This window comes from Puma concolor, chromosome A1, assembly GCF_028749965.1.
Source record: "Puma concolor isolate L17-30 chromosome A1, mPumCon1.1.hap2, whole genome shotgun sequence".
Classification (NCBI taxonomy): domain Eukaryota; kingdom Metazoa; phylum Chordata; class Mammalia; order Carnivora; family Felidae; genus Puma; species Puma concolor.
This window is the reverse complement of record NC_141667.1, coordinates 96,792,118-96,910,733: the sequence shown is the minus strand read 5'-3', so window position 1 is coordinate 96,910,733 and position 118,616 is coordinate 96,792,118. Positions and strand designations below refer to the sequence as shown.

General features: G+C 42.3%; 1 long non-coding RNA gene across 3 annotated transcripts; it reads right to left on the bottom strand.

Moving 5' to 3' along the window:
• Positions 1–39,704: 39,704 nt before the first annotated feature.
• On the bottom strand, positions 39,705–89,328 carry LOC147584316 (uncharacterized). 3 transcript variants are annotated; one of them, XR_015255341.1, is made up of 4 exons: positions 89,203–89,328; positions 87,846–87,925; positions 40,088–40,163; positions 39,705–39,970 (listed from the first exon to the last, which is right to left on the bottom strand). It is a non-coding gene; the product is annotated as an uncharacterized LOC147584316 (long non-coding RNA). The 3 variants fall into 3 exon arrangements; XR_015255344.1 differs by lacking the exons at positions 87,846–87,925; positions 89,203–89,328 and adding exons at positions 45,066–45,180; positions 50,038–50,253; XR_015255340.1 differs by lacking the exons at positions 87,846–87,925; positions 89,203–89,328 and adding an exon at positions 50,038–50,253.
• Positions 89,329–118,616: the final 29,288 nt, after the last annotated feature.

The following is a 118,616-nucleotide window of genomic DNA, read 5'->3' as shown; positions in this document are numbered from 1 at the left end:
ACTGAATATCATATGTTACATTATAAGGTAAGATACCTTCTGAATTCGAGAATTGTCTATCTTAATGCCTACCTTGCCACTCTTCATCAACCCTCCCATGGTTCCTCCCAGTCTGGTCCAGTATCCTGGGAGAATAAGAACAAGCACAGAGGACAAGACTCAACAGTGTAAAAATCTTTGCTGCCAAACCCAACATAGTCCCCTGATTGGTTAGGCTCACTGATGGAGGAATGAGGCAGCCCTAAATGGCTAGAATCAAAGCAGGCAAAGGAACATCCACAGCTCCTTTGCCCTCTGTCCATGATCACAGCTCCCAGTGGCAAGGTAGCAATATGGCAAAACAGTGCCGAGGAAGCTGGCTGGCTAAGCATTTGTCTTGATGCCTAGAACACGCTGGTTGAGGTTCCTTACTGCACCTCCTTCTCTCTTTACCCCAGTGCTCAGGATTGGAGGAATCTTGAGCTTCCTGTGGATGCCAGAAAGCATCATCGGTGGGAATGCCATGCTTCACCTTGGTCTCCGTGTAGCCATTCCAGAGACAGCAAGGGAAGGCTTTGGTCTGGGTTTGATGCCATGCAACACATTTTAATCAGCATCTGCCATGTGCAAGTCAGTATTAAGTGCTGTAGGAAAGACAAGGTTTTATTTCTGTCGAGAGCTTTTTATGGCAGCAGTTCCATGGATCCCCACCCCACCCCAACCCATCTGCTTGCTCCTTGGGTATAGGCAGGAGATTTTTCTGGAAAGGAACAGCATGTGCTCACTCCTCAGAACCACAGACAGAAGCAGATTGGACTATGGCAAATGCAAGCCTGTCATGTTTACTGGGAAAAAAAAAAAAAAAGTTCTTGGTTCCCCAGAGAATAATGTATCAAAACAAAGTGGATTCTATGGACATTTCTCAGCAGGAGGATGTGTACTCAGGTTAAGTAGAGAATTCTAAGGCCTAAATATGCCCCAATTACACTGGATTCTTTACCTGTTTCTTCCCTGAGAAGCAGATTCTCTTATTTGATACTTAAAACCAACTGGGGGCTTTAGGTGAAGATTTTAGGGTAGAATTTGGGCTTTTTCTAGTAAGATGATTTAGTAAGATGATTTACCACATCTGCTGGGCCAAATGCCTTCATGCTACAACAGTTTATGTTTAAACAGTTTCTATAAAAGTAAGGGGGCTCGTAGGGTTTCCGAGACAGGAAAGCTGCACTAGGATAGAGCTCACTGGTAATGGAGCCCAAGGAGCCTTCTCAAGGGACATTACCAGGGATGGTGGTTGTGGACCAAACAGAGGAGCAATTTGAACAGCCAGTCTCTCAGACAGGAAAGGTGGAAGAAGATATCCTTTCCCAAAACAGGTGGTAGTGCAGAGTGCTGGATTATGTAATAGTGGAACAGACCCATCTTGGGGAAGACAGTGTCCTTGGGGGGTTCCTCCAAAGGGAATTCAAGGAGATTTGAAGGCAAAGCGAGTAGGGTTGACATCTCATCAAGACAGTAGGGCTCTAAGGGTTGATCCAGGAGCCCTGGGCACTCTGATGTCCTCATGATGGTATCCTGTTCTGCTGGCAGAGCAGAGAAACCGGGGGAAACTTCGAGAAGCTTTGATGCACTGATCTCAGCCAGCTCCCAAAGATCCTTGGAGCATGGGAGAGCAGAAATGAAGCCTCTCAGTATTATTTTTCCTGCGGCCCCATCTGTGCAATGAGATTTACTGCCTGAGGTCAGGATGGGGATTAACTCTTGGATCTATCCAGCCCATTGAGGACAGGGTCTTTGTCAAACAACCCTTCACTGGGTTGGTATCTCACCAAGAGAATAGGGCAGAACCTGTAGGGTCAGCAGGGGGGTAGGAGATCTCCAATCTGTCTGTGCTGGTGGGGCTTCCACTATGAACACTCTTGGGGTTTTACTTCCTGCTGACCATTTGAAAAACAAGTCCTGGAAAGTAAATAATATATAAGAATAACAAAGAAGATTTGGTTTCAATAATAAAAGATGAGAAGATTAAGATGGGCTTAAAACGAGACATTTTAAACATGAATAGGCATTTCAAAATAAGTTTAAAAATAAGCAACTGTGTTTGAAATTCCAATAAAAATAAAGGAGGAAAAATAACTGAAATAAATTAGGTTTAAAAATAAAATTTTAAATTAAATTCAAAAAATAAAATTTAAGAAATTTTGTATCTGGAAAGTTGGAAGAAAAGTTACAATTCCAATAAAAGAATATTAAGAGTTTTTTCAAAAGAGAAGCTACAGCTAGATGAGATTTAAAATAAAAGAAATGGCTGAACTCCAGTAAGAGATCAAAAACATAAAAAATGAAGCAATGCGTGATCAAAATAAAACCCAAAAGCCATGAGGTGAGAAGCTAAAAACCTGTTAGTAAATGAAGCTAACCATGACATAGGATTTGTAAACATTATAAAATAAAAGGAAAAACATGTAGGATAAAATGAAAATGGAGAGTTTGTCAATTTGGAGTCAGGTGTAAGACAAAGTGGGTGAGGAGGAACAGACCAGGCAGTAAGTTCCTGTGGACATGGTTTCCAGGGACTGCTCCTCCTTCTCCCAGTCAGTGACCTCCATCTCAAGGGGCGCCATTTATTTTGGGGGTGGGGGTGAAGAGCCAGGTGGCAGAAAGTCAAGAGCTCCTCTTACCCCCTTGTCCTAGACATCACCCCCCACCCCCAGACTCTTGGTGTGGTCTAACCCTGACGGTATTTCTCCTTGCTCCTTAATTCACCGTACCTATGACAGGCCCCGAGGAAAGGAATATTCCAGAGCCACTGCAGCCCTGGGGCAGAAGAAAGAGCCCCAGATCCTGCTGTGACATTCACCCTCCTATTTTCACAGGAAAAGGAGAAGACATGAAAATAGGTAAAGAGAAAATCAAATATGTATTGAGGGTAAAATGTCTAGAACTGTAAATCGTTCACTAATAACTCCTTTTGATGTCTTCTGCATCAGAACATAAATACCAGTGGCAGGAAGTTTATCTTCTGCAAAGTTGCTAAAACTACCCCATATATAATTATATATTCTTACTGTATTGGCTTAAAATTGTGCAGAATAAAGTGTAACCTAAAGAGAAGCCAAAAATAGTTACTTGGTTTCCTTTGCCAAATTTCCTTGAAAAATGTAAATGCATGAGTGTTTAAAATTAGGTAATCAGCTAACAAGTATTTGTTGAGTATCCTGTGTTTGGAGGCCTGGAAGCCTCGCTGGAAGCAATGAGGACAGACTTCCTGGCCTTGCTGTCCACCAGAAGGGCACAGGGCCCAGCCCAGGCTAATTTTCATTGCTGTGACCTACTTTTCATCAGTCTGATAGCCAAAAAAAAAATGTATTTGGGGCATGCTTGCTCTTCCAGGGTCTTTCTTGGTCCACTACTAAGACACTCAGGCGTTTTCTTCTCTTCAAAAATAGATTATTCCTGCAAGTGGGCATTTTAGAAAGTGCTGTGCTATTTTACTTCCTTAACTCACTTTTTTCCGCCTCAGATGATGCTGCAGGTCTGACCACACTACCTAAGCAGCAGCAGGTAGACTCCTCTGGTAAGAATCATATTTATAAATTAATTTCATGTTCCTGTTTATTACTGTGTATACTCTAAGTCTCATCAGTCTGTCAGTAACAGAGAGGTCCTGTGAAACATCATAGCCCAACAATACCTAATAAATGCACATCCCAGTCATCCATATTTCGGGGAGTGCCTATGATAGTTCATGCCATCCCACTTAACTCCTTATGTTCACCTCTGGACCCTCTTTGCTGTCCGTTTGTGAATCCACTGGAGACTGTTGTGTCACGGTTACCACCGGGTCCCGTGGTAAATGGGAACAGGAAGCAGTTTACACACCACTCCCCCCACCGTCCTGAGCCCTCCAAAAGACTTAGAGCGAAGGTAGACGAAGGAATTTTGCATGTTTGTGCCTGGATGGTGGACCCCCAACCCTGCTGTTCACCTCAAGCAAATAGCTGCTGGTGCTAAGAGGCAAAGCTAAGAGCTGTAGAGCCATTCTTCATCTCTGGGAAGCCTTACCTGCCAGAGCCCTGGTGTGCTTCACACAGAGCTATTGAGAATACCTATTTCCTGCATGCGGGATGGCACTTCTCACCTGCACTCAGAAAAACATGCTGGGCCCTTCCTTGGGTTTTCCCTGGAGCCCCTTTATCCATAGAACTTAGACACAGAACCATGGACTTGGCATCAGGGCTAAAATGTGACATATACACCATGTTCTCTTCCTGGAGGGATGTGAGCTCTTTTCCTTCTTCTCAATAAAAATACTCTTAATGCAGGTCGACTCCTAGAAGGCCCTCCTACCACTCAATCAGAGAGGCTCCTGAAAGCTGGTTCCCACCTTGGTCTCAAAATGCTCCAAGCACAAAAGTAACCTGTGACCATCAGCAAGGCGTTTTTGCCCCCTGGACCTCCATTTCTTCATCTGTAAAATGTGATGTGCCCTTTCCGTGTCAGTTATGAGTATCAAATGACATCATGGATGGCTGAGCACTTTTAAAAAGCCCTGTAACAATATAGAGTTGGAGGAAACTAAGAGTCAATTGCTTTGTTTTCTTTAAGCCCAGAATGCCAGACTTGGGGGAAAGGTTGGTTTCCTTTGCCTAATTCAATCTGGCTGGCCTAGTTTAGTTTTTTTAAATAACAGATTAACTTTATATGCATTATTTATATATTTTACTAGAGTTTTGCCAAGAGACTTTAAACACGTCAAAGATGTTGGGGTTGGGAGTACAATGGTGGGTTGAACAGGTAGGCAAGCATTAGGTGGGGGGAGAGGGGGAGAAGAAAACAAGAGGCTATCTCTCATAAAATAAATCAAAGTGCATAGCCCCGCCAGTACCTAAATGGAATATACTGGATATGTGCGAGTTAATTAGCTCACTGGTCTGCGAAGCAGAGCCATACCCAGGACTAACTGGCAAACCCAATATCCAGAACCACCATTTCCCCTATGCCCACAGCCATGGCAGACATTTCTAATGGATTGTGGCACCCTCTCTATCTGGGCTGAAAGTTGACCTCACATTCCTTCACGGGAAATGCTTTTTAAATTCTTCTTTTTAATTTGTAATTTTTTATGCTAGAAATCTTGAAGAGTATAGTTAGATCAGGGTAGCCCACGTAATGACAACAGTAGCTTGAAGCTACAATCATTTAAAAAAAAAAAAGAAAGAAAGAAAGCTAAGGGGCCATATGTTGAAGGAAACTGCTTCATGAGCTATTTGGGCAGTTGTTGGTGGAACGTGGGAGGACCATAGACCAAGAGGAGACTAAGAGAGGAGGGAGGGGGTCAGAGCCTGCTGCTGTGGGATCGTTGTGCTGCTTACCTCCCTTGCCCCCTCCCTCGCCTCACCAACAACTAATCCCCTGAACTGGGTCATATATTGACACATTGAACTTTAGATTTAGATTTAAATGAATTTAAATGAAATGTACTTAAAAATTCAGTTCTTCAGTTACACTGGTCGCATTTCAACAACTCGCTAGCCTTATGTGGCCAGTGGCTCCTCTATTGGGCAGTGTAGATATAGAACATCCCCATCATCACAGACAGGTCTATAGGCAACCTATAGCAAACCCCACCATGTATCCTACTCATAACACTGCTCAATAGCCTGGCATCATAGGACTTGTCCTCACATGGTGGGAGTTCCTCACACACAGTATTGATAGAAACTCAGTTCTGACCACCTGCCTTCACTTCACCTATACAGAAAGAAGGACTCAGGCTGGGGAAAGAAGGAGAGAAAATACACTATTTCAAGAAATTATTTTTCTTCAACATGAAAGTTACAAAAAGAACAGATGGCACTTTTTGAAAAATGAAAATCTGGGATCGAAGAGAAGAAAAGAGCCAAGCATGAGTCTCAGGACTGCTGTTGATTTTTCCTGACCACCCCAGCCAACTCAACACCATCGTTGTTGCTATAAAATACACAAATGTTCTTAGTTTTAAAACTTGGGTTGCAGAGAGAATTCTTACTTTTACATTCAGTTGAAAAGAAGATGCATGCTTTTACCTAAATTTCTTAAGATTCTGTGATTTCCTATCCTGCCTGCCTGCTGGCTGTTTTGTGTATGAGGCAGAACAGATAAGCTTTGACCTTGGAGCTGCTCTGTGGGATTTTCTGCAGATGGTTCTCAATAATAAGGTGTTTGCTCATTTGTTTCTAGGTTCCTTTATTTCAAAATAAAAGTGCAGCCAAATTGACCCATGGGGAGAGAACAGATTAGGCAGAAAATAGAATCTCCTTACATTTCTTACTCTAACGCACTCTGATTCCACCCGTGAAATTGTCCCACCAGGATGCTGGCAGTAACAGAACAGAGCATGGCAAGGAGAGGCAGAGAAGAGACCTTAGTTCTGGATGGGCACATGTGAGGGCCAGGAAAGTCAGCTGAGGCTGAGAGGGCAGACAGGGGCCTCAGGTTCGGAGCAAGAGGCCAGGATCTAAAGTGCAGGAGTCTGGGGAGGAGGTGAGCCTCATATGGTCTGTTGCTGTAGGCACCTTAGAGCTGAGCACAGGCAGTTTCCCCACCAGCCTTGAGCCCACAAGGCTTATCTGCATGTGGGTTCCAGCCCTAATTGAGGCAGAAAGGAGATGGAATCCTGGCACATGAAACCTGAAAGGACCTTTGGTATCCCCTTCTGGAGTCTTCCCGAAGAGCCTGAAGATAAGAAGCACCTTGTATACTTGTTAAGCGTGGAGCCCTGCATCTGAACCACACCTCCTGAATCTTGGTCACCTAGGTATCTGATAAGCAGCTCGGGTGACTGATCTCAGAAAGTCTGGGGGATGCCTGGGTGGCTCAGTCGGTTAGGCGGCCGACTTCACCTCAGGTCATGATCTCATGGTTCATGAGTTCAAGCCCCGTGTCAGGCTCTGTGCTGACAGCTCGGAGCCTGGAGCCTGCTTCAGAATCTGTGACTCCCCCTCTTTCTCTGTCCCTTCCCCAGCTCATGCTCTGTCCCTGTCTCTCAAAAAATAAATAAACGTTCAAAAAAAAATTTTTTTTTTAAGAAAGTCTAGGAAACACCTATCCAACGGTTTTCAGACTGGACCCCACAGAGCCCTGAGGTCTCTCGATGCTTCTTTAGTGCTACAGAAGGGTGCAGTAAGAATGACGGGAAGGTAGGTGATGGGCATTGAAGAGGGCATCTTTGGGGCGCCTGGGTGGCGCAGTCGGTTAAGCGTCCGACTTCAGCCAGGTCACGATCTCGCGGTCCGTGAGTTCGAGCCCCGCGTCAGGCTCTGGGCTGATGGCTCAGAGCCTGGAGCCTGTTTCCGATTCTGTGTCTCCCTCTCTCTCTGCCCCTCCCCCGTTCATGTTCTGTCTCTCTCTGTCCCCAAAATAAATAAACGTTGAAAAAAAAATTAAAAAAAGAAAAAGAAAAAAAAAGAAGAGGGCATCTTTTGGGATGAGCACTGGGTGTTGTACGGAAACCAATTTGACAATAAATTTCATATATTAAAAAAAAAAAAGAATGAGGGAAGGACAGAATGTGTGAAACTTGAGGCTTCCCACCCTGCTACAGTGTGATAATGGTGAATAATAGTAGCAAGTGCTTATCAAACCCTTCTATCCTAAGAGCTATGCATGTATGATCTCATTAATCCTTACAATCACTCTATGAAGAAAGTAGTATTAGAATACCTATTTTACGGATGACAAAACCATGGCTTGGCAAAAAAGTAGCTTATTTAAGGTCACACAACTAGTAGGTAGCAAGGCTGAAATTTGAATAATAAAACTCCTTACCATCATGTTATACTAACCTTGAAGAAGCTCCACTTGCATTTGGTTTATGTCTTATTGGGCACCTTATAGTATTTAGACTATAAAATAGTGGATTACCCCACTAACAAAGGTGTGAAAGCACTTGGCTAATCTGATCCCTACCTTTTATACAAGAAGAAGCTAAGGCCCAGAGAGGTGACGTTGTAGTCACAAGGTCACAAAATAGGGACACAAAGTTGGATGATCTAGCCTGAACAAGGCTGGGAGCTTCCCCAAGAGGCTGGCTCTGAACTGGGCTCTGCACTCAGCCAGCGGTATGCACTGAGCCAACCCGTTCTTGCGACCTTTCCTGATTTCCTACGGCTGGCGGTCATCATCGGCTGAGAAAGAGTCATGGCCCCCACTGAGGCCTGGATTGGGTACTAAGGGCATTTAGCCAAAGGGGAAAACAAAGGTCACAGTTCATGGTGAGTAAATTTCTCATCTTGTTACATGGAACCAGGACTCCTTTGTTAGCAGCCTCGAGTGTCTATGACTGCAACTGAATCTGATCCTCTTTTATTCCTATTGTAATTAATGTCCATGTGGCATGGGGCTTCCTGAAAGGGTGAAATATTTTCTAGAGGAGGCTATATTTCAGGTGCCGGTGACTTATTTCTTCTTCCCTGGGACTGGTTCATCAATCACTTGGAGATGTTTTGCAACCAAAGGGCAAATGCATTTCTCAGAGCAGCGGCCTCCACCCCAGTCCCCAAGGCAAAGCCGGGTGATCAGGAAAGGGCTTGGGGGGCAGCCAGCCCTTGTCTTCCAAAACCCAGCATCTGGGAAGTGTGTGTTTTGCTCCCGCTGGGGAATGGACACATGGCTAGATGCCTGCAATCCCTGATCCCAGAATGTATGGTGTCTGTCTGCCTACTGTCCCTGTGAGGGGGAAAAGAAGGTTTTGAAGCTGCACACTCTGCTTGGGAAGTCCTGCTGAGCCTTCAGGTTGATTTATTTGATTGAGTGTCCAAGACCCGGTGTGGTTTCCAGGGCTGCTGTCAAAACTATCTTTTCATATTGAGAAATCAATTTTCCTCCCTTGACTCAAATGGTTTTACAAAATGTACATTTGAGAGAGAGCTTTATTCTGGAGGCTACTTCTTGAATGACATGTTTCTTGACACAGGCTCTGTCTTGGAGGGGCTTGGATGAGTTGGGTCTTGACTCCATGGATGGCCTTCTTGTCCCTGCCCCCCCCCCCCCCAACCAGGTTTCTAAAGAAGGTGGTTGCATAGTTGCACCAAGTAGCCTTTAAACATCTCTCCTCATTACCTAGCAGATGGATCGCAGACAAATTCTGCTTTCGTTTTTTCCAAGTAGTGATATCTCTGATGTATCTTAGCAGAAAGTCCCATGCTAAGCAAATCTGGCCAAGGAAATCTGACCTTTGCAGCGAGAGGCAACACTGCGGTGCCACACATCTGCAGGAAAGTCTGGGAAAGACAGGTGGGTAAATAAAATGGAGGTGGGATAACAGGGTGAATTTGGAAGCCAGCAGTTGTGGGGGAGACACAGCTTTACCCTCTTAGGGTTCTTTTTGGCTGGGCCTGAGAATTAAACTGACACAGACAGATCTACAGGAGAAACATGCGCACGTTTATTTAATGCAAGTTTTATGTGACACGGGAGCCTTCACAAGGAATGAAGAACCAAAGAAATGGCGAAGACTACTTGCTTTTCTATTAGGTTGAACAAAGAGAAGCAATTGTGGAGCTGCAGGGAAAGGCTAAAGGAAGATAAGAATTGTTTTAACAAGGTCTGTTTGTGTAGCAGAATTCTCTCCAATCCAGCTTATCGGGGATGATAAGAATGTTGCTCTCCTCCTGGTACAAGGAAGACAACTTTCCTATGGGAATCTCATCTCCTGCTTTTAAGAAAAAGAAGGAAGGTTAGAATGTGTTTCTTGTATTTGCTGTTTGAAGTGCCTTGACTTCAGAAGAGTCAATATGGCGGAGAGGCATATCTGGGGTGGCTTGTTCTGAACCCCTTCACCGTGCAGCATGAGGGGAGGCTGCATAGGTGGCCGTTAAGAGCATTAGGCTTCTGGCCAGACTGGGTTCGAATCCTGGCTCCGTCACTTCCCAGCTATACCTCTGTGAGCGAGTTCTTTATTCTCTACTTTTGGTGGCTTCATCTGAAAATAGCACTTACTTCATGGAGTTGTGAGAATTAGATGAGTTAATGGATATAGAACATTTAGCACCATGCCTGGCCTATAGTATGTGCTTAACAAATATTAGTATCATTATTCACCCTTTCTTGGGAAGTGATAGTGGCTTAGTGTGGGGACCTACCTAGTGAGGTTTTGATTCATCCTTGACCTTCACCCATCCTTTGGGTGGCCATGTTTTCCCGGGAAGTTGGCAAGTGGAGTGAACTACTCTCACCTGCCCTGAAACGCTGGGTCGAGCTTCCTAAAAGCAAGGCGGCTGGAAGGCAGGTGATTCTCTCAGAGGTTAAATGCTCCTCGGTCTCCTGACCACTTCATTCTGCCATTTCAGAAGGGATTTTTCAGTTAATTAAAGAGAGGCAAGACCAATTACATTCAGCCCTGCCTTATAAAGAGAAGACTTGCTGGTATCTTTACAAGCCTTGCCTCATCCCAGCGTGCTCCACACAGGCAGAACATGTGTGTCTCTTTTTCAACCTCCTCAGGAGAAAAATGAATGACTCTCATATAAATACACACATGGCAAGAAAAATTAAATCTGGCAGTGTTTGAAATAAAGCCATGGCCTATTATTGTCCTGTCTCCGCGGGTCTCTCATTCCTGGCCTGTGCAGAGTCCTTGAGCAGAAAGCAATCACGGGCGCTGTGCGGCGAGCTGCAGTCAGCCATGCTTATGAACTGCAGGGCAAGTTCCCCAGCTCGAGCCTCAAGGGCTGTCCTATGGGTTGAGGCAGCTGTCTAATAAAAGACCATTTTCGTAATCAGTGTTCAGTGAAAACGTACCATTTTCATTTATAGAAACAGTGAAGCCACCTGCTATTTAAAGGCCCCCTCCTCCTCTTCTTCCTCACCCCAGGGCTGAATCTCCCAGCTCACTCCCTCAGCCAGCTGTGTCTTGTCAAAGTTCCAATCTCCTCCTTCGGAAACATAAATCTCTCTGACCGTCCACCCCATGCACATTGCCTTTTATCCTGTCTGGAGTGTAGGATTATGGCCTCACCCGCAAAAATAGCTTCAGTGAGAGTGGTCAGCTGAGAAGGAACTAGGTGTACCCTATCAAGGGAAGGGTAGCTAGACATGACTCTGCTTCAGAGCCCGGACTCACTGATTCACACGGCACCCATTCCCACACAGCTCCGGCTGAGTCAAGCACTGACAACTGAGAGGGCGGAGAGGAGAGAGGAAGAGAAGAAAATGCTGCTGCAGAGACAGGAGCGCAGCACCCAGAGTAAAAGGAAGGGGCTCAGAGCAAACAGAAGGAGGAAAGCAAAACAAAGAGACAGATGCAGCAAAACCTCAATTAGACAGCCAGCTTGGGGAATGGGCGTTTTGGTTAGTGGAAGTTTCTAGTTAGCTGTGAATGGAGCCAGAAGCCTTTGTCTTAACCCTTAATTCAGAAAAGCTTTTTACATAATGTTAGTTCACTTCCCTAAGACCATTACAGATGGGGACCATGGGATCTTATGGCATCTCAAAGGGCAGCAGTCAGGATGTGAATACCAAGTGCACAGTGGAGAGTGTATGGAGGGAAGTGTCCCAGCCTTGGAGAAATAGATGCTGAACCTTGTGTTTATCCTGAAAGTTAAATCTCTGATTTAAACTTGCCTTTTATCTTAATCACTGATTGCTGCGAATTTTTGTTAAATTTTAACTGCATAGTACGCTCTTATTTATTCTTCAAATCTCAACTTGAATATCACCTCCTCTATGAAGCCTTTCTGATTACTCCTGCTCTCCCCTCAGGCCCTCCCTGTCACTTCTGTCTTTGCTTAGCATACTGTGTTTAAATCATCTGTAAGCATGGGACACAGTGGGCAAGTGATTGAGGGAGGGCTTCATCTAAGACCTTGCTTGTAAAGAAGCTGAACTCCCAGTCTTTGCCTTATGATAGTAATAAACTCCAATTACCTGTAAAGTCTCAGACGGTAAAAAACAAAAAAAAACAAGTCCAACTTTACTGTTAGATCCCCAGCCCATAGTCAGAAATAAGGGAGGGAAAGAGAGAGGTGAAAAAGGGAGGAGAAATTCTATAAACGTAAGAGGGGGAGTGAGAGAAACCATTTACAGTCTTGGTGATTTAATCTTAATTCTGAGACCTAGTCCTTGCTGTTTCCCTCTGATCTGTAAAACAAAGTGCCTCCTACAGGGTTTTTGAGTTCTGAAACAACTCAGGAAGATGATAGTTGTCTTTCCATTAACCACTCCATTCTCTAAATGTACCATAGGGGGTAGGAGTGGGGTGGGAGTTTAGGGAAGAAAATCAGTCAACAGTTAGCAAGAGCCAAGTAAACACAGTGGCAGATCAGTGGAAGCTGAATTTGAGGATAGACTGAAGTCCAACCAAGAGCTAGAAGGTCAACTCCATTCAACATTTGCTGGGTCTCTATTCTGGGGGCCATGATAAAAGTCACCAAAATAGTCCTTGTTGGGCCATGATCTGTTGTGGAGAATAGAAAAAAAGGAGTAAAGCAAAAAGAAGGGGGGGGGAGGGGCGCCTGGGTGGCTCAGTCGGTTAAGCATCTGATCTCAGCTCAGGTCATGATCTTGCGGTTCATGAGTTCGAGGCCCATGTTGGGTTCTGTGCTGACAGCTTAGAGCCTGGAGCCTGCTTCGGGATTCTGTGTCTCCCTCTCTCTCAGCCCTTCCTCCGCTCGTGCTCTGTCTCTCAAAAAGAACTTAAATTAGTTTTTAAAAAAAGAAGAAGAAGGCAGGGCACTGGCTTGGCATCCAGTTGCACAGCTCTGGTTGTGTCAGGTCTCTGGTCCAGGAGGCAACTGCCTGGACACTGGTCCGTGGACTGCTGGCACTAGAGGGCCATGGAAGGAGCAAGCAGGCAGGGCTGGTATCTGGGAGATTAGCTCCATCTTCCCTGAGCTCAGCGGAAACCCAGAACCCCTCTCTGCCCTGGGCATACTCCTGGTGTGTGACTAGCCCCCAGTAAGCCCTGGCAGTCTCATGTCTGTCTGGCCATGATTTCAATTCTAATTTAAGCCATGGCTCTGGTGATCTTTTTAACACCCCTCTGAGGGGCGCCTGGGTGGCTCAGCTGGTTAAGTGTCAGACTGTTGATTTCAGCTCACAGTTCGTGAGATCGAGCCCCACATCAGGCTCTGTGCTTGGGATTCTCTCTCTCTCTCCTCCCCTCTCCCTGACCCTCCCCCACTCAAGCATGTGCTCTCTCGCTCTCTCTCTCAAAAAAAAAAAAAAAAAAAAAAAACCTTTTAAAAAAAACCACCCCTCTAAGAAGGGCTGCGTATTCCTTAAAAACTAACCAATAGCCCTTTTGAGCTATGGGTTTTACAGACAGGAGAGTGTGTGGTGAAATCCTATTATAGACGTTGCAACACTGTCCTTTAGGATTCCCAAGGTAGACAACAGTGTGGATGCCAACCTGGCAGACAAACTGCCCATTATGTTTATGTGCATCAGTTGTCCATTCAGAGCTATACCCACATGAGGAAACAGGAAGCACCCTGGACATTTCCCTGGTATGTCCCTGCTTTCCCTGGTCTCCTGGAGGAGAGGGCCTATTTTCATAGTATCTGGCACACAACCTGACAGAGTGTAGGTGCTCAACAGATGCTCCCTGAATGAATGTAATAATTCTATTTTCAGAATTCAATTATGACTGGATCAAGTCTGACCCATCATCTCTTTGCTCCTTTATAGGGATGAGCTCATTGAATGTCCCCACAGGCCCCAGTAGCTCACCTGTTACTCAGCTGCCACCATCTCAGCAGCAAGGCAGGCTGGTCCTCAGGCCAGCAAGCTAGAGCATGCAAGATATTATATTGCCTTATCCACACATAAATATGAGTAAGGATCTTGGCCCAGTTATAAGACAGGTGATTATTTCCATTCCTTTCTGTGGCACCTCAAGACTCGATTTCTGCCACATCTAGAACACAGAGCCTGATGAAGCTGGAGTTGGGCGTCATAGTGCCTTTTGGCCTAGGATTTCAGAGCCTGAGCTCCACACTCACATTGGGCAGCTCTTGAGCCAGCTCAAGGCTTCCAACATCTCTTTAAATCTATCCTTGAGATAGTGGAGAAGAGACCTTAGATATTTGGTGGGAGTCTACTGAGCCTGCTTTTGGTCGGTCTTTTCATGCTACTCTTGAAATTGGATGCCTTCTGATCTCTCTGGTTTTTCTGGCGTTAGCAACTCACTGCCCTGGGAATCTTTGCTGGCCACAGCGATTGCCAAGAACAGGGAATGACAGATACCTCTGAACCAGAGCCTCGTCTTATTCCTTCAGGTTTGTGGTAGACTGGGATGCCCACCATGTGTACACACATCCACAGCACATGTCGTAGGCACTCCTGGTAGTTCAGCTCCATGTTAACTTTGCTGTCCAGTGGAAAGTGGCTTGAGTGCTCAGGGATGAGTTCACCCACTTTCATGTAAGAGTCTGTATTTACTGATGGATCAAGGCTCTTGGGATTTCTGTAATTTGACTGGGTCCATTATTTCTCACCAGCACTAAATTCAGGGGGTAATCGTAATCAATTTAGGGTTTTTATTCTAGTCACTTAAAAGTAATTTTAAAAAAATTCACCTTGTCCTACATCTACTTCCCACCTGTACCTTAACAACATATTCTCTTCTGACTTACGTACTGAGTAAGTTTTGAGATGAACTTAGGGCAGGAAGTCTTCATCTGGCTGCCATGGAGGTAGATAGGTTCCCAAGAATCTTCTTCAGTAGGGCAGGTGGCCATGTCTCGGTCCCACCAGGTTTGACAGCTACATTATCTAGGGCCTGCTAAACTGCCTTAGGGAGGCCTGCACCAGAGGAGGTGGGGGTTGGGTCCCCTATTTGTTTGTAGACCCAGAAATCCTGAAAGCCCCCCAGGAGCCTATTCTTCTCATCTGTACATGTAGATGTTGACTTCTGGAGCCTTCCAGGTTCCCAGGACTGAGGCCACCAAACTAGGGGGAGGAGGGTGCTTTGGACTTGGGTAAGTGCTTCTTTCTAAGCTACTGTGAAAACGGGCCAAGGAGAAAACAAGAGATAATGAGCTCTTACATTGAATATGTTCCTCCTTTTGTGGAGGATGTTGCTTTCCCTACAGGAGCCTCCCTTTAACTTTTCTCTTCTCTCTGGCTGAGTTCCTCTGCAATTTATGGTAGAACTTCTTCCTACCATGTGTTTCTCCTGGAGTCTACTTCAATGTCAATAGTCTGTTTTCATGGATTCAACAATTCACTAATATTCAGATCTGGATTCATGGTATCTTCATACTACTATTAGGGAGAGAAAACCCTCTGCCAAAAGGGAGAGTGCACATAGTTTCTTTCTCTTTTTGAAACATATTCAGCTATGACTGGAAGTAGAGAGACAAGAAAAGAAAAGAATGTGGCCACCCAGACTAAACCATAAAAGTATAGAAAGAAGGTTCCCCCCACCATCCTCGTAAGGTGCCACGTCAAGACAAAAGTGCCTTTCAATGAAGATAGCTCAAAGTGGCTTGCTGATAACAAGTACAATCATGACATTGATGACAAAGATGAGGAGGAGGAAGATGATAATTGTAATGATGTGATCTGAGTGTTTGAACAAGTGCCGAGAATGAATTCATTTGATTCCTGAAACCTTCATACTGGGAGTGTCCAGTAGTTTCATAGCAATTGGCATCATGGATTGATCAGTAGCAGCCATTTCAACTGAGTGGAGAAGGATTCTGAGGTTACATCCAGGGTCATCTGCAGACGATGTGATGACCAATTAGTGACATCAGATGTAACCAAGAAAGATAGTGGGGAGCAAGAATTTCATATACTCACCATCCACGCCGTGTAAACCATGGTTTGTTTGCATCTCTTCTCATTCCACGGTTGAGTCATCTTAGCTGTTTTGTTTTGCATTGGGTTATTTTTGAATGTGCCATAGTTTGTTGGTCAGCCACTATGTGCTAAGCACTCTACTACATCTTATCTTGAAGACTTGAGGAGGGCTAGGAAAGTGGCCTTTTCTTACAGTAACCTTGTGTCCAGGGCCCACCCTTCTCTTTGCTTTCTGTGGGGGCACAGTCCGTTTTTCAGTGACAGGCCTGATGTCATGATGATTTCAAGTGATTTGGCCCAAAGACAACACCTACTCCCTGAACAATATCCATGAAAACTTAACACAGTAACTCGAGTGAGTCACATTTTCCCTGTGGATGTGATTTGCAGATGTCGGGATGGAACTTAACCAGGGCTGCCTTCTGAAATGGAACTTCCAGAGAGCAGCAGACTGCAGAGCTGCCTTCCCAGAAAAAGAAAAGCCTCCTCTAGACAATTAAGAGCTCTGATCACACAAATGAAGGCAAGGTTTCCAAAGAAATTGAAATAAGAGTTGAGAGAAAACGAGCGTGGAAAATCTCTTTACAGAAAGATTCAAACTCACTGTAGAGCCATGTAAAGGAATCTTTTTTTTTTTTTTAATCAAAATATGTTCACAAATACTGGCTTATTTGATTCTCATAATAACCTTGGATGTGGACTGTGGATGTGGGCCACAAAAACATTATCCTCCATTTTGTGGTTGGGAGAAGCCAAAGAGAATGTAGTGGTTTGCATCTCAGGGCACATGACTAGCAAATGATGGAAGCAGGACACCGGTCTTCTGGTTACTCCTAGACAGTGTTCTTTCTGCCTCACCCTGCCTTTACAAACTGGAGGTAGGTCACCTAAGTAGTAATCTATTTTCTTTCAGAGAGAAATGTATCTTGTAAAAAAATGAGGATAAAAAATAGTCTTAAATAGGAGCGCCTGGGTGGCTCAGTCAGGTAAGCATCCAACTCTTGCTCTCAGCTCAGGTCTTGATTGCATGGTCCGGAGTTCAAGCCCTACATTGGGCCCCATGCTGGGCGTGAAGCCTACTTAAAAAAAAAAAGTCTCAAATAAACATAAAAACGGTATTTTAGTTATATTTTATAATACATTCAAAGATTTTCTTAAGATAGAAAAACTGAGGGGCAGAGGGAAGTAGGGACAAAAGGAAGTGGAAAAAGACACAGTGGAGTGCTAGATACACCCATGACTTACATGGAGTAACAGCCCCATAGTGTCGCTTTTTACAACACAAAAGGGCGGTTATCTTTTCACAATGATAAGCAGAAATGTGGGCAAAACTTCTCCTGGGAGCTGGTGATGTTGAGGATAAACTTTGGGGTAGGAATGAGAGTTCTCTTAGCTGTGCTGAAAATGAGGGAGATCATTTCCTTTGATGTTGTAATGTTTAACTTTGAGAACTAAGCTACTGCTCTGGATTCAGCTCCTTCTTTATAATAATGGGCAATGACGACTGATGAGCACATAGAATACGAAGAGTAAGAGAAAGCATGGCAAGAGAAAACCAGAGTGGTGGCTTTTTAACACATTAGGATCATCCAGGAAGCTGTAAACCTGTCCAGCCCAGCCCTGACCCCAAACCTCTCGAGCCACCATGGCTGGGACCCTGGCAGCAGATCAGGACTTAAGAGTCTACAGGTGTGGCCAATGTGTGGCCAGTTTGAGAACACTGGTCCAAAAGATCTGTCCCAAAAGGCTGATATAGGAAAGGAAAATACACCAAAATAACTGAAATGAGATTGGGGGAGGGCCACGCAAAGTCTTCTCCTGGAAGAGAGACTGAGAACAAAAGATAGAGATGATTCAGGAGGTGAGAACGCAGGAGGGTGGCAGCTGAAGATGCCGTCTCTCTGATTCAACTTCCAAGAGCAAAGACAGAGGGGAGAACCCGGGGATTTTGCTGGAAAGTTGAGTGTAAGAACATCTTCCCCCTTTGCCTTAAGTAACCTTTATTCCAATGCAGCACTTTGAGGGCTGGGAGAAGGGTGCTAAATCCTCCGATTCATTTGGTGCTGGGCCTCACACAGCAGCAGTGTAGGAGGAATTCTCACCGGAGGGAACACTTGCTCTTATGTAGGACTCCTAAGGTTTCCCTCCTCCAAAGAAGCCAACGGTTCTGACAATGGACAGACCAGCCATAGAAGAACAGCCGCCTCACCAGTGGAGGTGACCAGCCAGGCCAGCAGGAAGCTGGTGATGGTGAGTGGGTGAGGGACACTGAGATAATGTGTGATGAGAATGAGAAAGGAAAAGAAAATGTCAGCTTTCAAATTCCTTCTGAGATGGAGTCAGGATGAGGGGTTTCTCCTTTTTTTTTTAAAAAAAAATTTTTTTTGGGGCGCCTGGGTGGCGCAGTCGGTTGAGCCTCCGACTTCAGCCAGGTCACGATCTTGCGGTCCGTGAGTTCGAGCCCCGCGTCAGGCTCTGGGCTGACGGCTCAGAGCCTGGAGCCTGTTTCCGATTCTGTGTCTCCCTCTCTCTCTGCCCCTCCCCCGTTCATGCTCTGTCTCTCTCTGTCCCAAAAATAAATAAACGTTGAAAAAAAAAAAAAAATTTAAAAAAAAAAAAAATTAAAAAAAAAAAAATTTAAAAAAAAAAAAAATTAAAAAAAAAAAATTTAAAAAAAAAAAAAATTTTTTTTTTTCAACGTTTATTTATTTTTGGGACAGAGAGAGACAGAGCATGAACGGGGGAGGGGCAGAGAGAGAGGGAGACACAGAATCGGAAACAGGCTCCAGGCTCTGAGCCATCAGCCTAGAGCCTGACGCGGGGCTCGAACTCACGGACCGCGAGATCGTGACCTGGCTGAAGTCGGACGCCTAACCGACTGCGCCACCCAGGCGCCCCAGAGGGGTTTCTCCTTTATAAATGATCTGAATGAAGGGATGAAACTTCCTTTTAGATCGATATTCGTACCAATATCACTTGTTATGGCTACACCACCCCAGGAATCCTTAGTGTCATGACCTCCCTCCCCACCCACTCCCAGTGAGTGTAGAAGCTCCCTGAGGGGCTATTTCTTATGCAGCTTTGCAGCCTTTAAGGTATACAGTTTAGCACCTCCCCAACATGTAGTAGAATCTAAGTGAAAGTTGATGGAGAAACCAATGTGTATGGGAAATACCATGGGCTAAATTAAATGGGTCCCCCTGAAATGCAGGTGCCATGTCCTGTTGCTAAGGGGCAAGCGGGGATGCCCTTTGGGGAACCCAGGTCCAAGGGATTTCTACTCTCCAACCTCATTCAGAATGGGGGCAGGGAAGAGGAGAATGGACTAGAGATATCCTGGAGGTGACATTTTAGATCATGACACTTGGAGACTCTCTGACAGGAATGTGGAGGGCAAGGCAGTAAAATGATCTTCTCATCCCTCAGGTCATGGCCAACACTTTGGGGAAGCAATTGAGGGACCACAGCACCAGGTGTCACTGCTTCCCAGAAAAGTCAGTTTGTGACCAAGTGGATTTTATGATGCTGAAGTCCTTTCTGGAAGGCCAGAGACACTTTGAAATTGGGTGTCCAAGTGGCCTTGAGAACTGGACTTTTCTATTGGTGAGAGAGCTCTTGTTTCCTCCAAAGCAGTAGGCCCTGAGTAAGCTCTTGGAACCCCCCTGAAGCCTTGGAAAACTTGCCATCTTCTGAACAAAAGCATCTCGTACATACCCTGAGGAAATAGTTACATGGAAGTTTATGCTCAGTCTCACTTTGTTTTGCCTGCAGCGTATAAAAAGTTTGCAGTGTGCATCTCCCGTGCTCTGATGTTGTGGATTAATCACATTCTGAGGTAGAGCCTAGAGCCTGGCCCTGCCTGAACTTTCAGTGAGAAGATGCAGATATATTGGTCAGGACAATTATGGAGATAGGTCAGGGCATTAGAGGCTTTGGCTGCAGGCACTGGTGATTAGGTTAGAGCCCGTTGGACAAATGGATTAGTGTTGGCTGATTGGGCTCCCTTGGACAAAGGGAAAGAAAAGACTACTTTAATCAAGACTAAGCCACATCTCCCAGGCAGTCAGCCATCGTCAGTGCCTAAGAATGTTCCAGTATGCTGAGGCCTGGCTGGTGTCTGTTAGATGGGACTCTGCACCTGCATCAGTCGGGAATACAGTCAAAAGATGGAAGCCTGGGAGGAAAAAATCTAGGTCAACTTCTGTTGATTCCCTAACATTCTAGTTTCATGACTTAAAATGTACTTCTCATTGGTCCAAATAACTACTGGACCCCAAGTTTATGAATATAAGCACTTTCAAGCAAGCTAAGTGGCTCCCAAGGAATATATAGTTATTCCAAGACTTGGACTATATTTGCATTGACCTTGGCTTCTTACTTCTTTATCAGCTCCTAGGTCTATCTGATTGGGTCTTGCCATTTGTCAATCCTGGGTAATAAAGCTTCTAGATGAGCTCCTGGGCTGCAGTGTGTTGATTTTCCTGCCATGGTTTCCTTCTCCTTGTGTCTTCTGGAAAAGAAGACCTGGTCTGAGTTCCCTGGGTGTTTCTTTGCTGGCAACATTTGGAACCTTTGAGAATCAGTCAATATTTATTCCTTCTGGCTGGGGAAATCAGGGAGGGTGAACTGATCTCTGTATTTAAGAAGAGGTAGCATTTAGGCCAAATTTCTCAAGTCTGAGTGCACCTGAGACTTGCATGGGTGGGGGCGAAGGGGATTGGCAGGGTTAAAAATTATTAATACCTGGGCTCAACCTAGATATTTCTCATTCAGTTGTTTGGTATGAGGCTCAGGCCTCAACAGTGTTCCTAAAGTTCCTTGGGTGATATTAATGTGTGGCCAGAGTTGAGACTCCGATTTCAGGTTCTCAGCTGAAAGGAAATTTGTAGGTGGGTGTAGGTATCCCATCTCTCTGATTAGATTATAAGCTCCTAGAGAGTGAGGACAGTGTCCTTTGTTCTGGCATCTTCTCCCTCAGCGTTTAATAGTGTGCAATATGCACGGGGTTCTCAGTAGGTATTTAAATATGAATTCTTGGGTGCATGGACAAAACATTCCCGGAGAAACCTCATCCTGTTGAGGCAGTGGCTACTATTTTAAACACACTGCAATCCGGAGGCCCTTTTAGGGAAGTCTGGGCCAGCTGGACCTGTCACAGTTACACTCAGCACCAACCTAGCTGCTTAAGAAATGTCTAGACGGAGAAATCCTCCAGACAATGAAAAGTAGAAGGTGTCTAGGGTATTCTTTCTGCCTCGCCTTGTCTTGCTTTGCTTTGCTTTGCTTTCTACAGGGAGGTGGGAAGGGGGAGATGGTCAAGTATCTGATAAGGCATCTCTGTTTCCCTTATCTTAAACATACAGTTTCTGTAACTTGCTGGAACCCATTATTTCATTATCAAGTTTTCCTTGGAAACCTTAGACGAGGGGCCCCTGGATGGCTCAGTGGGTTATTCATCTGACTCTTAACCACAGCTCAGGTCATAATCTCAGGGTCATGAGTTCAGGCCTGCATCAGGCTCCACACTGGGCATGAAGCCCACTTAAAAAAAAAAAAAAAAAAAAAAAAGAAACAAGGGAAAAATTAGACAATAGAGTCGCTTGTCTAAGTACATCTGGAAGGAGCCTCTGCGGTTATCCCTTGATACACTATTATGATTCAAGTGCCTGTAGGTCTGAGCACTTCATTCTCATAAAGAAGGAAACTGAGAAAAGCAAGACAAAACAGAGAGGGAAGCAAGAAGAGAAAGCCAAGAGAGGGTGAGAATGGAGTTTAGAATGAGCCCCGGCATAACAGCCACCTTTGCTACATAACACAATGGTCTATGGATTCTATTTCAAAAATCGACCTAAAAGCACAGAAGAGCATTTTGGATTTTCAAAAGCAGCATACACAACAAGGAGGGATTGCAGATCAATAAGAGACTAGATGGAGCCTCACAATTAAATGCTTTCTATACTGTGAAGAGCAGATTAATTCCGTTCCCTTTGTTCCTTTCTCTCTCTCCTCTCCTTCCCATAAACACTCATTGAGCTAAGAATAAAAGCTCACAGTCTTCACATTCCCTCAAAGAGGTCATGATTTCCTAGGGCAGATAGGGCATGCAACAGCTCTGACAAACGGTGGAACATGAGACATTCCCAAGCGAAGGAAGGAACGTGGGAAAGGAGGGGCTATGCTCCCACAAAGCTGTTCCCATTAGAAAATGAGCCCCAAAGGCAGCCCAGCTTGGTGAACTCAGCCAAGAGAGAGTGGGTCTGGCCCAGCCCGGCTCTCAGAACGCAGGCATGACGCCCAAGAGGAAGGTCAGTGAGGTTGTCATCTAAACCTCCTCCTGTAAAAGTGGAAACAAAGCTAAAAAAGGAGGCAGGTGGGGTGCCTGGGTGGCTCGGTCCATTAAGCATCCGACTTCAGCCCAGGGCATTATCTCGTGGTTCACAATTTCGAGCCCTACATTGGGCTCTGTGCTGAGAGCGCAGAGCCTGGAACCTGCTTCGGATTCTGTGTCTCCCTCTCTCTCTGCCCCTCCCCCGCTCGCTCTCTCTGTTTCAAAAATAAACATTAAAAAAATTCTTTTTAAAAAGGCAGCAGGAAAGTATAAATCTTCAGACAAAAAAGTGCAAGCAGGGAAAAGGGGAGCAAAGGGAAAACGGGCTGAAGTGGCTAACCAAAAACCAGACGACTTTCTCCTGCAGAAAACGGAGAACGTAAAAATGAGGAAAGTCCAGCCTCTGACGAAGCAGGAGAGAAAAAGCCAAGTCTGATTAATACCATGTCTTTTCAGTGTCCCTGTCTCCATTCTTGTACAATCTGGAGGACTGTTTTTATCAACTATTTTATAAACGCAAGTTGTTTTGGTAGCTCTTGAAACATTTTTTAAAAAGAGAGAATCCCACCTTGTCCCATTTTTTAAGTGTAAATGCTTTTTTTAAAGAAACGAAATCATTTGCAGGTTGTTTATTTTCAGGTACAACCAGAAAATAGTGGGATATTGAATTTTGGAGGTTTTGATTGTCTTGGGTGTCAGCTTAACATTCCATAGATGGGGCAGTTTTCGTAACCTATAATACCAAGCCAACTAAATGACAATTTGGAGTCAGTCTTGCATTTCATATGTCTTGAAAATTTTAAATTACCTCTATTCCCATGTTGCTTTTGGTAGAATTGTTTCCTAAATAAAACCACTCCTTGATCTTCACTCTCCGTGTCAGAATTTTGTGTGCTCTGTGTAACACCTTGGTCGTGGTAATCCAGTTTTCCTGGTAACTTTGTTAATGTGCCGTGCAAGATCGAAAATTTGACTATGTACTGTATATGATATTAAATTGTAAATTAGTGGGGCTTACCAGTGTAACATGTGTAAGCATATCTTCCACAACATTTGAAGATATTGGTACTTGATATAATGTTAAGGAAAATTTGCCTCCAAATTTTAAGATGGAAGGTCACTGGAATAACTTTTCAAAAAGAATCACAACTACATGATTTTTTAGATTTTTGGTATGTACGTTAAGAATTCTGTACAAATTGAAATCTCTGTATGATCCTCAGAACAACCAATAAAAACTCAATTATTAAAGAAAAAGAATGAACCCCAAAATGAACTCTGGTTCTCAAAGTCTAAAAGGACATCTAAGGCCATCTCATCCAGGGTGCCTTGTGGGATCCTTAACCAATCCATGGTTGTAGAACCTTACTTAAATATTTGCTGTCTTCCATTGCCAGACACTTCTAGCATCCTTAAGACAAGCAACAAAGTCAGTCATTATCATTCACGACTCTCATAGTTATGATAGGAAATTGCTTCCTGGTGGAAGCAAAAAAGATAAGTTAGTAGCTCATATAACAGTAATGTCCAAGATGTAGGTCTGGTTTCAGACAAGCCTAGGTGTAGGGCTCCATAGGGAGTCTTCTGCTCTCTCTCCCTCAGCTCTGCTTTCCTCAGATTCAGCTTCATTCCCTGGCAGGCAAGAGGGTCACCAGCACCTCAAAGTTCCTATAAACTTAGCAACCCACAAAGAAGAGAGCACCTCTTTACTACCAGTCTTGGAAAACTCTCATTAGCCTAGTTGGAGTAAGGGCCAATCCTTAAAGAAGGAATGATTTTTTTTTTCCAACGTTTATTTATTTTTGGGACAGAGAGAGACAGAGCATGAACGGGGGAGGGGCAGAGAGAGAGGGAGACACAGAATCGGAAACAGGCTCCAGGCTCTGAGCCATCAGCCCAGAGCTTGACGCGGGGCTTGAACTCACGGACCGCGAGATCGTGACCTGGCTGAAGTCGGACGCTTAACCGACTGCGCCACCCAGGCGCCCCAAAGAAGGAATGATTAAAGATAACTCCAAGGTTTCAGACTAGGGAAAACTGGGAAATATTAATACCTTGACCAAAATTAGTGTAATCAGAAAGAACACTAGATTTGGAGAAAGAGAAATTGGAAAGGAAGAATTTGTTTTGGGATAAGTCAAAGATATTCGTGGGATTCTAATGAAGAATGGCAGATGGTTAGAAAAATGACTGTGGTACCAAATGGGAGAAGATATTTGCAAATGATATAACCAATAAGGTGTTAATATCCAAAATATATAAAGAACTTATTCAACTCAACACCAAAAAACCACATATCCCAATTAAAAAATGGGCAAAGGACTTGAGTAAACATTTTTCCAAAGGAGACATCCAGATAACCAACAGACACATGAAAAGATGCTCAATATCACTCATCATCAGGGAACTATAATGAGATATCAAAGATATAATGAAATATCACCTCACACCTGTCAGAATGGCTAAAACCAAAAACACAAGAAACAAGTGTTGACGGGGATGTAGAGAAAAAGGAACTCTTGTGCACTCTTGGTGGGAATGCAAACTGGGGCAACCATTGCAGAAAACAGTATGGAGTTTTGGTCAAAAAATTAAAATTAGAATGACCATATGATCCAGTAATTCCACTACTGGGTATTTACACAAAGAAAATGAAAACACTAATTTGAAAAGACATATGCATCACTATGTTTATAGCAGTATTATTTATAATAGCCAAGATATGGAAGCAACCCAAGTGTCCATCAATAGATGAATACATAAAGAAGATGTGGTGTGTGTGTGTGTGTGAGTATATATATATAGTGGAATATTACTCAGACATAAAAAAGAATGAGATCTTGACATTTGCAACACTATGGATGTATCTAAAGGGTATAATGCTAAGTGAAATAAGTCAGAGAAGACAATAACATATCACTCATATGTGGAATTTAAGAAACAAAATTAACAAAGAAAAGAGACAAAAAACAAGAATCTTAAATAAAGAGAAATGATGGTTACCAGAGGGAAGGGAGAAGGGAGGGGGTTGGGTGAAACAGGTGATGGGGATTAAGATTGCATTTATCATGATGAGTGCTGAGTAATGTATCGAATTGTTGAGTCATTGTAGACCTATGTTGCAATGCAACACTATGTTGATTATATCTGAATTAAAAAGAAATAAAAATTTTTAAAGTTAAAAAAAAGGAAAAGGAAGAGGGAGAGTTTTGTGGAGAAGCTGGAATTGGAGGTGAGAATCTGGATCATTCTATAGAAATGAGAATGAGAGCTACAAAATTGATTGTATTCAGTAAAGAATAGTATGTAAAAGTGAGGGTTGGGGAGGCTCTGGACAGGTGACTTGTGAGCTATAAAGCATTCAGTAAGTGGAAATTTCTATTATTAGAATCTATTATGTATGAGAAAGGAAGAAAACAAGAGGCCAGAGAAGGAGAATGAGATTACAGGATGGGGCCTGAGATGCTGCAGATCATAATAACCATAATTAGGATTCTTGACTAGGAAAGTCAATTTCTCTAGGTAACTCAATTCAAATTGGCTTAGTAAAAAAAAAAAAAGGAGTATTTTGACTCCTATAACAGGTAAGTGCAGGGTAGTCCAGACTTAGATGAATTCTGGGATTCAATGACTTTGGGACTTGTTCTTAGTCTTTTCATCTTATTATGCTTCCCTATGTTAGCTCAGAAATCTTCTTCTTATGGTGACAAAAGAAAGAAAGAAAGAAAGAAAGAAAGAAAGAAAGAAAGAAAGAAAGAAAGCCAGGAGCTCTAGTCTATCTTCTTGAGAGCAGTTCTCCAGACAGTTCCAGTAAAGGGCTCCAAATTCGTCTTACTGACTCTGGTTGGCATACCTGCCATTATATGCCCATTTATAAGCTAATCTCTGGGGCAAAAGTTTGTTATTCTCTGATGTTTAGAATTAAATCAACTGGAGACGTGAATGGAGGCATCCAAACAACATGGGCTGAGAATAAAGGACGGGCGATTCCCTAGAGGAAAAGTGAGGTGCTGTTCCCAGAAGAAGGTGAAATAGATACAGCAAAAACAAGACTATCTACCACAGAAACCAGGAGAAGAATGTCAAGACGGGTGATAGTCCCAGAGGTTGAAGAATATGGGAAGTGAATGGACACAGTGCACCTTAGGCAAAGGCAGACGTTCTTTAGACAAGTGGCTGAGTCATTTACTTCTTTAAAAGATCAGAAACATGGGAGGAAAACAGATTTTAGTGGGTGAAGGAGTGAGTGGGAGTAGAAACACTGTAAAGGCAGGGATTTGGTATTTTAAAGAAGTCTCTGAAGGAAGCAGAGAGACCAGCTCTAACCCAATTTCCACAATTATTGAGCCAGGCACTTTGCTAGGCACTAGGAGAGCTGAGATGAGTAATTACCAGTCTGTGTCCTCAAGAGGCTCAAAGCATGGAAAGGAAGGGAGAATGGTCAACAAATAAAATACGCAAAGAAGGAATATGTAGTATCTCAAAGGTTGCAGAGTGAAAAGGTGCACCCCTGGGAGCCTGATATTAGATCAGAGTTATCTCACAAGAGAGAATGACGAAATCTATCCAAGGGTTTGGAGGAAGTCTCTTCATGGAAGGTGGTGCCTGAACTGCGTTTTATGTGATGAATGGGAGTTTGCTTTAGGAAGCAAAATGGGGAAAGGGGTGCCAGGCAAAGGCAGAAGTTTCCTAAGAGGCTCATGGATGCATATTGTGGGAGTGAAAAGCACTGAGTGGGGGAAGGCAGGTGGAGAAGGACCCATGTGATATGTGGAGGGGGTGAGGGCTTTGTCCAGTGGTGTTGGGCAGGGGACAGTGAAATGTCAGTCAGGGCAAGACACATCAGACTAACATGTTAGAAGAATCTCTTTGGATCCGTCTAGAGAGGAAGCCGCATGGAGATGGACAGGCCAGTTCAGAGGATGGGTTGGTGGTGGTGGGAAGGAGTGACAACGTACAGTAGACTTCTGTGCCCAATAGACACTGAAGAAGGGAGAGAGTGAAAGGACCATCAAGAGCAAGGGAAACTCATGAAACTGAATAGTTATTGGATGGAGGAGCGAGAAAGAGCAAGCTTTGAAGGCAGGTGACAGAGATGAGGAAGGATGCCCCGGGGAGGGCGATGCCAGAGGTGCAGGGCGGGGGAATGGGGAATGGGAGGAGAGCAATACCCAGAGAGGCAGGGAAGGCGGTGCGGCTCCACACACGGTGGCGGCGCCACAGGCTGAACGCTGAGTGGAGGGGAAAGTTAGAGAAAAGGGCTAAGAATCCGGCGTGTCATTGAGGACGGCAGAACAGTTGGAGGGCTTTAATTTTGTCAGTTCAGAAGGCAGTAAGATCACCTGTTGGGAGTGAGTGGGCTTCCGACTTCCCTGTGGGAAACATGGGGATAGTAACAGAACCAATCAATCCCCGAGTCATGCCAACTCCACCCCCACCTGGGCCCTCCTCCCCACTTCCGGCCGCTTGCCTCTTCTAGGTCGTTAACTACACCAGCGGTGCGTGGGGTGGGAGTGCTTTTCAGACCTAATCGCCCCTCGGAGTTTCTTCAAATTCTCACCACCCCAGCATCTGATTTGGGAGGTCTGGAGTGAGACCCAGGCACGTGTGTTTTCAGAACACTTCATACAGGAGATTCTGAAATGCATCATACCCCCCCACACAGTTGAGAGTCGCTGAGGTACGTAGGGCTGAGTCCTGGAATTTGCTATGATGTGGGAGAAGATGGCATGGATTCGTTTGCAAAAACTGGGTGGGTGTCAAGTGACTCAGGAAAGGAGGACAAGGAGAGCAGGTGGCTGTGCCAGCAGATTCGGGAAAGCGCGGGGGCTCCCATTCTTGTGTTCAGCGGATATGCCTCTCCCAACCACACAGAGTGCCAGAGAGCACATAAGAGATTCAGAAAATCTATAAAAGCTGAGAACAACCAAGGGTAACCACATTTCTCTGAAATATCACGGTCATTCTTCTAAAGGAATGGAAATGGGGAGGGAAAAAAAACTATTGATAATGGAAAGGCACTGGGGAATCAGCAAAATTGTAGTAGTTTGTGTGCAGCACTGCCCTCTGCTGGTTACAGTCGGACCTGCAGCTGTATGGCAAGAGCATCCCTGACTTCTTGCGTGCACCGTGGAGAAGACAGGTGAGTGGGGCTTGTGAGCAATTGGAGGTGAAGGCACGAACTAGCGTAAGTCCACACATATGACTTTCAGGTGAAAGTTGAGCCTGGAAATTTAGACTTGTAAATCTTACAGTTAGCTATGTTCAGAAAAAACAAACTGTTGAGGAAAAACTGCCGGGGCCCTGAAAAAGTTTCTTTGGAAAATATTTTGATGTGCGTTTAATGGGCACAGTCACCTAGAAATAAGCTACAGAGGTAGAATTTTTTCCTGGAATGAATTAATGAACTTTCGAAAAGGTTTGGCATTTCTATGCTGTTAATAATAACGTCCAACATTTATTGAACATTATTGGCCGCTTGTATGCGTTACATCAATTAACTTTCATAACAACCCAATGAGACAAGAACTATTATCATCTATACTTGACTGGTGAGGTAAGTGAGGTGTAACGAGTGTAAGTACTATAGCCAAGGTCACAAAACCTGGGCTGGGCAAGGAATGAAGCCTAGAACCATTATGCCATCAACTGTTGCATCACATACATGAAAAAATGTATAATCGCTCAAACATCAGCGATATTTATTTTGTGTTCGTGTAATGGGGCCACTCAGGTGTTTCTTGTGAATGGGTGAATCTCTTCCTCCATGTGCTGGTTTAAGGACTCAGACCTCCCCTGGCGTGCAGCTCCTTTTAACTGGGTCTGGTCATTTTCATACACCTCTCGGCAGCCAGAAGAAGAGAAAAGAGCAAAGAGAAAGCACTTCTTAATACTTGTTAAAAACTGTGGCTCACATTCCAGTGAATAGAACTAGTCCATTGGCCACACAATGCCAAGGGGGCCAAGAAATGTGGTCTCTGGCTCATCGGCCACTTTCCAGCACCAACTCTACACCATGGGAAGGGGAGCAGGGATTCGCGTGGTCAGCTGGCCACCTCTGACCTCCTTCCAGTAACTCTGATGGCATGGTTCACTGGCTCAGGTCACACCTGTTCAGGGAGGATGGAGGAAACCGATCACTACCCAAGTGAATAATACCACAGCAAGATCCTGAAACTGGGGTCTTTAGCAATAACCCACTTGTACTTTTCCTGCTAAGAAAGCATTTTCATGCTTATTTTCTCATTTAATCCTCACAACTCCTGGGGGTGGGTTAATGATTTTTATTTCCCACATAATAAAACCAAGTGTAAGCAGTCAGGTGGTTTGCCCAAATTCTCACAGCTGGGGCTCAGAATTCTCGTTTCCAGATCCTTGAAATAGTGGTGGCTGCTCAGGTAGGTGGAGCTCGACCGAAATATTTTATGGTGAGATGAGAGGAGTAGGCAGAGTAGAAACAGGTGATGCTGCCCATGGCCTGAATAATTGCTTATTAAACAGGGACCTGGTGACTCTGTCCAATCTCTGCCAGGAATTCTAAAATTGGAAAAGGATGACAGTGAAGCAGAAGGGAAGCAACAAAGGGAGGAGAGGGAAAGAGGCTCTTGGAGAGTCAGCAAGGTTCTCAAAATGTGTCCTTGTTTTCTTTCCTACCAAATGCAGAGAACGATCAACTATGGTACATTTCACAATTTATCAATTTACATTGCAGATTCTCTTTACCTTTGGTAATTCTGTCGTGTTCTTAATTGTTATAGCATTTCCCTTCTTCGAGTTTAGGAGGGGTCTTTACTTCCATCTACTCCACGCCTCCTTTTTGCTTTATCAGAGTCGCCCATAACAACCTGGTAAAAAGGAGGGACTATCACTATTTTAATTCGCCAAGTTTTCATTCTGTGCTAGTTAAAACTTTTATATTTTTTGTGAAATTATTTTAATATACACAAGGCAGAAAAGTAATATATAAACATAGAGACACTCAACAAGTGAATTAACAATTTTAGCATTTTTCACATATTTTTCGGTTAGTGATTTTTAGATTAATTCCATTCTTTTTGGAGAGTAGAATTTGCTTTCAGTTATTTTACATTTGCCAAGGCTTACTTATGACACAGAATGTGATCTATCTTCGGAATGTTTATTGTGTGCGTGAAGAGAATACATATTCTGTTCTATGTAAATACTATACAGGTCAAGTGTGTTGGTAGTGTTGTTCAGATCTTCTGTGTGCTTGCTGATTTTCTGTCTATGGTTCTATTGATCAGTGAGAGAAGATTGTTGAAATCTCCAACAATAACTGTGGATTTGTCTGTTTCTTCTTTCACTTTTTGCTTCATGTATTTGGAACTTCTCTTTGTAGGTGCATACACATTTAAATTGTTAGATCTTCTTGGTGCCTTGAGCGCTTTATTATTATGAAGTGCCCCTCTTTATTTCTGAAATATTCCTTAATCTGTAATGTGCTTTGTCAATAATAAAACCACTTCAGTGTGTATTTGACTAATTTATATTGGAATTATTTGTGTTCCATCTAAATTTATCTTTTGGCTCTTTTTAGTGGTTTTAGTGGTGCACTAGTAGTTAGAATATATACACCTAAATTTTCATAGTCTACTTAAAGGTAATATTTTACCACTTAAAGTAAACTATAGTGTCCTTAGACCATACTGGTCTTTACTCTCCCCTCTTTATGTCGCATTTGTCAAGTGTAGTATATCTACATACACAGAAATGTCAGCCATATATTCTTAGGATTTTTGCTTTCAACAGTCCTATCTATAAGTAGGGGAAGAGAAATGGTTTTTATTAACCCGGATATCTACCCTATCGGCTCTTCTTCATTCCCTAAGTTTCAGGTTTTCCTCTGATACCCTCTTCCTTCTGCCTGAAGAGCTTACTTTAGTATTTCTTTGAAGGAAGGCCTGTTGGCCTTCTTCTTCTTCTTACTTTCCTTCATGACCGAAGACCCCATGGGGCCATGACTAGTTTGAAGGCTCTAGAGGAAAAACGGGAAAAACGGGGGGGGGGGGGGTGGTAAATCCTGGAAACCCATGCCCATGTAGGTTGCTTCTTCAAATTTGATATCCCTTCTCAATCTGCCTGCTTTTCTTTTCAGAGTCCTCAGATAATTGCTTTTTGTATTTTTTCCAGTATTTTAGTTATAACCAGTGCGATAGTTTGCAGGGGCTTAATCCATCTTGGCTCAAGTCTGTTTCCTCTTGTTTCATTGAATTTTATCGTCTTTTTCTAGCTTCTTAAGATGAAAACTTAGATCATTGTTTGGAGAATTTTTTCTAATGTAAGCAATTTAAAGGTATAAATATCCCTCAAGACACTGCTTTGATTGTATCCCACAAATTTTAATGTGTTTGATCTCTATGATCTTTTAGTTCAAAATATTTTATATTTTTCTTTGTGATTTCTTCCTCGATGAGCTAATTAGAAGTGCATTGTTTAATTTCTGAATATTTAGAGGCTCTTAATTTATCTTTTATGTTAATGATTTCATTAATTCTGATGTGATCACAGAACATATTAAGTATAATTTCAATGAAATGCATTGAGATTTGTTTTATGGCCCAGTGCAACCATGTATAAGTTGAATACGTGCACTTGAAGTATTATTGTATTTTGTGGTGTGATGTTCTATAAATGTTAGACCGAGTGTGGTTTAGATCTCCTATGTCTCTACCGATTTTGTATTCTATCAATTACTGAAAAAAATGTTGAAATTTTGTAGTTCTTCTTAAGTTTTATTTTATTAGTTTTTGCTTTATATATTTTTTGAATCTCTGAATTTGGATGTATTCACATGTAGGATTTTATTACTACAAAACATCTCTCTTATCTTTCATGATAATCATTGCCTTGAAATCCATTTCATCTACTATAAATATAGCCATTCAGTTTTCATGATTATCTTTCTAGTGTAGCTTTTCCCATCTTGGCCTTTAACTTCTGAGTTTTTAAAGTGGGTTTTCTTGTACAGAACACTTGTTGGGGTTGTCTAGTTTGGCCATCTCTGCCTTTTATTTCATGTATTTGACAGTTTATATTTAATATAATTATTGATATAGTTGGGTTTAAATATAATATTTTACTATTTGTTTTCTATTTGTTCCAATTTATCTCTGTTGCTTCTTCTCCTCTTCTCCTACCCTCTTTTGGATTTATTGAGGATTTTTAATATTCCATTGTATCTCCTCTATTGGCATATTGACCATACCTCTTTCATTGACTTGCTAAATGTTGTTCTGAAGTTCACAATATCCATGTTTAACTTAGCACAACCCATCTTCAAACAATACACGATTTGCATCTGTATATTTCTACTTCTCCCTTCTATCCTCTGTATTATCATTGTCATACATTTTGCCCCTGCAAATGTTACAAAGCCCACAATACACTGTTACCAGTTTTGCTTTACACAATCAAATGTCTTATTAAAGAAGTTTAAAAATGAGAAATAAGTATATTATATTTCTCCCTTTATATTAAATATTTATCTTTTACCTTTAGTTATCTTCTTTGTGCAGACACAGATTTCTTTCCGGTATTATTTCTTTCAGACTGAAAAATACCCTCCTTCATTTCTTTTAGTGTGAGTCTGCTGGCAATGAATGCACCTAGTTTTGGCTTCCCTGAAATAAAACATGTTTTTATTTTTGTCCTTACTTTTGAAGAATATTTTTACTGGATATAGATTCTATATTAATAGCTTTTTTGCCTTTCAGCACTTCACAAATGTTATTTCATTTTCTTTTGTCTTCTGTTACTTCTTTTCAGAAGTCACTAGAATTTTTTTAAATCTTTGTTCCCCTCGATGTAATGTGTTTGTTTTGTTTGGGCTGCCTTTAAGATTTTTGCCTTTGTTACTCATTTGCTGAACTTGGATCTATGGGTATATAGTTTTCATCAAGTTTGAAAAAATTTGGTCATTTCTTCAAATTCCAAGAATAGGGTTAGTCTTTACATTCTTTCAAGTTGTCCTTGGTATCTCTAAGTGGCATCTTAAAGTTGTCTTCTTATAGATTTTAAATATTTCTTATTTATTTCTAGGTATTTATATTTTTGTCATAGTGGCTGTTATAAATGAGGTTTCTTTGTTACTATATGTTCCAAATGGTTGTTGCTTTTATAGAGGAAGACCACTATGCATTAATCTCTATATTAATCTTGTCCCAACCACCTTACTGTATTCCATTATTGCTTCCTGTTCATTTGCCTGTATTTTCCAGGTGCATTTAATATCAGAAAGTGCTACTGTGATTGTATTTCAAGATAATTCCCTTTCTTCATGATATAAGACATATTTCATCTTCAGTAAGTAGCATTTCCTATAGAGCCTGATGAGCCTGTATTATGCAGGCATCTGTTGTACTTGGTTCATTAGCCCTTTGTAGGATTAATTCTTGGATACTTTTTTCCTTTTCTTTTCTTTTTTTTTTTTTTTTACTGTAACTTCCTTTGGTTATGGTTTGGAGAAATTTTGACTAACACCCGCACATGGTACAATTTTGGAAGTTTGATTTCTAGAGGTCTACTTTTTTACCACCCACAACATTGGGCAGATGGTCAGCTTCCTGCCACATCCTTAGACCAGTGGGCTGAGTTTTCTAGTCCTTATTTCATGGAAGGAACAGCCTTCTCTGGCTTTTAGCTTTATTCAAAGAGGTCAGTCTCTGCTTCTAACCACCAGCCAGCCAGAGGCTTAATTCTCTCTTCTTTGTGTCTTAAAACCCAACTTCAATGCCAACACCTATTTCTGGTATCCCTGTAGGCCATTTGCTCTTAGCACCTGCTCAACTTTTTGGGTTTGAGTTTCAACTTCTTTTCTGGGACCTGGGAATTTTCCTTGCTTAGTTTTGAGTTTGGCTATGAAATGATGATAATAGTAATGACAACAACAGCAACACATGTGGTTGCTGTTGTTGTCATTATATTTTATAGAGAATTTATATGGGCTTGGAGCATAATGAGAAACTTGCCAAGTCAGTTCAATCTGTGCTGTTGACCAGGATTTCCTGATAATCTCTTAAGTAATCCTGAAAGATGTTCTTTACTGCCACAGAGAGGAATTAGTTATCCTCAGAATATCTTGGGCCCTGGAAATAAAAGATACCAATTGTTCGTATTCGCTTGTGCACTCAGCAATTTCCTTCACAACCTCCATTCTACTCTTTTATATACAAACATCTATTGAACATCTATTTTGTGCCAGGAACTACGCTGGCATATAAAACTTAATACAGTGACATCACTCGCTTATAAGACATGACTCTATGGTACAGGGTCAGGGAATACTTTTCATACACTCCAAGTACCAGACAGGCATGCGGGCAGTGCATTTGCAGGGAAATGTTGCTTAAACGTTTTGTGTAGGAGTTACAAAACAGAGATGACCATGTGTCTGTTTTTTATTTTTCTTTTGCATCCTGGGAATAATAACAGACAGTGGGAAAGTAGGCAACAGGAGATAGGGAAGAGAGTGGGAGTCACCCTGAGAATCAAGACCCTTGGCTACTGATACTTGTCACTAACCAGTCAGAGGCTGTCAACCCCAGCTGCCCTTCAGAAGCCACCCACGTGGGGTCCTGACTCAGCAGATCTGGAGTGGGTCCTAAGTATTTGCATATTTAGAAGTTTATGTGATTTAATATATGATTCAACGTTTACTTATTTTTGGGACAGAGAGAGACAGAGCATGAACGGGGGAGGGGCAGAGAGAGAGGGAGACACAGAATCGGAAACAGGCTCCAGGCTCTGAGCCATCAGCCCAGAGCCTGACGCGGGGCTCGAACTCACGGACCGCGAGATAGCGACCTGGCTGAAGTCGGATGCTTAACCGACTGCGCCACCCAGGCGCCCCCAAAATTTAAAAATATATGATTAAGACTGAACGTTAACCTAATGTTACAACCTTGGGTTAGTCATTTTAACCCTTATTTTCTCTGTGCCCTCAACTGGGAAATGAAGCAGGTAATTCCCAGTTAACACATAATAGTTGCCCAAGAAGACTGTTTGTGACCATCGTTGTTTTTGGTGATAATACTATTGTGTAATACCACTGCTTTTAGCAGCTTAGTTGGTATTTTTCCTGAGAAAAGTGCCAATAACCTCAAATGAAAAGCAGACTACTTTTCCTATCATACAGTGTTTTAATTTGGCTTCCAAAAATTAAGTAATGGTGCTTGCTGTAACAGCTTTGCCAGTCACAGGACCTGCCTTTACACACAGTATTACAAAGTAACGAGACTGAGTGTTAGGATTTGTGGAATCTGCCTTCTTGCCTTTCAGTAACACCTCAGGGGTGTGTGGGCAGGCAGGAGAGTGTGAATGGTAATTGTTACTGAACCCAGTTGGAAGACTACAGCAGGTGCCCGGAGGTTAAGGTTCCAAATGTTTCTCATTAATTATCTTCAAAACAACCTCTCATCCTAAAAAAGCCCCAATTAGGGAGCAACACGAGGCTTTGAAAGCCGTGGTGGTAAATTTCCTGAGGTACTGGTTTTCATTTGGGGAATTAGTGAAGCACAATGGGAAAAACGTGGACTCTGGAGCCAGCCAGGCTGGGTTCAAATTCTACTGCTACCACTTAACGGTTTGATGACACCGGGTGAATTACTCCATTGCTTGTGCCTCAGTGTCCTCATTGGAACTATGGAGATAATGATAATGACACCTACGTCACAAAGCTGTTACACAAATTAAATCAGTTAACCCATGCATGACATTTAGGACTATGCTTGGAGTATGTAAACATTAAAGAAGTCCTGGCTTTAAATTATTTACTCCGAGACAAAAATTAAATCTATAGGGACAAAGTACACAGTGGGGGCACACGTCAGGCTTGTGGGGAAGACATCTGAGGGATGGGTCGGGCTTTTTTTTTTTAATTTTTTAGTGTGTTATTCATTTTCTGAGAGAGAGAGAGAGAGCAAGGGAGGGGCAGAGAGAGAGAGGGAGACACAGAATCCGAAGCAAGCTCCACGGCCCGCAGCCTGATGTGGGGCTTGAACTCACGAACCAGGAGATCATGACCTGAGCTGTAGTCAGACATTTAACTGACTGAGCCACCCAGGCGCCCAGATGGGGGCATGGGTTGGGCTTTATTGAAGTTCTTACATGGCATTTTCTGGTCCTTCTAATGCAAGGCCAGCCTTGCCTGGAGTGCAAGCCCACCTCTGGCTGGCCAGGTTGACAAGGACTGGACTGAGGATCCCACAGACAGTGTATGAGGCCAGACCACGAGACACTGGGCCAGACAGTGAAGAGCTCTTTGCATCTGTCAGCCCCACCACGGTTTCCCCCTCAGCCTCTCCCTCACTCCTTTTAGCTCTTTCCCCTCCTTCTGCCCAAGCCTGGCTCATCCCTAGGCTTTGCTCCACCTAGAGATCATCCTCAGGGCTTGCAGCCTCCTGTCAAGTCTGATGAGTTCCTGGCGACCTGACCCCACCCTACCCACCTAGAGCAACAGGGTCTTGGGCCCAGCCTCTTCTGCTTCCTAGGACACTAGGACTTGCGTGGAAGTGAGCCTCCTGTATCCCATGCAAAAAACAGCCATCCTGGCTAGGGAGGGGCGGCTTGTTTTTGCCATTCCCCTGGCAGACTGTTCTCACACACACATTTTGCTCAGGGCAGTTTTCAGAACACAGACATGCCAAGCTGGCCTCACCTCTTATTAACTGGGACTCAACAGTCGAGTCAGTTTTGGTTTTAATTAAGAGAACACAAGGATTGGGGCAAACTTTGCAGAAGTAAGAAACAGGACCGAAGGAAAGAGATTAAAGCCATGCCTTGTTCTCATTGGAACATTGGATGTTGAGAATACAGAGTTGTTACTGAGTGTCTTCATTATCTCTAAGGAGGGAGAGAACAAACCCACTCATGGAGGGCAAAATTGACTAATGTGTATCCTTTAATGAATTCTTCTTAGCAACTGGTTTTCAGGGCGTTGAGAAGCCCTGTGAGTGTAAAGGGCGTGTTTCATTTCAACAAACTGGGTGGACTTCGGGAAATGCAAACTTCTCTACACTCACATATCTTTCCTTCAGTGTACGCGTTTCCACACGCAGAGCTGTGTGTACCGGAATGCTGGAGAAATCTGTAGGTGATGAGAAGCCAGTAGGGTCACTTGATTAGTTCCCCAGGATTGCCATGGTAAAATGCCACTAACTGGGGGGCTTAGAACAACAGAAACTTATCACCTCTGAGGTTACAAAACCTCAGAAGTCAGAAGGGCAACACTTCCTCTGAAAGCATCAGGGAAGGATGTGGCCCAGGTCTCTCTCCGAGCTTCTGGTGTTCGCTGGCTTGTGGCAGTGTGACTGTAGTCTACATGTGGTTTGCTCCCTGTGTGTGTATGTGTTTACATCCAGATTTCTCCTTGTTACAAGAATACCAGTCTTGGAGGCCTACCCTATTCCACTGTGACTTCATCTTAACTAAGTATGTCTGCAGCAACCCTATTTCAAATAAAGTCACATTCTGGAGTACCAGAGGTTAGGATTTCAGCATATGAATTTGCCGGGGGGGGGGGGGGCACAATTCAGTGTGCACCAGCCACAGTTATGTCCTACAAATTTGAATCCTCAAAACTGTGGGACTCTGCTTTGCATAGCCCATCCCACAGCTCAACACTTCCCTGCTCCTTGACCACACGTTTGCTAGAATGATTCTGGTAATAGCTCTGCGTGTGCTGGAAATGAGGCCAGAAATGTGGGCTGGGCTGAGTGTGCAGAGGCTTAGGGACCGGGTTAGAGCCCGGTGCTTTATCCTAAGGGCAATGGGGCCCATTGAACATTTGTCAACAGAGGGATGGTCAACCTCTACAAAGACTCTTTCAACTATAGTGTTGGGAGGAGGAGTGGAGACAGAAGAAGGCTGTCTCAGTTTTCCAGGCAGGAGACAGAACTGGCTTGAGCCCCACTAATGGCAGTGGAGTGGCAGGAAGATGGCTTAGAGAGAGGACTGCTGTGATTTCTTTATCAGTGTCTAGAAAAGAGGAACTCAAAGTGTGTATTATTGTAGTATGGGCACTGCCATTTGGGTTTCTGGAGATGGACACTCTAATTTTGGAACAGATTCTCTTGTTTTCAAGGAAATCACAGGATGAAATCGTTATTCACACCAAAGTAAAGCAGGTTGTTCTTGGAACAAGTGATACAGACATCATACATCTGACTGTGACCACTGCAGAGTGAGATGCAAAGTGGTAAGAAATTAGAGAAAAAATTTCCTGAAGTAAGGATTTAGACTAAATTATTTGTAACCCCCATGTATTGGTTTCCTGTCTGCTGCCACTACAAACTTAATGGCTTAAAATAACACAAATTTATTATCTTACAGTATCCTATCCCTGGGTCAGCATCTGACATGGTTCTCCTGGGGAGAAAATGGAGGAGTTAGCAGTGCTGTGTTTCTTTCTGGAGGCTGTGAGACTCTTTGCTCTATTTCTTTCTTTCTTTTTTTAATGTTTATTTATTTATTTTTTTTTTTGAGAGAGAAAGAGAGCTTGAGTGGGGGAGGGGCAGAGAGAGAGGGAGACACAGAATCAGAAGCAGGCTCCAGGCTCTGAGCTGTCAGCACAGAGCCTGATGCGGGGCTCGAACTCCCAAACCACAAGATCATGACCTGAGCCAAAGTCAGACGCTTGACCGACTGAGCCACCCAGGCTTCCCTCTTTGTTCTACTTCTAAGGCACCTACATTCCTTGGCACATAGCCCCTTCCTTCATCTTCAAAGCCAGTACTGTGGATAATCCAGGGGAATCTCTCTACTCAAGGTCAGCCAATTAGCAAGCTTTATTCCATCTGAAACCTGAATTCCCCTTTGCCATGTAACCTAATGAATTCACAGGTTCTGGTATTGGGATGTGCATGTCTTGGGCGCGGGGGTGCATTATTCTGCCTACCACACCCCCCATGGTGAGTAAATTAGTATAGTGCAGGCAGTGCAAGGCTGAGTAGTGCACTTGTCTTATCTGAGCTCTGGAGAACTTCTCAGGGGCTTTCTCTTGAAGGAAATGGAGATTCCCAGGGCCAGGTGGGCTGAGTCAGCATGAGCAGACCTGAGTCTGGGAGTAGGGGGCAACACTCCCTGTTCTCTGGGGAGAGGGGTTGGGGAGGGGGATCCACTCAGCATTGGCATGATATCTTCTAAATAATCTTATTGAGATACAGGAGACTGATAGGAGGTAGACATGGCCTTAAGGTTGGGGGTCCAGGGCCTGTGACTCCAAGGAACACAACAATCCCCTTCTGTTATTCCCCAGACATTCAGGACATATTGTCACCTGTCCTAGACTGGGGAGTTAATGATGGGTGGGGATGGGGGAGGTGCCATGTTGCCACTTGAAGCGAGTTCCTTTAGTAAAACAGCACATCCTGGCTAGCCGAGTTATGGGAGGCAGCGTGAGATGAACTGGGGGCCCCAGACCGCAGCCCTGGAGCCTCAAGTGGTAGATAAAGTGACACACGCTCACCCTCACAGCATCTTCAGGGATTCCCAGAAATGGAAGAGGGAGACCCTTGGGAGTGGAGGGAGGTGACAAGGGTGAGGGGTGGCGCGGGGGTGCAAAGTAGCTGTTCTGCTAATCCCAGACAGATGCGGGTTTGACCATGAAACAGTTGAGACTTTATTTTGGGCTCCTGAAGAAGACATCTGGGTTTCAGGAATTAGACATGGAAGGACTGTGGGAGATGATAGAGGAGAAGGTGTCTGGCTGACGCTCACATGTTTCCTTGTGGAGCAGGATGGATTCTCGGTTCCTGGAAGATGCATTTTGAGGAGGCCTGAGGCAGCAAGGATGTAGCCATTTGCCTTGTGTGCCTGGAACTGGGGCAGCTCCCACAGGCCTAGGTTTAGAGTTGAAGCTTCCTGTGGTAGCAGCACAAAATGAGGGGCATGACTATTGATGCTAAACAGGTGAGGGCAGGGAGCACCCTAAAAGCCTCTAGGTCTTTGGGAGGTGGGGCCCCCTTCCTCTCCCAGTACCTATTGCAAAGGTCAGCTACAGGTGTAGGGCGGTTTCCTTTTCTGGTTCCATCTTCCAAAGAGAGGAGTAGTTTCCCTGTAAGATGTCAGGAAAGACGCCTTTTTAATGAGAGACCTTGGTGCTTGGGGTCTTCTCACCCTCCCTCCTCACCATCTTGGCCTTCTCCTCCCACTTGCTGTCTTTTCCCTTATTTAGAAGAAAGGTTTGGTTAAGACCATTTGCTTCATAAGATATTTTCTGTTTAGTCTTTTATTTTTTTTTGATTAAAAAAAGAAAAAAATTGTGAAAGTCTTAGCCTCAGACACCTAGTCCACAATTGTCCATAGGGTTACATGTTCCTATATCTGACTTTGTCCAAAATGCATCCCCTGGAAGAGACCCAACTGATCTTCTGGTTGCAACGGAAGAGAGAACAGTAGTAGTCCAATGACAAGCAGCTTTTCACTGCTACCAACTCCACCTGGTTCTGGAAGCAGCAAGAGCTTAAACCAGATACTTGTTGTAGGTTCCAAAGGCATTTTGTCTTAGCCATGCCCTTGTCCTTCAGACTTGTCTAGTTGTGCCTTCGCCTCTAACTCTGATTCAGTTATGTTCTGTGAGGGATCCAAAGAAACGAATCTATTGCCAGTCTATGCTTAAGCAACTGATGAGAGACGAGGGCTATCTTCAGGAGGCCGGCAGTTATGCTAGGAGGTTACACTATGAGGCAGTTTGTGAGTAGGTCCCAACCATAGTAAGACTGATGGGAAATTCTGTCAGGGTTCAGAGCAGGTAGAAGGAACTACTGAGGCATTGGTAAATTGGGAACAGAAGACTTTTTGAAATTATTCCTTGAAGGATTGTCTCTGCAGAGAGAGGAATAGGGGCATGGAGTAGGGAGAGAGCATAAGGGATATGGTATATGCGTGCATGTTTGCACGTACAGGCACATAATTGTTATACGTGTAAACGGTGTAAAATTCGAAAGGATAAAAATGTATACAAAGTCTCCCTGTCTCCTAGTCCCTTAGTCACCCAGTTCTCCTCCCTAGAGACAGAGTTGATATTTAAAAACATTTAATAAATACAGAGAATCCCCCCCCCCACACACACACACGTACACCCACGGCCGGATGGCCAAACCATCTTCTAGGAATGGAAGTCTTAAACATGCATGTTGACTTTTTTTTCTCTGTAGTGTTATGTGGCCATTCTTTACAACCACCAAACCGTGACAAAGAATACTTCACACACTGTTTTGAGGGCCATGCTTATGGAACAAGACGCTGAAAACTAGAAAGACCAAGTGTAATTACATAATGTTAGCCACCCCTAACCCCACCCAGGAATCCCAGGAGGACTTGGCTCCCCCAGGGCAGGGGCTGTGGAGTTGGGCCAACGTACCTAGATGACATGGACTAGCGGCCCTAGCTGACACATGGGCTGCACCTAAGGGAGAAAGATTTGGTCCCATTTGGAGACCAGGGAAGAGGCAGGGCTACCCTCCTCTTTGCAAGTGAGTGTGCAAAGGAGGTGCACAGGGGACCCACAGAGGCACCCCTCAGGGAGGGCGCTGCCAGGGCTCCAACACTGGGGAGGAAAACAGAACCTGCAGCCCTGCTGCGGCTCTTTCCAGATGGGTTTCCCGACCAGAGGAGGACTCCCACATTGAAAGGTTACGTGGGAAGGATTCTGGTTTTTCTTCTCCTGCTGTGAAATCAATTAAAAACAGGACGGATATAAAATGGTTTTATAACCTCCTCCCCCTCCTGGCTTCCTTCCCTCTTGGGGATGGGCCAGCCCCAACTGGAGAGAGACGAGAGTCTCATGGTCTGAAAATTCTGTGGCAGTTTAAATAACGGTGACCTATTGCTCCCGCTCTCCTCAGGGGACCTGAGGTAGGAGGAGCAAACGTCTCCTGGAAAATGGACAGATGAAGGAGGACCCCATAGGTTGGCGGAGAGGGGCCGACCCTTCGGGGCGCTGTGCCAGTCCCTAGCCTCTGCTCCCCACAGGTCCAGAACTGGTCTAACCTGGGGAAGTAAGGCTACCTGTTTTAGAAGACAATGTATTTCTCACAGAATAATTCAAATTGGCTTGTTCTGCTTACACATACTTGCTCTGTACAAACCAACATCAAGAATTTTCATTCTGTTTATCTACAAATGATCGTAACAGATAACTTTTATTGCATACGACTGTGTGCCAGGAACCTGATTAGGTGCCTTTGCTAAATTAATTCTTCCAATTCTGCCACCGCCGAAGGTTAAGTAGAGTTTTGCCCAATGTACAAAGAAGGAAAATGAGCCTCCAAAAGCTACCAAGTGGCAAAACTAGGGTCCCAGTCCGGGTCTGCTTTCCACAGCCCACTAAGGTAAGCAATAATGATTCTCATTTGTTGAGCCTTTGCTGTGTGCCAGAGACATGACGCACGTTATCTGGAATCCTCACTGCGAACCTGTGAGGAGGCAGCAGCTCCGCCCCGCTTGTAGACAAAAAAGTGGCCCTTAAGGAAGTAGCCTGAGGTCACAGAATTGACTTGGTGAAGCCAAGGCTTGAAGTCAGCTCTCCCTGCGTTCAGCAATTCATTCCCGGCATGAGGAAGGTGCTCGTGTCCTGAGGTGCTCTGCAAACAGAGAAGGGCCCCTGAAGGTCATCCCTGGTGGGCTGAGGTTGAACTGGTCTGTGCACAGAGCATGAGTGCGGCCGTCGCCAACACACATGGTTCTCAGCAGCGTGTAATGTTTCCTGGGACTGTGGCCAACTTGGCTGAGGCTTTTTAGACATCTTGAGGGACACAGTTCTGAGCATCTTAAATGAATAGACAGACTTCTGTCAGGAAGTGCCACTTCATACCACAGAACTGCCCCCATTTTTCCCAATGAAGAGTCTTAGTTGAAAATATGTGATCATTTTAGGGTCCTGTGTTTTTCTTAAAATGTTTTAACACTTATTTATTATTTTTGAGAGACAAAGAGACACGGAGCACGAGTGGGGGAGGGGCAGAGAGAGAGAGAGGGAGACACAGAATCTGAAGCAGGCTCCAGGCTCTGAGCTGTCAGCACAGAGCCCGATGCGGGGCTCGAACCCACAAACCGTGAGATCATGACCTGAGCCGAAGATGGAAGCCTAACTGACTGAGCCACCCAGGCTCACCTTAGGGTCCTACTTTTGTACCTGATGCAAAATCTTGTGAATGGACCCGTATGGCTTATACATCCCTCCTTACACATTGGACAGTTTTTAATCTCTCTTTAGGCAACTCCATCCTCTCTGAACCCCTGTGCTATTTTCCAAGGTACAACCTCCCCTCAAAACATCTTGCAGTGTCTTAACATCCTAATCGGCATCTTCCCTTCACTCACTTTTCCCCATATGATCCTCATCCTGAAACATGTAGTCTATAAACAATAGCAACATAATACAATCCAGGTTTGGGTTGGCATCAGAACTTGCTGACACATTCTCATGTCTATTATGTATTTTAGGGCTCTTTTTAACCCAAGGAGGAAAAGCCGTACAAACACAGGTTTCAGAAAGGAAATGCAAGACAGTTAGTGATCAAAGCAGGACTGGGGCCTACGTTTCCACTTTCTCCCTTTTTCTCCACCTCTCTTGGTCCAGACTGGATTCTCAGGTGCAGTCAGGCAACTGCACCCTTGTGACTCAGGAACATTGCTCTGACTCAGACTGTTTCCTTCAAGGGGTTTCTTCAACTGCTCTGAAAACTCAGCCTGGAAATGGAAAATGCCCCATACAGGCGAAGCTTAGATCTAGAACAGTGCATTTCAGAAGAAGCCTATTTTCTGAAACCAAGATTGTTGGACAATTTGAGCTATCTCATCTGCACCAGTGGCCGGTCAGTCATTCACTCAGCAAACATTTAGAGTATCTTCCAGGCACCAGTACTGCCAAGTACTGCGGATGTGGTTGGTAACGATATAGGCACAGTCCTTGTCCTTCTGGAGTTCAGAGTGCTTTCAGGGAGTTGGATAATAAACTGCAACTCCCAGTGAAGTTATATGTTATAACAACAGGGAAGCCAGTTCAGTCCCAAGGTTTGGGACAATTTCTGTGAGGATATGACCTTCAAACTTGAAGTTTCACAAGCTGGCCAGGTGGGGATGAGTTGACAAGGACTTCAGGTATGACAGCCAAAAGCATGGTCCTCACAGATCTCTAAGTTGAGGGAATTTAATTGCCCAAGGCCCAGATGCTGCTCTCTGAAATCCATCCCCATGTATTGAGGCTGTGCCTCCCATAGGCACTCCCAGCCAGTGACTGATCATGGCAGCCTGTTCCTTGGAAGCCAGGACTCCTCTGATGCCACCTTGGCTTGAGGATACCCCCACAGCCCTATCAAACGCCCTTACATTGCTGGCTGGTCTAAGCTGTGTCCACCCACCTTCCTTCCCTCCCTCCCTCCTTCTCTTGGGATCAGACTTGCCCCTGTGCTCTTTGTTCAGCCTCTCCATTCTGCTGCCTGGGGAGTGAATGGCATTGCCCAGGGGAAGTGAGCCAAGAAGAAAGGAAAAACCAAGAGGAAAGGGCCCAGAGCAGATCCAGGCAAGTTCTGTTCTCTCAGCAGGAGGAGGAAAGTCAAACATGAGGTGCTGACAGTTTATTCCAGGCATTCTTTAAGACTAGATTTCTCTGTCCCTTCCTTTGAAAATTTCAGAATGACTCTGGCTAAAAGCACCCTGTTTCAGGACAGGGTCCCAGAGGATTCTGGGGCAGGATGGAAATTGTTACGAAACCATCTTTTATTCTACCTATAAGAACTTTTCCCTTCCTGTAACATCTGTATCTTTATGGGAGCAGAAGCAGGTGACCCTCCAGGATCTCACCTTGGCAAGGCCCTTCCCAGACCTCACTGGGGGCAAGCGCAGGCAGGCCTCAGACAGGGCCATCTAGTCTAGGTGCCAGGTGTGTCCTTATTGTGGAGATGGACACTACAGCCTGTCAGCATCTGGCACCATTCAGTATCTAGATCCTTACTAGCCATCAGCCCAGGCTCAGATGCTTCCTGGCTACATGGGGAGAATGTCCTTTTCCAGCTACCCTGAGTCACGTAGCAGATCCAGTTCTTCTTGCATATTAATAAATTGATTTTCTGGTTTTATTTTTAAAACAAAAGAACAACAGTAACATCAAGGGAGGTCATCAGAGAGGGAAAGAGTTACAAAAAAGCAACATGCAGCCTGTGGGTGTCAGGTGGAAGTAAGTGGAGTAGATTTGGGCTTTTAGGTGGGCATAGTTACCCCAGCCAGGATTTCAATGGTGCCTTTCAAATTCATTCTTTATCTATGTGATGCCTGGGGATTAGGTGGGAGTACCAAAATGCTATAATTATCAAGAGGAAAAAAATGACCCTGCTGGTGATCATTTAAGGAAGTATTTAAGGACAAATAAAAGGAAGTACATCTTTACACAGCCTGTAGCGTATAAGTGGAACTCATTGCCCCCTAAGGTGTTACAGATGAAAATAATAAAAAATGGGTCCAAGAAAAGGCTAAGTAAATTCACGGATATTGGATGTAATGGTTATTAAGGTCAGCATATAAAGACACCATGTTCCCTCAGAAATGTTTCTGGTGCCCCTCTAGAGACACCTGGGTTCGAGGCACATCAAGCTCCTACATGTTTCTGGAATGCGGAGTGCTCTTTCTCAATGCTATGCCTTTGCCACACTGTTGTCTTGAGAGTCCCTTGCCACTTTCTTCTAAGTCTGATAAACTACCGTGAATTCCTCAAGACACAATTTAAATGGAGCCTCTTCTGGGTAGCACCCCCTCCCTGATTCCTCCAGGTCAATGCTGATCACTCCTTTCACCAGTGGAACCCTCTCCCAACACACTATCATGGTTTGCCCAACTGGACAGAGGTTGTGTCTAATTCTTGTGGGCTTAATTCAGAGCCTAGTTGATAGCCCCTAGGTATGAAATGTGTTGAATGAATGAATGAGTGTTGAACTATATCAACCAATGGTTTGAACACATATAATGTTTATGATACTCTTAATGACCCTCTTAGAAGCTTCTAATATCAGATAGATGATACTTTTCTTCCAGGACTTATGCTTGTTTATGTCAGCTAATACATACGCTAGTCTCCAAAGAAGCATCTATGTAGTTGAAGTGGAGTAGCCAAGAGTCTTATTGAGATTTTAGTGTCTTTAACTTAACTGTGTCTCTTAGGCAAGTGAGCCAGTTCCCCAGAAATCTGGTCTAGAAATATTGCCAATGCACATTCCAGTGACTTTGAGATGTTAGAAAAACAGACATATCACCTTTCAGGCTGAAATCACTGGGAACTGCATTTTAAAGTTGGGTTTCCTTCCAGATCCTTAGGTTATGAATGACACACAGTCTGTGGAAACTTTATGAGATCACCAAGAAGCTGAGGTCTTTAACTCTCAAGAATTGTTTAATCACAGATCAACCAAATACAATATTTGCATGTTTTAAAAAAACAAAATAGCAAGCAAAGGTCTGTTGATCAAAATGCTGCCCCAGTCACGCCTGGGTGGCGCAGTCAGTTAAGCGTCCGACTTCAACCAGGTCACGATCTCGCGGTCCGTGAGTTCGAGCCCCGCGTCGGGCTCTGGGCTGATGGCTCAGAGCCGGGAGCCTGTTTCCGATTCTGTGTCTCCCTCTCTCTCTGCCCCTCGCCCGTTCATGCTCTGTCTCTCTCTGTCCCAAAAATAAATAAACGTTGAAAAAAAAAAATGCTGCCCCAGTCCAACCAACATGAGAGGCCTGCCCAAGCTCAAATATGGAGATTCAGAAGATGATGAGTTTTAGGCAGAGGGAAGAGAGCAGCAACCCTGGACAATAAAAGAAAATCTAAGAATAATGAGAAGTCCTTTTCTGTCAATTAAACAATCAGGCCTAGAGAAAGGCTCTTGGCAAGACTCCTAGCAAGAACCTGGAGGTCCAGTCCCGATTTTAATCCCCTCAAAAAACCATTTGAGGTTAACTTTTGTAAAGTTTTAGTAGTCAATTTAAAAATAAGTATCTACAGAGGCGCTTGAGTGGCTTAGTTGGTTGAGTGTCTGACTCTTGATTTTGTCTCAGGTCATGATCCCAGAGTCATAGGATCAAGCCCTGAGTCGGGCTCTGTGTTGAGCATAGAGCCTACTTAAGATTCTCTCTCTCTCTCTCTCTCTCTCTCTCTCTCTCTCTCTCTCTCTCACTCTCTCTCTCTCTCTCTCTCACTCTCTCTCACTCTCTCTCTCCCTCTGCCCCTCTCCATTGCTTACGTGCTCTCTCTCTCAAAATAAAATAAAAATTTAAGAATCTACATACTCTACTAACTTGAAGGTAAATGTAGGGACCACGTACAGATGTCCATTCAACAGACAGCTGTGGGAGCAACTCTTTCATTTAGGGGCATCTGCTTGGACCCTGGAGATGCAGCAGGAAGCAGGGCTAAAGTCATCCTGCCCTCTTTGGGCTTATAGCCTCACAAGAAGGACAGGCCAGGATTAGTGACAATGATAATGACTGGTGAGGTTTCCTGGGCAAAGTCCAGGGAGTTCTGCTATTGTGTAACTAATTAGAGGACTTTATCTATCCCAGAGGTCTCGGAAGATCTCCCTAAGGAAGTGATTCTTAAGCTGTTGCTCAGAATTGAGGTTGTAGGGAGAAGAATGTTTCAAGAAGAAAGGAGAATCCTGAGGAACTGAAGCTTTCAGCATTGCTGGAGGTCTGAGAGACGGTGGGGCAGGGCTGTGTAGGCCTTGTGCAGGAGTGATGTGCACGTATTTAACCACCGAGCATGAATACAGCTCAGTCATCACATTCACCCAAGGTGCATTCCATTTTATTCTCTCACTAGGCTAAATTGTAGATATTATTCAACCTCTTCCTTGCTAAGAGGTTTAAATAATAGTACGAATTGTTCGTAGATGTGCGGTTTTTTTGCTTGCTGTACCTACCAGTGCATAAATGATGTGCCACAGTCATGATAAAACTTTTCCAAAGATGTTTCCCATTAAGTTGCTGGACATTAAGTAACAGGGAGAGCTCGGTGTAAGAGGATAGGTAATTCACTTAACTTAAATGATATTTTTTAGGATGCAGAATTTTTCTCAGCATTTGCTGAACTGGCAGCAATCAACAAAATTTCTTAGCCTATATAATACTGTGTTAGAATTTTCGTATTGACTCTGTATTGACTAACTCATGAAAATTGTATACTGGAATAACATACTTCAGTCTAACCTAATCCTCCAGTCTAGATGAGAGGCTCAAGTTGGCAGTTACATACTGAGCTGTGAATTTAGAATCCTGGCTCAGCCACTTGGGTGTTAGATAGCCTCTCCGTTCTTCAGTTTTCTCACCCATAAAATGGAGATTATGAGATCTATAGTCCTCAACTGAATTAATATACCAGTAGCATTAGTACTCATTTTTAGTAATAAAATTAATATTGTAAATTCTCAAGACAGGTGGGCATCAGGTGGGTTTTAACCAAGGCCTTAAATAAATGTACGAGGACTTCAACAGGGATGAATTTCACACTGGTCTCCAAACCATTCCTAAGGGAGTCCATATATCTCAGGAGTGACAAGCATTCCTGAGGAAACCCTGCTTGGAACCTGACCACAACCTGCGGGGACCTTTTACCATCCACCCATTTGTTCTCCCACTTTTCACCCCTGTTATCTGGGAACCCAATTCCAGTGGAGGCTGGAGTTCCCACGTGTGGCCAGGTGAGGGTTACTGTGAGGGAACACTGCCCTGTGGTAGTTAGCCACAGCCTCAGAGGACCCTGGGGTGCCAGCATGTCTTCCAGGGCCAATGTTATCCCCTGCCACAGAACTTGGGAACACCCTGGTTAGAGGACTTGGTCAGCATAAGGACTAGCACTTGGGAAGCATATTGGGCTGGTGTGCTGAAGAAACCAGAATGATCTCCAAGCAACACCCACCTGGGCTTGAGGGGAAAGGGAGCACCAAGATACAGGCATTGAGCCAACTATGGTGGAAGCCAATGACAGTGTCCAGTAGTCTGTACTTTTGAGAAGACTGGCATAAGAACCAACTGGTCAGACCAGATTCAGCATTAACTCTTTAGTTGATAGCTAGTGAAGACGTAGGGAAGGTATTTCCAAACTATGGGAGAATTTCAGAATTTAAACAGCCAATGTAACTAGCTCTATACATAAACACAAGTTGAATATTAATTTGGGGACCTTGGAAACCATATTAATGGCTCTGGACTCCATCATAAGGATATGGAGAACTATAAGGGTCTTAAGAGATTTTATGTATTTTTTGGACCAAGGCTTGCTGAATACAGTAGGGAGGATGGATTGAAGGACAAGAATATAGGAAACAAGAAAACAGTTAAGGTGCCCTTACAGGAGTTCAAGTTGGAGATAATAGTAGGAATGGGTGGATATGAGAGATATTTAATGAGTACAATTTTCAACACTTGGTGATTGACTAGACATGGGAAGTAGGAAGAAGGAGGAGTCCACAATGACTTCTAGGTTCCTTGCTCAGGAAATAAGACAGATTATGTCACCATTTAATAAGGGAAATCAGGAGACAGAGCAGCTTTGAGGATATGATATGACCAGTTTGGTTTCAAATGTGTTGAGCTTGAGGTGCCTATTACATATTTACACAGAGATTCAGTAGGCAATTGGGTATATGGGTACTGTGTGTGAAATAAGCCTGGCTGGAAATTATGGTTTTGGAATTTTTATATATTGATGCATGAAGTTGTCCTGAAAGAGAATATAGAGTGAGAAGAAGTAGGTGTGAGTCTTGAGTAACAAAAACATGTCAGGAACAGGTAGTAGATGAGGTACCACAAAGTTAAAGATTGTGAAGTTGGTGAGCTGTGGACAGAGGGAAGAGAGCAGAAACCCTGGATAATAAAGGAAAATCTAAGAATAACAAAAGGCAAAAGAAAGGTGTGTTGAGTATGGTAGATGAGCAATTAGCATCCATTCCTACCTTCTGTTTTATTTGTCTTCCTGGACAGCCAAAGACTACTTCCCGAGATTCCCTTGCATCCAGAGGTCTGGATGCAAATTAAGTTCCACCAATTACATATACCACTCAAGATTTAGGACGTGAAACTGAGGCAGAGGCTGATGCTTTTGGCTATTTTCCACCAAAGTTGTGGAGCTTTTCTGCAACAGCATTCCAGCATTTAGTTGCTAGCTTCGTGGTTCTTCAGTTGTCATGGTAGTAGCAGCAGCTTCCTAACACCAAGATTGTAGTCATAATAGTGTGTTCTAATTCCCTACCTTCCTAATTTTGGCAAAGGTATCATCTTCCCTGGCAGGCCAGTTTGTGATGTCATTCTTGGAGATTCACCTATATCTCAAGCCCTTCCAACTTTAATAAACTCCTAATTTCTTTATCTTTATTTTTAGAGAGAGAGTACATGAGCAGGGGAGAAAAGCACAAAGAGAGAATCTTTTAAATTTTTTTAATGTTTATTCTTGAGAGAGAGAGAGAGAGATACAGAGTGTGAGTGGGGGAGGGGCAGAGAGAGAGGGAGACACAGAATCCCAAGCAGGCTCCAGGCTCTGAGCTGTCAGCACAGAGTCTGATGCGGAGCTCACACTCATGAACTATGAGATCATGACCTGAGCAAAAGTCAGACTCAACCAACTGAACCACTAAGGCGCCCTGAGAGAGAATCTTAAGCACGCTCCACGCTCAATGCAAAGCCCAATGTGGGGCTCAATTCCGTGACCCTGGGATCCTGACCTGAGCCCAGATCAAGAGTTGGACACATAACCAGTTGAGCCACCCAGGCACCCCAATAAACACCTAGTTATATATTCAATCCTTTTCTGCTTAAAATATCTACAGTGGTTTTTCTTTTTGAATTCTGAATGATATGGAAAAATACTTCAGAGAAGGATTCATCATGTGTGTCTTTGCCCACACCATCAAGCAATTGAATCATTTCTGACACTATCTACCCAGAGATAGTGTCAAATCCTATAGGTAAAGAGCTCAGTCCTACAAGACTGTCCCCAACCTCAGATGCCAGTTGCAAGTCCAGAATGTCACCTGGGCTTCTAACTGATGAGCTATATAGATTGGAGATTTCTGCAATTCTCTCCTCGGGTTTGAGTAATTTACTAGAGTGGATCACCAAACCCTGAGAAATGTTTACTTATGTTTAACAGTTTATTATAAAAAGGATATTAGGAAGAGCCAAAAGGAAGAGAGGCGTAGGGCAAGGAATGGGAAAAGAGCAGGAGCTTCCGTGCCCTCTCTGAGTGCACCATTTATTGTCTTAACACTTCCATGTGTTCATGAACCTGGAAGCTCTCAATCTCATCCTTTTTGGACTTTTATGGAGTCTTCATTACACAGACACAGTTGGTTAAATCACTGGCAATTGGTGATTGATTTTACCTTTAGCCCCTCTCCGCTCCCAGGAGGTTGGGATGGCACTGAAGGTTCCAACTGTCTAATCGTTTGATTGGTTCCTCTGGAAATCAGCCCCCATCCTCTGTGCTTTCCAAAAGTCATTTCATTAATATAAATTCAAGTGTGATTGAAAAGGATTTGTTAGAGGTATCAAGACAACTCTAACCCTCTTATTAGGAAATTCCAAGGGTTTTAGGAGCTCTATGCCACAAATGGGGACAAAGACCAAATATGTATTTCTTACTGTAAAGCACAATATCAAAGGACTTCGGTGCACTTCATTTCTTCACAGGGTCTCTTGTGCCACTCTAAAGAGTTTTGGTTTAATCTGTGAGCAAAAGGAAACCCACAACTAGTTTTAAGCAGAAGAATTACAAAAGCATATTGGCACACATCAGAAATGTCATTGAATACAGGGAATGGTTGGGAAGGTAGCAGACTGGACAGGGGTTACCCCTTAGGATTTGTTGGTCAGTCCTCTGGGCAAATTTTGATGAGGTCTAAACTCAGGCAATGACAGTGGAGATGGTGAGCAAGAAGATAGATGAAAGAGAATTTTAGGAAATACTGTCTTAAACTTTGATTAACCTCAGGTAAAATTAAAAAATTCAGGTCACCATGGTATTTTATGAGAAGCCCTATAAAGAGAAGTGCTATAGACATAATATTTGTGTACCCCCAAATTTCGTATGTTGAAACCTAATCTCCAAGGTGTTGCATTGGGAGATGGTGAGCTTGAGTTTGGGAAGTGATTTATGTCATGAGGGTGGAGCTCTCATGAATGAGATTAGTGCCCTTATAAAAGAGACCCCAGAGAGCTCCCTTAACCCTTCCACCATGTGAGGACATAGCAAGAAGATGTTTGTCTATGAACCAGGAAGTGGGGCCTCACCAGACACTGGATCTGCCAGTGTGTGAATCTCAGATTACCCAGAACTGGAGTGCCTGGGTGGCTCAGTCGGTTAAACATCCAACTTTGGTTCAGGTCATGATCTCTTGGTTTCTGAGTTCAAGCCTCATATTAGGCTCTGTGCCTGGGTCTTATTTTGGATTCTGTGTCTCCCTCTCTCTCTTCTCTCACCGCCTCTGCCCTGTCAAAAATAAACAAACATTAAAAAAAAAAGAATATTCTTGGGAATGCAAGTTGGTGCAGCCACTCTGGAAAACAGTATGGAGGTTCCTCAAAAGACTAAAAATAGAACTACCCTACGACCCAGCAATTGCACTACTAGGCATTTATCCACGGGATACAGGTGTGCTGTTTCGAAGGGACACATGCACCCCCATGTTTATAGCAGCACTATCAACAATAGCCAAAGTATGGAAAGAGCCCAAATGTCCATCAATGGATGAATGGATAAAGAAGATGTGGTGTGTATATATATATATATATATATATATATATATATATATATATATACATATATATATACACACACACACACACACACACCATGTGGTATATATATATATATATGTGTGTGGTATATATATCTATATCTATATATATATCTATATATCTATATATCTATACACCATGTGGTATATATATATGTGGTGTATATATATATATATGTATATATATATATATATATATATATATATATATATATATACATCACATCTTCTTTATGTGGTATACATATATATACCACATCTTTTTTCATTGCTCCTGTAATCGGTACTCAGAAATTATTCATTGAATGAACAAATGGTTACATATCTCTGTTCTCCATAGCCTGTTTCAAATATGTCCTCATCACCTACTAAAACTAAAAATGCAAAGGCTAGACGTACCTTTTTTTTTTTTAATTAAAGGATTGCCCCCCAAGTTCTTCTGGAGAGGTAGTGCAGCAGCCACCATCACTCACACAATTCCCCAGTGGAGTAATTTTTGGAAAAAAAAAGAAGGAACAAGCATGGAGAAAAGTGGGAGCCACTAAGGTCTGGCTGGTTCCTCCACATCTTTTCCTGGGGTTGGTCTGGCTTGGAAACCTGAGGCCCTCCACCCAGGGCACTCTTAAGTATATCAAAAAGTTCCTCTTATCCTTTCCATTACTTGCTGTCAAATCTGCTTCTGGGACCCCCTGGGGATATCAACATAGACTGAAGGCCAGTCTACCACCTCCACCTATTTTTTTTTTTTTTTCATTTCTTCACAGCATTGATCTTTGTAACTTAGCAACTCGAAAAGCCAAGGAACAGAATGCCTCTTCCAACAGTAATTTTGAAACCTCTCGGGACTGTCAAGATCCCAGGGTTTACAAGAGGTTCCACATACTTGAAGGGTGGGGAATATGGACATGGGGTAGTGGTGGGCAAAGGAAAGCTTTTGTTGAAGCTACAGAGATAATAGTTGGAGTGAAAGGAGTTACAAATTTGGGTGGGAAGACTGCCCCACCCTCTGCTCTGATTTTGGCTACTGCTTATTGTTTCAGCTTCTCTCCTTAAGTCACTGTTGGCTTCTGTCTTGATGAGCAGAAACTCAGAAACCATAAACCTGTCCCTGGAATGTCTTTCTTTAGAAACATAAATGGAGGGGTGCCTGGGTGGCTCAGTCGGTTGGGCGTCCGACTACAGCTCAGGTCACGATCTCACGGTCCGTGAGTTCGAGCCCCACGTCGGGCTCTGGGCTGATGGCTAAGAGCCTGGAGCCTGCTTCTGATTCTGTGTCTCCCTCTCTCTCTGCCCCTCCCCCATTCATGCTCTGTCTCTATCTCAAAAATAAATAAACGTTAAAAAAAATTAGAAACATAAATGGAATATTTCTGGTATAACCTTTTCCCTTGTATCTGCACACAGTCCCAGGAGCAGCACTTCTGCAAGAGGGTTGTGGAGAGGGAGGCCATTACTCACATCATGGAATCCTCCAAAAGGCAATTCCTTGATGCAAGTAGATAATTTATACAGACATACTTTGGAGAGTTCTGAATGATCAGGTTATTAACCTCAAGTTGAAACTTTTTCTTCACCAGCTTCCCTCCTCTAGCTTCCTTCCCTATATAGCAAAAGCTTAGTCAACATTTGCACAATGTACTGGGGCTTCAGTAAAATTAACATGGTTGATATGAAATACCAGTGAACCCATCTCCTAACTAATTTGTTCTAAGAGCTCCAGGAAGAGATCTGCCTTTAACAACACCTAGGAAAAAGACTCTACCAGGTTTCCTCTCTTCATCTTCCAAAAATTCTAGTGAATTCATCACCTGAGTTAAAATTATCCTCTTGCAAAGCAGACTCAAGAGACTTGGGCCATTCTAAGTCCAGCTGTTCTTTACCGTCAAAGCAATCTGACTTAATTTAAACAAATGAGTGAGTGTTGGTGGTGAAAATCAATCACTCCAAGAATGACCAAAGAAGCAGACTCTAAAATTCCCTGAAGCTCCAAATTCTTCTGAGGCTCCTCCCCAGAATGTAGAGGTGTGAGGAAATGTTAAGTACACCCCACCTGAGCAACACCTGTTGTTGTTTGTGAGCCAAGACTATTTGTTGAAGTATATCTGAGAAGTCTGATTTGGTTTTCCTGTTTTAATTTTGGGCTCTGGTGCTTGATTTTGCTTTGTGAGGCTCTCTAGGGACAGGTGCATCCCATCTGCTGACATCTTGTTGGCTGAGTTGACACATTCTCATTAAGACAGCCTCTATTTAATGTTGTGTCTTCAGCTGTTTTGGTCTCTGCAACTTTCTCATTTTCAGTTTTTTTCCCCCTATCCACTGATCCCAGTGGACCCGAATGGACCACTTGACATTCTCCTGCTTTTAATCCTCCACCTGTATTCTATCAGTATGGAAAATGGTAATTACTTGATTTGTCTTCCAATTCACTGGACTATAAACAGGAGCCAGGGAAAGCCAACAACTCCATTTTCCATTGGAAAATACCCAGGGGCTGGTTAACAAGAAGGCGGGGGGGAGGGTTCACAGGAAGGAAATTAACAGTTTGATGAGATTTCAGAATATGTGCTTGGGAGGATCAACCAGCAGGAAACCTCTTACATAAAGCTAAGACTATGAATCTATTCTATACCAAAGCTCGATTTGAAGTACAGACCCACACTCATATTTTCCCATAAGACTTACTTCTTAATCATTCTTTTAAAAGGTAGGTGTTCAACTGAATCAGGTCATTTTGTTTCTGAAGTGAGAGGGGTGTAGTACGCTAGAAACTGTGTCATTGTTGTATAAAAAAAAGTGGCTGGTCTTTCTCTCTAGTTAGTGAGAGGTAACCTCTAAATCTTTGGAATTTCCCTAAGGTTAGAAATATCTTTACTGTTCATGATGAGCCCCTCAAGACTATAACTGAATTTACACTAACAAGATGACTCTGACTTGAGGCTGCCTATGCCAGAAAGACTAATCTTGGGATTAGAGGGTAGAGCCTTGAGCACAGGTGGAGAATAGACAATTTTTTTTCAGATAGTTATAAAACTGGAAGTTGTTCTCTTTTCACCAAGAAGTCTAAGTTCATAAATTCCTTCTCATCATTGAGGAGCACCTCAGGATGTAAGCAACTTAAAGATGTAGAATACAACACTATACACATAAAGAAAATATGTGCAGGGCAAAAAGCAACAGGTATTTTACAGAGTCTGTATTTAATGTGCCAGAATTGCACAAATCTAGTAGGAAGAGAAAAATTAAAGTTATAGACCAACTTTATGAAAACTGTATTTAAATGAGATCATTTTGTATTACATAAGACAAAGAATCAATATTCCGAATATACAAAAGTTCTAATATGTCAATAAGAAAAGACTAACATCCCTTAGGAAAAAAATGGCAAAGCAGAGAATATAGGCAAGAAAAGTTTAAAGTAGGTAACACGGAGTAGGCAAATAGCACAGTAGGAGGACCTAGGCTCACCTTGTCCTATAAACACAACTAGATAACTAGATATCAGATCATCCAAAATACACTAGAAATCAACCTGAAGACTGACAGAAAAAAATTTACAATTAAAGGGAGAGAAGAGGCCACATTGAAGAAGGTAAGAAGTGCAGGGAATGGTTTAGGAGGGAAACAGATCACAGCTGCTGTGGAGGGGCAGGGGCCATGGTTGTGGACAGGGTGAGACAGAGAAGATCACATAGGGTAATGCTCAAGGAGAATGTTTTCCCAAAGCTATTGGCTTGGAAGATGAGAGGGGCTGAATTTTAATGAGTTCTTGCAACCAGCAGAGCTTAAAGCCTAGAGTTGTAAAGTTCAGTGGACTTGGCTGGGACAGAACACTGAGAGCACTGCCCTGCTTCTGAAGAGAATGCAGGCAGACAACCTGAGGACAGACAGCATGGAAACAGTGATCTGAAGAGCACTTGGAGCACACACTGGGGAGATTATTTGCTCTCCCCAGAGTGTGTTCCTAAGAGGCAGCATTCATGAAGACACTTCTCCAGGAACAAAGGAGCTGGCCTTCACCATCTCCCTCCCCTGCCCCTCAGCATAAACACAGAGCCAACTGCAGAAAGCAGTGCAGCACTGACACTGGATGCCTAACTTGATTACACCAAGGCCCTGCCTCTCCCCACCCCCACACTCCAGTGGAACTGCCCTTCTCAGTCACACTTACCTCAGTCCCAGTGTGGTGGTCTTGCAGGGCCTCAGTTCTGTTGGACGTGGTGACAGGTCTCATTTCACAAGCAGACCAGAGCGCCCCTAGCTAAAACTCACCACATTCAGGCCAGGGAACAAACACTACCCACAGCAGGCAAATGACTGGCCTAAAGGATGGAACAGCCAGAACACAATAGCAGAGCACACACAGCACACACTGGAGACACTCCCTGAAAGTGCCATGCCATGGGCATTATATGACCTCTTCTTCATAAGGTTATTACTTTCAAGATCAGGAAACATAACTGGCTTTTCTAATACTGAGAAGAAGGCAGAGACTTGGACAAAATACAAAGAGGAATTTATCCCAAATGAAAGAATAGGATAAGACTATGGCCACATATCTAAGCAAAACAGATATAAGTAACATGCCTGATGGACAATTTAAAGCAATGATCATAAGGATACTCACTGTGCTTTAGAAAAGAAGACATCAGTGAGACCCTTACCACAGAGATAAAAGACTTAAAAAAGAATCCAAGCTAAAGAATGTAATAAATGAGATTAGAAACACCCTTGTTGCAATGAACAGCAGGCTGGAAGAAGCAGAGGAATGAATTAATAACTTAGAAGATGAAGTAATTGAAAGCAATGAAGTTTGACAAAAGAGAGAAAAAAGAATTATGCAGTAGGAGAATAGACTTAGAGAACTCAGTGACTCCGTCAAATATAATAACATTTGTATGATAAGAGTCCCAGAAGAAGAGAAAGAAGAGGAGGCAGAAAATTTATTTGAAGAAAGAATTACTGAAGACTTCCATAATCTGAGGAAGGAAACAGACATCCAGATCCAAGAGGCACAGAGAACTCCCATTACCATCAACAAAAGCAGGCACACACCAAGACATATTGTAATTAAATTTGCAAAATATACTGGTAAAGAAAAAAATCTTAAAAGCAGCAAGACAGAAGAAGTCATTAACTTACAAGGGAAAACCCATAAGGCTAGCTGGATATTTTTCAACAGCAACTTGGCAAGCCAGGGGGAAGTGGCATGATATATTCAAAGTGCTGAATGGGAAAAATTTGCAGCCACCAATACTGTCTCCAGCAAAGCTATCATTCAGAACATAAGGAGAGAGAAAGAGTTTCCCAGACAAATGAAAACTAAGGGAGCTTGTGACCACTGAACCAGCACTGCAAGAAATATTTAAGGGGACTCTTTGAGTGGAAAAAAGACACCAAAAGTGACAGTATAAAGGCAAGAAACATAAAAGCAGCAACAATTAATATTTCTGTAAAAATGAGTAAAGGAACTGTCTCTCTCTGTCTCTGTCTCTCTCTCTCTCTCTCTCTCTCTCTCACACACACACACACACACACACACACACACACACAAAGATATAGAATATAATAACATATACCTAAAACGTGGGGAGGAGAGGAGAAAATAATGGGTTCAAACTGAATGACCATCAACTTAATATAGACTGTTATTTGCAGAAGAGGTTATATATAAACCAACTGGTAACCATTTATCAACAATCACTAATAAACATACAAAGAATAAAGAGAAATCCAAATATACTGCTAAAAATATCAGCAAAACATGAAAGACAAAGAGTAAGAGAGAATCTCCAGAAATAACCACAAGTAATAAAATGTCAATAAGTAAATATCTATCAATAATTACTTTGGATATAAATGGACTCATTGCTCCAATCAAAAGACATAGGGTGACAGAGTGGATTAAAAAAACAAGAATCATCTATATGATTCTCTATATGCCTACCAGAGACTCATTTTAGACCTAAAGACACCTGCAGTTGGAAAGTGATGGGATGAAGAAACATTTATCATGCAAATGGATGTCAAAAGAAAGCCAGAGTAGCAATACTTATATCAGACAAACTAGACTTTAAACAAAGACTGTAACAGGAGGCAAAGAAGGTACTATATAATAATAAAGGGGACAATCCAACAAGAAGATGTAGCAATTGTAAATATTTATGCACCCCAAATATATAAAACAGTAACATGGATGAACTAACCATTAATGATACAATAATAGTATGTGTCTTTTACACCTCACTTACATCAATGGACATATCATGTAAACAGAAAATAAGCAAGGAAACAATGTCTTTGAATGATACACTGGACCAGATAGAACATTCCATTCTAAAACAGAACATACATTGTTCCAAGTGTGACTGAAAGATTCTCCAAAATAGGTCACATATTAGGCCACAAAACAGACCTCAATAAATACAAAATGATTGAAGTCATGCTATGCACCTTTTGTGACCACAACATTATGAAACTAGAAGTCAACCACAAGAAAAAATCTGGAAAGGCCACAAATACATAGAGGTTAAACATTGTGCTACTAAACAAGGAATGGGTCAATCAGGAAATAAAAAAAGAAATTTTAAAAATACATGTAAACAAATAAGAATGAAAATACAACAATCAAAATTTGGTGATGCAGCAAAAGTGATCCTAAAAGGGAAGTATATCCCAATACAGGCCAACCTTAAGAAGCAAGAAACATTTCAAACAACCTAACGTTACACTTAAAGGAGCTAGAAAAAGAACAACAAATGAAGTCTAAAGCCAGAAGAAGGAAGGAAATAATAAAGATTATAAACAGAGAAGAAATAAATGATACAGAAATGAAAGAAAGAAAGAAAGAAAGAAAGAAAGAAAGAAAGAAAGTCAGACAACCAGAAGCAATCAATGAAACCAGCAGCTGGTTCTTTGAAAAAATTAACAGAATTGATAAACCTCTAGCCAGACTTAACAAAAAGAAAAGAGAAAGGACCCAAATTAATAAAATCATAAATGAGAGAAATAACAACCAACACCACAGAAATACAAGCAATTATAAGGGAATATTATGAAAAATTATATGCCAAAAAACTGGACAACCTAAAAGAAATGGATAAATTCGTAGAAACATATAAATTACCAAAATGGAAATAGGAAGAAATATAAAACTTGAACAGACCAATAACCAGCAATGAAATTGAATCAGTAATCAGAAAACTCCCAACATGATGAATTACTAAATTCTGTTCCTGAAATTATTACACTATATGCTAACTAACTTGGATTTAAATTTTTAAAAAAAGTAATAAAAGCAAAGGCAATAGTTAATCTAATGCCCATGAAATACTTACAACTAGTTTTTTGGAGCACTTGCCATGTAATCCTTACCAATACTGTGCAAGGGAAATGTTATCCCTATTTTACAGATGAAAAAACTCAAGCTTGAAGATTTTTCATGATTTGCAAATGTAATACATTGGATAGGGACATCTCCAAGAAAGCCAGTTTAACTGGTTTCAAAGCACATCCTTGGCCCTCTTCACCATAACGACTGCTTAATAACTATTGTGTTTAAGTCTTTCAGGCTAGCCTCATCCATGATGATTTTCTAAACCACATTTTTTTTCTTATTTAGACTCTCTTAAGACATTACTCATTTAACACATAATGATTGATCATCAGATATATGCTGGTCACTGTGCTAAACCTGTTCTTCTGGGTTAGAAAATACATTCTCTTTTTAATTCTCCATAAGAAAATACTAAACTTTTGTAGGTCACAAATTCATGTTCTTTCAATATTTTTCTGAAATATAGCAATACAAGATGATATTTTTATGAATATTTATGACAAAGTTATGAGTAATATTTATGACTGAATATTTATGACAAAGACTGAGGAGTACGTTTTACATTCCTAGTACATTGACATGCCACGAATCAAAATTATATCAAATATTTTAGTCATAAAAAGGGATATATTTGTGTCTATAAGAAGGTAGCTTGTTTCTTCTAATAGAATGATCCTAATAATTTTTTATAAGCTTAGTTACATAAATGATCCCTCCCCCTTTTTCCTGCTAAGAAAGTGCTTTTAGAAATAAATTACTTTAAAAAAAATTTGCAACAAACAGAAGTCCAGGAACAGATCACTTCATAGGTGAATTCTACCAAACATTTAAAGAAGAGTTAATACCTATTTTTCTCAAACTATTTCAAAAAAATTTAAAAATGGAAGGAAAACTTCCAGATTCATTCTGTGAGGCCAGCATTACCCTGATACCAAAACCAGATAGAGATACACTAAAAAAGAGAACTATAGGCCAATATCCTTGATGAGCATAGATGTAAAAATACTTAATAAAATACTAGCAAGCAGAATCCAACAGTATATTAAAAGAATCATTTACCATGATTAAGTGGGATTTATTCCTGGGTTGCAAGCATGGTTCAATATTCACAAATCAATGTGATACATCACATTAATAAAAGAAAGGATAAAAACCATATGATCCTTTCAATAGATATAGGAAAAGCATTTGACAAAGTACAACATCCATTCACGATAAAAAACCCTCAACAAAGTAGGTTTAGAGGGAAATACCTCACCATAATAAAAGCCATCTATGAAAAACCCACAGCTAATATCATCCTAAATGGGGAAAAACTAAGAGCTTTTCCTCCACAGGCAGGAACAAGATAGGGATGTCAGCTCTCACCACTTCCATGCAACATAGTACTAGAAGTCGTAGACACAACAATTAGACAACAAAAAGAAATAAAAGGCATCCAAATCAGCATGGAATAAGTAAAATATTCTGTATTTGCAGATGACCCGATACTATGTAGAGAAAACCTTTAAAGATTCCACTAAAAAACTGCTAGAACTGATAAACAAATTTAGTAAAGTTGCAGGATACAAAACCACCATACAGAAATCTGTTGTATTTCTATGCACCAATAATGAAGCAGTAGAAAGAGAAATTAAGAAAATAGTCCCATTTATAATTGCACCAAAAACAATAAGACACCTAGGAATAAACCTAACCAAAGATGTGAAAGACCTGAAAACTATAAAACACTTATGAAAGAAATTGAAGATGACACAAAGAAATGAAACAACATTCCATGCTCATGGATTGAAAGAAAAAATATGGTTAAGATGTCCATACTATCCAGAGCAATCTACACTTCTAATGCAATCCTTATTAAAATACCAAAAGCATTTTTCACAGAGCTAGAACAAACACTCCTAAAATCTCTGTAGAACCACAAATGACCCTGAATAGCCAAAGTAATCTTAAAAATGAAAAACAAAGCTGGAGGCATCATGATTCTGGGCTTCAAGTTACATTACAAAGCTGTAGTAATCATTTTTAGTATATGTGATGCTGAAGCGAGCCCTAAAGCTGTAGTAATCAAAAGAGTATGGTACTGGCATAAAAACACACATAGATCAATAGAATAGGATAGAAAACCTAGAAATAAACCCACAGTGATATGGTCAGTTAATCTTTGACAAAGCAGGAAAGAATATCCAATGGGAAAAAGAATGTCTTTTCAACAAATCATGTTGGGAGAACTGGATAGCAAGATGCAAATGCAAAAGAATGAAACTGAACCACTTTCTTATACTATACACAAAAATAAATTCAAATTAGATTAATTACCTAAATGTGAGACCTGAAACCACAAAAATCCTAGAAGAGAATATAGGCAGTAACTTCTTTGACATGGGCTGTAGCAACTTTTTACTAGTTATGTCTCCTGAGGTAAGGGAAACAAAAGCAAAAATAAACTATTGTGACTTCATCAAAATAAAAAGCTTTGGGGGGTGCCTGGGTGGCTCAGTCAGTTAAGCATCTGACTTTGGCTCGGGTCATGATCTCACAGTTCATGGATTGAAGCCCCGCATCGGGCTCTGTGCTGACCAGAGCCTGGAGCGTGCTTTGGATTCTGTGTCTCCCTCTCTCTCTGCCCCTCCACCACTCATACTCTGTGTCTCTCTCAAAAATAAATATTAAAAATAAAATAAAATAAAAAGTTTCAGCACAGCAAAGGAAATAATGAACAAAACTAAAAGGCAACCTACAGAATGGGAGAAGCTATTTGCAAATGATGTATCTGATACAGAGTTAGTATCCAAAATATATAAAGAACGTATGCAACTCAACACACAAAAAAATAATCCAATTAAAAATGGGGAGAGAACATGACAAATATTTCTCCAAAGAAGACCTACAGATAGCCAACATTCACATGAAAAGGTGCTCAACATCATTCACCATCAGAGAAATGCCAATCAAAAACACAATGTGGTATCACCTCACACCTGTTGGAATGGCTAAAATCAGCAACACAAGAACAAGTGTTGTAGAGGATGTAGAGAAAAAGAAACCCTCTTGCACTGTTGGTGGCAATGCAAACTGGTGCAGCCACTCTGGAAAACAGTATGGAGGTTCCTCAAAAAATTAAAAATAGACGGATGCCTGGATGACTCAGTTGAAGTAATGTGTAACTCGATCTCGGGGTTGTGAGTTCTAGCCTCATGTTGGGTGTAATGATTACTAAAAAGTAAATTTAAAACTTTTTTCTAAAAAAAATTAAGAATAGAAGTACCATAATTACCACCAGTAATTCCAGTACTGGGTGTTCACCCAAAGAAAACAAAAACACCAATTCAAAATGTACTACTATGTTTATTGCAGCTCTATTTACAATAGCCAAGATCTGGAAGCAGCCCAAGTGTCCACTGATTGATGAATGGATAAAGAAGGTATGGTACATATATACAATAGAATGTTACTCAGCCATAAGAAAGAATTAAGTCTTTCCATTTGCAACAACATGGATATACCTAGAGAGTATAATGCTAAGTTAAAGAAGTCAAAGAAAGACAAATTACCATATGATTTCACTCATATGGCATTTTAATAAAACAAGTGAGCAAAGAAAAAAGAGACAAAAAACCAGACTCTTGAATACAGAGAAAAAATGGTGGTTACCAGAGGGGAGGTGGTGTGGGAGATGGGTGAAATAGGTGATGGGGATTAAGAGTACACTTATCATGGGCTCCTGGGTGGCTCAGTTGATTAGGCATCAGATTTCAGCTCAAGTCATGATCTCATGGTTTGGGAGTTCAAGCCCTGCATTGGGCTCTGTGCTGATAGCTCAGACCTGGACCCTGCTTCAGATTCTGTGTCTCCCTCTCTTTTAGCTCCTCACCTGCTTGCTCTCTGTCTCTCTGTCTCTCACAAATAAATAAACACTAAAGCATATGCTTATTGTGATGAGCACTGAATAATATATAGGATTGTTGAATCACTATATTGTACACCTGAAACTAATATAACACTGTATGTTAATTATACTGGCATTTAAAAATAATAATAAGCATTCTCTGGAGAAGAGATATCTCTTCTTTGCCTAAAAGACTGGCAAAGATTAAAAAGATTGACAGTGTCTAGTGTTGGAAAAGTGAATACTCTTGGGTCGCCTGGGTGACTCAGTCGGTTGGGCGTCCGACTTCAGCCAGGTCACGATCTCGCGGTCCGTGAGTTCGAGCCCCGCGTCGGGCTCTGGGCTGATGGCTCAGAGCCTGGAGCCTGCTTCTGATTCTGTATCTCCCTCTCTCTCTGCCCCTCCCCAATTCATGCTCTGTCTCTCTCTGTCTCAAAAACGAATAAAGATTTAAAAAAAATTAAAAAAAAAAAAAAAAAGAAAAGTGAATACTCTTGTTAATAGTGTTAGGTGTATAAATTGATACAACTTTTTAGTAGGAAATTTGGCACTATGCATCAAAATGGTACATGGACATTGCCTTTCACCCATTAATCTCATTTCTAGGAATTTATAATATAATCAGACAAATATATACATATGCATACTGATATGCATATATACATACATGGATGCAGTGTATCTTTTAGTAGATGGTTAAAACAGATTGTGGTACATTCCCCACATATGGAAAATATGCAATCATTAAAAAATAAGGTACAGATTTGTATTATTTGTGACTACAATAGTTTTGAATAAAAAAGCAAGTAGCGAAAAACCATGCATAACATATTCCCATTTTAATTGGGTGTCTGTCTGTATATGTGTGTGTGTGTGTGTGTGTGTGTGTGTGTACATGTACACATACAGAAAAGAAAGTCTGAATAATTACCTGGCAAACATTAGCAGTTGTTCTGCTTATGAGGTGAAATTACAACTGAGTGTCACTTTTGTTTTGTTTGAGTTTTTTAAGACTATTTCGTTCACTGCAGTTTTAAGTTCATAGCAGAATTAAAAGGAAAGTGTAGAGATTTCCTATATATCCCCTGCCCCCACATAGCCTCACCTTTGGATTATCACCATCTCTGACAGTACTAGAACATTTGTTAAAATTAATAATCCTACATTGACACATTGTAATTCCAGATTTTGTCAAATGCTTCTTATGCATCTACTGATTGTGATCAAATAATTTTTCTTCTGTAGCCTATTGATGTGATGGATTATTTAATTAATTTTGAACATTGAACCAGTCTTGTATACCTGGAATAAATCCCAATTGGTTATGGTGTATAATTCTTTCTATACATTGTTGAATTTGATTTGCTATTGTTTTGTTGAGGACGTTTGCATCTATGTTTATGAGAGATTAGTCTGTGGTTCTCTTTTATTGTAATGTGTTTGTCTGGTTTTGGTATTAGGGTAGTACTGGCCTCACTGACTTGAGTTAGGAAGTATTCCCTCTACTTCTGTCCTCTGACTGAGATTGTAGGAAATTGGCATAATTCTTCCTTAACTATTTGGTTGAATTCCCTAGTGAACTTTCTGGATCTACTACTTTCCAGTTTGGTAGGTCATTATTTTTACTACATTTCTTTATAGACACCAACTTGGAGTTCTCTCTTGTCCAGCAAGAGAGCGGGACACAGTATTGAAAATGTGAGAGAGGCTAATGTTCTGGAGGAGATAAAAGCCCCGAATAAGAGTCCTTGCTCCATTTTTATTAAGATCAGAAGGCTTACAAGCATGATGAACATGCACAAAGAGACAATGAAACTGTGAACACTAACTCATGGGCATGGGGTAAACGGGGTTTTGAAGATATGCGGAGTTAGGGGTCTGGGTCAATACAAAACAAAATCCTGGTGCTGGGCAGATGGTTGTTTACAGCAGACATGAGGCCCCACCTCTGTTTACCTAAACTGGCTTAGGGAACAAGAAAGACAGAGCATGCTACCTCAGGGTCAACAAGGCATCTTTCTTTTGCTAATTAGCTCCACTCTGGGCAACTTCACCCAGCTCCCAGCTGTGGTCTATAGCCCTATTTACCTGTTTATCTAATTTGGTTCTTCCTTCCTGTGAAAGCAACTTTCTGCTATTGTCCTATACCTTTGTCCTATACTGGGGGCCTTTGTCCCCTTTACCTAATCTTATTTACCTCGTCTTGTTTACCCAACTTGGGTGTGTTCATCCTATGGCTTTCTAATTCTTTATGCCTTGTTAACCCATCAGTGCAAGCTCAGGGAATTCCTAAGCTTATTCCCCACACCAACCTATTCATATTGTTTATTTTTGTGTATGTGTGAGTTTTGGAAAATTGTGTCTCTCAAGGAATTGGTCCATTTTATCCAGGCTATCAAATTTGAAGGAATAGAGCTGTACATGGTATTATTTTTTATCTTTTAAGTGTCTGTGGGATTTGTAGTGATGTCCCCTCTTTCATTTCTGATATTTGTAGTTTGTGTCCCCTCTATCTCTTTTCTTACTTAGCCTGGGTAGAGCTTACCAATTTTACTGATTTTTTCAAAGAACTACTTTGGGCTTTGTTGATTTTTCTTTATTGATTTCCTGTTTTGTATTTTATTGGTGTCTGCTCTAATTTTTATTTTCTTCTGCTTACTTTGGATTTAATTTGCTCTTCTTTTTTAACTTCCTAAGGTGGAAACTTTGATTATTGATTTACTTTTTCTTTTTTTAAAAAAGGTTTATTTTTGAGAGAGCATGAGCATGAGTGTTGGGGGGGGGGGGGGGCGGAGAGAAAGAGAGAGAGAGAGAGAGAGAGAAAGAGAAACAGAGGATCCAAAGCAGGCTTCACAGTAACAGCAGCAAACCTGATGTAGGACTCTAACTCATGAACCGCAAGATCATGCCCTGAGCCAAAGTTGGACATGCACCAGCTGAGCCACCTAGGTGCCAGTGCTATAAATTCCTCTCTAAGCACTGCTTTGCTGCATCCCACAAAATTTGATAAGTTGCTTTCATTTTCATTTGGTTCAAAATATTTTAAAATTTCTCTTGAAATTTCTTCTTTGGCCCATATGTTGTTTAGAAGTGTATTGTTTACTGTCTATTCATGTTACTGATTTCTAGTTTATCTTTCTGTTATTGATTTCCAGTTTAATTCCATTGTGGTCTAAGGTATTGTATTATTTCTATTCTTTTAAGTTTATTAAAATGTGTTTTATGGCCCATAATGTAGTCTGTTTTGGTGGATGTTCCATGTGAGCTTGAGAATGTGTTTTCTGCTGTTATTGGATGAACTAGTCCATAGATGTCAATTATATCCAGTTGATTGGTGGTGTTGTTGAGTTCACTATGTCCTTGCTGATTCTCTGCCCACTCTGTCTGTCCCTTTCTGCTACAGGAGTGTTGAAGTCTTCAGTTATGATAATGAATTCATCTGTTTGTCTTTGCAGTTCTATCAGCTTTGAAGCTTTGTTATTAGACACATACATGTTAAAGGTTATTAAATTTGCTTAAAGAACTTATTCTTGTATCATTATGTAATGCCATTCTCTATCCCTAATAATTTTGCTTGCTTTGAAGTCTCCTCTGTCTGAAATTAATATAGCTACTCTTGCCTTCTTCTGAAGCTTTGAAGTGTTAATATGCTATGTCTTCTCTGTCCATTTGCTTTGTATCTTATATGTGTTGCTATATTTACTTTTTCTTCCAAGTTTTTATTTAAATTCCACTTAACATACAGTGTAATATTAGTTTCAGGTGTACAATTTGGTGATTAATCACTTACATACAATACCCAGTGCTTTTCATGAGTGCCGGTCAATACCCATCATCCATTTAACCTATCGCTCCAGCCACTCCCCTCTAGCAACCCTCAATTTATTATCATTAGTTAAGAGGCTGCTTTATGGTTTGTCTCTTTCTCTCTCTCTCTCTCTCTCTTAATATTTAAAGTGGGTTTCTTGTACATAACATATAGTTGGGTCTTGTTTTTTTATGTACTCTGGCAGTTTCTGTCTTTTAATTGGCACATTTAGACCATTGACATTCAGAGTGATTACTCATATAGTTGGATATTTACCATATCGGTTACTGTTTTCCATTTGTTGCCCATGTTCTTTGTTACTGTTTTTGTCTTCCTTTTTTTTTCTCCTTTTTTGGTTTTAATTGAGCATTTTATATGATTCCATTTTCTCTCCTTTCTTAGCATATTATACTTGTTATTTTTTTGTTTTTGTTTTACTTTTTACGTGACTATTCTAGAGTTTGCAATATACATTTACAACTAATCCGAGTTCACTTTTAAATAACACTTTACTGTTTTGTGGGTATTATAAACAGCTTATAATGACAAAATCATCCTCATTTCTCCCTCCCATCCCTTATATTATTACTGTCATTTATTTCACTATATAAAAATATATATAAGCATGCATATATGTACGTATATAGGATGTATACATAAGCATACATAATTGAGTATGTTGTTGCTATTATTTTGAATAAACTGTTCCCTGTCAGATCATTTAAGAATAAGAAAATCAAAGTTTTGTTTTACCTTCACTTATTCCTTCTTCGGTGCTCTTTCTTTCTTTATGTAGATCTGAGTTTCTGACATATCACTTCTTCACTCTAAAAACAACATTTCTTGTAAAGCAGGTTCACTGGCAACAGATTCTCTAAATTTTTGTTTGAGAAAGTCTTTATTTCTTCTTCACTTTTCTTTTTTTTTTTTTTTTAAATTTTTTTTTCAACATTTATTTATTTTTGCGACAGAGAGAGACAGAGCATGAACAGGGGAGGGGCAGAGAGAGAGGGAGACACAGAATCGGAAACAGGCTCCAGGCTCTGAGCCATCAGCCCAGAGCCTGACGCGGGGCTCGAACCCACAGACCGCGAGATCGTGACCTGGCTGAAGTCGGACGCTTAACCGACTGCGCCACCCAGGCGCCCCTCTTCTTCACTTTTCAAGGATAAAGTTGCAAGGTACAAAATTCTAGATTGGTGGGGGTTTTTCCTCTCAATATTTTAAATATCTCACTCCACTCTTCTTGTTTGCATGAAGTCCTCTGTAAGTAAGGTATTTTTTAACCTCTAACTTCTTTCATGATTTTTTCTTTATCTTTGATTTTCTGAAGTTTGAAAATGATATGCATAGTTGTGGTTTTTGTTTGTTTGTATTTATGCTGCTTGGTATTCTCTCAGCTTCCAGAATCTGTAGTTTGGTGTCTGGCATTAATTTGGGGTAAATTCTCAATTTTTTTTTTCAAATATTTTTTTCTGTTCCTTTCTCTCTTCTCTGTCTGGTATTCCCATTATGCATATGCTATACTTTTTTTCTAGGTGTTCTTGAGTATTCTGTTCTATTTTACCCAGTTTTTGTTCTCTTCACTTTTCAGTTTTGGAGTCTTCCAAAACTATTGAGATATACCCAAGCTCATAAATTCTGTCCTCAGGCTTGCCCATCTACTATTCTAATCAGCCCATCAGAAGCTTTCTTCATTTCCATCACAGCGTTTTTGATTTCTTACATTCCTTTCGGTTCTTTGTACATTGCCCATCTGTTCTTGCATGCTCTCTGCTCTATCCTTTGGACACCTTAGCATATTAATCATAGTTATTTTAAATTTCTGATCTGGTAATTATAACATCTCCTCCATGTCTGCTTGTGATATTTGCTTTGTCTCTTCAAATTGTGTTTTTTGCTATGCCTCATGAATTTTTGTTGATAAATGGACATGATGCACTAGGTAAGAGCAACTACACTAAATAGGCATAAGCAATGTGGTGAGGTGTGGGGCAGGGGAGGTGTTGTATAGTCCTTGTGTTAGGGCTCAGTCTTTCAGTGAGGCTATGCCTCTGGACTGGGAACTTCACCTATGTTTCTTAAGGGTTTTTTTCTTCCCCCTTAAGTGAGACATCCTGGCTAGAGTGAGGTGGAGTTGGGTATTTCCGTTCCCCAGGTCAACTAAGCTCTGATTATATCCCAGCAGCTTAGGCTCTGCTTAATTAGTTTCTCCTGAGGATAGATCTTATGAAAAGAACAGGGTACTCTGGCATATTTCCAAATAATTCCTTTTCTCCTCCCCCTGCTAGAAGCACAAGGAGATTTTTTTTTTCTCTAGTATTTACTGTCAGAACCTGGTATTTTTTTTCTCTAGTATTTACTGTCAAGCCACCCAGAGGTAAATCTCACAAAATTGTGAAGGCCCCCCATGACTGGGTCCCTGTGGGGTTTTTAATTCTTAGAATTATCCACACTGATCTTCCTGTTACATGTTAATAATAGTTCAAGTTTCTCTAGCCTGGCACCAGTTTTCTCAGTGGTTTCTATTTATGAGATTCTATACATGTAAGATTGTAAGATGTGGCTCCCTAAATTTGCCTATCTCTCTGATCTTGGGGACAGCAGTTTGCCCTGTGACCTTTCCTCCCTTATAGATCCTAGAAGAGTTACTGATTTTTCAGTCAGTTCAGCTTTTTACTTTTGAGAACAATGGTGACTTCTAAGCTCCTTACATGCAGAAATGGATATTGGAAGTCTTGATTTTTTTTAAAAAAACTATAAACACAGACTTACTTCATAATCAGAAAAAAATCCAGCTAATTTCATTTTGGAATTTTTAAAAATGAAAACTTTCAGGAATTTCATACAGATAAGAGACAGTTCTCCATAATTATTATTAAAGATTCTGATATTTTTAAAAGATGGCATTTTGGGGTGCCTGGATGGCTCAGTCAGTTAAGTGTATGACTCTTAGTTTTGGTTCAGGTCACGATCTAACAGTTTTATGACTTTGAGCCCCACATTAGTCTCTGCACTGTCAGAGCAGAGCTTGCTTGGGATTCTCTCTCTCTCCCTCTCTCTCTGCCCTCCCCCACTCAAACTGTCTCTGTCTCTCTCAAATAAATAAACCTAAAAAAAAAAAAAAACTTTAAAAAGCTGTCATTCCGTTTTTTTTCTTGAGGAAGATGGTGGCGTAGGAGGACGCTGGGCTCACCACGTCCTGCTGATCACTTAGATTCCACCCCCACCTGCCTAAATAGCCCAGGAAACCACCAGAAGACTAGCAGAACGGATTCTCTGGAGACAAGCATAGACGAAAGGCCCACAGAAGAGGGTAGGAAGGGCGGAGAGGCAGTGCGAGCTCCACGGACTGGCGGGAGGGAGCCGGGGTGGAGGGGTGGCCTGCCGGCAAAGGAAAGCGTCCGAGTCTGGCTTGCAAAAGCGGAGGGGCCAGACGGAGTGTGTTTGGACAACAAGCGGGACTTAACATCTGGAAGGTTATAAGTTAACAGCTTCTGCTTGGAGAGCGGGAAGCCTGGAGGACAATGGGAGGGAGAGTTGTTGAGCCCCGGATGACAGAGCTCAGCTTGGCGGGGAACAAAGGCGCTTGCCAGCGCCATCTCCCTCGCCCATCCCCCACCCAAAATCCCAAAGGGAACTGGTTCCTGCGAGAGAACTTGCGTGCACCACGCAAACACCCAACACTGTGCTTCTGCGGATCCATCCCTCTGGCACTGGGTCTGACTCCCTCCTGGTGACACACGGCCCCTCCCGAAGCGGATCGCTGAAGAAAAAGCGAGCTGAGCCTGCCCCTCCCGCCCCTGTGCACCTTGCTGATCCACCCTAGCTAATATGCCAGATGCCCAGCACCACAAGCCTGGCAGTGTGCAAGTACCCCAGATGGGCCATGCCACCCCACAGTGAATCCCGCTCTTAGGAGAGGGGAAGAGAAGGTACACACCAGTCTGACTGTGGCCCCAGCAGTGGGTTGGGGGCAGACATCAGGTTGGACTGCAGCCCCGCCCACCAATGCAAGTTATTCAAGACAGCACAGGGGAAGTGCCCTGCAGATCTGCACCACTCCAGGGACTATCCAAAATGACAAAACGGAAGAATTCCCCTCAAAAGAATCTCTAGCAAATAACGACAGCTAATGAACTGATCAAAAAGGATTTAAGCAATATAACAGAAAGTGAATTTAGAATAATAGTCATAAAATTAATCGCTGGGCTTGAAAACAGTATAGAGGACAGCAGAGAATCTATTGCTACAGAGATTAAGGGACTAAGGAACAGCCAGGAGGAGCTAAAAAATGCTATTAATGAGCTGCAAAATAAAATGGAGACAACCACAGCTTGGATTGAAGAGGCAGAGGAGAGAATAGGTGAACTAGAAGATAAAATTATGGAAAAAGAAGAAGCTGAGAAAAAGAGAGATAAAAAAATCCAGGAGTATGAGGGGAAAATTAGAGAACCAAGTGATGCACTAAAGAGAAATGATCTACGCATAATTGGTATTCCAGAGGAGGAAGACAGAGGGAAAGGTGCTGAAGGTGTACTTGAAGAAATAATAGCTGAGAACTTCCCTGATCTGGGGAAGGAAAAAGGCATTGAAATCCAAGAGGCACAGAGAACTCCCTTCAGACGTAACTTGAATCGGTCTTCTGCACGACATCATAGTGAAACTGGCAAAATACAGGGATAAAGAGAAAATTCTGAAAGCAGCGAGGGATAAACGTGCTCTAACATATAAAGGGAGACTGATAAGACTCGTGACGGATCTCTCTACTGAAACTTGGCAGGCCAGAAAGGAATGGCAGGAAATCTTCAATGTGAAGAACAGAAAAAATATGCAGCTGAGAATCCTTTATCCAGCAAATCTGTCATTTAGAATAGAAGGAGAAATAAAGGTCTTCCCAACAAACAAAAACTGAAGGAATTCGTCACCACTAAACCAGCCCTACAAGAGATCCTAAGGGGGATCCTTTGAGACAAAGTACCAGAGACATTGCTACAAGCATGAAACCTACAGACATCACAATGACTCCAAACTCATAACTTTCTATAACAACACTGAATGTAAATGGACTAAATGCGCCAACCAAAACACATAGGGTATCAGAATGGATAAAAAAAAAACAAGACCCATCTATTTGCTGTCTACAAGAGACTCATTTTAGACCTGAGGACGCCTTCAGATTGAAAGTGAGGGGATGGAGAACTATTTATCATGCTACTGTAAGTCAAAAGAGAGCTGGAGTAGCCATACTTATATCAGACAAACTAGACTTTAAATTAAAGGCTGTAACAAGAGATGAAGAAGGGCATTATATAATCATCACAGGGTCTATCCATCAGGAAGAGCTAACAATTATAAATGTCTATGCACTGAATACGGGAGCCCCCAAATATATAAAACAATTACAAATATAAGCAACCTTATTGATAAGAATGTGGTAATTGCAGGGGACTTTAACACCCCACTCACAGCAATGGATAGATCATCTAGACACACAGTCAATAAAGAAACAAGGGCCCTGAATGATACATTGGATCAGATGGACTTGACAGATATATTTAGAACCCTGCATCCCAAAGCAACAGAATATACTTTCTTCTCGAGTGCACATGGAACATTCTCCAAGATAGATCACATACTGGGTCACAAAACAGCCCTTCATAAGTATACAAGAATTGAGATCATACCATGCATACTTTCAGACCACAATGCTATGAAGCTTGAAATCAACCACAGGAAAAAGTCTGGAAAACCTCCAAAAGCATGGAGGTTAAAGAACACCCTACTAAAGAATGAATGGGTCAACCAGGCAATTAGAGAAGAAATTTAAAAAATATATGGAAATAAACGAAAATGAAAATACAACAATCCAAATGCTTTGGGATGCACCGAAGGCAGTTCTGACAGGAAAATACATTACAATCCAGGCCTATCTCAAGAAACAAGAAAAATCCCAAATACAAAATCTAACAGAACACCTAAAGGAAATAGAAGCAGAACAGCAAAGACAGCCTAAACCCAGCAGAAGAAGAGAAATAATAAAGAGTAGAGCAGAAATAAACAATACAGAATCTAAAAAAAACTGTAGAGCAGATCAATGAAACCAAGAGTTGGTTTTTTGAAAAAATAAACAAAATTGATAAACCTCTAGCCAGGCTTCTCAAAAAGAAAAGGAAGATGGCCCAAATAGATAAAATCATGAATGAGAATGGAATTATTACAACCAATCCCTCAGAAATACAAGCAATTATCAGGGAATACTATGAAAAACTATATGCCAACAAACTGGACAACCTGGAAGAAATGGACAAATTCCTAAACACCCACACACTTCCAAAACTCGAACTGGAGGAAATAGAAAGCTTCAACAGACCCATAATCAGCGAAGAAATTGAATCAGTTATCAAAAATCTCCCAACAAATAAGAGTCCTGGGCCAGATGGCTTCCCTGGGGAATTCTACCAGACATTTAAAGTAGAGATAATACCTATCCTTCTCAAGCTGCTCCAAAAAATAGAAAGGGAAGGAAAACTTCCAGACTCATTCTATGAAGCCAGTATTACTTTGATTCCTAAATCAGACAGAGACCCAGTAAAAAAAGAGAACTACAGGCCAATATCCCTGATGAATATGGATGCAAAAATTCTCAGTAAGATCCTAGCAAATCGAATTCAATGGCATATAAAAAGAATTATTCACCATGATCAAGTGGGATTCATTCCTGGGATGCAGGGCTGGTTCAACATTCACACATCAATCAATGTGATACATCACATTAATAAAAGAAAAGATAAGAACCATATGATCCTGTCAATCGATGCAGAAAAAGCATTTGACAAAATTCAGCATCCTTTCTTAATAAAAACGCTCGAGAAAGTCGGGATAGAAGGAACATACTTAAAGATCATAAAAGCCATTTATGAAAAGCCCACAGCTAACATCATCCTCAATGGGGAAAAACTGAGAGCTTTTTCCCTGAGATCAGGAACATGACAGGGATGTCCACTCTCACCGCTATTGTTTAACATAGTGTTGGAAGTGCTAGCATCAGCAATCAGACAACAAAAGGAAATCAAAGGCATCAAAATTGGCAGAGATGAAGTTAAGCTTTCACTTTTTGCAGATGACATGATATTATACATGGAAAATCCAATAGACTCCACCAAAAGTCTGCTAGAACTGATACATGAATTCAGCAAAGTCGCAGGATACAAAATCAATGTACAGAAATCAGTTGCATTCTTATACGCTAATAATGAAGCAACAGAAAGACAAAGAAACTGATCCCATTCACATTTGCACCAAGAAGCATAAAATACCTAGGAATAAATCTAACCTAAGATGTAAAAGATCTGTATGCTGAAAACTATAGAAAGCTTATGAAGGAAATTGAAGATATAAAGAAATGGAAAAACATTCCATGCTCATGGGTTGGAAGAATAAATATTGTCAAAATGTCAATACTACCCAAAGCTATCTACACATTCAATGCAATCCCAATCAAAATTGCACCAGCATTCTTCTCAAAGCTAGAACAAGCAATCCTAAAAATCATATGGAACCACAAAAGGCCCCGAATAGCCAAAGTAATTTTGAAGAAGAAGACCAAAGCAGGAGGCATCACAATCCCAGACTTTAGCCTCTACTACAAAGCTGTCATCATCAAGACAGCATGGTATTGGCACAAAAACAGACACATAGACCAATGGAATAGAATAGAAACCCCAGAACTAGACCCACAAACGGATGGCCAACTAATCTTTGACAAAGCAGGAAAGAATATCCAATGGAAAAAAGACAGTCTCTTTAACAAATGGTGCTGGGAGAACTGGACAGCAACATACAGAAGGTTGAAACTAGACCACTTTCTCACACCATTCACAAAAATAAACTCAAAATGGATAAAGGACCTGAATGTGAGACAGGAAACCATCAAAACCCTAGAGGAGAAAGCAGGAAAAGACCTCTCTGACCTCAGCCGTAGCAATTTCTTACTTGACACATCCCCAAAGGCAAGGGAATTAAAAGCAAAAATGAACTACTGGGACCTTATGAAGATAAAAGGCTTCTGCACAGCAAAGGAAACAATCAACAAAACCAAAAGGCAACCGACGGAATGGGAAAAGATATTTGCAAATGACATATCGGACAAAGGGCTAGTATCCAAAATCTATAAAGAGCTCACCAAACTCCACACCCAAAAAACAAACAATCCAGTGAAGAAATGGGCAGAAAACATGAATAGACACTTCTCTAAAGAAGACATCCGGATGGCCAACAGGCACATGAAAAGATGCTCAACATCGCTCCTCATCAGGGAAATACAAATCAAAACCACACTCAGATACCACATCACGCCAGTCAGAGTGGCCAAAATGAACAAATCAGGAGACTATAGATGCTGGAGAGGATGTGGAGAAATGGGAAACCTCTTGCACTGTTGGTGGGAATGCAAACTGGTACAGCTGCTCTGGAAAACAGTGTGGAGGTTCCTCAAAAAATTAAAAATAGACCTACTCTGTGACCCAGAAGTAGCACTGCTGGGAATTTACCCAAGGGATACAGGAGTGCTGATGCATAGGGGCACTTGGACCCCAATGTTTATAGCAGCACTCTCAACAATAGCCAAATTATGGAAAGAGCCTAAATGTCCATCAACTGATGAATGGATAAAGAAATTGTGGTTTATATACACAATGGAGTACTGTGTGGCAATGAGAAAGAACGAAATATGGCCCTTTGTAGCAACGTGGATGGAACTGGAGAGTGTTATGCTAAGTGAAATAAGCCATACAGAGAAAGACAGATACCATGTTTTCACCCTTATGTGGATCCTGAGAAACTTAACAGAAACCCATGGGGGAGAGGAAGGAAACAAAAGAGGTTAGAGTGGGAGAGAGCCAAAGCATGAGACTCTTAAAAACTGAGAACAAACTGAGGGTTGATGGGGGGTGGGAGGGAGGGGAGTGTGGATGATGGATATTGAGGAGGGCACCTTTTGGGATAAGTACTGGGTGTTGTATGAAAACCAATTTAACAACAAATTTCATATATTTTTAAAAAAGCTGTCATTCCAATTTCATTTAACATTGTACACACACAAAAAAAATACAATGAAAAGGATCAGCGAATGATACAGAATAGTGAAAGCCTAAGTGAGAATAGTTCATATTTCCTTAACCACATAGCTAAGAATTTTATTACATCTTCATACAAAGAGGCTAACCTCAAAATCACACTGTACTCTTAAAGCCAAATAATAAAAGCACAAATAATCCAATTTAAAAATGGATAATGGGGGCACCTTGTGGCTTAGTCGGTTGAGCGTCTGACTTCAGCTCAGGTCATGATCTCGCAGTTTGTGAGTTCGAGCCTCACATTTGAGCCTGGAACCTGCTTCACATTCTGTGTCTCCCTCTCTCTCTCTCTGCCCCTCCCCCACTCACACTCTGTCTCTCTCAAAAATAAAATAAACATTTAAAAAATCATAAAAATGGAAAATTATTTCAATAGACATCTCTCCAAGATTATATACATATGGCCAATAAGCCCATAAGAAGATGCTCAGCATCTTTAGTTTTTAGGAAATTGCAACTCAGAAGCCAATTAAATACTTATCCACTAGGATGGCTATAATTAAAAAGGCAGACAATAACAAGTGTAGGCAAGAATGTGGAGAAAATGGAACCCTCAAACATTGCTGGTGGGATTGTGAAATAATACAGCTACTTTGGAAAACAGTTTGGCAGTTCTTTTAAAAGTGAAACAGAGGTCCATATGGCCTAGCAAATTTGCTAGATATTTATTCAAGAGAACTGAAAAACATATGTCCATATAAAAACTTCTATACAAATGTTTATAGCAGCATTATTCATCACAGCCAAAGGTAAAAACACCCCAAATATCCATTAACTGATGAATTGATAAACAAAATGTATATCCATGCAATGGAATATTACTCATTAAAAAAGTGAAGTGCCAATGCTTGCTAGATGGATGAAAAAGGATGTATTTTGAAAATATTAATGCTAAGTGAAAGAAGTCAGACACAAAAGGTCATATGTGTATGATTTCATCAATAGGAAATATCCAGAATAGAAAAATCTATAGAGACAGAAATTGGATTAATAGTTTCCAAGCACTGGGAGGAGGAGTCAAGAGTGACTACCAATGGGTAAGAGTTTCTTCCTTCTGGAGAGATGTAAATGTCTTTTTTATTGCATAAACACCTTCTATCCCCCTGCAAAACCCAGAAAAGCAAAGACAGTAGTTACCAATTACCTTGCCACTCAAAGATACACTGTTAAGACTTTTATTTTACATTCTTCCAATTTTTTAAAGTCCTTTTCACTTTATGAAAATAGGGTTTTTTTTTAATGTTTATTCATGTTTGAGAGAACAGAGTATGAGCGGGGAAGGGGCAGAGACAGAGGGAGACACAGAATCCGAAGCAGGCTCCAGGCTCTGAGCGGTCAGCACAGAGCCCAACCGCAGGGCTCAAACCCACGAGCTGTGAGATCATGACCTGAGCCAAAGTCGGATGCTCAACCTACTGAGCAACCCAGGTGCCCCTGAAAATAGTATTTTTAAATGTAAATATTTCTCTTTAGGCCACCACTAAGCTGTCATCTCGAACTTCCCTCTGTTACCATCTTGGGAGTTCCTTTTGCTTTTCTCATGATTATATTCCCTGCTTCCCAGTCTCCTGTCTTCCTGCTTGCTATAGTCTCTTGTTTTGAGGATGTGACAGGGTGGCATAGATAATAGTCTCAGCAGCCTGCTTGGCCCCTGAGACACACTGCGGCAGTCTGGGTTGGTGGTACTCAGCTGGTGACACGTTGTCATCTTGTCATCTTGGGATCTCCCTTTCCCATCATTGTGGAGATTCTCTGTTTTTCTCCGGTCTCTTGGCTGGAGATTCTCTTGGCTTTCCAGTCTCCTTTATCTTTTTATTTTCCTTTAGTCTTCCCCTTGCTGAGTTTAATCTCTTCTTTTTGATATAGCACATCCTCCAGTAGATTCTGGAAAAAAGATGCATGGACGGTAAGTTTTTTGAGACCTTTAAAAATGCCTTTAGTCTATGCCCACATTTGATGAGAGTGTAGATAGGTTGAAAATTCCAGGTTTAGAATTCTAAAGGTGTTGCTTATTACCTTCTGGCTTCTAGTGCTAGCACATGGCAGGCCCTTCCAATCTGGAAAATCTTGTATTTCGGCCTTGGAAATTTTCTTGAATTATTTCATTGGCAATTTCCTCCCTCCGTTTTCTCTGTTTTCGCTTTCTGGAATTTTTGCTATTTGGCTTTTGGACCTGCTAGTTGAATTCTTGTTTGTCTCTTAGACAAATCCTCTTAATTTTCTATTTTCTTTGTTTTCTTGCTTTACTTTCTAAGGGCAAGAGTTCAACTCTATCTCCATTCCTTCTTCACTTTGCTATCACAATCTTAATTCCAGGAGGTCTTTTATTCACTGCATATTTCTTGTGTAAGAGAGAAGAAGAAGCACATAATGTTCCATTCTTTTTTCACGTATATAGCATCTTTTCTTAGCTCTCTGATATATTGCCTATAATTGGTTTCTTTTTCTAAAAGTGTTCTTTGTCTTTCCTCCAAGTTGCTTTTTCTTTGTTTGCATCTCTTTCTTCCAAAGTGGAGGCTTTCCTCAGATGTCTGGTATTCTTTAACTACCCATGATTAAGGGTTGGGGGATAAAAGGCTGTTTGAAAGCTGTGAATATGTAGGTTGGGCTTGATAGTCCTAAGCTTTACTGTAGGGTGAGTAAGCCATTTGTTGGGAAAGACCCACCTTTGCACTAGCCAAATAAACCAGAGTTGTCTTTCCTATATCCTTCCAAGAGGGCAAAGGACTGAGTGTCATCATTCTGGGACTGAGAGAAAAAAAGAGCTGGAAATGTCTACATTCAGCATTCAGAAAATAGTCACTGAATCCTCCTGTTTTAAGTGTTCACTGTGCCTGTCAACCCATTAATAGCCCCAGTTCCAGAGACTTTGGGTTTGGTTCTTAGCTCTACTCAGGACAGTTTAAGAGTATTCTCTCCTACATCTAGGAAGGAAGAGCTATTATGGCAGAAAAGCTGAGAAGAAGAATCAAATCTTAGTTTTGACATTTCTCAAGTCTAAACCCCCAGGACCCAGTTTATGTCATTATGCAGCAAAAACTAAAACTTGGAAATAGGACAAAAATGATGACTGTGTGACCGTTCTAGAAAGTCTGTGAAGGGTTATCTGACTCACTCAGGGAATGTCCCTTTGGTTGTGGACCAGACATTGTACAACCCTGGTAAGTTAAAGATTCACTTGTAGAAAAATGATAAGGTGTGATGATATATTTAAGGGCTGGGGAGGAGGCTGGAAAATAAAGAAGATAAACCTAACTCTTATGTGTAGGGCATTAGCTTTTTTAGTATCTTTTTAATAATCTTATTTCAGTATTCCATTTCTCACTAACTATATAATCTGTTTCTCAAAATTTCAAGCTTTTTGTCTTGCTGCCAGTTCCTTCATTAATGAGCTAAGAAAACCTTGGTTTGAATTAGCCCTCTATATGTAAGGGAAATAGGATTTTATTTTTTAAAGAATTCGAGAATGGTGCTTATACACCAAGAATGAAATATCCGTAAGACTAATGCTCAGTGATAATAAGTTGTCTTTCCTGAACTTTCTCCCCAGATTAAATGAAGGGTCCCCAGGCTGGGAGAAAGAAGAATCAGGGAAGCCAAAGAGCTTAGAAACTGGAAGGTGCTAAGAAGAGGTCTGAGCTACAGAATGTAAGTAATTTACTTTTTATACAGTGGATCATTTTGTACTTCTGTTGTGTATTATACTCAGTAATATAGCGTAAACATCTTCATAGGCCAACAAATGGCCTATATATGATATATATGGCCTAGAATATGATTCTTCATTGCTACATAGCATTCCACCCCATGAGCTATTTTAATGGTTTAGAAAAACTCTGAACATTTCTCTTTCCACCTGGTAGGCAAACTCCATCGTAGTTATTTTAGTTATTAAGTCCTGAGTTAAAAGACAATCTCCTTATTGGAAAAAAACCTAGACTGGGTAGAATCCAACAAACAGTTTTAGTCAAGGATCTAGTGACCATAGTTGTCAAAGCCAAGTTAGCTTCTCTTGTAGAAAACTCTTTAATGAAGCTTTCTGCCCACCCCTAGCCCTGTTTTCCTGCACAGCCGGTGATCGGGAGGCAGGGATGTGCCTGCTGATGACAGGCTGGTGCTGGGCTTCTCTCAGCCTATAAACAGAAAGTAATAAATGGGCCTGCTCGAAAAGGCATGGGGAAGACTGCCGTGGACTTCCACAGCTGATGGAAGGATTCCTAATGTGGACAGAGATACTAGCGTCTAAAGGGCCCCAATCCCATGATGGAGTCTGCAATGGCCTCGGTATCCCCTGAAGTACACTTGTTAGTAGAAGTCTCAGAGTTGATCAGTTACCTTTTCCTGAGATGCTAGTTTGAATCATTCCCTGTTTGGGGTGAGGGGGTTGGGGGCTTACTTTTACCATAAATCAAAACGCTTCCAATTGAGATCTATGTGGGATTGGGGATTTTGTTGTTAGTGTGTGTGCACGTGCCTGTAGCTTTGAAAAACACGGTGTGTTTGGATCAAACAGCAGCATTTGGATAACTATGGTTTGGTTAAAACAGATTTCTATTTGCTCTTGCTATTATGTACATTTTATTCTGAAAATCACAGACACTTAGAATCTATTCAACAGGGTCACAAGATAGTTTTTAAAAGCTCATTCCAGTGATAGAAACAAAATACAAATTCCTAGTTTCTTTAAGAGAAAAGAAAATGTCACTTTCTTCCCTCAAGTGTTGAGAGAAAAAAATAATATTTGCATTATAAATCCTGATACTAAATTACAGGCAAAAATGTGACCCATGGAAGTTATTTTATTGTTCTGTAGTGTTGTGTTATATTCAGGGTATATTATCTTCGTTAGTTGGAAAAGCAAAGTTAGATTCATACGCAGACTTTCTTGGTAATTCATTTAATTTCCTGTTTTCTGTTTTTTTTGGTGACTTCTGTAGAAGGACTATTTAAAAAGCTTCCATTTGAGAATGGCCCAAGGAGCAAAGGAAACTTCTATTTTAATGCTTTATGAGTTGGAGAGAGGAATGCATCTCACAAAGCCTAAGCACTATTCCAAACAGTGACAAGACAAAGTTGAGCTGAGTGAGAGAACAAACTAGGGGCAAAGTCGTGGGTTGGGGAATGGAGGTTAGTGTTCATCTGCTTCATAAAAGAGAGTGATGATCTGTTTTCCACCTGTGAAATGGTAGAATGAGTGATTGAAGTCCAGTTGTCTTAACATCAGAAAAATAACATTGATTTCAGAAACTAATACATAATAATATATGTATATATGTATATGTATGTAACTTGTACACACCAAAAATAAGAATGATCATACCATTAATGGTTCTCAAAATTAAGATTGCTTTTTCCCCTGCTTGAAAAAGAAAACCTTAGCCAACCGAAGGAATAGACTTCAACACTCTGACCCTGTTGTCCAGCCCCCTTACCTTCCCCACACAGATCCTGTAGACTAGAACAGTTGGCATTGGTCACAAAGGCAGTTGACATGAATAAAACAGCTTTATCCTGGATTCCAAGATACCTGTGCAATGCTTTCCCTGAAGACTCTGGGCTTTCCCAGCTATAGAAACCACCCCCTTTCCCTTACTTTTCTCCAGGAGGACAGAGGAATCCACAGACTGTCAAGAACATCAGGTCTCCACCCACAAAGCAGAAAGCCTTGGAGAGGTGACACTTCCAAGATCATATTGTTTAATGTGTTTGCTATACCTTGTGAGGGACAATGGTCTTAAATGTTTTTGAAGTACAAAAGCTGTTCATTCCAAGGGGACTATCATTTTGCTAAGAATAGGACAAAGAGGTCTATTCACCCTCATCCTTAACCTCCTCCCTGTCCCTAAAAAAGAACTGGATTAAAGGGCACATGTCAGAAAATCTGATCTGGAGAACATGTGATGAAGTTTTATCCTTCATGAAAAGAAAATGTTCTGTTTTTCCCATTATAAATGCCTTGGTTCCTGCCAAGCCTCTTTTTATCCCAAATGTCAGAATATCCTGGTATAACACAGCAGAGATAGGGCAGCACAAACACTGAGTTATAATTTAATTCAATGTATACTCATTGAGAACTGTTATACTAAGAATACCTTCCTCACATCTCTTCCCCTGTCACCAGTAAAATAGTTTTTGATACTAAGAATTTCATTTTTAAAGAAAATTCTCCCACTAAATAAGACCGTGATGTTTCCATCTGGACTTTGCCATGGGCACCCTGGGCTGGAAGTATAAAGTACAGTCTTTCTCATGTTCTGGGAAATTCTCGTGGCCCAGTACAGGTAGCACCACTTTGAGCATCTGGCCAGTATTAGGGACTATACAGAGGGGCCAGCATGGCCATTTGCTTCCCAAGGCCAGGTGGTCATGAGAGACCTAGCGGGCAGGGACTATCAGTGCCTACCATGAAATAGGCGGTCAGTAAATGTTGAGATCTGAAATCTCAAGATCGGAATGATCAATATGCACTTTATTGGCTATAAAAATAGACTCATCTCTTCTTGTACTGGCTCAGAGAAGTGTGGGTATTCATGTAGTAGAGGAGGTTGTTTAAGGCAAGCAAAGCTCTGTTCTTTTTCAAACATGCCTGTTTCAAACATACTGTTCTTTTTTTTTTTTTTTAATGGCTTCTATTTCTTCTTGCATTGCCTTAATCATTTGAACAGAAGGGCTCCTCTTTGAGGCTCTTTAAGATGGAACAGAATGCTACCTTTAGGTTCCCTGCTTTGCACAGACCCCCAGCCTTGTCTCCTACCCCTAAATCTATGTCTTTGTCCAAAACACCCTTGGGCTCCCTCCACACCAGCTCACATGCATGGCACTGGTTTTTCTTTGTTTCCGGCACTCAAGAAGGGAATTATATATATTGTGGGAGGGGTCATATCTACAGCAGCTCAGATTCTCCTTTACATCATGGAAAAAGTATTCTCCTCCCATCTCCTTTACATCATGGAAAAAGTATTCTTTTAAGTTTAGAGATCTTGTCAGAATAATGTATGACCTTTAAGAAATGAATGCAACAAAATTAATACAGCTTAAAGTCTAACAGAATGAGTTTATATAGATCATGTAAACTCTGTTTCTTCATTCTCAAATATAAAAGCTGTTGCTTCCCTCTCCCACCACCACCCATTGGATATCATTATTTATGGGGAGAATTCTATTTCTTAGAATCATTATATTTTTGTCAGTAGAAGGGGAACTCAGATACCTTCAATGCCAGGGAGATACCACAGATAAGTGACTCTGACCAGGTGTAAGCCACCAGGGAGGGATGCAGGCTGGAGTAAAATGAAGACCTCTCTCTCACACAAAGGAAAAAAAAGAAGAAGAGAGACTCACTTACATGTTGCTGTCATTAAAAGAAATGTCGCAAATTTTCTTGTCCCCAGCTTTCTTTTAACAACAAATTCTGAATAGCATCAGAATATATAGATAAGTTGGTCAGAGCCTGAACAGACATGCAGGCCTGGGTCTGATTTATGAGAAGGTTTGAGGACTGTTGTACAAGGGTGCAGCTCAGGGTTTCCCCACCTTAACCTAAGCAACCACAGAAAGCCTTGTGAATCACTTAGCAAGTCAGAATCTTGCACCTGTTTCACTCAGAGAGGACTCCAGAAGCCCTGACACCATCACTTCCCTGTCACAAGGGGCTGGGGACCAGATTTTCGCCTATGAAGCATCCTGAGAAATTCTTTTCCCCCAGTAAACAAAACCTGACTGAAACCCCTTCTGATATATAGACCCTGGCCGAGTAGTCTGTGTGACCTCGTGCAGGGCCAAGAATTGCTTTTGGTCACTCGGTGGCATTACATATGTCTTAAAGGGGTTTGATTATGCAAGAAAGGTGTGGTGTGGTGTGGTGGCAAGAACAGGCTTTTGGAACAAGATCGACCCACTTCTGAATGCCAGTGTTGATGAACAGTGCATCACTGTCCAGTCAACAACGCTTTCTGAATGTCCACTAAGTGGTGGGCACTGTTCTAGACCCCAAGGAGACAATGGTGAACAAAGCAGAAAAGTCCTTGCTTTGGGGAAGTTTACATTTAGCTGGGGGGAGACTGGTAATAAATAAAAAATTAATTAAATGACATAGTAGGTTAGAAGGTGATGGGTGCTGAGGATAAAATCAAGTAGGGACCATGAATGGAGAGTGCAATTTAGTGTGTTCAGGGAAGCTTCACTGAGCAGATGACCGTTGGGCAAAGACTTGAAGGGGGTGAAGGAGAGAGCTGTCAAAATGTGTGGGGAGTAGGGTTCCACGGGAAAGTCCTGAGGTCGCTTCAAGTAACAACAGGGAGGCCAGCACGTCTGGATGGAATGGGGTGGGTGGGAGTGGTAGGAAATAAGTGGCTAAAGGCAATGAGGGGTGATCAGGCCATTGCAAGTACTTACCGTGAGCGAACTGGGGAGGTGCTGTGGGGTATATTTTGAAGGATTTCCTGATGGATTGAATGAAGTCTCAGAGAAGAATAATAGTCAAGAGGGAGCCCAAGGTTTTTGGCTTGAGCAACTGGAAGAGTGGAGGTCGCATCAACTGGGACAGGAAGGATGTAGGAGGAACTGATGGCAGGGAAGGGCAGAATCAGAAGTTCACTTTTGGAATTGTTCGGCGAAGATGATGAATAAACTGTGGCATAGGAGTCTGAAGCACACAAGAGAGACCTAAACTGAGGCTATAAATGTAGGATCATGTAAATGGTATTTAAAATTGTGGGAATCACTGATAGCACTGACGACTGATGGTAGACAGGGACGAGAAGAGGTTCTAGGACTGAGCCCTGGGACACATCGACACAGTAGCCCAGCTACTGTGGAGGATCTGGATGGCTGTAGGGGTGATAGGGTTAGGACCAAGGCACTCATTTTTCCCAGCTGCTAGCAGTTAACAATCTACCCCCCACCTCCAGGAATTGACCTCTGCTGAAGGAGGCTACCACACCCCAGGTTATACCCTCATCCCAGGGATGGCCTGGGTCCAATTACTGGTCAACTTAGGGGTTTAAAGCCCACCTAATATCTCATTTCAGAACTCTGAGGGGCCCTCCCAGCTCCAGAGCATTTGTGGTATCAATCAAAGCCATTGTTGTACCTGCTTCGCTGTTCAGCTTCTCCCTCGGCCTAACCCCACTGCCTTCAAGTCCTTGCAGGTGGTGTTTCCAGGAGCACCCCTGTATATAGATGTCTACCTCGGTTGATTTCTTAGGGGATCTGTTCTGAAACAGTAGCTTTGGGCACAGTGCTTGCTTTTACAGTTTCCACATTTGTAACATGGCAATAATTATACCTACCTGGCAAGATTGTTGTAGGGAGAAGAGACTTTGTGTGTACAGTGCCTAGAACAATGCTTGATTAGTGGCAGGCACTCAAAACTTAAGTCTTGTCAGAATCAGATTTCACTATTCCACTTTCTCAAACTCTCAAGAAGATTAGGAAAGGTAGCATTACAGTGCTCAGGAGGTCTGTCTGTCCTTCCCCTGAACTCCCCAGACTACATTCAGATGCTTCTTTTGTGTGCTCTGGCAGCACCCTCCACTTCTCACATCATAATTATAGATGGCACTATTCTAGACTACAATTGCATATTTAATTTTTTCCCACCCCTCTTTCCCATAAGGTCTATATCTGTCTTGTTCATGATTGTGTATCTCCAGGGACTAGCACATTGTAGGCATTTCATAAATATTTATTGAATTGAATTGAATCGAATCGAATTGACATGTGGCAGAGTTTACAGAATAAGGCAAGACTCAGTTTGGCTCAGCTCTGGGAATTAGACTCAAGTAACCTTTATGAAGCCCAAAAAAGACTACCATCTACCAATCTATCCATCTATCCATTTACTCAAGATTTAGAGAGCACCAATTTGTGCTAGACACCAGAAACAGGTATCAAACAAGATCTTACAGGCAAACAGGGGATAGACAGTGGACAATAAACAACCATAAAATCTGCTGTTAAAAAATAAAGGGGGAGAGAGAAAGGCAGCAGGGACTCAGTTAGACAGAGTGATTGGAGACTTCTGAGAAGAGGAAATTTAAGATGACCTGAAAAAATGTGTAGACGCTAGATATGGGAAAGGTAGGAATATTTCAGGCTAAGAAAGATCCTGACAAGGGGAGAGAAAACCAGTGTGAAGGAAGAAGAGGGAGGGAGGCAGAGGCTGAGTTGGTGGGAGGGGTGGGTTTGGGGAGGGCAGTCCGTGCAGAGCCTTTCTCACAGTGTAGTACACACTTTGAGACAATGAGAGAATTATTCTTGGTACTGTTGAAGAGAATGGATTATAGGAGAGCAAATGTGTGGGTAGGAGGGACTAGATCAAGTAAATCTCTTCCTGATACACTTTGAAAGGAACCATGATAGGACTACCTGACCATGGAGGTGAGGGAAGGGAAAGACTCAAGGATGGCTTTTAGGTTTGGGGCTTGATTCTCTGAGTAGATGGTTATAGGAATAAGAGAGACTGAGGGAAGTAGGCAGGATTTTAGAGAGAACCAAGAGTTCCCTTTAGGAAATGTGCAATTCCCTTTTGGAAACTCGAGAGCCTGCCTCAGGACAGTCGGCTGCACTCCTTGCCCAGACTCTTCTGAGATCGCCTGAAGTTCTTGGGGCCCCCGGGAAGCCTGGGGAAAAGAAGGCCCGCAGTGCTGGGGGTGAGTAACCACAGAGAGAACAAAGCATAAAGCAGTGCTTGTCTCCTGCAAAGATCAACACTCGATGTTCTTGGAAACTGAAGTGCAGGAGTTCAAATGTCTGCAGCCCCATTACCAGAAGGAGAGGTGTTCCCCAATCAGGAAAACTCACATCGAGCTCTCGGCACACTGCCCATGAATCCCTGAAGAAGGGTCCCCTCGTCTCACACGCCACAGGAATGGAAACCAGATCTGAAAGAGAGCACAGGCCTGCCAGTTGGGTGTCGTTCAGACATCTGCAGGCAATCAGGGGCCTCCTCATGCGTCTGGTCCTGCTCACTACTGGCTTTGTGCTAAGAAAAGCACATTTCTTCTGAGACCACCGGTCTGTCTAATCCACAAAGTGTGCTCTGAGACTCATTGGGCTTCTGGGGGTCGAGGATGGGCGAGGAGGGTGGCCGGGAGCCTCATCCCTTAGCTTGAGCACAGGGGATATGACAGCATCGAAGCCAACCACCAGTTCTTTTCAAGCAAGTGTCGGGAGTAACTCAAGTCCTAATGCCATTTGGCTGTGAGCACCACAGAAATCCTGTCACTGGTCAGCCTGGGTCACAGAGCCCCTGTTCCTCAACTCTGAGGCCTCTCTTTTAATTGCTGTGATTTGGCCAGTTCTCAGCACAGCCCAGTAGTGCACTCTTGATCCATCAGGGACATAGGAAATTTTCTCTTTAGTTACACTTTTCTGTGCCAATGAGATTATTTTAAGGTGCTACCCCCCACCCCCACCGCCATTTCCCCTCTGTGTTAAGGCTGTGCTCATTAGCCATGAGAGACTGAATATGCAAACGGACAGTGGCCAGACCATACCTAAAAAGAGAACCCTACTCACAACTTTCAGCAACCTGCCTAGGAAACCAATTCCCTTATGTATAGTAAACAGCCTGGAAGCCAGTCTGCTGTACATGAGGCTTGTGAGAAGCCAGGTTGCCATCTCTTGTGACAATCCAGAAAGCCAATCGATAACTTCTTTAACAGTCAGCCACAGATGGCCAGAGCTTGGTTAATAACTTCCAGATTCCCTAATCCTTGTCCCTGCTTTCAACTTAGGACTAGAGAAAGTCAAATATGCACCTTTAACCAATCATACAGGATGCCCCACTCCTATTTAGCCAGCCTCCAGCTTCCCCATGCCACCGGCCTCCAAGCAGGTGCACCAGAAGCCTTCCCTTTCCTCCACTCTAAAGCTTTCCCATGCCTCTGCCTGCCTTTGAGTCTCTACTAAAACGTATGTGACAGCGGCTGACTCCGCTGCTTTAGTAATCTCTGATAATAGGCTTTGCTTTCTTCATTTGCTTGATCTTGATTTCTGCAGCCATTTATGAATTTTTTTCCTTTATGAGTTTCTGAAAAAATAATTTAATAGTACATTTGCGCAACCATATTGAGTCCTAAGGTACAATTAATCTGCTGTAACAGACCCCAAATACTATGGCCTAATTAAGACAGAAGTTCATTTCTCTCCCACGTACCTGTCTGCAGCAGCGGATGGTCGAGGCCTGGATGGTTAACTGTGTTCCTTGAAGCCACTCAGGGACCCAGATTCCTTTCTCCTTGTTGCTCTACTGTTCCTTGGTATGTGCAGAAAACAAACTGACTCAGTCCCATGCTGTCTGTGCTCTGGCTGTAGAAAGGAAGAAAAGCTTCCCTTTCAAGGATGTGGTCTGGAAGTTACACACTTCACTTTATCTTATAGTTGGTGAGAACTCAGCCTCATAGCCACACCTGGTTGTCAGGGAAGCTGGGAAAAGTAGTCTCTGCAGGTCTAACACCTGTGGAATGGGAGAAAGTAGATGTCAGAGGACAAATTGAAGCCTTGCCCACATCATGCTGGGTAAAAAGGGATACAGAGTACACATGGCTTTTGTCCTCAAAGGTTAACCAGTAATGGTTCATGTGTAGGGTAAAGACTAGATCTTCTAGCCAGGCATTTAAGAGCTACCACACTCTGGCTCTTTCCTCTTTCTCCAAAAAATTCCCTTCTCCCTTCCCTCCCATGTGTTCCTGCCAATGGAGTCATGCCACACGCTGCCATAATAACTACTTTTAATTCAAATTAATTCCTTTGAACATTTATTCTATCCAATTGTTCAAGAATTTTTAAACCACACCCCTGATTGCTGGTGATTGAGGGGGAGGGTGGCATAGCCCCCCACTGTTGGCAGAGAATTTCCCTACCCCACTCCCCAATTGTGCATACCAGACTCTGTTGTCGTTAACTCTGTCTGCTCTGGTGCCCAACCACGAATTCAGTCAGGGAGAACGTCCATCTCTCCATCATCATATTCCCAGCACCTGGCTAGGCCCTGGTGCACAGAGTTTGTGTTGGACAAGCAGACTGGGTCATAGCTCTTACTTCTTAGGTCTTATCATCTGAGGAAAGCAACCCCCCCTCCCCCCCAGAATGAAGACTACCCTTCCCTGGCCCTACCATTCACCTGGCAGCAACTCATGAGAATCCAGACAGGCACACTGGGGAAATAACAGAGTTTTAAGCTCATATCATCATTGTGATGGTTAATTTGATGTGGCAGTATGTCTGGGCAAAGGGAGGCCCAGAGAGCTGGTGTATCTGTAAGGGTATTTCTGGAGGAGATTAGCTTTTAAATTGGTAGACAGAGTAAAGAAGATAGCCCTCACCAACATAAGTGGGCATCATCTAATTCATTGAGGGCTTTAATAGAAGAAAAAAACAGATAAAGACAAAGTTGCTCTCTCTGCTTGAACTAAGACATCCATCTCCTCCTGCCCTTGGACACTGATGCTCCTCGTTCTCAAGCGTTTGGACTCATACTGAATTATACCCCTGGCTTTCTTGGTTCTCCAGCTTGAAGACAGTAGATCATGAGACTTCTTAGAGTCCATAATTGCATGAGCAAATTCCTATAATAAATCTCATCTCTGTCTCTATCTGTATATATATATATCTATATCTATCTAATCTGTTGGTTCTATTTCTCAGGAGAACCCTGACTAATACAAACATAATCTTGGAGAAGCTGCTGGGGTGCCCATTCACACATTAAAGAACTTGGAATATTTCTCCCCTGTGTGATGAGGGCAGTTTTCAGGCCCATGTGGTCTGGCCACTGGCATGTGACTTTCATCTACTAGTCTGTTCCCTGGAACAGCATGTTCTATGGCTCGTTTTGATCTGGCACAGTCAGATCCCCTCCCCACAGACCCTGGCCATGAACTAGCAGCCATTCTAAGGACACAACGGGCTCTGCTTTCACCCCACCAACACAATGCCCAGCCAAGTCCTCTTAGACCTGCAATGTCCTCAGCAGTTTGAAATCTCCTCAAACCAGTGGAAGGTTTATTAGGTATATATTTACAGAAGAAGCTGAGTTAGCAGCTTTATGTGGCAGAAAGGTTAATAGGGAGGCTTTCTGGTGGTAGCATTCTGCCTCTTCTCTGTTGGTCTAAGCAGTTCAGCTCTGACCCCAACTTGCATGCTCTTCTCAGGTAAACAAAAGCCGTGTATGACTTACTTGAACAAGCCCCATAGTTTCAATATGAAGCAGCTCATCGAATGAGTCCTTCCAACTCTCTCCCTGTAAAGATTTCTGGTAAATACAATTTTTTCCATCCTGTCCCATTTACAGGAATGTCCTGGCATTCCTTATGAATTGCTGCCATGCCCCTAACCTAAATCTCATCTCAAACAGCTCCGCCTCTACCGCACAGCTACCCGGCTCCTTTATGTCTCCCGTTCCCAGCCCAGCCCCAAGCGAGACTGTGGTCGTCTGCCTCTCGGTTGCTGCCTTAGGATATTGATGGGAAACGGCATCGAGTGACTGTGTTTCATGCCTCTTGGCCTCCAAAGAAGCAAATTAGGGTTTTAAATAAGATGAACTAGGCTTGAGTGGGAGTGGGAAGACCGCCAATTACCATCTCTTAATTCAAGGTTGCTAGCAAAAAGGCTTGAACTATTTCTACTTTTAAACAAAGTGAAAATTTGATGTTAATTCTGACCTAAAAATGTGGGTCTGGAGGGGAGAGAGAGAAAGAAAGGAGATGCTTTCCTCCTCTGATTTCAACTGGGAGTTGTGTTAAATCCAGCCCTCCAAGGTGCTGGGGTGGGAGGGCTTTTTCTGATTTGCAATAGACTCCAAGCCACCGTGGGCCCACCAAACCCAGGTGCACTCTGTTGCTTTCTGTAGCCACCAAAGCTACAGACTTTCCTGCTCCAACTTCCAGCAGCTTTCCCCAGTTTTACCCACCAAGACTCAAAAATTGCGGACAGAAGTTATTTTCCGGTTTCTTTACATTGAACTGATTACATTGTTCACGTTACAACACCTGCAAATACCTGAGAGAGTCCCAGTCTATTCCAATTTTCTCATCATTAGCATTTTTAGCTTCCCACATCTGCTAATAAGAACAGAGCTGTGGGTTGAGGTAATCCCTTCCGAAACTAAATTATTTTGTGTATGCAGTAACCATTCTGGGATTATGGCTACACTCCACTGACATAACAGACGCATAAAGATGATGAATAGAAGTTGCAGGCTTTGCAACCACAGAAGATAATTCTGGCTTATCCTTGTCTCCAAGCAAGCTGTACATTCTTTAATATCTGAATTTTAAAAGCGAGGACCAAGATGGTGGAGAATTTTTTAATGACTTAACGCATTTAGTATAAGTACCGCTCTATGAATCATTGTGCTGGTAGGAGCAGGAAGAAGGGGGAGGTGGATAAGAGAAAACAGTGGAGTAGGTGGCACAGAAAGAGGAACACGTGGGCTGTTCCAGACTGTTTCAGGCAAGCGCCTGAGATGGGGTGCCTCCCTCTCAAACCACCCTGAATTTTCATCACAGTGAGTGATGAAACACCCCTCACCACCACACCCTCACCTCCCCACAGAGATTGCAGACTTCCTTTGGGGTGGGGGGGTCTTCTGTCTTCTCGCTTGCCAGGAGCTCACGAAATAATATACCTTTCAACCCAAGTCCTGCAGGGGTAGGCACCTAGCAGAGGGAAGGCGGGAGTAGTGACTCATCTGTGATGAAATTTTCACAAGTCTAGAGTGATATGAGAAAAACAAGGATAATTATATACATATATATAATTATAATCATATGTATGTGATGGTGTAAGATTACTAACTCATTTGGGGGGAAAGACTGTTCATTATACGGAGATTATGCTTTTAGCACTCATTTGGGGTCAAAAAGTCCTATTATGAAAAATGTATGACAGAAGATGCTAGGATTTTTGTGTTTGGTTTTGATTAATCTGTCATTTGGCAAAATTAAAAGCTGACTATCCTGTGTATGTCTCCCACCCTCCCACTTCTTTTTAAAATTTTACCAATTTGGGAAATTATAGTTCTGAGAAACCACTGGCCCGGAGCTCCACGGCCAGCCTTGAGCCCCACCATGGGTACCAGCACCCAAATGCCCTCCCAGCTTGCTTGAAAGGCATGATTCCCACTGCCTTCAAGGTCAGTGCATTGAGTTCAAAGCCAGGAGTCGGTCAATGTGGGATGTTGCCTAGTGCCCCTTACTGTCTTTGCTTTGTTCACTCCATGTGAATGAACCTTTTCTTTTGGGTCCTCTCCAACTCCTCAGGGTCTCCTCCCAAGCTCCCAAGACAGCATTAAAAAGTCAGAGAGGGGTGCCTGGGCAGCTCAGTCGGTTGAGTGTCCGACTTCAGCTCAGGTCATGATCTCATGGTTCCTGGGTTTGAGCCCCACGTCAGGCTCTGTGCTGACGGCTCAGAGCCTGGAGCCTGCTTCAGATTCTGTCTCTGGCTCTCTCTGCCCCTCCCCCACTTGTGCTCTGTCTGTCTCTAAAATAAATAAAGCTTAAAAAAATTTTTAAAGATAGATTTTCCTTTCTTTCACTCCCACACACCTGTGTTGCTCCAGCAGGCAGACCCGTGAACCTTGCATAAGGGGATGGGGGTGTTTGTGGATAATTATTAATAAATGACAACAGGCACCTCTCAGGAATCCCTCAGGATATGGAGAGGTGACACAGCCTAGTGTTGCTGTTTATATGAGTGAAGGTGTACTTCCCACACCAAAACTTGTGACATGTTTACAGACAAATAAATCCAACTCAAGCGGCACATCTGTCGTCAGAGCTTTCCGCAGCTGTGCTATGATAGGGGCGCAGTCCTCTCCTGCTTCTGTGCCACCCCCAGGAGAAGCTGAGTGTCTTGAGGCTCGGTGGCAGCATTTGTGAATGGATGTCATTCCATTGGTGGGGGAGGGAACAGCACAGAGGGGACAGAGCCTAGCAGAGAATGAGTGACTTATGCAATGGGGATTTGGGTCTGATTTCTGGTTCTGTCACTTCCTGGCTTAGGGTCTAGGGGCTCCTTGATTCCAAACAAGTGAAGCCAAGCTCAAACAAGATTGAGATGCAGGGGTGTCTCATGGGATCCACGAGTGGGATGGCAGCTGAGCCTCAAGAAGGAGACTCATCAGAAGCCAACAAGAAAGAGCAGGTTCACTCTTGGCTTTTCCTCACTGCCTCCCTCTGCGCCTGGCTCAGCAGCTCCTGCCCATGAGGTGGGCAGGAGACCACTGCCTCACAGCCCCTGGGTTTACACATTGTAGGTCCAGACACTGGATTGTGACTGTCAGCCTCAAACCCAGTTTCCTGGGGGAGTCACCCCATTGGCTTAGCCTGGGATGGCTTTCCACTCCTGCTCCGGAAAGCAACAACATGGGGCCAACAGCGCTGCTGAGGCCCAGATGAGTTTGCTAGGAAGGCTGTGTCACTGTTAGCAGGGCAGAGATCTGAAGTGTGTTTAACACTGGCCAAGGATCAGCCTCGGAAGAGCCTGCATCCCTCTCTGTAAAATGGAGCTGTGGAAATGGCCTATTTCCATATATTCCTGAAAAACAAACACCTCTTCATGGACTAAGAAAACACTTGGTAATATTAATTTAATGTCTCTTATGATAAATTCTTTTATTCTTATCCTTTGAAATGTTGGAAAATATAAGAATAGATAGGTCTGAGATCAGGCAAGAGTATGGCAAAGAGTGAGTGACTGTTTCCAGATCCTAGGCATTGCCAAAAATAGTGACAGTCCAAAGCTACAGAAAATATTTTTTAATTATCTTTTTCTCATTATAGAAGAGCATATTCTTATTATAAAGCATCCAAATGATACAGGAATGTATTCAACAATAAGTAAAATATCCCCCATGATCCACTCTTGCCCCCAACCTGAAAAATCCCAGAACAACATCGCTACAGTTTAGTTAATCCTCCTAGGTGGTTTTTATGCATGTTCGCTTACGTGCATGGACTCGACACACACACACACACACACACACACACACACACACACACACACACTCACACACTCACACACTCACACGCACACACACACGCTCTGACTCAGGTTTGTTGCTTTTTCCTACAGGACAGAGTCCTGTGATACATATTCTTTTAAATGTGTTTTTAATTAACCTGTCCTGCATCAATATATATAGATCTAGTATCTATAACCGCTGTGAAGTATCCCTTTATAAGGCCATACCACAAAATATCTATTGTTAGATACTAACAGTGACCATAGAGATACGGCTAGAGAACACTGAAGCTAAAAGAAAGTTTATTCTTTTTTTTAAAACCTTCTTTATCTCTCTCCTTAGAACATTCCAAAAGCCTTTGGAAAAGAGAAGTGGCAGGAAACCCAAATAGAGGCAAAGGTAAAAATAAATGCAGTCCCTCATCGGGTAGGTAGCTGAGCCACGGCAAGATGTCTGGCAGTGCTGGTGACCCTTATGGCACCTCAAGGGCTCAATGAATTCATGTTGAAAATATAAATGGCTGTAACTTTATCTTCAGATGTAAGAGTTCAGAATAGTATTGCGACATGTTTAAAGACATGGTTCAAATGACTAGCTGGAGGTTTCCACACAGATATCTTTATTCTGATATCCACAAATTCATCCTAAATGCATACTCTGAGTCATACAGGCTTTAAAGAAACACAATTTTGCACTTATGGCAAGATGGGGTTTCTCTCCACCTGCCATCTCATCCTGGAAATAGAGCACTTATTCAGTTTTCCTCTGGTGCCTTGTCCTTATCAAACCAAGATAACAGAAGAGGTCTTCGGTAAGACCTGTTAAAATGTCCGGTTTGTACTGCCAGTCAGCAAAAGGTCATCTGAAAAGTCCCCTGGCAGTGTCATTAATCAGGAGGAGAAGAGCCCAGACTGGACCTCCTGAGTTTGAAACACTTGTATGGGAAATGCTTTTCTTTTTTTCCTGTTGATAACTCCTAAGCCTTTTTGATTTTTGGCCAGATGCTTGTCAACAAGAGATAAGTGTGTGGGGGATCTTAGAAGGAGGATGGGAAATTACGGGGGCAGAATTGAGGCATACGCTGGAACTGCCTGTCTAACCTATGCTTAGCACACATGCCTCTCCTTCCTCCTCAGAAGGACAGACAACCACCCAGGTGGTCATGGAACCAAGTCAGTGTGTTCAGAGGCAGACACATTTCTGATGACCTGTATGAGGGGGGATCGAGTAAGGAATTGTCTGCTTTCCATTAAACACAACCACGATGACTGATGTCTGATGATAGGTGAAGGACTGCGCCAATTCTGGGGTGCCAGAATGAAGGAGATGCCATCCTTGGCCTCCAGGAGCTTACAGTCGAGGGGCCCAGATGTAATACAGACGGAATGACCTAAATAAGTTATAACTAAATACCAGGAGAGAAAAAGAAACAAGTAAAAGAGGCTTATAGTGAGCCTGCCACTTTGTAATACGCTTTCACATCGATATGCTTATTTAGTGGAGTTGACGTAGGAGTACCGTTAGTGGTATGGGACTCTCACTCCCAGCCGGCCAAGCTCTTCTACATTCAGGCTGTATTCACTGTTCCACAACATTAACCTAACTGTGGCTTCCTTCCATTTCCCCCCTCTGAGTCAAGTTTTAAACCCCACCTATTTTATTTTTTTTTCTTCATCTTGACTGATGCTACGCACCCCAAGACCATCTTTGGGTGTTAGGTCAAATTAAAGTCTCTATAGACCAAGTCAGATAAAAGGATGGATAAGGATTATCCCATGAGGGCAGAGAAGATTTCTCTCTTACCTGATGAAAAGAACTTGCAAATGGAGTCTTTTCGCCATGCTAACCTCACATGGCAGCGTCACATGTTGCTCCCAGTGAGTAGGGATGGTCAGTGGTAGGTGTGCTTAAACTCTTCAGTCCAATCATGCCCACCTCCTTCCTAGCTAACTTGGTCACTTCATACCTTTGCTGGAGTCTTTTTTAGGTTTAAGTAGCCCTGGGCTGTCTACATCCTTCAGAGCCCCCTCAGAAACAGTTTGACGGGACTCAGGTTATGGTACTGCCCTGCCTCATGGCCATGGGACTGTAGCCCTGGATAAAGTGACACGTGGTGACTAAAATGACCCTTTCCATGTCCCCAGCTGTGCCTGGCACCACAACCTGTGTTTCAGTCCTGGCCTTGAAGCTCTTTTGGAAACCTTTTACAAAGGCGCTTCCTTTCACAACGAATAATCCCGGATTTCAGGGTTGTCCTCACAAGAACTCAGCTTCCACTTCTTGATGTGTCATAGGCTCCAATTTTCATTATTTTTTTAAACACTTTTTTCCAGATTTTGAAAAAATTTTCTGGGGGAACCGCTCCCAGAGTCCTCTGAAAACATTAGCTCCTTGGCCTTCTTTCCCCATAAAGCCTAGTCTAGGCTGTCAGATGCATGGACTTCATGGAAACTTTCTGGAGTTACCTCTAATCCTCTGATCTCGGAAGAAGAGGGATCCAGTAAGCAATTTCACAATGCCACAATGCCACCAGGGAGGCTGCAGACCTTGACTAAAGAAAGGTGCCTTCGGGAGAAGCAGAGAAGAGCCCCTAGAAGCCCCTACACTGTGGCCATTCCTCTTGTAGCCCTCTGTGTACTCCTACCTACCCTCATCATTCACCACCCCTCCAGCCCATTGGAGAGGGGAAGATGTCTGTGGCCCCACATTTCTGAGGTTCCATTCATGATCCATGCCCCACTGCATGCTACAGGTTATTGAATCTTAGAGCTCCATGGAAATCTTAAACTTGAAAAATCACTTTTGGCCAGTTGGCATCCATTTTATGTCTTGGGGTTACAACACCTCAATTTTCTTTATGAAACTGTTTCCCCCACAGTGTGTGGCTTGGTTAAAAATGTGCCAGTATGCCCTTATCTGCCTTCCCCGAGGGGTGGGCAGTGATCTGAGTGAAGCTAGTTAGACTGAATATTAACAAGTGAAATAAGGAAGAGGGAGGCCGTCAGAACTCAGGCATTCGAAAAGGACCCCACCACCACTGCCTGACAAGGCCACTGATTAAATCTTGCCAACTAGCCCCTGAAGCTGTCCTGGTTCCTGTCCTTTTTCAATCCTAGTTCTCTAGTCTTTGCTTCAATTCTGTAAGCTATTAGATAGCCCCATAATAGATTTTCCTTTACTTTTTCCTTCCTTTCCTTCCCTCCCTCCCTTCCTTCCTTCCTTCTCTCTCTCCCTCCCTCCCCCCTTCCTTTCTGTCCTTTCTTCTTTGTTTTTGCTTAAGTTTGCTAAAATCAATTTTTGTTGCTTACAACCAAAGCAACTTGGCAAAGGATTTATCTGACTCCGCTGCTTTATTTCATGAAGAAACTGAGGACCAGGGCAAGTCTTGCCAGAAGTCACACAGCAGAAGAGAACAGAGCTAGACAGAGAGCTCACGTCCCCTTGGTCCCTCTCCAGGCTCTTCAGACTCCCCCAGGCTGCCTGTGTGTCTTTGGTAACTGAGGCAGCATGCAGGACACAGGACCCCTTCCCCTCTGTGACTGGGTGATGGTGGCCCCATAGCTCTGGAAACTTCTCTGCACCTCAGGTGCTAAAAGCTAAGAAGAATCTTTAGTGTCTCTGATATAATCCATTGTCTTCTTGATGTTTTGGGGGCGTGAGTTGCTAAATGCCTACTAAGAAAATAGCTCTACACCAGATCTGGGGCTGAGGGGAGGCTTGAGAGGGTTATAGTATAAAGGAAAGCACTATCTCAGCACCCAGAGACACACCCTCTGGGTGTGTGGCCCTCACCCTCTGCCCAGTGCTGTATTGTGGGAGTCCAGCTGCCATGATGGCTAGTATTCCAGGAAGTGATACTTTTCAGGGTGCTCCCCTCACCTCCACAGGGTCCTTGCTTGTCCCTGCGTCTCCACTCCCAGACCCACTCTTTAAGTCAGTTCCATGTGATTTTGCACCTGGACATGTGTCAACTGCCTTCTACAAGACCTCTCTGCCTCCCTCTATCCCATTTTAGGAGATATTTATGAGGGTAGATCAGGTCACACTGCCCTTTCCAACCTTTAGTAGCTTCCCACACCTGTGCAAGGGTGGAAAGATTAGAATAGCAGCCACAGCCTTCCCAGCCCCTTTATCTGACCTTGATTTCTATTCAATGAGATCTCTCCCTCTCCCCCTCCCTCTCCCTCTCTTCCTCCCTCTCCCCCCCATCCCTGCCCCCCCCTCCAGCTGTGCTTCCCAGCCTCCCTTCAGCTCCTCCTTTAGAAATACTTTCTTGTTCACACTCCTTGCTGCGCCCTTCCTCCTCTCGCCAGACTGCTGTCTCTTCCCTAGTGCTCCCTGCAGGGATTTGCTACTGCTTGTATTGTGGGGTTCCCACCCCGCTTTGCAGGAGCATCAGTCATGGCATACACTCTCTCGCTGGATTGTAAGTGCCTCCAAGGCAGGAACTAAGTACCCCACCCACAGTGCCTAGCACATAATGCTCGGAAAGAATGTGTTCAATTTGTTCATTCAAAAAATATTCACTGAATATAGAACAGTAGGCGTATTAGCTTTGATTGGATGCCAGTTCTGACCGGCCCCTTCTCCCTCAAGAGATTTTTCTCCTTTTTCACCAAGAAGCTCTGGTTCTCCTCTGTCCCCCAACTTCGTTCCACCTTGTAGGTTCACATCTTGCCCTCTCCCAGCCAAATCACATTATAACATTTTGTCACACTGGCTCTCTCTGCTAGAAAGAAAGAAAACATTAGAAAGAGAGAGACACATTACATCCACTAGGATGTCATCTTGTTTCCAGTTTTATTGAGAAAGAATGACACACGCTGCTGAATGATTTGAAAGCATAGAGTGTGAGGGTTTGGCTTGCATGTATTGTGACACGATGACCACAATAAGTTTAGTTAGCATAGGGCATCTTCTTGATCCCCTTCTCTCTTGTTCCTCACCAAAGGTGACCGCACTCCTGAAGTTAGTATTTATGTGCTTTACATGCACTTATCCTATATATATGGTCAGTCCATTGAACCAGGAACTTGAAGAGACCTGCTGCTTCAGCAAATAAATAAAACGTGGGCGTTTGTAAGTGTGGTGGGGCAAGAAATCTCTGTATGACAATACACTGACCCCCAGATTAAAAGGGCATTAACGGCAGTGGGCCCAGAGGTTCCCTCACTCTTTGATGGCTGTGAAGACCACGTCCTTGAGAGCCTGGGGAGAGGACTCCCCTGTTACCCCCACACAACCTTGGGTGTAAACCAACACGGGTGTCATCCCAGCCTTGCTCTCCACCCACCAGCCTGGACCAGCCCTTGTAAACTGGTCTAGTTCCTTATCTTTCATCCACAATAGCAGATTAAGTTTGCATATGTTCAATTTTATATAAATAATGTGCTGTTGTCATTTATATCATTCTGCAAAGTGCCCTTTTTTTTTTTTTTGCTCAGCCTTATGTTTTGAAGGTTTATAACTCCATTATATCTCAAAAAAAGTATGCATATAGCAAAATTTGTATCTTCTTTTCCCGCTGAAAAACAACCCAAATTTAAAATTCTCACAATCTACAGTGAACATACTTGTACATGTATGTGTCTTTGTTACTATGTGTGTTTCTTCCTTTTCTCACTTTATGCTTTATGACAGTCTGATGGGAGTGTAAAGTCCTGTCTCCTTGTGATTACAATTTGTATTGTTCTGTAACTAGATGGAGTCCAACCACTGAGTCAGGCATCTATAAACTTTTTCTGTAAAGGGCTAGATAGTTAATATTTTAGACCATTTATCCTTTACTGCAGTACATAACCCTGCCCTAGAGGCATAGAAGCAGCCACAGACATTCATTCATAAGCTAATGTGCATGTTCTAATTAAACGTTATTTATGAAAATGGGAGGCCAGCCAGTAGGCTTTGGTTTTCTGACTTTTGTTCAAGAGACAGTCTCTGAAAGACACAAACCAGTAGAAAGATAGTCAAGATCTGAACAGGCAGTATACAGAAGGTAATGTGCAAATGGCCAATAAATATAAAGCAGTTCAATCTCAAGTTACCCAGAAAGTTGCGATCAAATTCCCTCCCTGACACCGCCCTAAAAAGGTACTTGTAGGACAGCAGGAGGCAGCATGCAAGTGAAACCAGTGATAAGAGCATCCTAAGACACCTCTCCCCACACAGAATGAGGGGGTAGGCCCTGTCATTTACATACACTCAAAGCATCCAAGACCATCCTTGGCACCCTCAGATGCACGTAAAATATGTACCTCCTGCCATTCAGCAAGGCAGGAGGCAAGAAGTGCATCTGGTGAAATCACTGATGAGAGACAGAGAAAATTTCCAGACCATCCTTCCTGAAGGGTAAATTCTTTCTTTGCGAAGGGAGAATTGGACAATGGAATAACAGCAGAGGCAAAGAGGTTTCCAGAGGACTTTCTGCTTGGTCAGCTGTAATGTGTTTCCTCTGAACATTGCTGATGTCATACATTTTAAGTGACTCAAGCTTAACAAGAGTTTACCATTAGAGAAGCGTCCCACTACCCTGAAGTGTGATTAGCAGGGAAACTAATAGCTGCAGAGTTTGCAAAACTCTCCATCTTCCCTGGATTAAGTTTGCAACCTGGGAAAACATTGGAAACAGATGGTTCAAGATCATGGCTTAACGAGCAGACCTGTGAGGCACTGAATTTTTGCCCGTGGTACACTAATGGAGGAAACTGTACCCTGCCCCCCACTCCACCCCTGTGCAGTTGGGAGGACCCTGATATGATGGTTCTAACGTCAGGGATGGGCCCCAGGGGACAGGGCTTTAAAACACAGGCCTATCTCACCAAGTAAGGAAGTGCTAATGCTCTTCTAACCCACCAGGGTGCTCTGAAGCCTTCCTTGTCTCAAATGTCAAACAGCTCTTAGCTGGATGACAAGGCAGATGCTATGGGCCACAGCCAACTGAGGCACATAAGGAATGAACATAGGCCACCCCTATTTCCCCAAAGATCCCCAAACCATATCCCATTGCAGAAGTCACCACTGCAGGATGGTCCTCTCATCCGCACCCCATCCCCTGCCCGCAAACCGAGTGAGGGAACAAGTAGCCTGAGAAGCATAAACCTGCTGACACAGAAGGAGAGGCCTCGGCAACGTGCATGGCTGGCCCAGGACTCCAGTTCTCTGTGTTAGGTCAGATTCCATAATGAGCTAACTCTAGTCAAAATGCCCCCACTGTAGAGCATTTTCAGAATGATACCAACACGGGTCTCTGGGAAAGGGCAGCCTTTCAGTCCTGACAGCTATTTCTCAACAACTAAGGTCTTTCTCAGAAACTGTTTTCTTCTTTCTTTCTTTCTTTCTTTCTTTCTTTCTTTCTTTCTTTCTTTCTTTCTTTCTTTCGATAGAGAGCACATGCTTAGGGGAGGGGCAGAGAGAGAGAGAGAGAGAGAGGGAAAGAGAGAATCCCAAGCAAGTCCCAAGCTATCAATGTGGAGCCCAACTCGGGGCTCATCCCACAAACTGTGAGGTCATGACATGAGCCAAAATCAAGAATTGGACACTTAACCAACTGAGCCACCCAGGTGCCCCTCAGAAACTGTTTTCTTAAAGCCTCTGTGACCCAATTGGTGCCTCAGATTGTATCAGAATATAGGAACAAAGGGTTCGAAAGGTACCATTCTGACTTGGATTACACAGGCTCTTGTTCATCCCCACTTTGCTCTAAATAGGTATCCCACAAATAATATGGACATTCCCCAGAGGCAACTCACTCTTCCCTAACAAGACCTCTCCCACTAGTGGTGCAACTGCCCAGGCTGCTGGGAATCACTCTTATTCTGCTGTGAGTGAACACATTCTGCTGGGACCCCTGGGCATCAGCGGCCCCCTGCTGAATCTGCTGGGGTGAGGGGGGGGGTCCAGGTGGGGGGGGTGTGATGCACATGCCCATATACATCTGGCTGGACCCTACCTTGTACCGAACAGTGTCTGTTCCTCTTGTGAGGGATGATTGGCCCATTCTCTGACTCTGTGTCTCGCTTTGCTACTTGGACTGAAGTACTTCTTCGCACTTACACTCCCATGTCTCACTGAGACTTTAACGAAATCAACTCTTTCAGCTTCTCTCTGGAGCCTTTTTCTTGGTAAAGGCTCAGGGGCAGCTGACCCCAGAAAATCGAGGCATCACACCACCCTTTCCATCCCCTCCCTCTTCTCATCCTCCATAAGCTCTCCTACCTGCCTTGCCTATGGGGCCAGTAGCAGAAGCCCTTCTGCAAACCACCTCACATGAAATGCCACCAGCACCGGGCTGCCTTGTAGCTCAAAGACAGACCTAGATATGCTAGAACATCAATTTGAGTTCAAGGTTGAAGACCCTCCTCACTCAAGGAGATGAATCACTGCAAAAGCTCACTGGACTGAAGGGAAAGTTTGTTTGAACTAGGAAAAAGCCTACATTTCTATCCACTCATCTATTCACTGGCAAACTTTATTGTGCATTTACACCCAGGAGGCCAGATGCCTTCACTCCTTGCACCCTGGCCTGTGGCAGACATTGCTTGCCAATCAAGTACTTCACCATGGAATCTACATGAGGCAGCATCTTCGTCAAAATTGCAGGAAATCATTACCAATCAATAGGAATTGGCCTGTGAAATAAAATCAGTGTGCTGTTTCTAACCAACTGCGCATTGGTAACATTAGATCCTGCAGATATCAAGATGAATAAAAATAAGATGCTTGCCTTTGAGCAACAGCTGGGTAGGCAGACACGGGGCACCTAACTATCAATACAGATTTTGAGGGAGGAGAGCTGTGGCATTCAGGGTAGGCTGAACTGTGGTGGTGATATTCACATAAAAATAGTAAAATGTCACAGTGGGAAAGAGGAAATAGGGCAGGCCAGGCAGACAGAGCAGCACCATCAAAGGCAAGTGGGCATGAATGTCCACAGTGTATTGGGGAGTGTCTCACAGAGATGGATTGTAGCATACAGAGGACAAGGAGGGAAAAGCAGGTTGAAGCCCAACTTTAAAGGGCCTAAGGAGATGGAATGTCAATCAGAAGACAATGAGGAAACCCTGGAAAGTTTCTGAAAAGGGTAGTACTGATAGGATCAGATCTGTTTTGGAAAATTATTTCTGCTACCAGGATGGACGATAGATGGTGGAGACATGTGACAAGAACCAGGAGGCCCAGTCAAGAAATTAAGTTGACACACTAGGCCAGTGGTATTTGTTAGTATTTATTGAATTCCTATTTATTGAATAAATAAATGAATTAATGGTGGAGGCAGGGATTTAAGTAGCAGGGATCCAGGCCCCAACCTTGCTTCAACTCTCTTTTGTTTATAAATTGGATTTCCATATAGATTTTGCTTGAAATCTTATTCTGTGATTTTTTTTTTTTAAGTCTGAAAGCCATGCTCAGAGCAGGAGGTCATGGCAGCATCCATGAAAGAAGAGGTATAAAAGGCAGTTTAAGAGAGATTTCCTAGAGCACAGGAAGGAGGTGGTGACAGGGTAGGAATATGGTTTTTGTTTTTTGTTTTGTTTTGCTTTCAAGAACAGAATAACATAGGGGCACCTGGGTGACTCAGTCGGTTAAGAATCTCTTGATTTCGGCTCAGGTCATGATCTCACATCAGGTTACAATCTTCATAAGGTCAAGCCCCTGCAGAGCCTGCTTGGGACTCTCTCTCTCTCTTTCTCTCTCTCTCTCTCTCTCTCTCTCTCTCTCTCTCTCTGTCTCTCTGTCTCTCTGTCTCTCTCTGCCCCTCCCCTACTTGCACTCTCTCTGTCTCTCTCAAAATAAATAAATTTTTAAAAAATTACTTAAAAAACCAGAATAACAAACAACAGAGTGCAAAACAAGATCTACCCAGATCTGTCTCCAAAATATTTGTTTTTAATGAAAATCAATATTTTAACATTATTTTAAAGATCACATTCCTATGGAGATAAAATGTTTCCCTGTAAATTTGTTGTTTGATTTGCTTTGTCACTTCCCCTTTCCCTCCACACACCTTAGGAGGTAGTAGCTCCTAACTGAATGATTAGTCTCTCTGAAATATACATTTCTAATGAGTCCTAATTAATAAACTTTGAGAGAGGTGCCCTTGGGTCACCCAGAACTTTTCTTCTAAACCATTACAAAAATATTCCTTTGGAATATTTAATTCATGAGTGAACCGTGTGCTCCTAGACATCAATGGTAAAAGACTAGGGACCCCCATTTCCCATCTGGTCTTCTATTCCACCTTTGGTTCACCCCTCCCAAAGCCCTGAGGAATGAACACTACAGCAAAAAGCCTTTGCCTACAACCCAGAGAAATGGGAAGGCATTGAGCAGTGGTTCTCAGAATTGGAGTTCCCAAAACAATAGAATGAAGTTCTAGGGACTGACAACATAGGACTGGCTAATATGTTCTTTTTCCAAGAAAGAACATTCAGAAAACATGTACAATCATTTCCAAAAAAAAAAAAAAACAAAAACAAAAAACAAAAAACAAAAAACAATTTAGCACCAAAAGGCAAGAAAAGTCATCTCAAGGATAAGGGTGGTTCTTTAAGTTGAGTACACTTTGCTTTGTGAGAAACTTCCTGCACTGGATTTACATGTTGTATTTCATCTTAGACCAGTGAGACCTTTGCCAATGATGAGCACTTTCCAAGTACCAGGTTTGAGAGCCAGAAGTTAGCAACTTCCCAGGCCTTGGGGGAGAGTTCCTGCCTCTTCTCCTGACCCCAGGACCCTGGAGTCCCAGGCAACTGCAAGAGAAACCACTAGCCTGGGAAAAAGAGGAAGACAGGTTGTTGCCTTCTGGGCCTGGAATGTTTTTTTTCCCCTATGAATGAAACAAACTTATAAATCCTGTCTTTTAACGGCTGGAATGTCAGAAATTGTCAGGTGCTTCAGGTAAAGTTAGGTGTTAAATTAGCTTGTCTAGATTGACCTGGGAATTTAACCAGTTATACCATTGCTTTTCTCTGGAAGTATATAGGGTTTCCAAACAAATGACTTGGAAATGAACTTGAAATGCAGACTGATCAAAGCTGGATGCAGCCTATATTCTTCTTGGTCTCCTGGTCCCTTTGGATTCAACATGCAGTGTTATTCTTGTCCCTGGTCCTCAGATGCTCTCTCTCTCTCTCTCTCTCTCTATATATATATATATATATATTTATATATATTTATATATTTATATATTATATATATATTATATTTTATTTTTAAATTATAAAAATATATTAATTATATAAATTAATTTATATAATTATAAATATATAATATTTATATATTTATATAAATATAAATATATAATATTTATATATTTATATTTTTATAATATAAATATTATATATTTATCTTTTTATATTTTATATTTTATATTATATTTATATATAATATTTATGTATATATAATATATAAATATAATATATAAATATAAATATAAATATATATATAATAAAAAATATATAAATATATATATTTTATATATATATTATATATATAAATATATATATAAATATAATTATAAATTATAAATATAATATAAAAATTATAAAAATATATATTTATATATTATATATATTATATTTATATATATTTATATATTATATTTAAATATATATATATATATTTAAAAACCAATATATATATATATTGGTTTTTAAATGGCACTTCTTCATTAATGTGCTTACTTTCTGAAGAGGTGTGCTCTTGGCACCTCTGGGTCATGTGCCTGGTTGGTGGAAAGGACCCTATCTGTGAGCTGGGAGCCAGGGTTCTAGTCCTGAAGATGTCTTATGTTAGCTTTAAGCCTTTGGGCAGGGGGAAAGGACTGTGATGTGTACCTTTACAGTTCTTCCATTGCCAGCATTCTATGATTTATGATTTTATGGCAAGTAGATCATAGATGGTGACAGGATCTTTCCATCATTCCCTTTTTCTGGTCCAATGCAGTGAGAATAGTCCAACCACTTTATTAGGATGTCTTTATTTTTATGACTTTTCCACCAAATGCATTGCTTTCTTTAGTTGGCTGGGGTTTTGGGGACATAGACTTGCTATTATGACCACAAATGCTCTTGACAACAGGCAACAGAGGATGTGGGAGCCAGAGGCTTTGGAAGTTCTATAACTTACAGTTCCTGCTGGGATTTTGATTTGATGAACCTGTTTCATCCTAATAAGTTGCTGAGGCTTCTCTTTCCTCTGAATCTTTACTTGTGTCTTTGTTCCAAAACGGGCCAAAGAATGTGCTCTAGAAACTGGCCATTTCCCTGTTTTGAAGGTGAAAGATTGCTCGGTGTCCCCCTGAAAAAGAGACCTCTTCTCTTAGATGTTTCTGTGGTTCCAAGCCCACGGAGAGCTGTGCCTTTGACTTGGCAAAGAAAGTCATCGTTTGAAAAGCTATTTCTAACCCAGCACAGCTGTTCACAGCTTAGGTTCAGCAAATGCCATCATTTTTGCATACTCAGTCCCAATACCTCCAGAGAAATTATGACAACCCACGTATGTGACTTTGATGAGTGAACGAAGAGTGACCACACGTCCAGAGTCTCACAGAAGTCACCTATTGGACGCTGGATTATGTTCCCTCTTCTCTTAGCTGGCCTAATGGAGGCTCTGAAATGCAAAAATCCAAAGAGTCTGCAACCTTCTAGGTTCCTGCCCTGGTTTTTCACTAGTGAAATGAAGGGATTAGGTGATAATAGTGACAATAATAATAATAATAATAATAATAATAATAATAATAATGGTAACAAAAACCGCCATAGTAGCAACTCCCATTGATTTGGTCCTTATTGTACAGCAGGTAATATGCTACTACTTTCAAAAGCTGTTATGTCCAGGGGTGCCTGGCTGGCTCAGTTGGTTAAGCTTCTGACTCCGCCTCAGGTCAGGGTCTCACGATTCATGAGTTTGAACCCCGATTCTGCTGTCAGCACAGAGCACACTTCCGATCCTCTATCCCCCTGTCTCTGCCCCTCCACCCCCTCAAAAATAAGTAAACATTAAAAAAAAAAAACCTGTTATGTCTAATTGCAGATGAGGCGAAAGAGATCATGTAGTTTGCAAAGAACTCGATAGCTAAGAAATAACCTGGAATTTAAACCTAGGTCCACCTAGGTGGAAGGTTCATCTTATTCTGTGGTGCATGGATTAAAATTCTGACATAGAGACAGGTGATGTGGGCATCTGTAACTGCCTCGGCTTCTCCTAGCTTACGGGTTCTTGCTAAGGTTCTCTAACATCTCGTCCTTAATTCTGCTAAAACAGCCACCTCCCCAGCCTGTTCCTGCCCGCGGAATGACAGAACTTTCTCCTTTAGCCCTTCCTCTGTGCCTCTGGGAATATCCAAGCTGTAACCCACATACCGGCTGCTGCTTGCCCCTCCTGTCTTGCTCCTCTCTGCTGGGCACTTGATCAGCCAAGTGATGCAGACCGTAACATCCCGTGACCAGCCAAAGCTCCTGTGACCTCTGATAGACTTTGGGCCATCTACCCTCATTTCTCCAGTTGGTTCTGGGGCCCTTGGTGTCTCTGTGACACCCGCCTACCCACCCAGGCTTCTCTATAGCAGAGGGGGAAGGACTCCACCTTCTGTGCCCTGCTTTTTTGTGCATTTCATTTTGCCTATTTCTGGTGGGGTGGGGAGATGCAGACTACTAGCAGCCTTGCCTGGGCCACGCTGGGGCTCTGGTTCCCTTTCTCTATACTGTCCTCCCATCCAGGGCATAGAAGTACCTGGGCTGCATCAGGGTGGTTCCCTTGGGTGACTGTTATGCTCAGCTCATTGAGCCAGGGCTCCTTCACCAGTTACAGGAAAGTCCCAGTCCTTCCCCATAATTGGTGTGTGTGTCTGTATGTGAAGCCATAGGCTTGTGGGTCCCTGAAAATCAGTAAATGTAGTTAGAGGGTGGAAGGTGGTATTTCCTAACAAACACTGGGTGTTCAGGTCTCGGGACAGCAAGTCAGGGAGGTGTGTGTTCAGGCTAGATAAGATTTTGAGCTATCTGTCATGATTTCATCCATTTCTCTTCCTTTTCTTTCTTTGCATTCAAGCAGATAATAGCTGACTCTGCAATGCTACCTCACAGGAGGTTTGTGGCAGGACACAAGGCAAAGACCTGCCTTCCAAGGGTTGAAGACAAAGCCTAAGCCCTTAGTAGATGAGGATTCAATTAAAAAGAACACACACACACACACACACACACACACACACACACACACACAGAGAGAGAGACAGACAGAGACAGAGACAGAGACAGAGAGAGACTGTCCTAGAGAAACTGGGAAGGAAAGAAGTGATTTCTCCAAACTGGGAAGATACTCTGTTCAGCTAGGAGGAGGTGAAGGTGGAAGTGACAGGATTATGGTGCAAAGGCGACCAGGCAAAGATGCTTCAGAGTGAGGTGCAGGAGTGGGGAGGGAAAGTGGTTGAGCCTGAGGGGGCCCTGCAGGCTGGGCCAGGACAAGGCTAGGTTGGAGATCAGTTGTGTAGACAGGGAAGTGAGGACCAGGTGGGCCCCACCCCACAGGCCTTGGCTCTGCCTGAGCTCTGGAAACACTGGCATAAATAGCCACAGGGAGGGGACCCCAGGGAGGACTGAGGTTATGCATTTTTTTTTTTTTCTGTTAGGAGAAATGAGACCTTGGCATTAGAAAATAAGTTATTCTAGAAAAATAAGGCAGTTATTCCTAAACTTTGAGCTTCTGGACTGGGATCCGTGCCAACTCCCCCATCAGTGCCCGTTTGGGTTCCCTCTGGAGGGAAGAGGCTGGCTGGTGCTCTGGCCAGGCATTTGGCAAGACTCAGACCTTTTGTCCTGAACCCCAGAATAGGTAGCCTTGACCACAACTGCCTTCGTATTGTGCTTTCTTTTCCATTCCAGTAGTCATTCAGTGAAATGGTTTTAAATGGAAAGCATTCAGTAAACCATGCTGAGTGTTTCCAGGACCTGAAACTTCAGAGGGACGTCACAAAATCATCTGCAGAGAAGTTGAGTACTTGTAAGGTCAAAAAACAAGAGTTCTTAAAGAAAAGTTCTAATCATGCAGAGCAGAGCACTGTATTTTCTGCCTTGTAATTGTGATGAATGGTATGCCTTTGTTTTTAAACAACACCTAATCTTTAAAATGACTCTGCTGAGAAGCCTAGCATTTTTTCCCCCAGAATATGTCCACTGTGTATATTAAATTGACTAAACATTCAGAAGAAAGAACACAAATCAGACCCTGGAGAGTCTATTGCTTAGTGAAAGCAGGAGGGAGAAGGAGATGTTACCAATACTGCAAATACACTAAAATTCTGATGAAAATACCAGATCCAGTCCTATGAAGTCTCTCAGGAACACTCAAACTGTTGAAAATAAAATGGAAAAAAGTGATTACCCGCTGGCATCAGCATCTAATTGTTTAATGAACATTACATGGCCTGGATCCTATTACTAATGTTTCTCTTCTTCGACATATGTCCACTGATGAGGGAAAGTTTTTTGGTTGCAAAGTGGCCTTCAGAATTTGGACACTCTGACAGATGACAAACAGGCAACATCTTTTTCTTCTTGCTCACAAGTAAATTTCTGGCACTTTTTGACAGGTCATAAACACACATGAAATGCTAAACTTAGTGAGTTGCTAGATGCTTTTCTTAAAGTTGAAAAACATTTTTAAAATAAATTTTCCTTATGTCTCCTTTTTTCCACTGCTCAACTCTGACATTCAAGTGTACTTCTCAAACCAATGCGTAATAACATTTGAAGACCAAATTCAGAAAACCCTCATGAATCCAGACTCCACTCTTAGAGAATTTCTAAGGTTTTAGGCTAGGGGACTACAAGGAAGCTTATCTTAGCATTCTTAAGGACAAACAGATGAATACTGTAAATAAGATAGTTAAGAATAACGTTTACTTCAGTGAGAGAAATGTTCATATGTGTTAGATAGCCCAGGCAATTCGTTACTTTGAAGTTCTCTGTGTTTTGGTCTTTTGGTTGAAGCACTGACGGTCGTTAGATCCTTCTGGAAAGGCTCTTATCCACTGGTTTCCCTGACATCACTCTTCCTTGGGATTCCAAATGGCTGTTAGGACACATCTTCTCAAATCCTTTTTGTTGACTCTTCTTCCTTACTACCTACTTAAATGGTGGAGTTACTTAGGATTCCATCCGTGGACCTCTTCTTTTCTCATGCTTCACAGCTCACTGGGTAATCTCAACCCCAAAAGCTTACCTTAATTCTAGGGAGAAAAGGCTTACATTTGGGTCTTCAGCCCTGACCTCTTCCTTAGGCTCCCTCATGTGCCTCTTGTCTCGGCAGGTGACCTCACAATCTACTGCTAGCTTCAGCCTTAAACCTGCACGTGTCCTTCATTCCGTAATCCCTCACCCATCATGATCCTAAATATCACTTTCGTCATACACTCTGTTCTTCCCACATTTGCCAACTTATCCCTGCCCTTATCATTTCCTGTCTGGTTTTCTGGAACAATCTATTAACTGGTCCTTCTGTTTCCAGGATGTTCCCCTCACTGAGACCACTGGGACCTTTCTAGAGTACAAATCTGAACGCATCATCCCTCTGTTAAAACCCCGTGTTCAGGCCTCTCACTGCCCTCAGGATGAAGTTCAAACTCTGAAGGCTGACAAGGGCCTTCATGATGGAGACTCGATTCACCTAGCGTAATTCACCTAGCATAATATCCCCTACCCATGCACACAGATGGAATGTACTATACCTGCATTTCCTGTTCCCTGTGCGTAGAACACCCTTTCCCCTCACCCCTACTGTCTCCTCAATCTATTAAGCTTTTTTTGGGCCAAGACATCACTTCTGCTAGGAAGCTTTTCTTGCCCCCAAGACTGCATAAAGTACCTCTCCTGTGTGTTGCTTGGTGGTTCCCATATCACAGCGATTAATACACTGAATTGCAGTAGCAGATTTAGTCATCAGTTCTCTCCACTGAATTATAAATGCCTTCAGGAGAGATGTGTCTTGTTCATTATATCGCCAACCATCAGTTCATTCTAGACATTCAATAAATATTTGAAGGGTAAATGAACGTAGTTCTAACTTAAAGTGTTCTGGTTCTAAATTCTGAACAGGGAGAATCTTGAGTCAGTTTCTGGTCCAATGAGCTGAGTTAGGGGTATGAGGGTAGGAATAGAATGTCTTAGAAAAGAATGCAGGGGTGGAAGCATTGGGTAGCATGCTTACTAGAATTATACAATGTCCTTCATTGAAAGAGTAAAACTGCATTTTATTTTTTAAAAACCCAAACACTGTATTTTTCACTAATTCATATGGCCTCTTCCCGTTAGCCCATTATTAAGAAGTGAAATTGTACTTTCGTTATAACACATAAAATAATAATATTATCACTTCTTAATATTAGTCACTCATCCATCCACCCATTCACAAATACTACTAACTGCCTACTAAGGGCCAGGCCAGGCTCTGTGCCAAGTACAGGGTAGACAGTGGAAGATAAAACAAATCCTTGTTTTCATGGTACTTACTTTAAAAAACAGACACAAATGTGAATTTCAATTCTGAAATTTACGATAATAGAAAAGAATAGGGTGATTTGAGAAGGAATTATCGGGGTGATGAGATTCAAGTATGGAGGTCAAAGAAGGCTTCTCAGGAAAAAAAAAAAAAAACAAGACAAAACATTTAATCTAAGACCTGGCTTCTTGGGGAAGAAAGTTGGGGTGGCCAGCTGTGGCAGAGTAGACAAGAGTGGAATTGGATCTCCAAGGAATTATTTTGACAGTCTCAGCCAAAGGCTAGGGTGGTGGCAACTGTGATGGAAAGAGGTATATGGATTCAGGACATTTTTGGAGGTATAACTAATTGCACTTCTGATAAGTTGGATGTAGGGGTGAATCAGAGGACGGTGCCAAGAGTAACAGTTGGTGTACAGGTTAAGCACATGGACTCTTAAGACAGATCGTCTAAGTTTAAATCCCAATTCCACCATTAGTAAACTCTGTGACCTTGGGCAAATTACTTCACCTTTCTGTGGCTTGGTTTCCTCATCTATAAAGTGGATGATAATAATAGTAGCTACCTAACACATTTGTTAAAAGGATTGAACAGGTTATCAAATATAAACATTTCAGACAATGCCTGGTATATTAGTAGGTTTTCTCACTAACTAAAAAGAGGTAAATTTCCAGGTCTCTGACTTCAGCAATGGAAGGTGACATTTATTGAGGTGGGGAAAACCAGCAGAAGAGATTTTGGTAGAGTGAAGATCAGAGTTCAGCTTTAGGTAAAATTCTGAGATTGCTGCAGACCCTTTGGTCATCTCTGGATAGAAATCTGATCTCAGAAGAGGTGCCTGAGCTGGAGATGTCAATCTTTGAGACTTCAAAATATAGGCAGTATATAAAGACTGGGGAATGGAAAAGACAAACAAGGGAAAGCATGTAAAGTGGGGGTGTAGTGTAAATGAGTAGAATGTAAAAACAGGGCCAAAGACTGAGCCAGGAGACTTCTCAAAGCCGAGTCGAAAAGAAACCAACAAATGATTTATGTTCAGCATTGGTATACACCTGTGTTACACTAGCAGAAATAGAAACATCTAGCATAATTTGAACATAATGAATACTGAAACAAAGGATCTCCCTTCCTTTTTTATTTTAAGGGAGCGTGAAGATTTAATTCTCTGTTTAGTCTTGTTCAGTTGATTTTGTGCCTTCTTCTCTTACTCATTGGAGCCTCCTCATGCAAAGACTTAAAGTATGGGGATGAGATAAATTTGGAGATTTTGGTGGTTTTGGTCACTGGATCTTCAGTTGTGAGGACAGAAAGAGGGGCATAGTTGAACGTGAACCAGATGATTAAATGTCTTATAAGCTATGTTAAGAAGCTTAGGCTTGATAACAACAAGGAGCCACTAAAAGGTATTAAGCAAGAATGATGCATGATCATTTTGCATTTTAGAAAGAACACTCTTGAACAATATGGAGAATGGTTTGGAGCAAACCCAGAAGCTGAGAGACCAATGGTGTATCTGTGGCTGTGACCCAGGACAGAAAAGGCCAGGGGGGAGCAGAATCACTCAGACTGGAGTGATAACCATAGTGAGGAACACAGGGGAGTAGGAGACTGACTAGATAGAGCGGGTGAGGGAGAAAATGACGCCCAGGCTTCTGGGTTGTTTTCAGACTGATCTGTGCCTTTAAAGCATTACATTTTTTCCTAATACGTACTTGTGCTTCTCACAGCATTCTCATTGCTTTCTACAGCGATAACCCTTTAATTTTCAAATATGTTCTCATCCTGCCCCCTGATGAATGCACACAGTCATTAAGTAGCTCAAATGGAAAATAAAGATGCAGATTTACTTCATTTGGGCTCAGTTTTCTGGGCCCCAGGCCTAGGTAGAGGAAACAAATTCTATTACCTAAACCACAGAAGCTGAAATCCTCCAAAGAAAATACCCCCATGACTGACTTGGTCTCCTTATCACCTGGCTTAACTAAGGATAAAGTATTAATATACTAGACCTTATTTACAAAGGAAAATAATTTAGCTCATCATTGTGAGAAAGAGCCCATGTTTCAAATAGCAATATTTTCAAAATAAATAAGAAGTCCCTTAACAAATTCTGTAGACCCCATTTGGATCTCTTTTAATGGGGAAGATTTCTTTTTTTTTTTTTTTTAATTTTTTTTTTTTCCAACGTTTATTTATTTTTGGGACAGAGAGAGACAGAGCATGAATGGGGGAGGGGTAGAGAGAGAGGGAGACATAGAATCGAAACAGGCTCCAGGCTCTGAGCCATCAGCCCAGAGCCTGACGCGGGGCTCGAACTCACAGACCGCGAGATCGTGACCTGGCTGAAGCCGGACGCTTAACCGACTGCGCCACCCAGGCGCCCCATAATGGGGAAGATTTCTTAATGACCTAGCTCAACACTGCCAGCTGCATGCTGACTTGATTTGCAGCTATACATAAATATACATACATAAATAAGTGGCTGCCTCCTTGATGGGAGCTCAAGGACCCAGGGAAAGGCATTTTTACCTCTAGGTATCTTTCCCAGCCCTGTCATGCTGCTTACAGTTATCCGATTTTTCATTTGCTTCTTTTCACCCCAGTTCCTTTCCTCCTGGCCTGTCTTGAACTTACCCCTAACAACCACTCCATCCAAACTGCTCCTCAAGATCACCAATGAACCCCATTTTGCTAAATTCAATGGTCAGGTCTCAGTCCCCATCTTACAGGACCCATCCGCAACATTCACTGCAGTCAATGACTCCCTCTTCATTGACACATTTGGCCTCAAGGATGCCACGTTCTTTTGATTTTCCTCTTTGCTGCTTCTTTGCCATTTCTCTCCATTATCCTATAGTGTTCAGAATGTTCCTGAGTTGTGTTCTTAGTCCTTCTCTCTATAACTTAAATCCTTAATGCTTTCATTCAGTCATATGGTTTTAAATAGCATCTTTATCCTCTTTATGGCTCTTTTTTTTCCCACAAAAAGCAAAAGAAAGAAACAGAATGGTAGTTTTTATTTGCTAGCATTTGTTGCTAGGTTAATTTATTACAAAGACAACAGTATTCTGTTGAAATTGGTTAGAATTAAACACACGGTGCCAATTCAAGATCATCATATTCATAGGTAGGGGTGGAATACGAACTTTATACCAAGCCGCACAACCAGCCCTGCTTTCATTCAAGTGAGTTTTAAAATTAGTTGGTCCCTTCCTTGAGGAGGGTCTGGATCGGAAGAATCAGGAACTGGTAGAGCTTCACTCTGTCTATAGTGACCCACCACTAAAACCATACCTGAAGGACCGTAAACTTCTGAATGCTGGTTCGTTAAGGTTCCCATGTAAAATGGAACATCTCGTGTGGTGCTCCACTTGGTACTCCAAGCATCTCCACTTGGATGTTTAACAGACATCACAAACTCAACATGTCAAAAATGGAACTCCTAAACTCCCCTCAAAAGCTGTTCTACCCAGAGCCTTCCCCACTCCATTGATGGCAACCCAGTCCATCCAGTTCTCATAGCCAAAATCTTAAAGTTGCCCTTGACCTTTCTCTTTCTCTTACAACCCACATCTAATCAGCCAATAAATCTTGTTGGTAGTACCCACAGATTACATCCAGAATCCAATCTCTTCTTACTACTTCTGCCGTTACCATCCTAATCCATCTGAGCCACCACCACTTCTTGGCTAGGTTACTATAACATACTCCCAACTTGTCTTCCTACTTATACACTTGTCCATCCTGAGTATCATAGCTGAGGCAGTCCTTCTGAAAAATAATGAGTGACATCACTTCTTTACTCAGAACCATGAAATGGCTCAGAGGAGAAGCCAAATGCTTACAAATGTCTACAAGCTCCCATCCTTCAGCTCACTGACCTCAGCTCTTACTTTTTGCCTTGCTCACTCTGCTCCAGAGACCCTGGCCTCTTTGCTGTTTCTCAGACATGCCAGACAAGCCCTACCTTAGGACTGCTGCTCCACCTGTACCCTAGGCCTAAAATTCTGTCAGATATGTGAAAGGCCAACCCAACACTTCTTTCAAGTCTTTATTTAGATGTTCTTTTCACAATGAAGTCTACCCTGACATATTTAATACTGTCATGTGCCCCCAACCCCAGAACTCCCAGCTCCTTGTTCTGCTTTACTTTTTCTTTTTCCATAGCAGTTATCATTTTGTAGTATATTATGTAACCTCCTTATTCATTAGGTTCATTATTTATTGTCTCCCCAGCTAGAATGTAACACAAGGGCAGTGTTTTGTTTGCTGATATACCATCAGTACCAAGAACAGTGGCTGAAACGTAGGAGGCATGAAGTAAATACTTGATGAATGAATGAATGAATGAATGAATATATCTTTGACACCTTTCCTTTCCAGCTCACACCTTGAACATATACTTTGCACCAGTGTTCTGATCTTGTCCTCAGGATGGGGAATGAATACACTGAACATTGCCTGCTTAGGGTTTGTCCTCCCTACCATATTTTGGTTCTCTTCCTCCTCATCTCCATGGGATCCTCACTCTGACCCTTGTAACTGAAAAAGAGAGAGAGAGAGAGAGAGTGAAGTAGTGACTCCATTAAAAAAAACTTGGAGGTTCCTAAATTAGGCCAATATCACAATAAATCTGATTTTGTTTATTGACATCTAGAGTAAATACAAATGATTGCTAGACCTTTACAGCAAGAGAAGGATAGCGCTAGTAGGAAATCCAAGCAAAGGGCTGTGATGGGAGCTGTATGTAACTAGGGCTTAACATAAGGACCCTAGAAGAGAGAAGGAGAGGGGAATGGCTGGTAGGAATAGACTACTTCATGGGTAGCCACTATGAGACACACATCTTATTTTTGCTTAAGCTGGACTCCTGTGCTAACTTGAGAAAGGTTCTGTGGTGCCTCCATCATGCTGATGGCAACTAGGATAGCCTAGGAAAAACTGTGCCAAGAATTCTCAGAAATATCCACTGAGTAAGAAATGCTCGGATAGGAATGTGAAGGACCTTTCCTTCTAGAGCTTTTCTGGAGATTCTGGGACTTCCACAATGCTCTCCAGTACTTATAACACTCTAACAAACATTAGGATCAACAGAGGAAGGCTGAGCTTTTGTTTAAGTACTGAGCTTTTGTGCATAATTAATCCTCAAAAACTCTTTCTTACACAGTACTGAATTGCTTAACCTTGGTCAAAAAGAAATCAACACATCAGTGTTTTCATTTCTTTGGGTAAATACCCAGTAGTGGAATTACTGGATCATACAGTAATTCTGGTTTTAATTTTTTGAGGAACCTACATAGCATTTTCCAGAGTGGCTGCATCAATTTGCATTTCCAAAGAAAACAAAAACACTAATTTGAAAAGATATATACCCCCCCTCCACTGTTTATTGCAGCATTATTTACAGTAGCTGAATTATGGCTATTGGAAGCAACCCAAGTGTCCATCCATAAATGGATGGATAAATAAGATTTATATATGTATATAACAAAATATTACTGAGCCATTAAAAAAAAATGAGATCTTGCCATTTACAACATGGATAGACCTAGAGGGTATAATGCTAAGTGAAATAAGTCAGCCAGAGTAAGACAAATACCATATGATTTCATTCATGTGGAATTTAAGAAACAAAACAAATGAACAAACGAAGAAAAAGAGAGACAAACCAAAAAACAGACTCATAAATCCAGAGAACAGCTGGTGATGGCCAGAGGGGAGGTGGGTGGGGGATGGGTGAAATAGATAAAGGGGATTAAGAATACACTTACACTTACCATGATGAGCATGAGTAACATGAACACTGAGTCATGTATAGAATAGGGAGGAAAGGGAAGGGAAGGGAAGGGAAGGGAAGGGAAGGAAAGGAAAGGGAAGAGAAAGGAAAGCAAGGGAAGAAGGAAGGAAGAAGGGAGGGAGGAAGGAAGGGAGGGAGAAATCAACACAGAGAGTACCAAATCATAGTTTGGGGCACATAGTAGGCATTCAGCAACCAGTGGTTCCTGCTTCCTACCTTTCCTGGTCTCTAGTACCACCCCCCAAACTCCTTTGAGATTACTGTTTTCCATATTTGTCTCCTTCATGGCATATCTGCATTTCTTCATATTTGGCCC